Source organism: Enhydra lutris, unplaced genomic scaffold (assembly GCF_002288905.1).
Source record: "Enhydra lutris kenyoni isolate GAN:26980312 unplaced genomic scaffold, ASM228890v2 scaffoldscaffold31, whole genome shotgun sequence".
Classification (NCBI taxonomy): Eukaryota; Metazoa; Chordata; class Mammalia; order Carnivora; family Mustelidae; genus Enhydra; species Enhydra lutris.
Genome location: NW_019154115.1, coordinates 2,727,563 through 2,836,262, shown reverse-complemented (window position 1 = coordinate 2,836,262; position 108,700 = coordinate 2,727,563). Strand labels below are relative to the sequence as shown.

Below are 108,700 nucleotides of genomic sequence, written 5' to 3'. Positions count from 1 at the left end.
GTGTGTGTGTGTGTGTGTGTGTGTGTGTGTGTGTGTGTGTGTGTGTGTGTTAATGCTTACTGTTAAAAGTTAATGGCTTAGTCTTTAAGCATCTGCCTTTGGCTCAGGTCATGATCCCAGGGTCCTGGGATGGAGCCCGGCATCCGGTTCCCTGCTAAGTGAGCCTACTTCTCCCTCTGCCTGCTGTTCTCCCTGCTGTGCTCTCTCTGTCAAATAAATAAAATCATTTAAGGGGGGGGGCAAAAAGAAGGGCTGGGGAGGGGGCAAAGTCATGAACAGGTGTTTTTTAGAAGAGGAAATAAAAATGCCTGGACTTCATTGTGATCAAGGAAATCCACAGAAAACCATTCCATGCCATCAGATTGGCACAAACTTTAGTTTTACAATACCGGGTCTTGGCAAGGATGGGGAGTAATGGAAACTCTCACAGACTGCCAGGGAGTGTAAATTAGTCTAACCACGTTGGAAAACACTTTAGCATTACCTAGTAAAGTGACACATGCCCAGCAATTCTGCTCCTAGTTTCATACCCCAAAGGAACTCCAAGGGTGCCCCAGGAGACCTGAAAGCAAATTTCTGAAGAGTGTGTGCTGTTTAAATTCTTTGAATGAGGGGCACCTGGGTGGCTCAGTCGATTACACATCTGCCTTCGGCTTGGGTCATGATCCCAGGGTCCTGGCATTGAGCCCCACATCAGGCTCCTTGCTCAGGGGGGAGTCTGCTTCTTCACCCTTTCCCCTGGCTTGTGCTGTCTCTGTCTGTTCTGTCTTAAATAAATAAAATCTATAAAAAATAAAAAAGCTGTTTGCATGAATTAACTACTTGGATCCTCTACACATTTATGAGATGGGACTATTGTTCCCATTTTACAGAGCAGAAGACTGAGGTACAGAGAAGTTGAGTAACTAGCATGAGGTCCTTTAGCTAGTAAGAAGAGCTTGTAGAGGGGTTATAATTAAGTGGTGACAGCGCCCAGAGCCTGCCCTCCCAGGAACGGCTAAGCATTCTATACGCATTGTCTCATTTCCACTCCACCCACACCCTTATTGGGGCAGTGAGTTTGTTCATTTTACAGATGAAGAAACTGAAGAGCAGAAATGTGGCCAAAGTCACACATCTGGTGAATAGCTGGGCGGGGAATGGACTCTGATCAGCTGCCCAAACTCCTCCTTCAGGTTCCTCTCTTCAGTGAGGGACAGGGGCAAGCCAGCCCGGGGACAGAAGGAAGCAGAGGTTGGGGCGGGGGGGGGGAGCTCTAGGTGTCCCAAGTCTCCGTTCTGCCCACATGCCCCTTGCTCTGCACAGCCGGGAGTCGCCTGTCGGCCACTAGCAGCCCCAAAGTTCCCCAAGAGCAGCGGCCCGGGTTCCGCGCCGCAAACTACCCCCATCTCATTCGCTAGAATTGGTCACGTGTCCTCCACATAGCCAGTGGGGGCGAGGGGGCGGGACAGAGAGGGAAGCCCGGACGCCGGCTGCACCTTCGCCTGCGGGTCCCTGCCCAGAAGGAAAGGGGAGTCGGTGGCTTGCGTCTTCTGGAGGAAGGTTCGGAATCACCACCGCAGGGAACGGAAGAAGGAACAGACCAGAGAAGCAGGACCGGGACGAGTGGGGGCCCTGCTACGCTTGGAAACAGTGAGGTACAAAGCCGGCCGCTGCTGGGACACAGGGACCGACAGGAAGGCCGGGGCGGGGTCGCGCTGTGCGCCCGGAAGCAAACAGGAGTCGGTCTGCGCCGGTGAGCCGGAGCAGGGTGGGTTCCTGGCCGGAGGGAGGGCTGTCCAGGAGCGCCGCGCTCTGGAGCGCGCTGGGTCCTTGGCAGGAGACCCAAACCACTCTGGCCCATGTAAACAGAAAGGAGAGGGATTTATTTTCAGGGTGTGGAGGAGCCCAAGGACAGCGGGACCTGGGCTGCCCATGGAAGGTACTCCTCTCCTGAAGACCAGCCCACCCTGCTGCCCAAGCCCCAGGGCAACATGACATGACCGTGCCAAAGGTCAGGTTTATGTCTGCTCCGTACAGGAGACCTCCTGGGCTGAACCAAAATATCTCCATCCCAATTCCACTTCCTGGAAATTGTCGGCTCCATTTGCTGTCACTGAAATTCAGCTTTTTCCACTGTGAAAAAGAGCAGTTGACACTTCCCAACTTCTGTGTCCAGTCTTCAGCCCTGGTGAGAACTATGATCTTGTCTCAAGTCTAGTGATCAGGAAGGGGCCATTGGCTCAGTTGGGCTCGGGACCGCGTGCTGGACACATCCACTGAGAACTTGGCTGCCCCCACAGCGGTGGTGTGAATGGCAGGGAGGGCAGAGAACATTTTGCAGAAGAGGACACTGGTGAAGCAATCTCAGAGGTATTCTGTCCTTCCACCCTGCCAGAGTCCCCCTCTGCAAAACTCTGCTTCAGTTAAGTCAGTAGATGGAGAGAGTGTAGAGCAACAGAGTTGAGTAGGGTTTGGATTCTGGAAGCACATGGCCCAGCTGACAGAGCTCCGTAGGGCAAGGAAACACACAGCAAGGTGGGGAAGGAAGTTCAGAAAAAGAAAATGAGGGTTGCCTGGGTGGCTCAGTGGGTTAAGCCTCTGCCTTGGGCTCGGGTCATGATCCCGGGGTCCTGGGATCAAGCCCCATATTGGGTTCTCTGCTCCGCAGGGAGCCTGCTTCCCCCTCTCTCCGCCTGCCTCTCTGCCTGTTTGTGATCTCTGTCAAGTAAGTAAATAAAATCTTGAAAGAAAGAAAGAGAGAAAGAGAAAATGACCAGGTGACCTCGAGGGAGGTTAACTCTAGGCCGGCCTTGCTTGTGGCCATTGAAGATGGCCATTCTTTCAAGCTTGAAACCAAGAAACCACCTTTCTGGGACAGATTAGGGGAACCAGGGGTCTTAGCTGCTGTTCTGCTAAGTGACTTTGGGCAATTTACTGCCCTTGTTTGGGCAGTTTCCCTATTGTAAAATGGGGACTATAGAGTGATCTGAGGCACAAGTGAATCAGAACTCACTTTGAAAAGTCTAAAGCCCAGTGCCCAAGGCCTTCACCAGAAAGCAGAAGGTCTGTGGTCATCATTCTGCTGACACCAGAGCAGTGAATGGACCAACAAAGCCCCACAAGGACACCAGCACCCCACTAGCCACTCCCTGCCCAGCTCCTAGCCACAGGGTCCTCCTGGGAAAGGGCAAGGGGCCTCATGCACTGGCAGTCAGGGGCCTTGTGTCAACATGGGCATTTCAGGCCCTGTGGCAGGCAGGGGACAGGGAGACCTCTGACTGCAGCCACCTGTGACAGGTCCCACTGCTCAGGCCTGACAGAAACCCCAGCATGAGGGGATAAAGGCATAGCCTTACAGGCCTGCCCTCTCCCCAGGGAGTCCTTGCCCACCCCTGGTCCCTGAAGCCTATCAGTCCACTGTCAGCTCACTGGGGGCAAAGGGCTGACCTCAGTGTCTTGTGTGGCAGAGTGAGGCTGTAAGCCTCAGTCTCCACACCACCTTTCTCCCCCAGTCAGGGCAGTGCCCCGGTTGCCAGCTTTTCTCAGACCTCTCTTCAATGGCTCTTGGGCTTTGTCTGACATCTGGGGACAGAAGAAGCAGCAGCTGACCCCACAGAGGGCAGAGAGGCAGGCCGGGTACCAGTGAGGAGTAACTCCAGCTCTTCCCAGGGAGGGGAGGCGAACTGAGGAGTCCTTCCAGAACCAGCAAAGGCCCAACTGGAAGGACCCTTTGGGCCTTCCCCGCCCCCAGCTTGCAGATGGGGAGATGAAGGCGGATAGAGTAACTGGGCCTGGGTCCCCTAGGGAGGCAGGGCTCACTCCGCCTGCCCCTCTGGAGAGTCCCCAGCTCTTACCTTCAGGTGCTGAGAGGTGGCTGGAGGTCCCTGCCCTCCCTGTGCTGGAGTGCTGATGCTCAGAGCTCCAGCTCCCGCCCTCTGGGGATCCGGTTCTCAGCCTCAGGGTCAGAACTCTTGGCGTCTCCCAGGTCCCACCTGCAGGTAGGACCCCATTCTCTAGGGGTCCCCGGAGAGCAGCTGAGGCAAAAGATAGGAATCCCCACCCCACGAGGCTCCTCCATGCAGAGTGAGAAAGACGAGGCCCTCCCTGGTATGCAAGTGTAAGACAGGACTGTCCCGGGCAGTGGAACTTGCTACGTTGTCCATCACCGGCAGCTGCACGTGACAGCACATGGTTTCCTGAGTTTATTAACTGTAAATAATGACTTGTGGACGAAATACTGGATAAAGAGACATTGTGACTAAAGCCCTCTGTGCAGGTGGTCTTGGGCACACATCCATGGTTTTATGACCTTAGTTCTGACTCCCCCTAACTGGACCCCAGGGGAGACTCAGGGGGACCAGGCAACAGGCACTGAGCCAGGGGCACCGTCTCATGTAATCCTCACGCCAACCTCTGAGGTAGGCAAGGCGGTATCCCCATTTTACAGATGCGGAGACTGAGGCCTCGAGAAGGCAGACTTGCTCATTGCCCACTGAGCTGGTCAGTGATGGAGCTGACGCGAGCACAGGACTTCTTGGCTCTGAAGGCCACTCTCCTTTCATTCGTGACCCCAGGCCCAGGAACCCAGATGTCCTAACTCCCTGTGCCTCCAGAGCCCACCTAGCCATGCCTCTCCTGCTTCTTCCCCTGTGCCCCCCTCCCTAGAGAGAAGGCAGACCAGGAGATGATACATCAAGTCCCAGGCCTGGCACTGTTCCGCTCGCCCCCACCGCCCCCCCAGGGATGAGAGGGCTCTCTTAGCATGTCCCCAGATGTCCTCACCTGTCTATCCCAGATCCTTACGGGAAGGGAGGAAGTGTGAGCACCTCTGTGAGGGAAGGGGATTTCTCTCCGCAGAGCCCCTCAGATCTGGGTGCCCTCACTCCATGGTCCTCACTTTTCTACCAGCTGCTGCTCTAACCCCAGCTTCTTGGTGAGGGCTCTCTGCCACCTTGGGGAGGAGGGCAGAGGGCAGTGAGTGGCGGGGAGGGGTTTGAGTGAGTCTGGGAAGGGCAGGTCAGGGGCACGGGGGATTGGGCATAGGGGACTGTGGGCTCCCTGGGCGTGCAGGCCCGGCAGAGGCACAGAGGTGGAGGGGTGCTGAACACCGGGTTCTGGGCACCTTCTGGGGCCGGCCGCTGAGCCCCTCCAGCTCTGGGTCCCAGATTTTCTGGAGCTCAGCACACATCCAGGCCAACTCCAAGCCCATCCTATAGGGAAGTCTGGGGAAGGGTGTGGAGAGAGGGGGTCATTGGCTCCTAACCTGATCTGGTGCTGCAGGACATCACCCCTCCCTGCTCTCGGAGGCCTATTCTCATGGGGGCCTGCCTGGGAACTCCACCTTGACCCAAACAAGGGGCATAATGGCCGTCAGGTGCTGGGAGAGGCTGACAGAACAGCCGTCGCTGGAGGGAGCAGGATGGCCTCATTCCGCTCCCCTGCTCTGTACAGGTGACTACAGAGTCCCCCGAATCCAAAAATACGAACGGTGATACTCCCTCAGTGCTCCCTAGACGCTACACCGCCCAGCCTGAGGGCTCTCTGAGAGGAGGCCAGGTCTCCAAACCCTCCCCCCGTCTCCCTGAGTGAGGTCCCTGGGCACCAGGCCTGGCCTGCAGAGGCTTAGCCCTGATGCACTTTGTACAGAGGAAGAGCTGAGCCACGACAGCCAGGGCTACCAGGCCACTGCCTCATCCGTGTACTTAGGAGTCCTGTCCTCCCCGCCTGAGAGGTCCAGGGAGGACTCCCCAGGGCCCTCCCCCACAGGCTGGGGAGTAGGCTTGGCTGGTGCCTACTCAGCACGTGCCAGTCTTGTCCCCAGACCTCCGCAGGGGGCTGAGGGGATGCGGAGCTCACCTGCCCTGTGCAGACTCTGGGGGCTGGCGGGGTGGGGGGGGCTCTGCCATGGGCTGCACCTGTGGGAAGAGGGTGGGCCATTAGGACTCAGGGACGCTGGCCTCCCTTCCAGGCTGACTGGACTGTCCAGGTTCTCCTTCTTGTTCTGGGCTCAGGGCAGGCCCAGGCCACACTGATCTGAGGGTACCCCAGGCAGCCTCCAGCTCCTCCCCACCTTCCACCTCTGGATCCCGGCAGGCATCTGATTTTTCTTCCCCAGAGCCCGCCTCTTGCTGTGGCTGGTCCATCTGAGGGGACCCCATCCTCTTGTGCCCAGAAACTTGTGCCCTTCCTCTTGTGCCCAGCCTCTTGCTGTGGCTGGTCCATCTGAGGGGACCCCATCCTCTTGTGCCCAGAAACACACACACAGGCTCTTGGGTCTGGGTCGGGCCTGGCCTGCAGACAGGAGTCCAGTGTCCAGCCTGGACCCTAGCCTGCCCAGGGGCTCACTGAGCAGGGCCCACCGCTCCTCACAGCGGCCCGTCCTGCGGCCCCTACGGTCTTTCTACAGCCGTGTCAGGGGACTGGTGTTAAGTGAGGGCAAGAGCAAGACAGAACAGCTGGGTCCCCCAGATCTCCAGTCAGATCCAACCCACCCAACAGGAAGGTAACAGGAAGCAAATTGGGAGGCGTTAGGGGTTGAACTCTATACTCCCGCCAAAAAGCTATGTTTGTGTTCTAACCCCTAGTATCTCAAAATATGACCCTTTAGAGATAAGGTCTTTGCAAGGTAATCAAGGTAACACGAAGCCATTAGAGAGCGCCCTAATCTAATCTGTCTGGTGTTCTTCTAGAAGGAAAGTTTGGACACACACACCCCTGGGTTCGCTCTTTGTCAGGGCAGCCCTAGCACACTACCACAGAGGGGGGTGAGACGGAACCCCGCGCGGCAGCTCCCTGGCCCCAGCAGGACCCTGACTGGAAGGGGACCTCTCCCCTCCGGGCAGCCACGCGTGCGGTGGCGTGAAGCACGGACTGACGGGAGCGACGCTTCCGTGACTGCGAGCCACGCGAGCCTTTTCCACGCTTGCCGGCTGGAACCCTCATACGCCGCTGATGGAGAACTGCAGCTGCTCTCGGTGTCTGTTTCTTGGTTTACAGATGAGCCCAGAGAGGGAGAGTGACTTGCCCATGGTCACGTGGTGAGTGCGCTGTGGAGACATGGTTTGTGCCAGTATTCAGGCTCCAGAGCCCACCATCAACCACTAATTTGGGAACAGCGAAGAGCAGAGAATCTTGGGATTGAGCAGAGGAAGACAGACTGGGGTAGAGCCCAGGAAAGGGTCAGGGTAGAAGGAGCTTGAGGTTGGGATGGATGGAGGTGGAGGGTGCTGGTGGCCCTGGCAGCCCCTCGCACCCTCTTGCCAGCCAGCTGTTGCCCACTCTCCCTCAGGGCCTCCGCCCTGCTGTGACTTTGGCCATTTGGTTGCTCCCCGTGGTACCCCTGCCGATGACCCAGGGCAGAATCCTAGGCCACCCTCCCTGGACAGGCACAGAGCCCAGGACACCCGCTTGCTCACAGAAGATGAGTCCTGGGCAGGCCTCCCTGGGCACTGGAGAAAAATGGCCTACACTGTCCCTGAGAAGCAGAGGACTGGAAGGCCCTAGAGTTGGGGCCCACGTGGACACTGGTTTGGGGGTCCTTTGCATGTTGTTTGCATAGGGCCCCCCCCCACACACATCGCTTCCTTCCAGGCACCTGAATCTGCCCAAGGGCCCAGCCCCCTGGCACTGTGTGCCCTGCTTTCTCACTGACATCGTCCACTGCAGACCCCCATCTTGACCAGCATGCACCCCCAGAAAGTGCAGACTCTCTCTCCAGGCCCTGGGGAGACACTTCCATCCTCAGGGGTCTGGATCAAAAAACAGACAAAAACTTGAGATTTCTTTCCGTACAAATTCACAATCACTGTCTGTATAAATACACAATCACGGTTGCAGACAATCACAGCAAATATGCTGCCTTGCGGAACGAAGAGCCCTCTCAGAGCAAAGCTCCGGACCCCAGCTTGAGATACACTGATTCAGACCAACCCCACATTTTATGAGGCTCAAGGCCAGCTAAGCAGGGCTGCCGAGACCCTCTCTCATGCTCCTTCCAGCTGGACCAACAGATCAGCCCCACTGCGGCAGAGCGCGCCCCCAACCTGGGGCTCTGCATCTCTGCTTCTCCCAGCCACCTCCTTGCTGCCTCTGTTTCTCTGTGTCTGTGCATCTGGGAACAGGTGTGTATCCACCAGTCTGTCTGCTTGTGCACACAAACGTTTGCCCTGGAGACTAAGGGAGGGCACCAGCCGGAAGGAGGCAGTCACTAAACGAGTTCAAGTGTGGTGGACAGGGCCCGGGGCACCCCGCCCTTGCTCTGGCCCCTGATGCACATTTTACCCCCTTACCCGCTCTGCTTCTCAGTTGGGGCAGGGACTGTTCACAGCACTGCCACCTTAATGCCTCTTGTCTTTGGGCCTTTGCATATGCTCCGCCCGTCTTTTCTTTGCTGAGGATGCCTGTTCATCCTTCCGTGACAGTTCAGAGTCTCAGAAATCCCCTCGATATGGAGGACTTACCGATCTGCTGCACATCCCCCCAACTCCCACAGTGCCTGTCCCCTGAGCAGGCATATTAAATTGTAATTGCTCACTTGACGATTGTGCAGACCCAAACCACAAGCTTTTGGGGACAAGGAGTGGTCTGATCTGACTTCAGTTCTCCTGTGCACAGAAGAGGCCAGAAGTGGATGTTCAGTGAACGTATGATGGATGGATGGACAGACGGATGGACGAATGGATGAGTGGGTGGCTGGGTAGAACAGAACAAGGAAGCTGCAGGAGAAGGGGAAGACGTGTAGGGTAAAGCTATCGGGCGTCCTAAGAGCAGGAAGAGACTAGCTCACCGGCAGTAGGGAGGCCTGGGCAATGGGGAAGAGAGCGAGGAGGAGGGGCCTGTGGGAAGGGATGGGAAGGCAGACAGAGGGCCCCCAGCTGGGGAGATTTTAATGGTTTCTTTACAAGTTGCAGAGATGTCCTCACTATGTCTCACTGGCTGGGATGGGGACTGGGGCAGAGACGCCTCCTCCGAGGCCTCTACACACACAGCGTCTGTCCTGGGCACTCCCACTCCCAAGCCTCCTGACTTGAACCCTGCCGTGAACGTCATCTTGCCTCCCTGCCCCCCACCCTCCAGCCTGGCTCTGGGTCAGCAGCAGGGTCTTGGCCACGTGTGGCAGAGACAGGACTTGTTGGAGCTGAAAGATTTCCCACACGCTCTCCCAAAAAGAGCCAGAATGGGACAAGCAGGAGTGTTGATACCTGGGAGAAGGGAGGCTGGCTTTGGCCACATGGTTCGGGATTTGGGGCTCAGTATTGTTGCAGCTGGAGACAGAGGCTGGCCCACCTCCTGCCTACAGGGTCATCTCACCCAGTGGGGAGCAGGACACCCACTCCAGCTTAGACTATCTTGGGGCGGTGGCCTGAGCAGCCACTTGCCGGGTCTCCTGGCCAGGGGCCACCCCCAGTACTGCCAGCCACACTGCCCTCCCCACACGTGGCCTTGGTGCTCTGCCCCCCCGGGGCCTGCCCAGGGCCCTCTGACTCCTGCTGTCCTTGAGGCGGCCAGGACGGCTGCTGTGAACAGACCACTGGTCACTGGCACTTCTGCCTAGCTCTTCTGAGTCTCCTGTTCACCTGTAAAGACCTCCCACTCCACCCAGTCATGGCTTAGCATCCACTGGGGCTGTGGGGCTCTTCCAGAAGGCCTCCTCTGAACCCAGCCCCTAGAGGCTTCTCTGAACTCCAGGCTTTGGTTCTGGACCAGATGATTTAAGGCTGGACAGTACCAAGACACACGGTACCGAAGGGCGCTCTCTTTCCGGGATGTGAGTGGTGTGTGCTAGAGTAGTACTATGTCAAGGCCCTGCTCCAGCCTGTCCCTCCTGGACACTCTCTTTTCCATGCTGTCCCTAGGGTCCCTCCCCTGACTTTGGAATCCCCCAAGGACAGGGCCCAGACTCCCGTGCTTCTCTGCCCCCTGCTACAGGTGGACACAGGCTGGCTCAGTTGGCGCCCTGGATACCCCGTGGGGCTGACCCTGCCGGCTGTCTCGGGCCCCTGGGGCAAGCATCAGCAGTTGCTCTGCGGGAGGATCATGTCCTGAGCCTAGGCAGGGGTTAAGACTCCACCAGGGCCCCCAAGTGCCTGGGCCCTGCCCCACCCCACCCCTGCAGGCCTGACACCAGCATCTCCTGCAGGCCCGCTCAGTCCAGGATCCTGGGGTCTCCTCACAGCCTCCAGACCACACTGTTTTGACCCTGAATGAGTTCTTCCCCATCCTTGGGGCTTTGTTTTCCCATCTGAACCAGGAGGGGAGTTGGCTGGGTAACAGCAGGGTCTTCCCAAATGATGGGGGCGGGGTTGTCCCTCTCTGGGCTGCACAGAAATCTTTGCATGTCCCTCCCTCCCTCCCCAGCTGCTGCTCCAAGAATGAAGACCAGAGAATGAAGTAAAGGTAGGGCCAGTCTTCGGGGCCCTGCCCATGCACCCACTTAGAGGAGGCTCTAGGCCAAGGGGCTGTTGGCTCCTCTGGTCCAAACACAGCTGGCCTTTTCTACTTCTATCTGCAACAGCAGAATCCTGCCCAACCTCTTGCCACTAGGCCCCTCCTGCACGACTGGCGCCCTGGTTTGTCTTCTGTGTCCTGGTCTGGCCTCCACTGCTGTCCCTGCTCCAGGTGGGCCAGGAAGCATTCCTCCTGCTGGGGGGAGGGCTGACGGCAGCGCTGAGCCCCTGGAGAGGGCCATCCCTGCCCCTAGCACAGCAGTGCCTGCAGATTCTGATAAAGCAGGCTGACTCCACCAGGCCCTGCTGGCTCCCACCCACTGCGATAAGCCCACCAGGGGCCCACCTGCCAGCCCAGCACGGACCCATGTCCTGGCTTGTGCACAAGGGACGCAGCTCCCAGGGGGTGCCCAACTATTACCACTACGGGCTCCAGATGTGTGACCCTCCACCTCCAGCTGGACCTAGGACATACCAGTTGCTGATGGCTTTAGAGCCCCAGCAGGAGGACCAGGGACACTGTCGTGGAATGACAGAGAGCTGTCAGGCAGGAGCAGACAGGTTGTCAGGTGAGTCCCCAGAGTCACCCCAGGCACTGTAAGGAGCAGGAGCTCTAGGAGGGGCAGCTGTGGGCTGAGATGCCCAGGTCACTAAAGGCTCAGGTACCTAGACCATCACAGGGTGGCCCTGCCTGCCACATCCTCACATGGGGCAGGGGTGCTGGATACCTCTCCTAGAACCCTCAGCTTGCATGAACCATTGCCTTCCTCTCTCCCTGGGGACTGCAGCTCTCACCAGGGGCAAATGGCCCTTGAAGGAAACTCCTCTGTCCGCTGAGCTAAAACCAGCCCCTCCCTCCCTCTGACTCTTCCTGGGGAGCCACAGGGACCCAGGCCCTTCCTTTGCCTCCAATCAGTGCCTCTAGCCACACCAAGCAATGCACTGTGCACCTGCAGAGGGCGCCATTCACAGATATGACACAAGCACAGCAGCCTTGTTGGGAACCCACTTCCCATCTGTCCTCCTTGGATGCCCCAGACTTTGACAAGCCTTCCCGAGAACATGACCCCAGATGTGAGCACCAGCCCCGAGCCTTCTGGAGCTCTCAGTCTGGGAAGAGGACCTTGCTAGCTTAGGGGACCTCCCTGAGGCTACAGATAATCAAGGAGGATCAGGGAGAGGATGATGGGACCCTAACCCTCACTTTCTGCTCCTGCATGAGGAGGTTGCCCGGGGCCCTGGAGAGCCCCAGCTCACATCCCTACCTCCGCAGCACCTGTGCTCGCTTCACACAGCCTCCAGCGATGCCCGCAGGTGGCCAGCCAGCTTGGCCCAGTGCCCCCAGCTCTCTGCTAGCTGTACCAACACAGGGCCTTCTCTGAGGGCCTCCCAACCTGCTCTAGGGCTCTCTCTGAGCACCTGCCAGGAAAGAGGAGCCAGGTTTCAGCCTGGGCCTCAGGAGCTGCCATGCCCACCTTTCCCACACTCACCTGCACCCTCAGGTGGCGCTCATTGATCAGGCACAGTCCAGTGGCCAAAAGTGACAGGAGCGCGGTAGGGGCAGGAGGGGAGGCAGGTCCATGGGGCTCCTGCACAGTGCAGTTCCTGAGAGCGGGACAGATGGGAGACCCTGGAGCTAGGGCACCAGCTTCCGAGGCCCCTCTTCAGATGGGGAAACTGAGGCCCTGGCGCTGAGCCTGTACAAACCCGACAACACCCTGGCTCAGGATCTTCCCTGGTGATTCAGATTTCAGATGAACGTCCACCCCAACCCCGCCAAACAGTTCTCAGTTCCAATAGCTTCCATGAGCTTCGGTGCTGACTCTGGCCCAGCCACCTGCTGAACAGCCAAGCTCGCCTGGCCCTCCCTGGCTTCAGGAGGGGCCACAGAAGCCTGAAGGGGATGTCAGTTGTCCCAGGTCATGAAGGGGGCCCACTGCAAACTGGGCCCACACTCCCCAACCCCTGCAGCTCCCCTTCCCAGTATGGGAGTCTGGAAATTGCAGGGGACAGGGGAACATTTGGGGGACACTGTAGATTAGCTCCAGTGTAAGAGGTCAGAAACCCTTAAACCAAGTTACTGCTTCAGTTCCCCTTTGGCTTCCATAGCTTTAGCTGGAAGATGGGGGACGTGAGCCCTAGGCCCCACCCACTTAACCTCCAGGGACTGAGCCTCAGAATCCTACCACTGTCTTCCCACCCACGCACGTGGGCACCAGGCACCCTGCCCCAGCTCTGTGTGGGCACAGGGAGAAGATACCTACTGAGCTACTGGGCTGAGCTCCCCCGGACCCCTAACTGACTTCTTCACTCCTCACATTCCCAGACCCGCTCCCAGCTCAGGATGGCACTACCACCCACCAGCCCTCTCCCTGCAGATACCTTGACGCTCTCCTCTCTGGACTCCAGGCCCACATTCTTGCAGCCACTTCCAAGCTTCTCTCTCCACATTTCACCACCATGCAAGGCCTCTCCAAGATGGACTATGATGACGGTCTGCTGCCCCCATCTCCCACGCCCTGGCGCAGCCACCACAACTCTACTCTGGCTGGGAGCTTAGTCTTCCCATTAAAAACAGGTCCTCCCCACAGACGGCCCCAGCGCTTACTGAGAACCCAGACTCTACCTAACTTGGGTGTGGGAGGGCTCCTGGTCCGCTGGTCTGCGGGAGTGGGGAGTGGCACCAGCCAGATGTTGAATTCACAGAGCCTGTGCAGAGGAAGGGGCAGTCCCCAGTGCTGCGGGAGCACAGGGGCAGGGAGTCCGGTTCTCCCTTGGAGCACCCAGGAAGGCTAACCTGCCCCTGGAGCTGAAGCTCAAAGGTGAATTAACTGCCCCAGAGAAGCCAAAGATGGATGTGGCAGACTAGAGAGAGCAAGGACAGCAGGACAAGGAGGGGATCAGAGGACCTGGGGTCTGGAGAAGGCATCGAGCTGAGCCAGGAGCCCAGCAGGGCAAAAGGGAGATCAAGAGGGATGGAAGCTGCAGTGGGTCTCAGGCGGCTGGGAGCAGGGCACAGGGCAGGGGCATTTCCCTGGTGCCCTGGAACTGTGTTGCAGTTCTCAGCCCGCACAGCAAAGGCTTGGTGGGTACAAGGGTAGAGACCTGGGGAAAATGGTGGGTCCCAAGGGGCTGGGGATGTGGAGCAAGAGTCCTCTGAAGGTGGTTCACCACTTGAACTCCCCAGCTAAGAGCTGTCAAAGTTACAGCCTTCCAGCAGTGGCAGTAATGAGATGGGGGGGGGGGGGGTTACCTGTACCTGACCTCAGGTTAGATCTTTCCCCAAGTGCCTGATACTCTGCCTCTTTTTCTTCTAGGTGTGAGTTCTTTCAGGAACAAAAAAGACAAAAGAAGGAAGCTCTAATGGTAGAATCTGAGGCACTGGACAGCTATGGAACTGCTTTTGGAGAGGGGGCTGGGAGATGGCTCCTGCCCCATTTCAGAGGAGGAGAGCGGCTTCCTTAGCCGGAGGCAGGGACTCCTGGGTTCCCGATGTGGGAAGATGCGCCTGACTTGCCCCCTCAGAGCCCGGCGCCCAGTGCATGGCTGGAAGAAAGGAGCCTTCCCGAGCTCCTCCACCCTCAGCTGCCCACGCAGTCCCGGCTTCTAGGAGCCATGACGCTTGGGGTGAAGTGGGGGGAGACACCTTTCATCTTGTCTGTGTGGGTGAAACCCCGAGATGAAACCAGGCTAATGCAGGCCGTGGCCACAGGCCACGCACGGCGCCCGGGGCCAAGAATGGCAACTCATTACCTCTGGCCCCGGAGACAGGATCCTAAGGGAGTGGGACCGAGGGGGACAGCCGGGCTCTCGGTCACCCACAGCACACTGGAAGCGCCTTCTGAATTTGGGACGCGGGTGCATTTGGTTGGGAGGGGACCGGGATCCGTTCTAGAGGCCGCATTAGCATAGAAAGCCTCCGTGTTGCCTTAGCTTCGCCTGGTTACTTCGGGTGGCGTGGTGGGGCTAACAGAGAACTCGGGGTCGGGGGGTACTAAGCACCCCGCTCAGGCCACGCCGTCGGACCTCAGTTTAAGCGAGAGCCAGAGACCGAACACCGAGGGAACCGCCACAAATCCGGAGTGAGCGGATGGGCTCGCAGCGCGCCAGCCCGGGCGGGGAGAGGACGTTTCGCGTCGGGGGCGTGCCCAGCCCTCATTGGGGGAGTGGGCGGCCCGCCCCCACAGAGCGGTCCCTGGAGGGTGCTCCCGCTCCCAGCCGCGTAGCCTGGTGGTACCAGCGAGAGCCGTGGGGCGTGAAACGCTCACAATCCCTGAGGTTCCCGCAAAGTACCCGACCTTGGCTTTCTCCTGTGTAAAGTGGGGTCTCGTTATCTCGCCCGGGCCAGGGGCGGGACGGGCCCCGGCGATCCCACCCGCGCAGCCTCGGCAAAAGGGGCGTCGAGTGGCTGGGAGGAATGGCCCGCGCGGCCTGACCGCGAGAGGCTGGGGTTCATGAACTGTGACACAGTGCCGGTCTGCGTCCGGCGCTGCTCGGGGAAGAGGGGACTCCCTTGCCCCCAGACACGTCCCTCCAGAAACCCGCCGACGTGGCTCTCGGGTATCTTCCCCGAAACCGTTCTGGACGCACACGGGAACGGGGACGAGTCGCAGATCTTTAACAGAGCCCCACACAGAGAGTAAGGTCTCATTTGCGTCTTCGCCGAAACCGGGAATGGCGCCCGCCTTCCCGAGCCTAGCGACACCAGCTTCCGTCATCTGTGGCGCCCTCCGGGGTCCCGGGGCCAAGGGGACGCTCAAGGCCCGCCCGGTTTTCACTGAGGCAAAAGCGAAACAATGCCCGCCCCTCCGCGAGCAGGAAAGGGTTGGCGGGCACGGGCGGGGTCGGGTCTGCAGAGCAGGTAGGGTCCCCCGGCCTGGTAGGGGCTCCACCTCCGGGCGCCCGCGGCTTGGGCCTGCACCCGGGTCGAGTCTTGAGGCCTACGTACGGCGCGATACGGCGGGGGCGGGCCGCGGCCGGGGACGTCCCCTCTGCCCTCCCGGAACCAGTCTCCACTGCTGCCGCCCGGACCGGAGCGGCGAAGGTGGGTCCTCCAGAGCCTTGGAGTCGGGGGCTAGAGCGGCCAGGCCACCGAGCCGGGTCGAGCAGGGACTGGCGACGGCTGCGTCACGCGAGGGGCGGGGCCGCCGCGGGCGGAGGCCGAAGCCGGAAGCGGAAGAGGCGCTCGGAGTGGGGAGTGGGGCCTAGCCGCAGCCGGATCCTGGGAGACGGTGAGTGTGGGCCCAGGCCCACGGCGGCGGCGGCGGCGGCGGCAGCGGCGGGGGGTGAGTCGGGAGGGCGGGCACAGTGGGTGCGGGTCTCCGGGCTCTTGGTTCCGTCTCGGTCTAGTCTCTTTCTTTCTCTACCTCGGCCCGCCTCTGGTCGCGGCCCCGACCTCTCACCCCTGACCCGCCGCTTCTCCCCCGGAGGGGCGGTCACCGCAGACCCCGACCTCTCGATCCCCCGGTGTCGGAGTCTGAGCTGCGGCTGAGGCCCCTGCAGGGATCCACATTCAGCCCTGCACCTCCCGCGGAATGGGGTCGGGGTCCTACCTGGGAGAGCCTGGAGGGGCCTTCAGACCCCTCCCATACCCTCTGCTCGAGGCCTGCAGACTCCTCCTCCACGCGCGGCCTGAAGTTTGATTCTAGCTCAGGCTGGCCATCCGCCTGTTCCCCGGGTAGCCCCTCGCCGCCGCTGGCGGCGGTTATGGGGGAAGGGGCTTGGATCTCTGAGACCCAAGACGCGTCAGGAAGGGACGCGAGCGAGGGCCGCAGGCCTCCAGCCTGTTTTGTTGTGATGATGGAGCCTCTCCAGCCCGGGGGAGGGGCCGAGTCAAGCTGACACTACAAATGCCGGGGCTGCTCCCTGGTCCGGGGGAGTCTGTGTGCTTTTTAGTTCCGGGTGCGGGTGCCCTGGTGTGGAGCTGGGGTGGGAGTTGCCTGAGCCGGGCCCCCGTCGAGGCGGAGTTGGCGGCCTTCCAGCTTCCCTCCTCCATGCCCTTGAAAAGGAGGAGCGTTTCACCCGGTGGTGGCGGCTTGTAAGGTGGCAGGTTTGAGGTTGCAGCGGTGGGGCCGCGTCAGCCAAAAATAACCATGGGGCGCTGGAGTGGCTGGGATCCGGTAGTGCAGACGCTGACCTGGCTGGCTGCTCTTCTTGTCAACCCAGTTCTCTGGCCAGGAGCTGCAGATGAGAAGCGGACTAGGCCCCTGCACAGAAAAGCTGGCATCCTTGGCTTGGTTTCCTCTACATTATCTCTTTCTTTGCTGTGTAAGAGCAGAGACTTCTTGAACATAATTGTGACCCTTAGCTTCCTTAAATAACCTATTTGCTGGGGTCTCAGCTTCAGAACTGATTGGTGAGAAATGGGATCTAGAGCCCTGGCTGGGAAGATAATGAGGAACATCTGGTATTCCCCAATATTTCCCCTGTCTAGAAAGTGTTGAAGCAGAGGTTATCTCCTCTCTGATTACCTTGCGTGGTACTCTGTAGCTCTCATCCTTGTCATCTCCATTGCCAAGTTGACTGGAAGGTGTTTTTTGCAATTTTCAGGTATGGCGACCTAGAGTCATGAGGCCAGTAAGTGGAGCACTGGGATTTAGTTTGGGATTTTCTACCCAGGGCTCTCACCCCTCCTTGGAAGGGACTTATAAAATATCCTTTGTGTCCTAACTTAGACCCAGAGGTGTTACCTGGAGTCTTTTTAACCTTGTTAATGAAATGACCCAAAGCCGTGTGCTGGGCATTGTTAAAGGAGTGGCGTGATTTAATCCTCACAGAGCCTTATAAGAGATTATTATTCCCTTGTTGCAAGAGGAAGTTGAAGGTCAGAGTAGTTTAATAACTTGCTTGAAGGCACACAGCTAGAAGTGGCAGTGTTGGGACTCAACATCTGTCTACTCTGAACCTCTGCTCCTCCCACTCGAGTACAGGGATGGGCATGAGAACCCTCCGGGTCCCTGGAGGAGTTGGCCTGGTGTGGACCAGACCACATCGTCCAGCTCTGGAGCTTTGCCTGCCTGGCCACCAGAGCATCTTCGCTGTCACTTAGGGAGATGTGACATACTGCCTTCATTCCATAACTCGGGCACCTGACCCAGGTAATTGCAGGAAAACCGTGAAACATTCATTAGTCAGCTGATCGTCAAAATAGAACAGCAGTTTAAGCTCTTTAGGAGCAGTTGGTGTTTACCTCCGAGGGTTGCTGGGGCCTGGGCTTCGAGGTAGATATGGGGAGAAACCTGCTTGTGGGGAGATCGGGAACAGAGGATTTCTCAGGTTTTCCGGGGGTTTAGTCAGATAGGCCCGGCTGCCCTGCCCGTCCACAGGAGTTGGTTCACTCTGCTCTCCTGATGGACCCTTCTCGTGAGCTGGGGCAGCCTCAGTGGGTTTGTCCAAATGTGCTGAGTAAGGCGAGCCCAGCACTGACCACTGAAGGCTGGCGAAAGCCAAGTAAAGGGTTGGGAGGAAGGCTGGCCACGATCTCTGGCCCAGCCTTCCAGCGGAGGCAGTGTCCAGGTTCTGGGTGGGTGGAACCAGGAGCTGGCCTCACATAGCCTTCTTCCTCAGCTCGTGTCTGATCCAGCCTGGCGGTTTCCTGTGGTGGATTTTAAGTCCCTGCCAAACAGGCACGGTGAGGTAGGGCCCTTTGGGCAGGCCTCTCCAAGCACACAGGCTGCCAGACACTCAGTCCTCCGGCTTCTCCCGAGATGAGCATAGGAGAGGGTACTGGAACTTCGAGGTAGGATCTAGCAGATCTAGCAGAGGATCTAGCAGATCTAACAGGGGATCTAGCAGAGGGGGCAGCGGTGGTACAGTTGGAGGCGAGGCGCTGCCTGGCGTGGCACTGCAGGTGGTCGGAGGGTGCTCCAGGGGTCTTGGTGAGAGACTCGCTGCTCTGAGGAGGCTGGCGTCAGTTTACTGGTGCTGAGACAGAGTATGGAGCAGCAGGGGCTGGACAGACCCCCAGGTCTGTTTGGTCGGCCCGTCGGATCGGCTGGGGAATGTTTGTAAGACCCTGTGGACCATCCTTCTCTAAAGGCTGGCCTTCTCGTTTCTGCCCATGGCCCCTGATACGGAGGTGTGACCTTTGCTCCCTTGAGGTCCAGTTCAGGGCCTCAGTCAGGCAACCTGGCCTCAAACTTGAGGGCTTTCACCCTTTGCTCCTGTGTTTGTGTTCCCTGCCAGCAGCCCTTGGGCCTCTGGCCAGTCACTTCATAGAAGCCCACAGACAGGAGAGAATGGCGGCCAGGAGGCTCTCCTCTCTCCTTGGCCTTGGTTTTCTGGGATGGTGCTCACCAGCGCCACCCCCCCCACCCATTCTGTCGCTGCACCTGTGCGGGCTGGCCGGGTGACCTGAGTGCTCGGGATGCTGGGCTGGGGAGGCAGCTGTGTGTTTGTTTATTGGCACAGAAGGGTGTTGCCCGTTGTGTGCTGTTGGACCAGTGTGACCTCAGAGCTCTTTTTTGCTTCATAAACCCCTGGGAGGGGCTGCCCCCAAACACAACAATGGGCCTCTTCTTCAGGAGCGCCTGGGCGCCCCGAGTGGCCGGAGGTGACTGGCTGCCCACTGAGCGGGGCTCCCTTTCCCGTGGCTTAGATGCATCACTGTAAGCGATACCGCTCCCCTGAGCCAGACCCGTACCTGAGCTACCGATGGAAGAGGAGGAGGTCTTACAGTCGGGAGCATGAAGGGAGACTGCGGTACCCGTCTCGAAGGGAGCCTCCGCCCCGGAGATCTCGGTCCAGAAGGTGACAGGGGGCTAGGTGGGAGGAACGGGCTCCATCCCTGGGCAGGGCTGGGGAGACAGTGTGGAGGCTTGGGGCGGCCCTGGGCTCCTTCCGGGCCTGCCGCCTCTGCCCCCCTCATCTCAGCTGTGTTCGCGGCTATCCTGCTGCCCCTTTCTCTGTCCTTGAGTCTTCCTTCTCCAGACTGGTTCCCTGTTTCTAGGCCAGCATCTCCCCTGCTGACTTCTGAGCCTCCTTCAGTGGGATTCATAACAGCCTCTGTCCTTTCCGGAGGTTGGCTCCTCATCCTGTGTTAGCAGCCACAGGGAGTCTTGGGGTGATAGGACCCTCCAAGGCCCTTCACCCTGCTCACCTTCCCCCGTGCTCTGCCTCCTGTCCTGGAGGGGTGCTGCCAGCAGCCTGGGTTCTGGAGGTGGGACTTCGTGCACATGCCTCCCACCCCCATCTGGATGCCTCTGCTCCAGCGGGCCGCCCCATGAGCTTTTTGTGGGGGCCTCGCCACACGCCTTTTGCCCAGAAGCAAAACTGGGCTGGTAGGAGGAAGCTTCCCATCTTACTAGTGTCCTCGCCCCCTCCCGGCAGCCATGACCGCCTGCCCTACCAGAGGAGGTACCGGGAGCGCCGGGACAGCGACACGTACCGGTGTGAAGAGCGGAGCCCGTCCTTCGGGGAGGACTGCTACGGGTCTTCGCGTTCCCACCACCGGCGGCGGTCGCGGGACAGGGAGCCATACCGGCCCCGCAAGCATGCCCACCACTGCCACAAACGCCGCACCAGGTCTTGTAGCAGCGCCTCCTCGGTGAGTGGTGGCCGGGGTGTGCTGGCTGGGGCCTCAGGGCCCTGTGGCTTTCTAGCCTTCTCTCAGGCTGGCGGGTCCCGGTGAGTACCGCCAGCCCTGCGCCCGCGCACTGGGTGTGTGTGCCTGTGTGTGTGTCTGTGTCGTCTGGTCCAGGTGCAGGGCTGAGCCAGAGGCCCGGCCCCTCCATCTTCGGGCCACTGTGCTGGTGGCGAGAGGGGCTCTGGCTCCAGCGATAGCGCCCCCCCGCCCACCTGTCTGTGTCTCTGCACTGCTCCGGGCCACATGATGTGCGTGGCTGGGGACATTTAGGGAACCTGATAGGGCTGATGGTGTGTGGTCTGGCGATGTGTGGCCCAGTCTCTCGGGTCCGCAGCCCTCCCCAGAGGCCCGGAGGCCGGAGTGCCCACGGGTAGGGGAGGTCTGCCCGTCAGCTCAGACTGGGAGCGGCCCCTCTGACCTTGATCTCCAGCCGGGCCCTCTGCAGCCTTGCCTCTTCCTGGGAGGGGCGGTCAAGATGAGGGGACAGGCTGCCCATGTGATGGGGCGCATGGACGAATGGCAGAAAGGCCTGCGGCCCTGGCCTCTTCTGCTTGCTGGCCAGGCACCAGGTGCGGGCTCTCGCCGTGGTGTTGGCACGGATGGAGGCGGTCTCGATCTCGGCCGAGGCCGGGAGCCCACGCGGCACTCGGGCCCCTCGTGCGCTTGTCAGGGGACCTGCTGTCTTCTCTTCTCCTCCCCGTCCCTCTTCCCTCCCGCCGGCCAGGAGGCCCCTGAGGATCAGTGGCGGACCCAGTGCAGGGGGCCAGGCATCTCTTCTACTCAGCTTTCCTGCGACTTCCTTGAGTGGCCACAGGTTGAGGGTTGACCGCGACCACTGAGCACGGCCTGGTGGCCTCTGTGCCCGCAGCCACACACTGCTGCAGGATGGCAGTGCAGGGCTGGGGCTCTGCTTCTTCTCTTTCTGGTGACCTCTGTCGTCATGAGGCCATGAGAACCTGGGCGCCGAGGCCAGGGCAGGAGCTGGCGTGGGGCCCGCGGGGGCCGTCGTGGGAGGAGGCCGCCTGGCCCAGCGGTTCCCGGGCTCCTTCCCCGCTCCAGGCCGGCGGCACAAGGGCCGCCGGCAGCAGGCCGTTTGTGGTAGTGACGTGACGTCTGGCCGCGGGTGCCGTCTGGGGGCAGGTGGCAGACGTGGCTCTGAGTGGCAGCTGTCGGGCCCGTGCAGGGCTGCGTGTGCGCAGAGAGGCAGGCAGGGGCGGGCCGGGCGTCCTGCCGCTCAGGCCGGAGTGGCCTCTGGCCCTTCCGCACGACCGGCCGTGCGCGGAGCTGGCCGCCTTCTTGCGCCGTCCTCAGCACGGCTTCAGCCCGGCAGGGGCCGTCTCGGGAGGGCCCGGGAGGGGGACGCACGGTGGCGAAGGGAGTCGGGGCTGTGGCTCTCGCGCGGCCCGGCCCCTTGGCAGCAGAGGCTCGGTGGTCTTTCTGAGCGCCGGCGGCGCCCTTCTCTTAGATAATGTCCGAGTTTTCCTTACATACCTGTAGCTGTTTTTACTTTTCTGTTTTTGAAGTCAGTTTGTGTCTTGACGTGTCCCTTGCAATATCCCTATCGTTATATATGCTGTGTGCCTTATGAAATGCTGGGATCTGGAAAATCCAACCAACCAACCCGCCGGCTCCTCACCGTCTCCACCTCTGCCTTTGACTGACACCTCAATCTGTCAATCGGAACCGCCTACCATGCGATGGGTCGGATGGCGTTTCGGGGGGCGGTGCATGCAGAGAAGCCAACAGAGCAGTAAGCGCAGCAGCCGGAGTGTGGAAGATGACAAGGAGGGCCACCTGGTGTGTCGGACCGGCGATTGGCTCCAGGAGCGATGTACAGCCACCTTTCGTAAAACTTTACCTCTCTACTTCCTCCCCCCTGTTAGACGAGACCTCTCCTGCCCGGAGGGGCTTCTAGTGCGCGTGGCGCCTTAGCGGGGCCACCAGTAATTGCCTGAATGACGCAGACGCTAGCAACTTCTGTTTTTAAGAGTGTAGCCGTGAGAGAGAAACCTTTTTTGTTCTTGAGAATTTGAATGCTGTGAACTTGCAGGAGCTGCCGGCCCTCTGCCCTGCAGGCCCTCATGCACTGCTTCTTTTCTCTCCTAGATGAGATCGTGGGGAACTTGGGCGAAGGCACGTTTGGCAAGGTGGTGGAGTGCTTGGACCACGCCCGGTGAGCGGCTCTGCGGGGTGGGCGGTGGGCGTCCGAGCGGGCTCATGGCAGGGGGCCGGCCTGCGAGTGCGGGGCTTCTGCTGATCCCCTGAGATAGGGAGCCGTTCCCAGGGCTCCGCAGCCAGGTGGCCTCCCTGCCCACGAACTGCTGGCTGGCGAGGGGCGCAGCTCTGGTGGCCCTTTGGCCGCAGGACTCTGTGGTGGCTGTCGGCACATGGCCAAGGCCCTGGCCCTTCTGTGGTCTGGGCCCGCTTCCTGCCATCTTGTGTCAGGTTGGGGCTGGGAGGCGGGTTGGGAATACTGCAGAGCCCCGCCTGAGCAACCCCTCCCTGGCTTGGGAGGTCCGTCTGAGAGGTTGGCCACCCGGCTGTCCACTCCGCTGGCCAGCTCCCTTTGGACCCCCTAAACCCGGTGCATGGCTGGGTTGAGAGGAACCAGATTCGGGCTCTCTGACCCTGCCGGGTGCTGTCTTCTCCCACATGGCCAGGCCGGACTGCATGTCCCTCTGGGTGCATGCAGATGGAACGGGGCTCCTCCGGTGTGTGTTTGGGGGCTTCTGGGGAGCCGTGCTGCCTTCCAGGCTGCACGGTGAAACACTTCTGTTCCCTCGCCATTCTGGCAGACCAGAACTTGTGCCCCTCTGCCTTAGGCTGGGAGGCCACCTCCCAGGAGCCCACTGCCTCCCCTCTGAGGTCACTCTCATTGGTCTGATGCCTTAGCTACCAGGTGCCCTGTCTCTCCTGTCCCACTGAGCCATGTGCTGCCCATCATGATCTTCCCATTGTGCTCGGGGTGAAGAAATAGGACCCATGCTCCCCTGGCACCAGGCCACCATGGTACTGGGCGCTCAGAAAGGACAGTTAGACCCAGCCGTCCCGCTAGCCTGGTGGCCTTCCGTATAAGGTAGCGACGGTGACTGACAGGAAATCTCCCTGGGCACCCCTCAGACCCAGTGTGGCCCCCGAGGTTAGGGCTGGGGTCGTTGGGCATAGGGAAGGACATGTAAACCATACTGGGACCTGAGAAGTGGGGGGCAGATCTGTGAGCTGTGACACGTGGGGGCAGCTAAGCTGTCTGGGCCGTGTCCCCCCACCCCGAGTAGGTGGTGGGGAAGTGAGTCTCTGAAATCATTAAGGGGCAGCCACAACGCTTGGGGGACTTTTAGGGGATCCAAAGGTAGTTGGCCAGCAGGGTGGTAATGAGGGGGGTAAATTGACCTCGGCCGAAGGAAGGGCCTGATCCCCGGCACCATCCAGCCCGGGCGGTGGCTGCCTGCGGGAGCTATGAGGTCTCTGCTGAAGGTGAGAATGCCATTGAGGGATCCTGCCCTAGGAGCCTGGAGTGAGTGGTCTTTCCTGAGGTCTTTCCCTGCCCTGAAAATCTGGGAAAGTGGGATAGGGAGAGAAGAACAGGTTATTTTCCAGAAGATGCCTTTGCCCTGGGGCTTGTGAACTTTTTCCTTAGGCACCAAGCAAGCCTCCCAGGGGCCTCAAGAGGCCATATTCTTGTGGGCCAGCGCCGTCTCACTCTCGTTCCCCCCGGGCTTCTGAAGTCTGGCTGGCCCTTCCCACTGGCCGCTGAGCCTGGCATTTGAACCTCAGCATGGTCCCTGCTCTGCGGGCGTCCTACAGGCAGCCTGTGGGGTGGGGCTGGCGGATGGGAAGCGCAGAGCAGGGATTCTTCAAATCCTTACTAGATGCTGAAGAGGCCTCCTGGCACACGAGAAACGCTGTGGCTGGTTGGTTGGCAGGCAGCTAGAGGGAGTGTAGTAAAGGGAGCAACCCGGGGACCCTACTGCTGGCACCCTTACCCTCTTGCCAAAGCTTTGTCTCATCCTGGAACCCCCACCCCAGGTGGAGCCATTTGCCCAGACCTGGAGATGTGCTTTAGGAAGGTCAGGAGGTGCTGTAGGAAGGTTCTAGCTGGGATGGCCTGGCCAGGGTCAGGGCTGGCTGGCCTACAGGTCAGGTTACTGAGGGAGTTGGTGTTGGTGCTGGCCGGCAGGCTGGGCCTCTACTCCTTTGCCTGCTGTCTGGGGAGCTGGCAGTGGCTGGTATCAGAGAAGTCCAGGCTGGCCCTGACTCACTAACTCACAGATGCCAGGGGAGCTGGCGGGGTGGGGCGGCGGCGGCGTTGCCTGGAGACAGGCTGGGGGCCAGGCGTCTGGGCCCTCTGGAGCAGGTCCTGTTCCTGGAGTCCTGAGCACGGTTTGCCAGGAGCTGCGAGATTGGGGTGGAGGGTGGGGGGCGGGGAAGGACTAGGGCACTTCTGAGAACCTCTGCTTCTTTCCCGGCTCCCAGAGGGAAGTCTCAGGTGGCCCTAAAGATCATTCGCAACGTGGGCAAGTACCGGGAGGCTGCCCGGCTAGAAATCAACGTTCTCAAAAAAATCAAGGAGAAGGACAAAGAGAATAAGTTGTGAGTGTCTCAGGGAACGAGAGGGAAGCTTTCGGTGGGGACAGAGTCCGCTCCAGTTGCAGTTGCCCGGACCCCCGGCGGAGCCGAGGCCCGTCACCCAGTTGGCGTACAGAGCAGCGCACCCAGGCCCCGTGAGTCCCACTGGAGGAGCCCTGGGGTCGCAGTGCAGGCTCCACCCCAAGGGTTCTGTGCTCCGAGGCGGCCTCCCGGGCCCGCTTCCGTTAAGTGTGGGCCTTGTGGGTCACGGCGGGGGTCAGACCAGACGCAGCCCCGCAGCTGCTGCAGCGCTTACACAGCCGGAGGGCTCCGAAGTCGAGCCGCCCCGGTGTACCCACACGGAGCAGTTCCTCTCCCATCAGCCCGGTGCTGAGCCCCACGGACTCGAGAAGCTCAGTTAAGGGAGCTGGAGAAAGGCAGGCACGATTCCATCTCTTTCCGAGGTGCAGGGATTATGGCCACGTCTTAAGTAGACGGGGCAGGACGCCTTGGGCCAGAACTTCCCCTGTGGCAGCAGGAAGTCTAGTCCTTGCCCTGAGCTGATCAGGGTGGTCTCTGATGGGAGACATGCTCTTTGTAATTGAGGGTTTTTCTTTATGGGCATGGTTGACCCAGTGGCCTGGGGGTGGGGACCAGCCTCATCTGAGGGAGGGGCAGAGACTGAGCCCCCCCACACCCAATCTTCTCCTCTAGCCTGTGTGTCTTGATGTCCGACTGGTTCAACTTCCATGGGCACATGTGCATCGCCTTTGAGCTCCTGGGCAAGAACACCTTTGAGTTCCTGAAGGAGAATAACTTCCAGCCTTACCCCCTGCCGCACGTGCGGCACATGGCCTACCAGCTCTGCCACGCCCTCCGATGTAAGTGTCCGTGCCCACGCCTGGTGGCCTCCTGCTCCCCCGCTCACACCAGTGCGCTACCAACCATCATGCCCGGCCCCAGAGGCACTGGGTCCCCTTTGGCTGAAAGGCCTTCAGGGAGGACTGTCTGGGAGGAAGGAGAGGCTTGGTTCCCCTCCAGGGGGCCCCTGAGCCCACCTATGCCCCAGGCACTCAGGAAGAAAGGAGAGGCGGTTCCATCCGTCCCCTCGTCCCCTCTCACCATCCTGCGGAGGATGGGATGGGAAGGCTGAAGCCTGACTGTGGATCCCAGCCCCGGGCACTGTCCGCACAGACGCCCTTCGTCTGACCACCCCCTCCCATCTGTCCGCCGGCCTCTCAGAGCTGCTTTTGGAGGTTGTGGGGCTTTCAGAGGTGCCCTGCACCGTAGGGCATGGTGGTCCACACAGGACAAAGGCTCCTTAGGGGAGGAGCCTAGAGCAAGGCTGTTTGGGTCTGCACAGATGGTGGAGGGGTGGGAGGGCCCGGGGGCCCCAGACCCCACCATGTGCTGAAACTCCCTCTGAGGAAGCAGGGCTCAGGCTGGAGAGAGGTGGGTCATGCTACGGGCCGGGTCTTGACCACCAGCTGGGAGCATGGAGTCAGAAGGTGCTAACTGTCTGGGCGCCAGCATTGGTGGGACAGGAGCTGGAAGGAGAAGGTAGAGGTCTCCCCAGGCTGAGGGATAGGAAGAGGCAGGGCCGGCCTCAGGTTGTGTTTCAGGGGCGGCCCTGTGGTTATTCATTGTTCGCTCGCTGCCACCTTAACATTCTTTGTGACTCCTGAGTGAGGGGACCTGCATGTTCATCTTGTCCCCGGGCTGCATCCTGCAAATCACGCAGCCAGTGCTGGGGAGGAGGAGCCCCCAGGCTGATGCTGCAGCCTCGGCCGGAGACAAGCTGAGGAGGAGGAAGAGGGAGGTCTTCTATACTAGATGGGAAGTGTCCCCGCCCCTGTTGTTAAGTATCAGAACTGGCCACGGCCCCAAGCACCGAGCACTCACAAGGAAAGCCAGCGTGGAGGCAGAGTCCGCTGTGCCCCCTGCAGAGGCTGGGGGGGATGAGGGTGGCCGGCAGACCAGCTGTGGGGTTGCAGTCTCGTCTCGCACCGGCAGTGGGGCCCGAGAAGCAGCCGGGGTTCTCAAGGTTGTTTCCTGCTTCCCCAGTTCTACATGAAAACCAACTGACCCATACAGACTTGAAGCCAGAGAACATCTTGTTTGTGAATTCAGAGTTTGAAACTCTCTACAATGAGCACAAGGTAGGGGTCGGGAGAGGGCAAGGCCGTGCTCTGTGGTAGGTCACCCACTGGGACAGGCTCCTGACCTGCGCGCCCTCCTTGCCTCAGAGCTGTGAGGAGAAGGCAGTGAAGAATACCAGCATCCGAGTGGCTGACTTCGGCAGTGCCACCTTTGACCATGAGCACCACACGACCATTGTGGCCACCCGTCACTACCGCCCACCTGAGGTGATCCTTGGTGAGTGACTGGCTAGCCCCCAGCCCGATAAAGCGGACCGTCATCGGGAAGGGAGGACTAGGGGCGGGGATGTGCCTGCCCCCAGGGGCCAGTGTCACTGTGGCGGCTCACTTGGCCTTACCTGAGAAAGGGCCTTGTGTTGGGGTTTGGGCTAGGGTCCCGCCCGCCAGAGTGGCAGCTGTCCTTTGACATCTGGGCTGGGAGCAGGGAGCTGAGTGTCACGGTCTCCTCCCATGTTGGCTTTCAGAGCTGGGCTGGGCACAGCCCTGCGACGTCTGGAGCATTGGCTGCATTCTCTTTGAGTACTATCGGGGCTTCACACTCTTCCAGGTAAGGCCTCCTGCATCATGGGGCTCACTTGAGCTCTGCTCCCTGGGCAGGCTGCAGGGGCTGGCGTGGGAGAGCCCTGTGACCATCCTGCGTCAGCACGCTGGGACACTCGGGCTCCTGAGGTTGAGGAGTGGAGCGCCCAGGGATACTCGTGCTCGGCCTCAGCGTGGAGGACCATAGCAAGAGGAGCAAGCATTTGAGGCAGGAGCACAGCCTGAGGGAGGAGGGGGCAGAGAGGGGCTGAGGTCAGGCACATTTTGGAAAGAGTGAGGGAAGTCATTGGAGAGAGGTGTGCGGTGATGGTTAAGTCCACCCGAAAGGCTAAGGAGAGTGAACTTGACCTTGAGAGAACTGTCTGGCAGGCTGCCACCATATCAGAGGCCGGGATTACTGTTCACTGGTGGGTTCACATCTCTTGGGGCAAGGAAGGCACCTGCCCATCTTTTTGGGTCCCTTATTTTTTTGAGGGGGCAGAGGCTGGTACTGACTCCTGCTTGCTCTATCCCTGACTTTCCAATAGACCCACGAAAACCGAGAACATTTGGTGATGATGGAGAAGATCCTAGGGCCCATCCCCTCACACATGATCCACCGTACCAGGTAAGCAGCTGTGGAGATGCCTTCTTGGGTGGCCATGGGGGCCTTTCCCATCTTGGCCTTGGGTCACAAGCCAGTCTTCCGGGACACCCTGGCTCCCCCAGGCTCCTAGCGGCCTTCCCTCCTGTACTGCACTCCAAGCTGGGAGACATTTGCCCAGATCTTCCTCCCCTGCTGCACTGGCCAGTTAGCATCCCCGGTGGCTCTGCGGTCACTCCCCAGACTGCCAGGTCTCCCCCAACCCCTGAGGCTTGACCCCTTCTTTCCTTCGCTTCCAGGAAACAGAAATATTTCTACAAAGGGGGCCTGGTTTGGGATGAGAACAGCTCTGATGGCCGGTATGTGAAGGAGAACTGCAAACCTCTGAAGGTCAGTTTCTGGCTTCCCCCAGCTCGGCTCATGCCAAGGAGGCCCCAGGCACTGGGCAGACACACAGCAGAGACCGGCCGGGCAGCTACAGGCTGCCTCCTCGCTCCGGCTCTGTGGGAGGCCACACCCGAGGCTGCTGGGTGCGGGCCGTGGGGCTGCTTGCCAACCGCCCCCCGAGGGGCCCTTAGCCCCGCCCCTCCCCCACAGGGTGGCCATGGATGTAATGGGGGAGCACCAGAAGAGCCCGATGTCAGAGACCTTGCTGCCTCCGGTGCTCCTCTTCTCTCAGTTTTGGGAAGAACTAGGCAGGACTGAGGTGAGGGGGAGGGAAGATGTAGACATGGCCTGAAATCCTCTGTCGACGGCATCTGGTGCCCGGACCAGTGAATTCTACAGAGGGGACACTGCCCACCTGTCGGGACGTTGCATGCAGGGGCAGAGGCACCAAGCCAGCGAGACGCTCAGAGCCAAAAGCTCTACGCGGGCATGCAAGGAGCAGAGCCGCTCGCGGTCCAGGAGGGCAGAAGTGGTCCTCCGGGGGGCAAGCACTGGCTCCTCGAGCCCTGCAGCAAGGCCTCCCAGAGGCCCGGGGACCCGCGGTGGCCCCCCGGCCCCGCCATCACACTGCGGCACCTTGTGTCCCTGAGCAGAGCTACATGCTCGAGGATGCCTTGGAGCACGTGCAGCTGTTTGACCTGATGAGGAAGATGTTAGAATTCGACCCTGCCCAGCGCATCACACTGGCGGAGGCCCTGCTGCACCCCTTCTTTGCCGGCCTGACCCCTGAGGAGCGGTCCTTCCACACCAGCCGCAACCCAAGCAGATGACAGGCGGGGCCCCCCCTTTGGGAGCTGGACAGCGGGACGGGGCTGCCCAGCTTTCTCTCCATGCTCCACCACCGGGCCCCAGGGCCAGAGCCACCCAGCGAACAGTGCAATGTGAAGGAAGGCCGGAGCCTGCGGGGGACAAGACTGGATGCCCAGCTGCCAGAAAGCACAGATTTGACCCAAGCTATTTATATGTTGTAAAGTTATAATAAAGTGTTTCTTACTGTTTGTAACCCCTGGTACCGGTGTGTCCGTCTCCAGGCTCCTTGCCTTCCCTTCCCACCTTATTAATAAAGACTTTCTTAGCAGTTCAGCTTGTGGAGAGCTAAGTGTGAACTGGGCTGGCACGGAAGGGCTAGCCAGTGACCAGACAGAAGCCGCGTGTCCCTCTGGGCCACGGAGAAGAGCCCGCAGGTGGCAGGCCTGCTGGAAGGCAAGTTTCCCTTGGCGCCCATGGAATCCCTGGCCGGTCAGCAGCTGATTTGACCTCTGCCTCTGGCCCCATCACCACCTGCCACTTCAGGCCGCACCTGCCCAACCACCTGACTGCAGGTGGGCAACTGTGAGCAGACCCTGCTGGGCTCCTGGGGCGGGGTGGGGGGCACCTCACTGCAGCCTACAGAGCGATTTACCACAGAGCCCAGGACTCTGTCATTCAGCTTTATTTTAAGTGCTGGTTTTTGGTTCCCCAAGAGCTGCATGAGTGACAGTCCTGACCCCCCGACTGGGGCCCCCTGAGGACAGGATGCCTCTGGAAGGAGCTGAAGGCAGAGGAATCATGCTGATGTGAATACCACCAGGGAAGGCCCATGCTGAGGGCAGGAAGCTGCTCCAGAGCCCCCTTCGGGGAGAAGCCAGGCTCAGGCACGAGCTCCCAGTGCCCCTCCACAAGGCCCTCACCCCCAGGGCAGCTGCAGCTCACCCAAGCCAGCAGTGTGTGGCGCCAGGGCTCCTAAAGCTGCTCCCCTACTGTACCCAACTGGGGGGGCCTTACTGCGTGGCCAGGCAGGTACCCAGAAACTATGCAGTGGTTGCTTATTAAAATGCCTATGACCCAGCACTGCTCCTCAGACTACGGCCCTGAGTGAGCAGAGGCTCAGGGAGGATACACACAAGGCCCTGGGCCTCTGGCCTCCTCCCACTGCTGGAGACGATCAGACCTTCAGGGAGGATGGGAGGGGAGGAGGGACCAGCCCTCTGCCTCCCTCATCTGCTCCTGGCTATGTTCCTATAAGAAAAGCGTTAAGCAGCCTGAAACCCATGGCAGCAGGGCCTATCCTGTGTCCATGATCCCTGGCAAGCCGTCACACTCACCCCCTTAACCAGAGTGGGTGCGTAGAGAGCAGAAGCTAAGCCTGAAGGCCTGAAAAAGGCTTTAAAGCATGAACTTTTCTGCAAGAGTCCCCGTGAAGGACCCCAGGGCATGGCTCCTGCTCCGAAAGCAGCCTCCAAGGCCAAGCCTGTGAGGCCCGAGGGCTTTCCCCCCGTAGGGTCTGAGCAGCCTCGTGCTCCCGTGGCTGAGCCCTGCCAGCAGCTCATCTAGAACTAGCTGCATTTTGGCATCTTCTGAGATCGGGCGCTGGCCCCGAGCCTACTCATCTCGAGTGGACAACCATAAAGGGTTCAAAGCCCAGACACTGTAAGAACTGGGGTGGAGCCCAGACAGGGGAGGGACATGCGCCCTGCTCTGGGACGACAGCTGCAGAGGACCATTGGAGCGGGAAGACGGGGCGGGGACAGAAGAAAGGAGGGTACGTGGGCAGGCAAGGAGGCAGGAACGGGATGGTAGTGGCCTAAGACAGAAGCACCAGGGAGCCTCTTCTGGCTCAGCACCAGGCTCCCTCAGGGACCTTCCCAATACTGAACATTAAAGCTGCACCCTGAGGGCTCCGGCCCCAGCTAGAGAGGGTATGGGGCGGGGGGCACTGCTGGCAAGATGGGCACTGTGGTTCTACAGTAACATGACCTTGTACTACCTATGCTGAAAACAGAAAAACAGTATAAAATCCCCATACAGTAAAACCATCCTGATGCCGCCCCCTTCCTTGCCTCTCAGAATGATGGAGTGGAAAGGAAGAAGGACCCTTGAGAAAAATCCCAGCATACAGTTTGCATCAGCTCAGGAGAAAGGGTCAAAAGCCCCCAAACCAACTTGTGGCGGGGCTCTGGGAAGGGCTCCTCAGAGCTCTGGCAAGGAACAGAGTGCGAGTCTGCCCTCTGGCGGGCGGCTGCAGCACAGCCAGTTCGACATGATCAGAAGGGCTGGTGGGGGTGGGGAGCAGAGGACACGGAGCCAAAGCAAGTACAGGCCCCCAAACAGGACCCGCCCCGCCCCGCAAGGTGCTTGCCCAGGCCCCAGTGACTGTAAACCTGAAACACAGTCCGTGAGCTGCCTAAGTCTGTAAACAAAGCCCCACCCAGCCACACAGGGGGCCAAGTGGAGAGATGCCTAGAGCCACTTGGCCTGCCGCCCACCCAGGACACCCAGTGGGAAAGCCTTCCCTGGCTACCGGCAGGTGACAGGTCATTTTTAAATGTGATCTGTTCTCTCACAGAAGTAACAAATCCAAAAGTGAAAAAACTGAAGGTCCATGAAGCTTCACATCCTTAAGGCGTTCGTTGTCAAGTTCAGTGTGTCCAGAGCAGCAGGGGCTGCAGAGTCCGACTCGCCCAGCGCCCCTCTAGGCAGAGTGTAGCGGAATGACAAACTTGCAGCCAAAGGGTGAGTGGTAGCTGATTCCCACCTCCTGGAACACCTGCTGGGGGAGGCCGATGTCGCACAAGTAGACGCGGCCCGCGCGCTCCCCCAGGGGCAGAGGCAGGCCCAGAGCCAGCGACCACTTGGCGTCGATACCCTGTTCGCCTTCATGCACGGGAGGGTCAATGCTGAGCACCGGTGCCCGGTTCCGGTTGGCCCAGGCCACGGCTGCCTTGTACCAGGGCTGGTCCCGCAGGAAGGCATTCTCGGGGCAGTCCAGGCAGTTGATCACCAGGTCCACAGGACTAGAGGGCAGATCTGCAGGTGGGAAGAGCGCCACATGGGAATCACGATAAGGAGAGAGCAGCCCATGTGGGGACTAGGACCCAGATGGCCCCAAGGGGGGTCTTGTTCTGACACCACTCTGTGGCCTCACCACAGGCTGGCTTTCTCAAGGCGGGACCAGCCCCAGGACTTCCAAGGCCAGGCTGGGCTGGGCACCAGAGACAAAGGGCATGTCAGCCCAATGGACCAATGTCCTCATGGAGCCCCCCAGGGCGAAGCCCTGTGCTGCGGGCCGTACAGGCTGTCTCCGGGGACAGCAGACACACATCCAACTAACACACGGGGTACACTAGGAAATCTGAGAAGGGGGAGCTGACTGCCACTGAGTTAGCCCTCACAGGGAGCTCTGCCCACACCCCAGCAGAAACGGGCTGACTGCCACGTGCGACTAGCCCAACAGCAGCAAGCTGGCCAGAACCTTGGGCTAGCCTCCTCACCCGACCTGAGCCGGCCTGGCCTTGCTGCATCCTGCCCCGTGTCCATCTCATGAAAACAGGCTCTCCTTACAGCCCAATCTGAAGGATGGAGAGGGAACTGATCACTTCTTCAGACACTTTAAAAAGTTTTTCTGCTCAAACCAAGCCTCTGGGACAGCAGAAGAACAGATGTCTCAACTACGTAAGCCTTGACCAGCCTAAGAAAGTATCTTGAGAATAGGAGAAATCAGACCAAATTCAAGGTCAGCATCCTCAGACTTGGCTCCTGGATTTGAAATTGGAAGGCTTTTAGGTAGCCAGAGGAAGAATTGCCTAAAACAGAGCATCATGTTACAGATCTCAAGCAGGGGAACCCAGAACAGGCCTGCCTCCCCGCTCCAGTAATGCTAGTTCTCAATTAGGGACTTGGGGCTTCCATACTTAGATCTGACCACCATGACGAGGGGCTTGGGGGGTGTTGCTGGGGGCCAGTAGGCTCTCAAGAGTAAGAATGGGGTCTTACCTTCTACACGTACACAGGAGCCTGAGGTTCTGGCCCAGGATCTGGCCCCAACTTGCCATCTGACCCCTGGCAAGACCCTTCCTTCATATTTCTTCTCTCTTCTCCCCTGCTCTCACTAAAACCCACTCTAATCACTTCGCACCCCCCCCATACATCCCCACTGAAACTGCTCTGGTTGAGATCATCACAGGGCACCCACACAGATCCAGTGGTCGATTCTCAGCCTTCATCTGAGCCTAACTCAGAGCGGCTTGCTGGCAGAGCTGACCACACCACACCTCCCTCTTCACTTGCCTTCCAGGTGCCAGGCTCCCCTGCTTCTCCTTCTCCCACCCTGTCTCCTGAGCTGCTCTCTCAACTCCCTGACTTCTAAACAAAGAACTTAGACTTAACAACTTCCCTACCTCTTCCTAGAAGATAGCTTATCCAGGTTTATTAGGGCTCATTCCCACCTACACCCTCAGCACCCAGACCAGACCCCTTCCCCTACCTGCAGACTCATCTGCATCAGTCAACATTTCTACCTGCATATTCAACAGGCACGTTCCTCCCCAAACATCCTCCCGCAAGTCTTCCCAGCTCAGGATGGCACCTTCATCCTTCTGGTCACTCAGGCCAAACACCTTGGAGTTGTTCTTAACCTTTCCCTGTCACATCCCTTATATCCACTCTGCAGCCTCTAGCTCCAAAACTAACTTAGAAACTAACTCCCTGGGGCACCTGGGTGGCTCAGTGGGTTAAGCCTCTGCCGTCAGCTCAGGTCATGATCTCAGAGTCCTGGGATCGAGCCCTGCATGGGGCTCTCTGCTCTGCGGGGAGCCTGCTTCCCCACGTCGATCTCTCTGCCCGCCTCTCTGCCTGTTTGTGACCTCTGTCAAATAAGTAAATAAAATCTTAAAAAATAAAAAACCTAACCCCCCCTTTACCTCCTCTACCACTATCACTGTCTCAGCCACCAACATCTCCTTCCGATTTCACGCAACAGCCTTTTTTTTTTTTTTAAAGATTTTATTTATTTGAAGAGAGAGAGATCACAAGTAGGCAGAGAGGCAGGCAGAGAGAGAGGAGGAAGCAGGCTCCCCACCAAGTAGAGAGCTCGACGCGGGACTCAATCCCAGGACCCTGAGATCATGACCTGAGCCGAAGGCAGAGGGTTAACCCACTGAGCCACCCAGGCGCCCCAGCACAACAGCCTCTTAACACTTCTCTTTGTAAATCTCTAGTTTACTCCCAAGCAGCAGCCAGGGGATCATTAGGAATCTGAGCTGGCCTCTGCCTTCCTTTGCTTGTTCCTCCAGTGACTCTCCATCACAGCGAGTGTGAAAGTCAAACCCTTACAGCGACCCGCAGGCACTGTACCACCTGCACCTCCCTAACACAACCCCTTCTGACCCTCTCTAGCTCCCTTCCCTCCTTTGTCTCATAACATCACCATCTGGCCTAACAGAAAGGTTACTTTTCTGTCTCTTCTCTGTCCTAAATAGAGTGTAAGCTCCATGGAAGTACGGATCAAAAAAACAATCTACTGCCACATACTCAGTGTCAGCAGTGGTGCCTGTTCTGTAAACGTTTGTAAAGTGAACAAGTGGGCCCCCAGCTCTCCATCTGAGTAATCAGAGAGGGAGAACAGTGAAGGGGTGGGAAGTAAGCAAGTCAACGCCCAAAGTATTTCCTCTGCGTACAAAGACTCCAGCAGGCAGAGCACGCCTTACATCTGTGATGTTCCACCTGTCGCCACTGGGCGGCAGCACCGGACCATAGAACTACAGGAGGAGGGCGCAGGCCTGCCCTAGGCAAGTGCTCACCTTTGAGGTTAGATACTTGTTGGCCTTGGGTCTTGCTGAAGAGAGATAGCTCGTTGGTGATGGACTCCAGCATCTTGACAAAGTTGGGCAGGAAGAGAATGACCTGGACATCATGGTTAGCCAGGTGCCTTCCACAGCTGATCCCCTGAGCCCCTTTCACATGGGGGCCACACAGCAGGGCCACTGTGGGCCTCTGGTGAACATTTTTGGGATTCAACCTGGAACAGAAGGCAAATAAGCATCATCAGCTGCAGACCTGCCAATCCCTCGCACCCTAAACCAGATGAGTGCTGAGTTCTTGACAGTCCCGGGTCCCAGAGGGGGTGAAAAGCCATGCAGCCCAGGGCTACAGGGTGGCATTCCCATGGTCCCACACCCCGGTGTCACTTCATCTACTGGGTCCTCTCACAAGGCAGCTCACCCACATCTTGAGCCATACAACACTGCTGCCGGAACACTGCTCTCCGACCAGAAACATGGAAGTGTTTCTGAAAGGCTCTTCCTTGCTTCTCCTCAGATGAGGTCCCCTGCTCAGAAAGCCCTTCGCTTGGCAAACTCTGACCCACCCTTTCTCTGGAATCCAGCTCAAGCCTCACCTCTTCCAGGGTTACTCTGGCTCAGCTCCTAAGAAACTCAGCAGCAGCAGCAAACAGGACCGTTCTAAATCATCCTCATCAGGTGCCAGGCCAAATGCTCCTCACTGAGCCGCCAATAAGTGGGATAAGGGCAACACCAGATATGAACAAGACCTTTTCCACAGGATGCTGTGTGTCCACGCACGCACAGCACTCAGAACAGGACTACATCGCAGGTCACGGAGGAGGCAGCAGGCAGGCCTTCCTGGGCTCCTACGCCGGCAGCTCCCTTGGCTACCCACGTCCTGAAGAAGTCACTTCCAGCACCTGTCATTCAAAGCTGAGCCACAGGAGGTCCGGATTGACTCTGGAGCTGTTCCCAACTCACAGGCGCTACGGCCTGCCTCAGGAGCAGAAGGCAGGGGGAGATGGACAGCAAGAAACGGGCTTGGGTCCGTCCTTAGCAGTGATGTCACTTACTAGTCTCCCAAAAGGAGGCAGATGACAGATGCTGTTCCAGTCAGAGAGGAAGCCCCTATGCTCCAAGTAAATTTGGGGGCATTTAGCGCTGTACTCTGCATATATACCAAACCACTCATTTCCCCCACTACGTGTGCATCTGAAGGAAATATGATGAGCGCCTCTCCCCTCACACAGACGCTGCTGCGTCGTGGCGGCTGCCTCACCCACGGCTGCTCCTGAAGATTCCTGCTCTCACAGAGGCACCGCCGTCGGAGGACACAGACCCTGGCATCACACAGCCGATAGCAAGGGGCAGGGACCAGACACTGGAAACACGCCTGTCTGGACGGGAGACCTGGCTCCACCACATAGCGGCGGCACCAAGTTGGGCAAGCCTTTCCGCTCTCGGAGCCTCAGCGGGCTCATCCTCAAACACCAGGCTACTATTCACCTTCAAGGTGAAGCCATGAGGCTCAAACTGAACACGGCTGTGAGCACAGTGAGAACTGCACAGGACTGGACACACATGAGGAAGATTACTAGCTGTGGCAACCCTTCTCAAAGGGGCTGCAGGAGATGGCCCTTTGGAGAGATCAGAGGCGGCGAGAAAAGCCAGGCCCATGGACAGCTGGCCCCAAGAAGCCAGCTAGAGGGCACTGTGATGGGGTGAGGACATTCGCATTCTGCCCCCACAAGGCTGTTTCTGAAATCCCATTGTCAGCTCAGCTCCCTACTGCGCAGCTGCTGCAAAGCCCGACTTCCCAGCCCCACAGAAGGACCTCACAGATCCCAGCCACAACCACGCTCTCGGTTCTGTCCGCCCTCAGCGCAGGCTACTCCCCAGACCTGGACTCCCCGCCCTGCCTGCTGGCCTGTTAATGCCCCCTCAGCCCCCGCAGGACTCCATGTGGATGCTACTGCAGCCTCCCAGGCGATCCTGCTTCCTCTCCCGCCACGGTGTACCTTCTGGACACTTCACTAGCCTTCCAGAGGGCAGGCGCAGTATTCTACTCTTCTTTGTGTGCCTAGTTCTAGCACATGGACTGGCACATGATACCAGTAAGTGACCACAAATAAAATTAAGCACTGCTCTTGACACAGGGACCCAGAAGGAAGGTAGGAACACACCGACCTCCAGCTCTCCCAACCCAGTTGTCAGGGTGGTTCTAACAGTGCTCGGGTATGGAACTTCAGCTGATCTGTATCCCAGCCCCTCTGAGTGAAGGACAAGTGCCAAAGGCTGAGTCTCTGAAGGCTCTTAGAAGGCAGGCCTCTGGGAGCCAGCAGGAGTGTCAAAGCCAGCTTTTATCAGGAAAGAAAGGGTGAAAGGGCAGCTTGCCTAGAGAAGAATGAGGACTTCTGGGAGACGGTAAGAGGGGCAAACAATACCCTCAGAGCACCCCGGGAAGGGACTTCACACTGACAGACTCCTCTGGTGGGGGCGCGGTGGCTCCTTGGCAGGGCAGCACCTCCCCACCCGCAGCCCCCGCCAGTCCAGAGGCGTTTACCTGTTGGGTCCTCCGAGCAGGGTCAGGGCCATCTGGCTGGCACACACTCCTGTCATCTCCAGTCTCCGCTCCAGAGTCAACCCGTGCTTCTCAGCCACAGATAAGAGCTTTTTGTGCAGTTCATAGGAAACACTTGGGACAACCAGGCCAGAGTCTGCAGTTCAAAAGGAGGTGAAGAGAGAAAGGGAAAGAGATGACAGGGAACCAGACCAACAAATGGACATACTCGATCCGGAATTCTTTGACAGCCAAGAATCTAAGACTGGCCCTCCCCTGGCCTAGCTGCCTACGGTGGGATGGAGGTGTACCATGGAGCCCTCCACAGTAGCAGCTGAGGAAGTAACACCTTGTGCCCATTACCAAAGAGCGCTCTCTGAGCACTTTATTCTTCCAGGTTTTCTTTATATGAGCACAGGCACCCACGAGCAGGAGTGAGGTAGGGGGCAGAGGGAAAGGGATGAACAGAATCCCCGCTGATCGGAGAGCCAAACACACAGCTCAATCCCAGGACCCTGGGATCATGCCCCGAGCTGAATGAAGTCACTTAACTGACTGAGCCACCCAGGCGCTACTCTCCTAACAGTTCAGCTCTAGACCACAAAAGCCAAATCTACCAAGATCTATTTGGTTATTACAGAGAGAGGGCTGGCACAGCATGGAACAGCAACTTGTGGGCCATGTCAGAAGAGACCATGCTTTTCCCAAAGTGGGGGAAATTACATCCCTGGCAGTGGCACCGTCCTCAGGAGCAGACTCCTCCGCCTTCCCCGCAAGTGGAACAGACTCTGACTAAGCCTCCTGACCCTCAGGTCCTGGCTGGATGACGTGTTGATCCCGTCTGCTCCCCGCTTCCTCTTTTTCCTCTTCTCTTCTACTCAGCCCTTCCTCTGTGCTTAAAAAATTTAATTAGCAACTTGTTTTCTCAAATAATTTATCATCTTCTCCCCACATCTGGGGTGAATGTAACCTAATACTCAAACCTCAGGGCAAGAGCACATGGAAAGCAGCCCACTCAGAAGAATCTTGAATATTTTATTTGCCATAGAGAAAGGAACTCTGTAAAGGTTAGGGAGAGCCAGTCGCTGAAAGTACAGCATGGGAAAATACTTGGTTTCGTAAGGCCAAAGTCTGCAGCAGCTGGGACACAGGCAAGACTCTCATACGCATCAGCACCAACACACCGGGGCCGTTTCAGGGCCAGAAAACCAGGACAGGAAAGAAACGCCAAAGTAAAAAATTGTGATCTGTAACGAGCAGCTCGTCTTGACAACCAATGCCATCTTACAAATACCAGAAGCCACTGGACTGGCCCCAAGAGAGACCTTTATGCATGAGCCCCACCGGGCCTCGCTGGCTGACAGACCGGCGCACACAGACTCCAATCAGCAAGCCGGCGCGGGACCGCACCTAACGGGTTTTGTCAGGTTGGATCCGACACCTTCTCAGATCCTGCGTCTTCGTCTATACTGGACTGTACACTCCTCTGAGCAGGGAAGTAAACCTTTTACTCCTTTGGCCCCCATCTCCTCAACTTGCTTCAACTACATTTATCAACAGAGGTGAGCTCTCACCAAGTCCTCAGACACATAATGATGCAAACTTGGTGCTATTTCTGGTCTGGCCTGACTCTGTGGCAGAAGCTTTCAGAAGTTTCTCGTTTATCCTAGTGTTTGTAAAGCCCTGTTTAGAAAAACCTGTCTTCCTCTTTTATCATTTCAGGAATAATTTCTTGAAGTTCTATCAGATATCCAGTCCCGCCTACACGGACTCTTAAAACCACACAGAACGAGGCTACGGTAGTACATCTGAACAACAGAAATCCAAGCACGAAGACTGAACCGAAAACACCAAGGTACACATCCTCTCAAAGGAAGGCGAAGTAAGGACTTACTGTAATAATGACAATAAAAGACGTCTACACATCAAAATTAACACTATCCTGTTGCTTAACTGAAGCCTTCTACCTACCAGAGTCCTAGTCCCACCCTGGCACAAACAGTGCCATCAGCAACAAGGTCTCCTCTCTCTTTCTGAAATGCCAGTCCTAGGCGCCGACGCTGGAGGCCGCAGCCTGACCTTGCATGTCAAGAGCTGATTCACACAGCCATTTTTATGGCCTGCTCCAGACACGCACATCTCATCAGAACTAATTAGGAATCGTTGATAGCAGTGTGAAAAGGCCAAAGGAATTCTCAGGAGTCCTAAGCCACTAACAACCCTAAACCTGTCAGACAAGTCGTGCCTACTTCCAAACCCTCTTTCCCTGCAGAGTCACGCAAGAGAGTGCGTTCCCTTGACCCTGTGCATTTCTTCACCCATTTATCTGCTTTCTGTTGAATCTGAAACAGATCCAGGCAGGGAGTCCTGAGCACACCACCCTACAAAGCAAGCATTCTTTGTGGGTCTACATCTTGTGCTGTAGGTACAAGCAGCCCGCTCTCCCATTCGGACAGCTCTCTGGAGGCAGGCTGAGCGTTTTCTGCTACCTTTCTCCTCACAGTCCTGCAGGGTACAAAACTCACAGTACAGGGAGAGGAGAGCAGACCCCACACCCTGGCCGGCTGGCTGCTACATCTGGGAGCTGGGTATCCGTCACCAGCCCCTCACTGGTGGCAAGGGCATGCTGATGAACCCCCACACTCTACAGCCTAAGGCCAGACAAGGCTGCACCCTTTCTTCCCAGCCTGCCAGCTACAGGACTCCGCTGCACCTACTCAGTTTCTCTGGAAGGAGTGTGCAAGCACCACAAAATGTTCCTTTTCAACATTTACACACAAAGTTCCACCAGTCAGATTGCTTATCAGAAACAGGCAGAGGGGATAAAATAAACTCCAAAGGAAAGGAACCAAGAACATAGCGTGTAAATGGCAAACAATAACATTGCCAAAGCCTGAATATGAGCCAAGCTTAATTATGTTTGAGCTGGAAGGTAGATCTTTATTGTTCTGGATCCAAGGCAGTAAAATCAGTCGGTAGGGTTTCTCTCAATATGTATTTTACAGCTGTCGGTGGAACAAGAAAGGAAGATAGAATTCCAGTCAGTTCGTGACAAGCAGAGCACATCTTGGGATCTGATTAACCTCAGGGTATCCAGGAAAACAGCTTAAGCACACTCTGTATGGGCTGGGAGGTAAGGCCTCCTCCCCACACAGCGCACTCCACAGCAGGAGGCCGCGGCCAGGCAAGCTCACAGGCCAGCCACCACAGTGCCTGCTGCGGCTTCGGCTTCTCTAATCTTTCTCACTGCCACACGGCTCCTTCCAGCACATACGACTTAAGGACTCCACCTCTCGTATGGACATTTATACACGTCCTCACACCCTCAAGCAGCACTATGTCCAAACCTTCTCTGGCAGTCTCTGAGTGTATATCCCTCCCTGTGCCTTAAACCTCCCAGCCTTTTGGTTGTGTGACAAGACTCCCACAATGAAATTTGGGGTGCCTGGGTGGGCTCAGTTGTTAAGCATCTGCCTTCAGCTCATGTCATGATCCCATGGTCCTAGTATCCAGCCCCACCCTCCCACCACCGCATCAGGCTCCCTGCTCAGCAGGAAGCCTGCTTCTCCCTCTCCCATTCCCCCTGCTTGTGTTCCCTCTCTCACTGTCTCTGCCTCTGTGTCAAATTAAAAAAAATAAAATAAAATATAAAAGACTCCCACAACAAAGCGTCAGCTCAGATCTAAACTCAATCCTCACACAGACACAGCCCTTTAGTTAGAAAGGCTGTGCGCACCCCATGTCTTACCAACAAGGAGCATAGCTCACTGAAGGCTCAATGCCTCAATGAGGGCATGTTGAGTTCTCTAGGGCTATGAATTCCAATTCTATTCTGTGGAGAGTCACACCATTGCAGGGAGATATCACACTAATTTTTTTAAAGTTTTTATTTTTAATCACCTGGTGCTCATCAGGACCAGTGCCCTCCTTAACCTCCATCACCTACTTCACCCCCTCCCAACTCCCCTTTGGTAACCACCAGTTTGCTCTCTATAGTTAAACACACTGATACCCTGAGGTTAATCAGATCCCAGTTCATATCCTCAGATCCACACTGTAGATTTACATGAAAGCTACACAAAATGAAATTTGGTGTCAAGTCTATCTCTGAAGAAGGATTTGTTACAAGAAGCCTAAATACTCAATACTCTATTAGGGCCTACAAGGCCCCCATGATCTGGCCCCTGTTTACTTCTCCCCCTTTACCTTGAACCCCAAAACCCACCATGCTCTAAGGGACCTTGGCTGCCTCCTGGTTCCTAAACACTCCAAGTCCCTGCTGGCCTCAGGAAGCATGTCCCCTCTCCTGGGACTCTCTTCTCTCTTCCAGTGCTCTACCCACACTCATGGCTGGTCCCTCATTCTTCTGTCCCTCTTCTTAAATACTCCTCAGTCTTAGCACGCTGCTGATTTTCTTCACTGTACTGAACACAACTTGTAAATAACTGTTTTTCTTTTTGGACTATCTACTTTGCCAGACTGCAAACTCCACAAAGGCAGTGACTGTGTCTATCTTGTTCACGGCTCTACCCGTTCTTCACCACGGAGCCTTCAGTGTCAGCAAAGGGCCTGGGTGGTCTACATAAATACAGGTGCAATTAGTGAATGAATGGGAAGGAAATGGATAAAACTCCCTCAGCGATAAAACTGCCTCAGCGCGCTCCATTCGGCCGCTGGGTAAAAGGCCTGCTGTACCCAAAGGTAAGGGTGAGGGAGAGGTTTCAGAATGCTTCCCCACCTTTTCCTTCCCCTATTTGTAACAACTAGACAAACCCCCTGTCCACCCTGAACTTTATTCCTTCAGGTTAAAGCTCCACTGGAACAAGCTGTGGACTCAAGGGGTGAAGGACCTGCTGACAAGAAGACTTACTAATTATGAAGGGGAGAAGTATCTTTACAAAGGAGAAACCCAGTGGACAAAGCCTTACCAAGTGATTAACTCAGCCCCAATGGTGAGACAAAACGACACTGTATATTTTTATGATGTGATACCCTGAGACAGAGAGACCCCCACCAAAATCTTGGGAAACATGTTTAACACGAATCACCTGGAACATAAATCACATGAATCAAAAGGAACAATCAGTAAATAAAACTAAGGCGCATTCTGCAAATCAACTGGCCTGGACTCTTCATAATGAAATCTGTCACAAGAGATGACAGAAGTTGTGGGAACGCTCCTGGTTAAAGGAACAAAAGAGAGACAGCTGTCTCGACTACATCTCATTTAATGTGATACACAACTGTCGACTAAAAATACAGCTATAAAGGACATGGCTGGGACAACCGGAGAGCCATGGATACGGAGTGTGTGTTAGATAACACTTTGTGCTAGCTGTACATTTCCTGAGGGCAGTCTCACTGCGTGGCTGTAAGAGCAACACCCTGCGGACTGTACAGGAACCTGACGAGAGCAATGAACCCTCAGGTGGCTCAGGTGTGCTGTGTGTCTGTATTTAAAAGTAAATGTGGCAAAATATTAATAGATGAATCTAAGTGGAGAGTGCATGGTATTCATTATACTATTCTAGCAACTTAAAGTGTAAAATTGTCTTCGATATAAAAAAAGGGGGGGGCACCTGGGTGGCTCAGTCATTAAGCATCTGCCTTTGTCTCAGGTCATATCCCGGGATCCTGGGATCGAGCCCCTCACTGGGCTCCCGCTTGTAGGGAAGCCTGCTTCTCCCTCTCCCACTCGCCCTGCTTGTGTTCCCTCTCTATGTCTCTCTCCATCAAATAAATAAAATCTTAAAAAAAAAATACAAAAACCGACTCTGTTTCCCACAGTCTTACAATCTAGCTGAAAACAGAAAATATTTATGTGCAAATACCAGAAAATACACACAGTAAACTGTTATCCCCAGGAGCTCGAAGCAGTGTTCAAATTCTCAAACTGAACCGTGCCTGGAAAGACAGGCAGGACTGTAGTCAGAAGGACAGGAGGGAGAGAGAGCCCTCCAGGTGGGGGTGGGAGGAACAATGAACAAAGTTTCACGGGCTAGAATCTGGGTGACTGTGCAGATACAAATTCCCTGCTGGAGCCTGGAGGCTGACGTGAAGGCTATGCTGACTGGGCTAGAAAATGAAGACAGAAAGACTAGGTAGAACGGATGTCAAGGGACATAGGGAACCCATAGGGTAGCAGGAGAAACTAAAAAATCATGAGCATTTCAATGGTGACCAAGTAAGGAGTTAGAGAGCCCCAAGCCAGAATGAACAGAGGATAAAGGAAACCCCTTGCCAGGGCTGCTACAGAAGGAATCACTATGTCTGCTATGAAATCAGAAAAAAAGGAGGTCAGGGCAATCTGGCTGTGGCATCTGTCACCCCAATGATCACCAGAGTTCATTCAGCTGGTCTGACTAGCTAAGTGGGTGTCGCCTTCCTCTCTCACCATTCCGTGGGTGTCCCTCCTAAAGCTGCCTGCTGGTCAAAGAGGAAACCGTCCCCAATAGAGGAGGACTGTTCTTCCGTCAAGGGTACACGAGTAGCGGCACTCCCCTGCTAGGAACTCTACACAAGCCTCAAAAGGTCCAGTTTAGGAGGACATAGGGTAGGCCAAGCTTCCAAAGCTCCGGTCACATCCAAAGTGAGGCTCTGCACGTGGCATGAATTTATATGAGAAGGAAAAGGTAAAGGTGGCTGCAAAGCTTTATGCCAGACACTTTAACAATGGTGACTGCACTGAAAGAAACAAGAATGCAAAGAGGCAAGAACACTGCTGGAATTGGCGGGGCGGGGCGGGGGGGGGGTCCTGACTGACTTAGCTGGAGTGTGTCGAATTTAAGGAGGATGGTGAGTACATTGAAATCAAACTCTTTCCTCATCCTCACCCTGGCTAGACACCTGTGGTTCTGAAATGGCAAGACGATACATAAGGGCAAAGTGGTCCCATTTAGAGTTTTATCAAAAACTCAGGTGGGGGAGGCAGCACCTGGGTGGCTCAGACAATTAAATGTCTGACTCTTGGGGCGCCTGGGTGGCTCAGTGGGTTAAGCCGCTGCCTTCGGCTCAGGTCATGATCTCAGGGTCCTGGGATCGAGCCCCGCATCGGGCTCTCTGCTCGGCAAGGAGCCTGCTTCCTCCTCTCTCTCTGCCTGCCTCTCTGCCTGCTTGTGATCTCTGTCTGTCAAATAAATAAATTTAAAAAAAAATTATTAAAAAAAATAAAATAAAATAAATGTCTGACTCTTGATTTCGGCTCAGGTCATGACCTCAGGGTTATGAGATCGAGCCCTGCATCGGGTTCAGCAGCACTGAGCCCGAGCAAGGAGCCTGCTGAAATTCTCCTTCTCCCTCTCCCTCTGCCCTTCACTCTGCCCTTCGAGTGTCCTCTCTTTAAAAAGAAAACACACACTCTCTCTCTCTCTCAGGTGTCGGGCCATAATGTACCAAGGCTCCACACCCTCCCGCCCTTAATTTGAATTTAAATTTTTTTTAACATTTTTTTAAATCTTAAAAAAAATTTTTTTTTAAGATTTTATTTATTTATTTGACAGACAGAGATCACAAGTAGGCAGAGAGGCAGGCAGAGAGAGGGGGAAGCAGGCTCCCCACCAAGCTGAGAGCCCGATGCGGGGCTCGGTCCCAGGACCCTGAGATCATGACCTGAGCCGAAGGCAGAGGCTTTAACCCACTGAGCCACCCAGGCGCCCCTGAATTTAAATTCTTAAATTAAATCTCTAACAACACGTTGCCATGAGACCTTGTCCCATGCAAAGACTGGAGGAAGCACAAATATTCATTGCTGGGGCAAGAGCCTACCCAAGACACCTGTCTTCTTTTTTTTTTTTTTTTAAGATTTTATTTATTTATTTGACAGGCAGAGATCACAAGTAGGCAGGGAGGCAGGCAGAGAGAGGGCGGGAAGCAGGTTCCCCACCGAGCAGAGAGCCTGATGCGGGGCTTGATCCCAGGACCCTGGGATCATGACCTGAGCTGAAGGCAGAGGCTTAACCCACTGAGCCACCCAGGCGCCCCCCAAGACACCTGTCTTACCAATGCAGCTCTAAAACTTCGTAAGACTGCCAATGAGTTCAACCGAGACCTTCAGGTCTACAAGTATCCATCTGATTATCCAGGCCCAGAAACTCCAAAGGACACCACATTAAAGGGACTGTCTACTCCCTCAACTCCTGGCACTGCGAGATCTGCTTAGAACCTGAGGTTCCTAAAATCAACCAAGTCATTGTCAAGGAATTTTGCCTGCAGACACCATTTCAGAAACTCGGTTCTTTACCTCTGTTCCGTTAAAAGTTACATCGGAACCTGCTCCAGCACAAGTGTGACAGGGCAGATGTTCTGATCCAGACCATCTCCTAGAATTTACCTCCTGATGCATCCCTGTGGCTCTCAGGAGCACGATTGCTGAAGGAGGTCTCACCACCTGAGGGTAAAATTCTTCAATGGCCACTTCTAAACTCAAAGATTTATTTCTTCCTGAATTCCTGTTGAACATACATACAAACCCAAAGCAGATTTCCTGATTATCTGTTCTTCAAGAGATACAAACATTGCTGGTCTTAAAAGCATCTGAATACTTCTTAAGGGACTCTTGAAAAGAAGCAAAAGAAGGCAGCCAGAGTTCAGAGGCAGAAATGGAACACTAGCTGTGGAAGACAACCGCCAGCCTCAAATGTGAATGAACGTCAAGCTTGTCCTGAGGGCAAGACACATCCCCACTGAAGTTCAAAAATTTAGCTAGCCAAGGTGGGAAGAGTAAAGAGGGAAGCCGTAAAGCAGCAGGAATAAACCAACCGTGGCTTCACCAGCAACTCCCTCCAGAGAAGGAACCATGACTGCTCTTACCAAGAGAAATGGGCATGTTTAAGTGATGCCAGACTCAAAGGGAGCTCAGACAAGAGTGCCTCACTCAAACCTGGACTTGACCCTTTGGCAAGACAGTAAACAGTAACTCTACCTCAGCTCATCCTCCTCATATACTTGCTGCTCCCCAAATCTCAGCAGGCAGACAGTATGGGGGCAAAAGAACAGCCTTCGGGCAAAGCAAATGGGACAACCGCAGACACTCACTGTCTACATCGACAGCACCCCGCGGCCTCCCATCTGGGCTTTTGAACACTTGGAGGCAGAGGGAGGCTACACAGTGGAACACAAATGGCAGAAGTTAAATAAGAATTCAACCCAATAGGAAGGGTTCTTGAATAAATATACCTAAGAAGAATTTATTAGCATTCAGGAAATGAACAATTTGAGACACTTTTTAAAGTCACTCCTGGTTTGAAAGGCTTACTGGATCACTTAATGCTAACAAAACTGGGATAATAACAAAATGGGGAGAACAGTGCAATCTCATAGATGTACCATGAAAACTGTGACAAACGTGAAGTGCTTAGAATGGTGCCCGTGACACAGTAAATATCTAATGAACTTTCAATGCTATGACACTGATCGTGATAATGTTGCTTCTCCCAAACCAGGCTCCCACCATCCCCTTGCTGCCACCTCCAAACCCTGTACACACTGCTATAATTTGGTTACAGAGTACTCTGTAAAATTACTCTGTAACATTTGGCTCCTCTGTAAGGCCCCTGGGATGACAATGACTTATCCAGAGGATCTCGAATGCTACCTCACACACAGTAGACATTTTACAAATGTAGATGCTTTGAAATAACCTTACTGAGGCCACCTCTGCAATTCATATTTGAACTCAAAAACTGACTAACAATCATGAACTGGGCATTGCACTAGCTGCTTTTCCACATGATCTCATTTAATTTACAATTTTATCCCACTTTACAGATAAGGAAACAGGCTCAGTAGCCCTCATTTGGCTATATATATAACTCCATTCTCTGATTCTACAGAAGCTTCCTCATTGAACCTTTTAATAGCTCCCTGACCTCTCTCTCAGTGTGGTAACTCTACGATTTGCTTTCTCCGAGCTCAACCGCAGAGCACCACAGGAGGGAAATCACAAAACCATGCAGACTTGGCCTGCTACAGACTCAGGCAATCTGGTCTCATGATAGATTTCAGGGTGGAATGAGAGGAGAGAGACCGGAGTAGGAAGACTAGGTTCATGACGTAACTAATGTACCAGAGGTTTGGACTGCTGAATGGAAAGGAAGAAAAATTGTTGAAAGAAATGACAAAGGGAATTGATAGTTGAGAGCAGTTGGAAAAGGGTTGAGTGAGCGGAGGACTCAAAGGCATTGAACCTGCAGGGCAGGAAGAATGGCAGTGAGAGTCTGGTTGTCATTAGTCTTCCTCAAGACTCTAAATCTGGGGAGGGGAGGGACAGGGTGGCGGGATTATGGACATTGCAGAGGGTCTGTGATATGGTGAGTGCTATGAATTGTGTAGGACTGATGATTCACAGACCTGTACCCCTGAAGCAAATAATACATTATATGTTAATTAAAAAAAAGAGAGAGAGTGAGAGAGAGACTCTAAATCTTCCTGGGGCACTTGGGTGGCTCAGTCGGTTAAGTGTCTGCCTTCGGCTCAGGTCGTGATCCCAGGATCCCGGGATCAAGCCCTGCATCAGGCTGCTTCTCCCTCCCTCTGCCTGCTACTCCCCTTGCTTGTGTTTTTTTCTTTCTGTCAAATGGATAGAGGAATCTTTATTTAAAAAAAAAAAGTCTCTAAAGTCTTCCTAAATGAGATTGGGATCATGTCATTTTCAGAATTCTTCAGTTGTTCCTTATGGCACAGGACAAGGATAACATACACACACAAGGCTCTGTGTTCTTGTGGTCCAAAGCTTATTTAATTCCTGCTACTCCCCCAAACAAACACTCTGGCCTGGCCAAACCGGCTGATGGCCAATTTCCCACAAGGCCCTTTACTCTCACTATTCACCAGCACCTACCAGCCTATCCACATATTCCCTCTTCCTCTCTGTCTGGTGAAATCCTGCCCATGCTTCAAGGCTTCTGTCCTGCTCCCTTTGTGAAGCCGTTCCTGATCAGTCCAGCCTTCAGGACCTCTTCTGCCTCTCAACATTCAGTGCAATTAATGATCACACTCACTGGACTCCAGGCATATATGGTACATATATGCCGCTTCCTAATACATCTTCTTAAGACTTAAAAAAAAAATTATTGGGGCGCCTGGGTGGCTCAGTGGGTTGAGGCCTCTGCCTTTGGCTCGGGTCATGATCCCGGGGTCCTGGGATCAAGCCTCGCATCAGGCTCTCTGCTCGGCGGGGAGCCTGCTTCCCCCTCTCTCTCTGCCTGCCTCTCTGACCACTTGTGATCTCTGCCTGTCAAATGAATAAATAAAATCTTTAAAAAAAAAAAATTATTTGAGAGAGAATGCACCTGTGCACATGCGCATGGCGGGGGGGGGGTCCTCAAGCAGATGCCCCACTGAGCACAGAGCGCCATGTAGGGCTCAATCCTAAGATCAGAGCCAAAATCAAGACTCAGATGCTTACCTGAGTCACCCAGGCACCCCTTCCTAATACACCTGAATAACAAATACAAGATCTTAGAGTGACTTACACAAAATAAGCAACAGTATTTAGACTAACCTATTTGTTTTAGAAGAATATGAATTTTGAACAAAGATTCTTCTTTGAAGCCTTACCTCTCTCCTAACCAGTGTTCTTTGAGAAGCTCTTACCCACTGAATGGAGTGCTCACACACATCTCACATTTTACAGCCAAACTTAATAAACAAGTATGTGACCACTGGATATTATTCAGCAGGCTAAATCCAAGCTGGAGGAATGTCTGACAATCCACAATTGTTGGAGACAGCAGCACTGTCAAAGGACTCAAAAAGGCTTTCCAGAGAGAAAAGATTTGGGTTAAACAAAGAGCTGAATTTAGTTGCTTCCTGAATGTGTTTTCCCAATCAACAGACCTTTTATAAGACTGCCCCCATAACACACACACACACACACACACACACACACACACACACATTTGGCAGAGCACTGCCACGGGGAGTGTGAGCAATTACAGCATATCGGCTTAGAAACTGCTGACACCACTCAGCATGCAGTCGGCGTGCCGGAGAGCAGCAGCAAGCTGTCAGCATCCTGAGACCCAAGCCGTCACGCCACATGGGTAGAAAACATGTTGTTCTTTGCTACCCTGGGGATTAGGAGAAAATAAGGTTTTGGGGTTCTAGGACATGAATGCCAAAAAGCAAGCTGGGAAGCTATCCAAGCTAGCCTCCACAAGTGCTGATCTAAGCTGGTCCGTTTCTGAGGACACTAAAGAGAAATGACTGTGGTCTGTTGTGCCATTACACTATCCTTCTCCTCTGATCCTACGTCCTTCCTCCTCTTCAACTTAGCCACCTTCCGAAGGTGGAAGGAAATGCGATAAAAAAGGTTTGTGAGAGTCATTATCTCTCTGGGCTTCAATGTCCTCATCTGCAGAAAGAGAAAAATCATACTAAGTGATCAAGTAACCTAACACTAACATTTGATGGTCTTAGGTTGTTTCCCCACGTATTCTAGATAGTTCGCCTTACTCTGACTATAACATCTGCATAGAAGATCCAAGTGGAAAAGTGTCCCCAGCCAGACACTCTCTGGGTAGGAGTAGAAACCGACTTTGAGGCTTGTGTCTTGTTGCTGGAGCAGAGATAAAAACTTGATGTAGGAGAAGTTACTCAGCAAGGCAACGGATTACTTGCTCTATTTCCAACACAGACCCTGCTTGGAAAAAGGGCTTCATCTGCACTCCTACCACTTCTGCGGACAAAGAGGAAAACCAGATGGCATGAAGCTGCAGGGCCTCCCATCCCCTGTCATGCCTCAGTGAAGTGCAACTGGTCACCAGCACACAAGCCGCCATACCTGAATGCTTGGCTGAGGACCAGCTCATGCGGTCTGCTGTACGCTTGTTAATGGCAATTCTGGAAAAATGGTTTCATGCGAGAGAAGGGGACTTTTTACTTATGTCGTTAAATTAAACAAGGTGTGAAAAGTTGGGGAGGTGGAGTGTGTAGTAGGAAAAAATTCCCACCCTCCCCTTTGTCTACTTTAGCAATGTTTTCTCCGGGCTCTTTTAGATCTGAGACTCTTCCTTGAGTCTACTCTTCTCTTCTCTTTCCTTCCCTGTAGCCACGTCCAAGGCAGGCTATATCTCCCCAAGTTGAGGAATTTCAGGGAAACGACCTGCTGCATACTGGACCACCTCAGCTCAAGAGCTCCCGCAGAAGCAGCTTATTTTGCAAATGAGTATAGTAAAAGAGGGGAGCAGTGGGGCAAATGAATGACAGGAACTGAGTGTGCTACCAGACCTGCTGGACAATGGATGCCTCTGAAAAGCTAAACACCTGGCAACTGAAATGAAGCCTGACTCTGAGTCGGGCTGTTTGCCTACACACAGGTGGTAAAAATCAGAGGAAGTCACACTGTCAGTGCCACTTAGGGAAACTACCTTGGTAAAGAGGTATCCCCACGAGTCCCCCAGTGAATGATGGAAAAATAATTTGGTACTCTTAGCCTGACAGTCTTATTTTTTTTCCACATGGAAAGCACGTGCAAACTTCTATATTCAGCAAACTAAATACAGAACAGCCTTACTGCTGTCTACAAAAAAGCCACACCATATCTGATTTTCTTCCAAATGTAATTAAGCCATCTCCATAACACTTTCTATAACTGCTACTACTGTTCTAAATTTATATTCCCTATATTCAAACCCTCAAACCAAAATGAATATTGTACTTAGTTCCTTCCTACTTAATTAAAATGATTACGATTCCTCCTTCAGCTCTTTAAGATCGTTCAATAAGAATAGTTTTCAAACTGTATTTGAAGCAGCTCAGGTAATAATGTGGTTTAGTGGGAAAGGACAGGGACAGGGATGAGGTAGACCACCTCTCCCATAGCTGTTTTTTTTTTTTTTTTGGTTTTTTTTTTTTTAAGATTTTACTTATTTATTTGACAGAGATCACAAGTAGGCAGAGAGGGAGGCAGAGGGGTGGGGGGGAAGCAGGCTCCCTGCTGAGCAGAGGGCCCGATGCGGGGCTTGATCCCAGGACCCTGGGATCATGACCTGAGCCGAAGGCAGAGGCTTTAACCCACTGAGCCACCCAGGCGCCCCCCCATAGCTGGTTTTATCTGCCTCTAATGCCATGTCTTTTTTTGTACATGGGTTTTTTGCTTCTTAAGATTTTATTTATTTGAGAGACAGAGAGTGAGAGAGAGTGTGAGAGAAAGAGTGCGCATGAGAGGGGGGAGGGTCAGAGAGAGAAGGAGACTCCCCACTGAGCAGGGAGCCCAAGGCGGGGCTCCATCCCAGGACACTGGGATCATGACCTGAGCCCAAGGTAGATGCTTCATTGACCTAGCCACCCAGGTGCCCCTCTAATGCCAGGCTTGAAGAAAAGATCCTAATGTTAAAAAAAGAAGCTTAAAAACCACTGAGGTAATAGACTAGACTATCCTATACAATGGCCGACGGAAATACCAAGGCACTACTTTGTTATGTGAGAAATGGGACTAGCCAAACCCTCTCTGACCAGGGACAGGAGAAGATGAGGACACTGTAGTAAACAATTTATGGAAACCCCAATTTTAGCCAGTGGTTTCAACCGTCCATCTCTGTTTTTTACCCCAACAAACAACTAGAAACTTCTGGTGAAATGTACAGGTCATAACAGGCAAGCCACAGTGAAAAGCCAAAGATCTGATTATGTGACTCTAGACAGATGGCACCTCTGCCTTTCATTGCTAATCATGACACACTAAATAAAGAGCAGACCAGAACCTGTCAGATATGGGATATAAACAGACATGAAATCAGCCCCCTACGCCACACCCCCACAACCCTGTGGTAGCCAGGATGCCATTGTAACCACAATTCCCAAGAGACAATAATAATAGCCAACCACAAAGCCACTTTAGTGAGTTTAGTGAATTCCTACCACAACACTCCAATTCAGAATTTAGGTCATTCTCTTTCAAGCATAACAGAAAGCAGAGAGAACCAGTGAGATGGGCTGGTACAACTCACCCGTGCAGAACTCCTTGCTCACGTTGTGGGGCACTGTGATCCGCCGATAGACAATGGGCTCTGACTCCAGGATGTTCTCATCATGGCGGTACCGAGTTGGCCTTTCGTTTGGGATGCCCCGGGAACGGGTACCGCTTCTCCTCTCATAGGTATCAATCTCCTCGAACACAGCTGCCTTGTCAAAAAGGGCCAGATTCCCTTCAAAATCAAAATCTGTGTCTGGGATCTCTTCGATATCATCCCCAAAGCACTCGTCATCTTTATTCTTCATTTGGCCATTCTTTAAGCCACTTTTCTTTGGAGTTGCCTGATTTGGGTGTCTGCTACTAGATGACCCTAGAGAAAAGACAGGGACTAAGGTAAATGTGCCCACAGGAAGCACTCAGTAGAAATGGAAAATACATTAGTCCTTTATGGAAAGTGTTAAAGGAATCAAAGTGAAGATGGGAAAGGTAGGCTATTCCTAGATCATATTAAGTAGCACAAACTACCACAAATCTCATGGAATAATAGATTTCATATATTAATCAAGTAACAGTGAAGATAAAATAAGTACAACTCCTGGAAATCTTACCAGTTCTATCCTTCATAAGGAAATTAGTAATGACAGAGGCTTTTTTGGCAAATGAATAACAAAAAAGTGGAAGGGCAAGAGTATAACAGCTTCCCACAGGTCTGGATGGTTTGATCTTGACTGTCCAGCAGGAGTGAACAGAGAAATACCCACCCCCTCACTGTAAAATAAGGCCAACTCCTCATAACTCCTCAATTCTCAAAGGAAGAGAATACTCAACTGACTCCTAATTCTCTGCTTACCAAGCAAGCAACCTTCTGATTTTTAATTTGATCTCAGCCTAGACACCAGCCGGAGACAATCTCCGGTTTAAAGAGATTCCAGATCTTGAGCCAAGCATACATCTATCACTGTAAGTTGGTATTTTGATTTATAAACCTGTTTTTAGATCTCTTAGTTCATGTGATCTCTCTTCTCAGAACGTAACACTTGTCGGTAAGCAATTTCTGAACCATCAAATATGACAAGGACCACACTGACCTGATTCTGTCGTGACCACACCAAGATGCACACCAGCACCAAAAGCAGCTACCCTCCACATGGCCACCACACATCAGTTAGCGAGTCTTCTGGCAGCCAAGACAAACCACCCCACAGAACTCTACAAACCATCCATTCCCAGAGAACCCTGAACTGACTTTATGCTCTGACCCAATACAACTACCCTGAAAGGGTAGACCAGGTTACTGGTAGGCCAAATGGAACCTCCAATATGGTTTAAATAAATGTAATGTGCTTCCTTTTGAAAGACTGAGCTCCTCAATTATTAAGGTTAGAGGTTAGAATGATCACGAGCAAACCCCCTCACCCCCACACTCCTATCATTCCAACTACACTACAGTAGCTTCTCACAGCAACTCCCTTCTGCCCTAGAGACCAGCCAGGAGACCTAGGATCTAGCTGCAGTTCTCATTACCACATTATCTTACACCTGTCATTCAACCTTTCAATCTCCTTATATGTAAAATACTCACTGTTGTATCCCCAGCACAGTTCCTAGCACATAGTGAGCAGTCAATAAATATTTAACAAATTCATCAACACTGACAAAATTAATTACAATAACTATTCTGAAAGATGTGTACTGGACACCTGGGTGGCTTAGCTAGTTAAGCATCTGCCTTTGGCTCAGGTCAGGATCCCAGGGTCCTGGGATCAAGTCCCACATTGGGCTCTCTGCTCAGGCAGGGAGTCTGCTTCTCCCTCTGCCTGCTGTTCCCACTGCTTACGCTCTGTCAAATAAATAAAATCTTTAAAAAAAGAAGAAGAAGAAGAAAAGAAAGGAAGAAAGAAAGAAAGTAAAAAAGAAAGATGTGTACCATGTAAATAGAACTCGCATCCAAGTCTTCCTAATGTCAAATATTGGTATAGAAAAGGGCTGAGCTAGAGGATGAGATTTAGACCTCTGAAAAAAACTAAGGCTGGCCAAAATTATAAAGTAGAGGAAAATCTAGCTGAGCCACCAGAAACAGCCTGAATTATAAAACAATGACAAGCTTTTCAAAATCTGGGTTAAGTTCTAGTTCTAAAAATCTGACAAAAACATTTAGTGAGGGGCGCCTGGGTGGCTCAGTGGGTTAAGCCGCTGCCTTCGGCTCAGGTCATGATCTCAGGGTCCTGGGATCGAGCCCCGCATCGGGCTCTCTGCTCAGCAGGGAGCCTGCTTCCTCCTCTCTCTACCTGCCTCTCTGCCTGCTTGTGATCTCTCTCTGTCAAATAAATAAATAAAATCTTTAAAAAAAAAACCCAAAACATTTAGTGAAAGCATGCTGTGTGCCACAGCTAGGTGCTAGGAATATGCTGGATAAACCAAAACATGCTACTCAAAAAGGAAGGAGGAGAGCTATATCAGCTAATAACTGAAATACAACATGGTAAGAATTATAACTTTATATCAAGTATCATAGAAATGTGGATGAGAAAGCAGAACTGAATTAGGAATGGGAGAACAGGCAGGAAAACATAGGTCAGGATAAAACCATCAGCAATATAAGGAGGGAGAGGAACAACCAGAAAAAAAGTCCAGTGCGTAGGCTGAATGTTCTGCCTCAATACGAAATCAAGGCATCTTATTAGAAAACAGTCTCTAGCCCAGTGGTCTCTCTCCAGTGGGTGTGTGCAAACCCGGGAACGTAAAAGATGATCCACCAGGATGCAGGGAAAAGACGCTGACTTCTCTTTAGTTTTTAACTAAAAAGAGTAGGAAAATTAAGATTTATGAATTTAATGTATGGACAGAAACTGGCACCCTTATGAGGTTTCATGCCAGCTGATCACTGCCAGTATTCAAGGTATCAGAGGAAAGAGTGACGTCCATGCAAGTGGACGTAACATCAATTCCTTTTCATCGTGGTAAAATATACATAACAGGAAGCCCAGCAGCAGTAAGTACATGCACACTGTTGTGCAACTGTATTAATTTGTAGCTACTAGAGCTTAATAAAATAAGCGGCTTAAAAAGATTCCTATAAAGAAACAATGTTATTAAAATAATACTAATAATGCAATCACAACTGAACAAGCACATGGCAGAGCTAACACTTCCCCTATTCCTCTTACAGGCATTCTTTAGCTAGGATGAAGTTCTTACAAAATTCATCAGATCTAAAGAAGATGGTCTCCCAAATTAAAAAGTATTAAGGTTATTCCAAACATGAATGCATATGGCCTATCACTGACCAACCTCACAGTAAGTGAATATTGTACATCAGGAGTCTACGAACTATTCGGACTCTGCCAAATCCAGTCCACTGCCTGCTTCTGTAAGTAAGTTTTACTGGAACAGCCACACTCATTTGTTTACATATTGTCTAAGGCTACCTCTGTGCTACAAAAGCAACAAAAAGTACTTAAGACAGAGACCTTATGACCTGCGAAGCCTAAAGTGTTTAACATCTGACCTTTTACAGAAGTTCGCTCGCCCTGCTCTCCATCATGCCTCTCAGAGGTATTCTTTTTGGTTACTATAAGTTTCTTTTTTTCAGCTAATGACTCTTCAGGCATCAAAATTTTAAATTTTTTAATTAACTGAGCCCAGGATCAGTTCTTTGAACCTCTGTTTCAATAATAATAATAAGAATAATAATAGTAAGGGTGTCACTAAACTACTGTCTTTTGTTAAGATTTTATTTGAGAGACAGTGCATGAGCACAGGCTGGGGGAGGAACGGGGAGAGGGACAATCAGACTCTCAGCTGAATGCAGAGCCCAATGTGGGGAGCTCAATGTGGGGTGCTCAATCCTGAGAGCATGACCTGAGCCCCAATCAAGAATTGGAAACTTAAGAGACTGAGCCACCCAAGTGTCCCTAAACTATTGTCTTTCAACTCTACACTCAATCTTCACAGTGCCAGACTGGAACTCTAAAACTACAATTTTCTTTCCTTAGCTGGTTGCCGGTTAGCTTCCACTACCAGCAGTAGTTACCTGAAGAGAATGGAAGGAGAAAGGAAGGAGGAATGAGAAGGGACTTCCTCCTCGTTTGCTTGCTATCTGCACCAGCACTGCCCTGCCAGCTGGTTCCAGTCTCCAGTTTTTCTTTTCGGCTGGTGTAGACAGAACAAGCTTCACTGCAACTCCCTGGAAGAACCGTCAGTGGCTCTGGGAAGCCCGTTCTCTGAATGTCCATGTTCTGACAACAGCAACCTCTTCCCGGCTTCCTCTCCCTCAATGTCTCCTTTTGCTTCTTTGGTCTTCTGACACCTACTTAACCAATTCTATTAAATTTCGTCTGAAATAACTAGCATGGTTACTCTTTTCTTTAGTGGTGTATCAAGATCTAAAAAATGACTCAGAGCTAATTACTCTTCTAACCAAATGTTAATGTTTAACGAGCAAAAAAGTTCTGAACCATTAATAAAATATTACTTCAAAAATTGTTATTTAATCCTTTTTAATTTGTAAAGGTAAAGAACTTTCTGAATTAGACAGACATACATACAGAGAAATAGCACTTACAATTCCAATTCTAAAGTCTCAGACAAGGGCCAAGAGTTAACACAGACCAGTCTAGAGGTTAAAGAGCCCATCTTCTCCCAGTGTGGATGGAAGTCTTAATTGACTGGAACTCAAAGTAGACAAATAGACAAATAGAAAAGATTAAAAAAGACTAACCTAATTCTCTGTTAACAGTCTCTAATTCAACAAAGTAGGTATCTAGAAACATTAATCCCCTAACAGAGGTCAAGTGATCAAACCATAAAGGCAAACCCCTGATCACCGCTGCTACCAATGAGGGGGAACAGCTTAGTTATAAACAAACCAAAAACGAAGAAAAACACAAAATTAGTCAAAGGGGAAGATACTAAAGAAACACAAAGTCAGAGTCTACTGTGGCTCTGGATTCATCCCTGGGAACCAAGAAAAGATGCAGCCAGGCTTGAGCTGCTCAGAAGTGAAGCACTGATTTTCATTTTTACAGTTTCACCGAAGTATAATCAGTATACAAAAACCTGCACATACTTCATGTACACAATTTTATAAGTTTGGACATAATTCAAACACTTATTATACCATGCCCGCAATCACAGTAATAAACCTATCCATCACCTCCCATCACCCCCCAAAAAGTCAATGACTCACAGTAATTCACTGTTCTAACTAAATATTAATTTTTTAATAAGCAAAACATTTTGAACCATTGAGCCAAATTTAAACCAGTATCACTGTAAAGGTTTACTCCGTGTTTATCTAGTCTTTTTAAATTTGTCCTTTTGTGTCTTGTATCTGATATATACATATAGTATGTATGTATGACAGAAAACAATAAATTGATGAACCACTTAAGAGTTGTCAATGTCACAGGAATGTTTAGTTTTAAAAGAGGAAGTACAGGGACGCCTGGGTGGCTCAGTTGGTTAAGCAGCTGCCTTCGGCTCAGGTCATGATCCCAGCGTCCTGGGATCGAGTCCCGCATCGGGCTCCTTGCTCATCGGGGAGCCTGCTTCTCCCTCTGCCTCTGCCTGCCATTCTGTCTGCCTGTGCTTGCTCTCTCTCCCTCTCTCTCTCTGACAAATAAATAAATAAAAATCCTTAAAAAAAAAAAAAGAGGAAGTACAAGAAACCTAATGAAATAATATTATGAGTCAAATATTTCATGCTTTTTTTTTTAAGATTTTATTTATTTATTTGGCAGAGAGAGAAAGAGCACAAGTAGGCAGAACAGCAGGCAGAGGGAGAAAGAGAAGCAGGCTCTCTGCTGAGCAGGGACCCCGATGTGGGGCTCAATCCCAGGACCCTGGAATCATGACCTGAGCCGAAAGCAGCTACTTAACCAACTGAGCCACCCAGATGCCCCCACTTCATGTTTATTTTAACGCACTATATAGGCCAAAGCGTAATTTGTTTGAAGCTGAATATAGTTTATCTGAAAGACACAAATGGGGGGGGGTCTCCATGAGTATCTTCATTTCAGCGAACTGCACCTATAATCATACCACTGCTTACTGAATCCAAAACACATTTCGCGGGGCACCTGGGTGGCTAGGTCATTAAGCATCTGCCTTCAGCTCAGGTCACGATCCCAGGGTCCTAGGATTGAGCCCCACATTGGGCTCCCTGCTCAGCGGGAAGCCTGTTTCTCCCTCTCCCACTCCCCCTGCCTGTGTCCCTCTCTCGCAGTCTGTCAAATTAATTAATTAATTAATTAATTGGGGGGGGCCCAAATTTCACTCAGGAGAAAATTCTGATCAGCATTTTTCTATATTTGTTCAAAAATGTTCATTAAGCATCTGCTGTCCACCAGGATCTGTGCTAAGTGCCAGAGAGTCTATGGTGAACAATATGATGTGACCCCAGTCCTCTCCTGTTACACTCAACCCCCCCTCACGATCACCCCCAATCACTTCTGAGACCCAACAGTCAAACTGCTTACATTTTCCACCATGTACTTTCAGTAGGCCCTTGCCAAAGATAAGCAATTTTAGAGTTTTGCCCTGTAAGCAGACCCTGCTGTTGTCTACCCAACATCCATACTCCTCTACCCTCAAAACAAACCCCATTTTTGTTCAGATAGATACAATGCCCTCCTCTAAGGTGAAGGAATGGATCAGTTTCTGAATCAATCATGTGGTGCTCATGCCAACAACTGATTTAAGCATGGGCACGAGAAGAATATTGGTCAAGTAGATAGGATTGGGGGAAGGGCAAAGGGTAGCTCTTGCAGTAGGTTTTTTGTTTTGTCTTTTTTTTTTTTTTTTTTTTTTTAAGATTTTACTTATTATGTCAGAGAGAAAGCGAGCGCACAAGCAATGGGAAGGGAGAAGCAGATTCCCCACTGAGCAGGGAGCCCGATGGGGTGCTGGGTCCCAGGGCCCTGCGATCATGACCTGAGCCAAACGCAGACACTTCACTGACTGAGCCACCCAGGCATCCCAGCAGTTTCCAATAAAGGTTTTCTCACTCCTAAAGAACTTCTGATTCTCAATCAGGGGCAATATTACCCCCATGGGATATCTGACAATGTCTAGAGACATTTTTGGTTATGACAACTCGTGGTGGTTGGGGAGTGCTCCCGGCATCTAGAAGGTAGAATCCACGGATGCTGCTAAACATGTGACAACTGCACAGGACAGTCTCCCACAACAACAACAACAATTATCTGGCCCAAAATATCAAGAGTAGTGAGGTTAAGAAGCCCTGCTAAAGAGGATACCCTGGAAGAGACAGTGTCTTCTCTCCTTCTAAAGAATCTGGATGAGACACACAGAACTGCTGCACCCAGCTAGTTTCAGTCTGAGGACAAAGCCAACACACAGAGGAGAGCTTCAGAGAAACAAGACTGAAGGCCTGATTATACTATCCCCGGAAACATCCCAACTCTGGACTTCACCTATGACATAATTTCTCTGTTATCTGAGCCATGAAGTAGGGTTTCTATTACTAAATCAGAGCACCCTGATATAATCCACTGTACATGAACATTTACCACGAGCTTTTTCCCAAAGATGACTTCATTGTTACACTTTAAAGTATCGTTAAGGTATTAGAAAGGCGAGAAAATAGTTAAGATGGTTATTACGGTCTCTATTTACTAGCCAAGAGCAGAGGAAGACACTAAGGACTCACTCGTCATCTTGCAGAGCCTATGTACCTGGCACCATCTTAAGCTTTGACAGACACATTTTCTCAATCTGTCTTCCAAACAACCCAATTAAAATCAGCATTCTACAAATGAAGAAACTAAGGATGCTCCAAACTGACAGGGCTAATAAATGTCTGAGTTGGGTTTTGAACTCTGAGCTGTCAGATTCCAAATTCCACGCTATTTGCGGAAACAAGTAGGGAAACCATAAAACTCTGATAGACCCAGGCAAAGTTAAAAGAACGAACAGACGATCATGTCTAGAAAATGAGCACATAAGGTAAAGGCAAAAACCTTCTTCGGTATAGAACAAGGCTAAAAAGGAATTCAAAAGGAACAGGAAACAGGCATTCCTTTTTTAAAAATAACTTTTTGGGGGCGCCTGGGTGGCTCAATGGGTTAAGCCTCTGCCTTTGGCTCAGGTCATGGTCTCAGGGTCCCGGGATCCAGATGAGACCCGCGTCACATCAGGCTCTCTGCTCAGCGGGAAGCCTGCTTCCCCCTCTCTCTCTGCCTGCCTCTCTGCCTACTTGTGATCTGTCAAATAAATAAATAAAATCCTTTAAAAAAAATTTTTAAAAAAATAACTTTTTGTTAACGAATGTTCACAGTAATGCATAAAATATATAGAAAATTCCAGATACTCACTTAACATTTTGACATGTTTCCTTTTAGTCAAAAATACGCATCCATCTTTTTTTTTTTTTTAAGATTTTATTTATTTATTTGACAGACAGAGATCACAAGTAGACAGAGAGGCAGGCAGAGAGAGAGGGAAGCAGGCTCCCTGCTGAGCAGAGAGCCCGACTCAGGGCTCGATCCCAGGACCCTGAGATCATGACCTGAGCTGAAGGCAGAGGCTTTAACCCACTGAGCCACCCAGGCGCCCCAATATGCATCCATCTTACAAAATTTTATACTTTGCTTTCTTGCTTAAGAGCTTAGTTCTGTTTCATGAAAGATTTCTCAAAATATCTTTTTATATGATTTTTTTATAGGTTAGACCCTATTGATCTACACCATCCCTACTGCTGAGTTTTTACGCTATTTCTCACTCGTATTGTTACAGACTCAGCCCAAACACACCACCCTGATCGCTGCAGCTGAAAGATCATCCCCACTGGACCGCCTGCAGCGGTGCCGGTGCCGTTCAGCTGGCACTTGCCTTATACCACCTACTTTGTTCTGCAGTTATCTGTGTTCTTACTCTAACTCCCCAAGGACACCGTAAGCCAGCAGAGGGCAGAACCATGTCATTCAGACCGTCACCCAATTCTATGCCCAGCCCACCATAAATACACAAATCTCTGAATAAATATCAAAACACACACACACACAAACCAAAAAAACACCCCCCAAAAAACAACAAAAGTTAGGAGTCTAAAGAGGTCACAAAAGAAAAGCCATCTTGAGATTAACTATGGGAAAGAAAGGGATCTATCAAAACTGTGCGTGACTGAAAAGGGCAGGAAGATGAAGTTGTCAACAGTAATACAAGAGGGAGCATAAGGCAGGGGTTTCAGAGGAAAGGAGTTCAGCTGTGCCCACTAGGAAGTGACATGAACTATCCCGGATCTATCACAACAACAGATGAAAATAAGCAATTAATCAATTTAAGAGAAGGCAGGGTAAAAGCAGCAAAATGGGAAGCCATTTTTGGCTCAGCCTAAAGGCTCTACAAACACCATTTCCAACCAAACCAGAGTTGTGCCTTTAGAAAGTACCAGGTGTTTTTCCTCATGCTCTGTCTAAAGACAGACCTTACATTCACTCGTTTGACAAATATATACTAAGGACCAGCTATGTTCCAAATACTGTCCGGAAAGCAGACAGTGGAAAAAAACCTCCAAGAGGAAATACTGACATCGTAGGTCAGCAAGAAAAAGAGAAGACAAAATAAAGTAAACGAAAGGCAGGCCAATGTGCTTAGTTGTCTTCCTATTCTTCCTCTTGCTCACAGTGAATACAAATATTAGGAAGTCCTGGGTGAAAAGTGGTCTCGATACTTGGGTTACTCAGCCCAAAGGTCTTGGCTCTGTATTTAAAATGGCCTCTGGCCACTAAGAGAGAAAAGCACTTCCCTTGGAAAAGATAAACAGCGCTTTGCAGATTTCTTTACCTTTCAATTACAAGGGCCAAATATGTGTTAAGACTAGAGGCTGGCCGCCTTCCTGTGCCATTTTGCTGCCAGCCTCTGGCACAAAAGCCCTTTGGCCAGGATAACTTAACAACAAACCCATTGTTGTGTAACCCTCACTGCCACTTATTTATTGGTTTTTGTCACACACATATTGTGAAGGGGAACTTTGTCCTGCAGTTAGCACGCTAAAGGGCACCTGAAGGTCAAACTGCAAATGTTTTAATGTCAGACTCAACAGGCTTCACGAGGAAGTGACTGAGAGCATCTGGGACCTTATTTTCAACTCCCCAAATTCCAGGCCTTAGTAATCAGTCAACTTCTTGGGCTCCAGCAGCAGCACCAGGGTTTTCAAGCCTGTTGGATGAAGCACACCCAAGGAGTTAAGTCAGAGTAGGACCTCAGTAGGACCATAAAAACTTTCTAACCTTGGATGGTGCGGTCCCTGTTACACTGAACACACTATACACAGACCTGTATCCTTAGCTGGTCTCAAATGGTTTTCCCTCTACTCCACAGCACTCATGTTCCATTCAGCTACATGACAAATACACTCAGTGCTCAGTTCAATAGCCAAGGTCACAGGAACTATCCTCCATAACCACCCCACATATACACACAACCTAAAGAAGAGATTAAAATCTGCTTGTGCTAAATCTCTCATCAATGTTGGATTAGGTAACCAGAACCAACAAATCCTCTACAACCCATCATTAACCTTGAAAGAACACTAAAAACCAGAGAGATTATTATATTCCTACACTTTATCAATCTACTAGTCTCAGTATCAATGCACATACACCAGAGAAAATTCTACTTACATATCTCTAATGAGAAAAATACTTAACCTCCATTTCTTCATTCATTGATGAGAAAAACACTGATAATCTACATTACAACTACGGTGGGAAGAAACCATTCTATTTTCTTGGAATCCTTAAAATGCCACATAAAATGCAAAGTCTCTGGCAGACCAGTCTACTAAGTGAACTCAGGGTTCACTGAACAAATAAAGGCAACTCTACCTTCCAAAATAAACCAATTCTGAGCCACATCTCATCATCAGATTCCCAGGCCACAGACATTTTCCACACTAACCTGGATTCAAAAGAAGTTCTCTGAATTAGAATAACATTTTAGTGCCATGACCTCTTTACCTTATTTATGTGCACTTGAACACCAACCAGCAAAAGCAGAAGAAACATCTACCAAGGAATGCTTTTGAGAGTGATCCCACTTTTTTACCAATGACTTAGTAAAGATCAAATAAATTATTTGTTTTGAACTTAACTGCACTCTTTCAAGAGAGCTGGTATAATTGTTGGTAAGGGGGGGAAAATTAGAAAGACACTCTTACCGTAACATCCAGCAACCACACTCCTAGGTATTTACCCAACTGATCTGAAAACTTAAGTCCACACAAAACCCACACACAAATGTTTATATCAGTTTTATTCATAATCACCAAAAGCTGGAAGCAACTAAGATGCCCTTTGATAGATAAATGGATAGGCAAACTTGGACACATCCATACAGTGGAATATTGTTCAGCAATAAAAGGAAATGAGCTATTCAGCCACAAAAAGACATGAATGAATCTTAAAAACATATTAAGTGAAAGAAGCCTGTCTCAAAAAGCTACATACTGCATGATTTTAATTATGTGATATTCTGGAAAAGGCAAAACTGGAGAAATGGTGAAAGGATCAGCAGTTGCTGAGGTAGGGGGAGAGGTCGTGGAGGATAATAGGGAAGGACTGAAATGGTGAAACAGGGATCCTGTACAATACTGTAATGATGGATACAAGGCACTGTATTTGTTAAAACCCGAAGAACTTAAGAGCACAAAGAATAAGCCCATGGGGCACCTGGGTCTCAGCTGGTTAAACGCAATCCCTGCCCCAGGCTCCCTACTCAGTGCAGAGTCTGCTTCTCCCTCTCCTCCTCCCCCAGTTGATGCTCTCCTTCTCTCTCACTCTCCCTCTCAAATAAATAAAATCTTTAAAAAAGAATTAGCCTTAGTGTATGCAAATTTTTAAAATACCATTGAGGAGGTGGGAGGATCCCAAGACAGATGGCAGAAGGGGACAAAACAATCTGCTACAAATGTACAAAAAAAGTCAATGAAGGGAGTGTGGGTGCAGGTTGTTAACTCTGATAGTGCTATATCCATGCAGAATGGAATCATTTAAGCCAATGGATGGCAGATAGTAGGAGACAGGTCTCTCATTGTTAGAGCGAGAAGTTACACATAAAAAAAGGAGGCAGCTAGAATGATGCGACACGGTAATGGGTTAGAGTTGGACACAACCGTATGAACTCACATTAACTTAATATAGTACAGAAAGTCATATAGAAAATAGTAATAGATACACGTCTATACATGTATACAGATACCTATTTCTTTGCTCTGTCAGCCAAAAGGCAACACTCAGCAATGAGCACATCTAGCACCCAGATAGTGGCTTGTAATACCATTCTCCAATAAAAGAAACAGGGCTCCCTGGAGACATGGTTAATTCTAGGGTAGGGTAGGAAATAAAGAAGATAAACCTGGAGCATCTTGTACTGCCAGAAAGTAGAGAAGTAGTAGGGAACACCCCCCCCCCCAAGAATGGGGGAATGTCAAAGGAACACAGGAGCTAACTAAAACAGCTACCAGTTGCGAAAACAGAAACAATTTGAGCACTAAAATAAAGCAGTGATGAATTATAACCCAAGGTAGAAGATAACTACGAGTCCTTACTGATAAAAAAATACATAACTGAGTAAACAGGGCAGAAGAGACAAATCTCTGATGTAGAAGAATTCCGAATAATTTATGCAGATACGCTGCATATCTTTCTACTCCTTAGGTATGGACTGCACACACAGATGTCCTTTCAATATGGAAGGGGGTGGGAAAACCTCTACAGAGGAGAAATTTGACACACACATTCCCTCAGCCCAGATATCAAGGTCAACATCAAGTCATAAACCATACTGATATCACATGCCCTTAATACGATGTGATGAAAATAACTTATCACCTTGGTCTTCCTCCCCCAAACACATAACCCAATCTAATCATGAGAAAAACATCAAATACCAATGAAGGGATATTCTACAAAATACCTGACCAGTACTCATCAAAATAGTCTAGGTCACCAAAACCAATCAGAGTCCGAGAAACCGTCAGAAGCAAGAGGAGATTGACTACTAAATGTAAGGTGGTGTGCGGGACAGAAGTCTACAATGAGAACAGGTAATGGGAATGAAATACTGATTTTAATTAATAATAATATATCAACATTGGTTCATTAATTATAACAAATCTACCTTAGTAATGTAAGATGTTAATAACAGGAGGAAAAAATATTTAGGAAAAAATTGCTAATGAAGGTTGTCTCCAAGCACATGAGACTATAAACTGCTTGAATATTTGAACTTTAAACAAACAAGTCCATGTTTTTGGTAAAGAAAAAGGGTTGTTTTTTTTTTAAGATTTTATTTATTTATCAGATAGAGATCACAACAGGTAGGGGGGGGAAGCAGGCTCGCCGCTGAGCAGAGAGCCCGATGCGGGGCTCGATCCCAGGACCCTGAGATCATGACCTGAACCGAAGGCAGAGGCTTTAACCCACTGAGCCACCCGGGCAACCCAAGAAAAAGAGCTTTTTAAAACGAGAGTAGGGGCACCTAGGTGGCTCAGTCAGTTGAGCACCCGCCTCTTGGTTTCTGTTCAGGACAGGTCATGATCTCAGAGTCCGAATTCTGGGCATGAAGCCTGCTTAAGATTCTCTCCCTCTCTCGGGGCGCCTCAGTGGCTCAGTGGGTTAAGCCGCTGCCTTCGGCTCAGGTCATGATCTCAGGGTCCTGGGATTGAGCCCCACATCGAGCTCTCTGCTTGACAGGGAGCCTGCTTCCCTCTCTCTCTCTGTCTCTGCCTGCCTCTCTGTCTACTTGTGATCTCTCTCTGTCAAATAAAAAAAAAAAAATCTTAAAAAAAAAAAAAAAAAAAGATTCTCTCCCTCTCAGACAAACCATAAGAGACTGTGGACTCTGAGAAACAAACTGAGGGTTTTGTAGGGGAAGGGGTGGGGGTTTGGGTGAGCCTGGTGGTGGGTATTATGGAGCACAAGTGTTGCATGGAGCACTGGGTGTGGTGCATAAACAATGAATCTTGGAACATTGAAAAAAATAAAATTAAAAAAAAAAAAAAAAGATTCTCTCCCTCTCCCTCTGGCTCCTCCTTCCTCTCATCCTGTACACACAGGCACGTGCAAGCTCACTCTCTAAAATAAATAAATAGATAAACGTTTTTTAAAAATTAGAAAGGGAGAGTAAAGCAAAGTAGTGAGGGTTAAAGTTGAAATGGAAAGAACAAATTTTCTATCCAAGCATTCTACAGTTTTTTCTAAGGATACCAAAGTAACAGTTCAATTTCACTCTCAGGTTTTCAATTATTGTCAATTTAGACAGTTGTTTTGTTTTTTTTTTTTAAGATTATATTCATTTGAGAGAGAGCGAGAGAGCACATGCAAAAGCAGCAGGGAGGGGGAAAGGGAGAGGCAGATTCCCCACTGGGTGGGGAGCCCATGCGGAGCTTGATCCTAGGACCCCAGGATCATGACCTGGGCCAACTGCAGACACGTAACTGACTGAGCCACCTAGGTGCCCCGATTCAGACAGTTACCTAAGCAATGAAGGAAAATGTCCAGAAATATATTTTTTTTAATTTCCAAAAATTTTTTTTAAGATTTTTATTTATTTGACACAAAGATCACAAGTAGGCAGAGAGGAAGGCAGAGAAAGAGGAAGGAAAGCAGGCTCCCTGCTGAGCAGAGAGCCTGACGTGGGGCTCGATCCCCAGTACCCTGGGATCATGACCTGAACCGAAGGCAGAGGCTTTAACCCACTGAGCCACCCAGGCGCCCCTTAATTTCCAAAATTTCAATAGCTTGTTCACAAAATCAAGGCATCTTCAAAACTTGAAACTGTTGGCCCCTAAGACAGATGCCATACAGATTTTGGTGAATGTTATACTTCACTTTTTTTTTTTTTTAAGATTTTATTTATTTATTTGACAGAGAGAGACATAGCAAGAAAGGGAACACAAGCAGGGGGAGTGGGAGAGGGAGAAGTAGGCTTCCCGCCAAGCAGATAGCCCGATGCGGGGCTTGATCCCAGGGCCCCGGGATCATGACCCGAGCCGAAGGCAGACACTTAAGCACTGACCCACCCAGGTCCCCCTATACTTCACTTTTTATAACATTACATATAACATAACTGAATATGCTAAAGAGCAAACCACATTCTAGTGAATTACCTATGGTTCCATAGTGATTAAATGGCATTCAACAATTTGTTAGTGCCAAACAAAACTGGGCAATCAATACACCTGTGCATTTCCTCCTTGATGTGTAAGGACAGGGAATACAGCAAATTTAAAACTGTAGTCTGTTAGAAACTGTCTGATCACAGAGAGGCATAGGACAATCCCTTCCTGTCTTTTTTTTTTAAAGGATTATTTATTTATTATTTATTTATTTTATTTATTTATTTTCTTTCCCTTAATATCCTGAGGGACTAGCCCTGCATGAAGTCGATCATGCTGTATTTTTGTGAAGCTCTGCCAGCATCCTTTTTTATGAGGGTAATAAAGAATTTCTTTAAAGAACAGCAGTGGATAAGAGCTTATAGGCCTGAAACACAAGGTTAAGAAGAAACATCAACTTGATCCAACTTACAAGAGTTGTGCCGACGGCGGAAACTTTTGGACTGACTCAGGGACTCCGTGTGCCGGTCCACATAGCTCTTTGAGCACTGTTGCTGCTGTGGGGAAATGGCAACATCCTGACTCTTCACATCTGTCCTCTTAGGGATATTCTGAGGGGCACTGCTGGAAGAGGCTGGCTTCTTCACCAGCTTGCCCGTGCCATTCTGATTGATACCCACTTGGTACCCAATACCAGACTGGCCTAATTCTGTCTGATGAAGGTCTCCAAAATGTTGGTTTTCTCCAGGACCTGGTATCTCCAGAATTTTTAATTCCGTAATGTCACCTGCCCTGAAATACACAAAAGAATCCAAGTCTCAAAACTGTAATGGTGTCACAACCAATGTTCATAAGAACATACTTCACAATAACCAAGAGGTACAAACCCAAGTCCCCCCATAAGATGAATGGCTAAACAAAATACGGTACAAACACACAGTGAAATATTTACTCAGCCTTTAAAAGAAGGGAAATTTTAATACATGCTACAATATGGATGAACTTTGAAGACACTATTTCTAAGTAAAATAAGCCATCACAAAAGGACAGTGATTAAATGATCCCACTTATATGAGATATCTAGAACCGTCAAATTCATAGCGAAAGAAAGTAAAAAGGTGGTTATTAGGGCCAGAGGAAGGGGGACTGTAGTTAGTTTACAGGGTATGAAGTTTCAGTGTGGGAGGATGGAAAAGTTCTCAAGATGGAGAGTGGTGACAGTTGCCCATTATGTGAATTTACTTAATGCCCCTGAATTGTACACTGAAAAGTGGTTAAAATGGTAAATTTTATGTTGTGGCTACCTTACCACATTAAAAAATAATACAGGAAGTGTAAAACACACACACACACACACACAAAGTCTAACAGTAATAAAAATTATGAAACTGGGATCAACAGCAACCAGCTACACTTTTGCAGACCAGTGGTTTTTTGTTTTTTTCCTAACTGAAGTATAGTTAATATACAATAGTGCATTAGTTCCAGGTGTACAACACAGTGATCTGATATTTATATATACCATGAAATAATCACCACAGTAAGCCTAATGACCATCTGTCACCATATAAAGTTATTTTATATGCTGTACTTTACATTCCTATGACTTACTTGTAACTGGAAATCTGTACCTCTTAATCCAGGGCTCCATTTCATTGAAGTATCAGAGGCAAAAGTGAGGAAAAGTAGTAGAATACTTAAAGACAAGGCTCAGCAACAACAGTCAAGTGAGAGCACTGGCCTTTAAAGAGACCTATTATTAATCACAAAACTATCACCAGCATCTTAGATTTTCAGAATGCCTAATAGCGTTTTCTTCATTCATTCATTCACTTTGTCATTCAATAAGTGTATATACAGCACTTACTATATGGTCTGCCCTGTGCTAGGAATGAACTAGATAGAGACAAAAACCAACACATGCCCAAAATGAAGAGTCTGGTCAGTGGAAAAAACAAGTAGATAATCAAAAGTGTTAAATACTGTGACAGAGGCGTGTATAGGGGCCAAAGAACCCAAAAGCAAAATATGTAAGCTACTCTGGCAGAAACTGATGAAACATTTAAACAAAGCCTGAGCAGGGAGGGAATATAAGAGCTGGCCCAGCAGTGTAGCGGGGGTTGCTATCAGAGACTGAGAAAATGTGGCCCACCTGAGAAAGTGCCAACATCATGTTGTTACTAACGGGAAAGATGCTTGTGGAAAGCCACCAAGAGGTAAAGCTGTGGAGGTAATCAGGGACTAGATCATAACCACATTAGACTTTTCTGGTGACTACAGAAAAGGTGGAAAAACTAGAGGGAAAAGCACCCAATAGGAGACCAGGCAAGAAATAAGAGAGGATAAACAGGACAAGTGACAGTGCAAAGGGAGAGGAGAGGATGAACCCAAGAGACATTTGGAATCCATAGGGTTTGGTGACTAATTGAATACGATGAACAAAGAGAAAGAAGGATTTACAGTGATTCTAAGTTTCTAATTTGGAAAGCTGTCATTAGCCACCAATTAAGGGCAGACCTTTGGAAGAAGAAACCTACAGGTGACATAATGAGCTCAGCTTTGAAATTCTTAAATGTAAGATATTCTCTGGGATATCCACCTGGAAATAGCCAATAGACTAAGTGTCTGGAGTTCAGATAATGGGTCTTAATTAAAGACCTGGAGTCTCCAGATGCCTGGGTGGCTCAGGGGGTTAAGCCTCCACCTTCGGCTCAGGTCATGATTTCAGGGTCCTGGGATTGAGTCCCGAGTCGGGCTCTCTGCCCAGCAGGGAGCCTGCTTCCCCCTCTCTGCCTACTTGTGATCTCTCTCTCTCTCTCAAAAAAAAAAAAAAAAAAAAAAGAGATCTGGAGTTTCATTAATGTGTAAGAAGTACACATGAAATGGTCTAGGGAGATTACAGACTAAGAAAAGAATAAAAAATAAAACCTGAATAAACCAATCTTAAAAAGTGAGAAGAAAAGGAATCTGGTGCCAGAGGGATGTAAAGGAATAGAGGAATACATGGAAAGAAAACCCAAAGGGGTGACAGAGAAATTAAAGAGGGCACTTCAACACTTAGGGAGCATCTGACTAAGGTTAGCATTAAAACACTGCCACTGAATTTGGCTATTTGGTCATTTGTAACCTTGGCAAGAGCTCATTCAGCAAGATGATAAAGTTAGAAGAAAGATAAATGTGGGGTTAAGGAAGGACTAGAGAATGAGGCCACAAAGGAAATGAAAGCAGACTGTTTTGCTCTGAAAAGAACTGTGGGTATAAAGAGAAGGGAAATGACAGGGCAGCACCTAATGGCAAACACCAAGATGTGGCAGGTGTGTGGGTGTGCGTGTGTGTAAGTGGATGTGGGTGTGCAGGAGGGTGTGACCTGTGGGGGAAGGCTGGGAACGTTAGAATGCAAAGAGGAAAATGAGGTATGAAGGTTGAAAATGAAGACACAAAAGAGACAGAGAACAGTGTCAAAGGAGACAGAAAAGCATAAAGCATATGGGATAAGGGTAGCCCTAAACACAGAGGGCATGCCTTCTACTGAGTCTTCAGAAGGGCTAAGACATTAAGAATGGATACTCCTAGAGAAAAGATTAAGTGAAGGTATTGTTCAGAAAGTCAGGAAGTTCTTGCCTGACTGTTTTGTTGTTGTTTTTGTTGCCATTTTAACCTAAGAATGGAGATTTTGTGACAAATTGGTGAAAAGAGGGATGTGAAGACAAGTGAACTTGAAATCTGCAGACAAACACTAAAAAACACATGTTCCTGTAACTAAGGACATCAGCTATTGGTGACAGTGTGCTTCTAGAGATAAATTAAGACACAAATCTACAAAGAGAGGTATATTAATGTGGGGGTGGGGAGATCAGTAAAGGCCTTAGAAAACACAAATAACAAAAGCGAAAGAAAATAGAAAGCTTATTCCAAATCTGACCCATTTAAATAAGAATATTGAGGGCTTGACAGAGCTAAGAAAAAGGTTTCACAAACCCTGATTCGTAGCTGAAAGCTAATTACCACACAAAGTCTATACTGAAACAACAGCTAGACTATGAGGGTTAAGACTGCAAAATCTCACCCCTGACAAGACACTATTCAAAAGCAGCCCTATCCAAGAGAATGTCGGCAACTAGACCTAGATTCAAGCTCCACAGACCACCAGGCTAGATTTGAAGAAATCAGTCAGGACACTCACCTGAAGGTGACTTCTGGCACGAGGCACTTCACTCCATTGTGGAAAGGCCGGGTGAGAGAAATGGTCTGGCTGATCTGATCCACGGCTGACACTCTTCCCTGATAGACACCCAAGCTATCTCCACAGTTGATGGACACAATACTGCCCAGCCAATCTGTAGCCATGTTTCTGATGTAAGACCACTGTAGAGAGAAGGAGTCATGCAAATCTTGAGAAACAGAGAAACCTCTCATTAAACTCAGCAAATATTATGTCAGGATCTGAAACTTAATAATACATATTCTGGGGGCACCTGGGCTCAGTCCATTAGACATCCAACTCTTGATTTTGGCTCAGGTTGTGGGATAGAACCCAGGGTCATGAGATAGGATCCTGCATTCAGTGGGGAGTCCGCTTGGGATTCTTCCCTTCCCCCTCTATCCCTCCCCGCCTGGCCCCCCTTTCTGTGTGCATGCACGCTAATACATAAATCTTCTTATTTATTTTAAAGATTTGGGGGGGCATGCACACGCACGCATGACTGCGGGGTGGAGCAGAAGGAGAGGGAGAAGCAGACTCCCCACTGAGCAGGGAGCCTGAGACAGGGCTTGATCCCAGTTCTGGGATCATCATGACCTGAGCCAAAGGCACCCAGGTGCCCTAACACATAAATCTTTAAAAAAAAAAAAAAAAAAAATACTGCATATTCTGTCACATCCTTAACTGAAGTAGTAAAGTATAAAAAATAAGACTTTTGGGGCATCTGGGTGGCTAAGTCATTAAGCATCTGCCTTCGGCTCAGGTCATGATCCTGGGGTCCTGGGATCAAGCCCTGCATGGGCCCCCCCGTTAGACAAGCCTGCTTCTCCCTCTCCCTCTGCCTACTGCTTCTCCTGCTGTGCACTTTCTCTCTGTTAAATAAATAAAATCTTTAAATAAATAAACAAATAGATAAATAAATAAAGTAAAGTAAAACTTTCGATGAAAATGCAAACTGGTGTAGCCACTGTGGAAAAGCACGGAGGTTCGTCAAAAAATTAAAAACAGAACTAACCTATCTATGATCCAGTAATTGCACTACTGGGTATTTACTCAAAGAGTAGGTATGGTGTTTACACACACACACACACACAGAATATTACTTGGCCACACATACCAAAAAAACTGAAATCGTGCCATTTGCAACAACATGGATGGAGCTAGAATGTATAATGCTAAACAAAATAAACCAGTCATGGGGCACCTGGGTGGCTCAGCTGGTTAACTATCTGCCTTCAGCTCAGATCACGATCCCAAAATTCTGGGATTGAGGCCCCTGTCTTGCTCCTTGCTCAGCAGGGAGTCTGCTTGTGCCTCCCCCTCTGCCCTCCCCACCCCATTGCTCTCTCTTGCTAATAAATAAATAAAATCTTAAAAAAAAAAAAGATAAGCCCGTCAGAGAAAGACAATTACCATATGATTTCAATCATATATGCAATTTATTTTTTTTTAAGATTTTTATTTATTTATTTGACAGACAGAGATCACAAGCAAGCAGAGAAGCAGGCAGAGAGAGAGGAGGAGGCAGGCTCCCCACTGAGCAGAGAGCCCAATGCAGGGCTCAATCCCAGGACCCTGGGATCATGACCTGAGCTGAAGGCAGAGGCTTTAACCCACTGAGCCACCCAGGCGCCCCCATATATGCAATTTAAAAAACAAAACAAACAAGGAAAGCAGGGTGGGGAGGGAAGAGATCAGATAAAAAATAGACTCTTAACTATAGAGAACAGATGGTTGCCAAATAGGAAGTGGGTGGGAGATGGGTGACATAGGTGAAGGGATCAAGAGTACACTCATCTTGATAAGCTCTATGTATAGAATTGATGAATCACTATGTTGTACACCTCAAACTAGTATAACCCTGCACGTTAACTATACTAGAATTGAAAAAAATTTTACTTTTTTTAGTAGGAGCATGCATATTAGTGAATAAAAATAACACTGAATTTTATAAATGCTTTAAAGAACAAATAGTAAAGATAAAATTTACCTAGACATCAAATCATACAAACTATGCAACTATTTTATAGCTAAATCAATTCTGACAAGAAAACGGGAGGAATCAGTCTATTCAATTTCAAGACTTATTATATAGGTATAGTAATCAAGACTACATGGTACAGGTAGGAGGACAGATATATAAATCAATGGAATAAAACAGAAAACCCAGCAATAGACCCACACAAAATAAACCCTGAACTGACTCTGACAAAGTGCAAAAGTAATTCAACAAAGATGACACAGCTTTTACAAATGGTGGTGGAGCAAATGGATATTCATCAGTAAAAATAAACTTTGACTTAAGTGTCATAATTTACACATTTACTAAAAATGATTATAGACTTAAATGTAGTATGTCAACCAATAAAACTTTTAGGGAAAACATAAGAGAAACCTTCAGGATCTAGGGTGAGGCAAAAGATTCTTAGATACCAAAAGCATAATCAATAAAAACACAAACTGGTACACTGGAGTTCTTGTAAACTAAAAACTTTTGTTCTGTAAAGGCCCTGGTAGGAAGATAAAAACAAAAACTACAGGCTGGGAAAAAATATTTGCAAACCACATATCTGAAAAAGACAAAGAACTAATATCTAGTATAAAGAACTCTCAAAACCCAGTAGTTAAAAAAACCAAACAATCCAATTTTTAAAAAGGTCAAAAAACACAAGAAGACATTTCAACCTAGAAAATAAACAGACACCAAGCAAGCACATGAAAAAATGTTCAACATCATTAACCATTAGGGAAAGGCAAATTAAAACTCCTCCCGTGAAGATCACTACACACCCACCAGAACAGCTAAAATAAATAAACAGTGACATCACCAAGTTCTAGAAAGAAAGTGGAAAAACTGGATTCCTCATACATTGCTGATGAGACTATTAAATGATGTGGCCATTTTGGTAAACAATTCGGCCATCTATTTAAAACAAAACAAAAAAACAAAAAACATGAACATGCAACCATTACATGACTGAGCAACTGCACTACTAGTCATTTATCCCAGAGAAAGGAAGTCAAGTTCACAAAAATAGCTCCAAACTAGAAACCCAGATGATCTTCAATGGGTGAATGGTTAAACAAACTGGTACCTCCATACCATGGAGAAAAAGTTAAGAAGTTACATTCTGCAGGAATCAATCTATGTTAACATTCTTGAAACTACAAACTACAGACATGGAGATGAGTGGTTCCCAGGGTTTAGGAAGGGTGTGAGGCAAGAGGGAAATGAGGATGGCTATAAAAGGGACAACACCAGGGATCCTTATACTAATGGGAATATTCTGTATCTGGACCACATCAATGTCAGTATCTTGGTAGTGACACTGTATTACAGTTTTTGAAGATGTTATCAATGAGAAAAACTAGGAGGGGTATATGGAATCTTTCTGTATTATTCCTTACAAGTGCATACGAATCTACGAGTATCTCAAATAAAAAGTTTAACTAAAAAAATCCATGCCAGGTGCCTGGGGGCTTGGTCGCTAAGCGTCCGCCTTTGGCTCAGGTTACAACCCCAGGGTGCTGGGACTGAACACTGCACTGGACTCCCTGCTTAGCGGGAAGCCTACTTCTTCTCCCTCTCTCACTCCCCCTGCTTGTGTTCCCTCTCTCACTGTGTCTCTGTCAAATAAATAAATAAATAAAATTAATGTCTTCTACCACGTTAACAAAATAAATGAGGAAATCATGTATAAAATCAGTAAATGCGGAAAACATATGGGTGCCTAGCTGGCTCAGTCAGTAGAGCATGCAACTCTCAATCTCAGGGTTGCGAGTTCAAGCCCCACATTAGGTGCAGAGATTACTTAAAAATAAAATCGTAAATAAATAAATAAATAGGGGTGCCTGAGTGGCTCAATCGGTTAAGCATCTGCCTTGTTCAGGTCATGATCCCAGGGTCCTGGGATAGAGGCCCGCATCAGGCTCCCTGCTCAGTGAGGAGTATGCTTCTCCCTCTCCCTCTGCCACTCCCTCTGCAGCTCCCTCTGCTTATGCTCTCTCACTCTCCATCTCGCTCAAATAAAATCTAAAAACAAAAAACAAAAAACAGAGGCTCCTGGGTGGCTCAGTGGGTTGGAGCCTCTGCCTTCAGCTCAGGTCACAGTCTCAGGGTCCTGGGATCGAGCCCCGCATCAGGCTCTCTGCTCGGCGGGGAGCCTGCTTCCCTTCCTCTCTCACTCTGCCTGCCTCTCTGCCTGCTTGTGATCTCTGGCAAGTGAATAAATAAAATCTTTAAAAAAAAAAAAAGATGTTTCTTTAAAAAAAACACACACAATGCAGAAAGATAATCTGACAAAATTCAACATCCACTCATGGTATCAAAAAGGGGAGGGTAGTGGCATCTACAAAACAATTCCAGCTAACATCATATTAATGGTGAAATAATGACTTATTTACTCCAAAAGACTAAGACAAGGCAAGGATGTTCACTTTCACCACTTCCACTTCTATTCAACACTATACTGTATGTCCTACCCAGTGCAATGTTGCCTTTGGCCCAGGTCATGATCCCGAGCAGGAAGTCCTATGCAACATTCAAACCCAGGACCCGGGGACCATGACAGAAGACGAAGGCAGAAAGCCAACCAACTGAGCCATGGAGATGCCCTGAAAATGAAATTTTAAAATATCATTTATAATAGTATTTAAAAACATCAAGTACTTAGGAATAAGCCTAATGAAAAATGTGCAGAACACTATAATGAAAACTATAAAAGACCCCTGAGAAAAATTAAAAGACGTAAATAAATGAAGAGATAATGTTGTCAATTCTCCCCAAACTGATCTAGGGATCAAACACAGATATCTATAAAAATCCCAGCTGGAGGGGCACCTGGGTGGCTCAGTGGGTTAAGCCGCTGCCTTCGGCTCAGGTCATGATCCCAGGGTTCTGGGATCAAGCCCCACATCAGGCTCCTGCTTGGTGGGAAGCCTGCTTCTCCCTCTCCCACAACCCCTGCTTGTGTTCCCTCTCTTGCTGTGTCTCTGTCAAATGAATAAATAAAATCTTTTAAAAAATAAAATAAAATAAACTGTATACGGAAATGCAAAATACTTAGACTAGCCAAAATAATTATGAAAATATAAAACAAGGCTAGATGTTTTATACCACCTTATTTCAAGATATACTATAAAGCTGGAAAACCAGTGAGGTGTTGGGGCACCTGGGTGACTAAGCTGGACAGCTAACTCTTGGTTTTAGCTGAGGTGTCAGGATCTCTGTGTCAAGAGGTTGAGCCCCAAGTTGGGCTCCGTGCTCAATACAGTCTGCTTGTCCCTCTCCCTGACCACCCCCCAACAAATAAATAAAATCTTAAAAAAGAAAGAAATCATGGGGCGCCTGGGTGGCTCAGTGGGTTGAGCCGCTGCCTTCGGCTCAGGTCATGATCTCAGGGTCCTGGGATCGAGCCCCGCATTGGGCTCTCTGCTCAGCAGGGAGCCTGCTTCCTCCTCTCTCTCTACCTGCCTCTCTGCCTGCTTGTGATCTCTCTCTGTCAAATAAATAAAAAAAAAAAAAAAAGAAAGAAATCAGTATGGTGTTGGTGCAAGGATAGGTGAATAGATCCATGGAACAGAAGAGTATCCAGATTCAGACCCACACGGACTAATGATCAAAGCACCAAGATAAATCAATGAAGAAATCCAAGTATTTTTCAACAAATGGTGCGAGAGGGGCGCCTGGGTGGCTCAGTGGTGAAGCAGCTGCCTTTGGCTCAGGTCATGATCCCAGGGTCCTGGGATCGAGCCCGGCACTGGGATCCTTGCTCAGCACGGAAGCCTGCTTCTCCATCTCTCATTCCCTCTACTTGCATTCCCTCTCTCGCTGTTCCCTGGGTCTCCGTGTCAAAAAAAATAAAAATCTTAAAAATAAAATGGTGCTAGAACTGGACATATGAGGAAAAATAACCTCCTATTCCTATTCCACACCAGATACAAAAAATCAATTTGAAACAAACTAAACATAAAAGGTAAAACTAAAGCTACTACAAAAACAAAAATTGGAGTATCTTAGTGGCCTTAGAGGAGAGAGCTTTCTTAGAGAAAACACAAATAAGTACTAATCATAAAAGAAAAAAAAATCCGATGAATTAGATTTCATCAAAATCTAGAAGTTCTACTCATCAAGGGGACACCTGGGTGACTCAGTCAGTTAAGCGTCCCTTGATTTCAGCTCAGGTCATGATCTCAGTGTTGTGAGACTGAGCCCCGCACTGGGAGACCCTCTCCCCCGACAAAAAAGTAAGTAAATAAATAATAAATAAATAACAAAATAACAGTAATGTAATAAAATATTTAGGAAGCTTTTCCACATTACCTAGCCACATCCCAAAATCACCTCAATGGAGGCTACCTCCCAGGCAGCCAAGTGAAGTACTTCAAGAAGCAAAAAGAAACTTCTGCCCTCTTCTCTTACCACCCCAAAGCAAGAGAGGGGAAAAAAAAGGGTCGAGCAAGTCAAGAAGAAAACATTCACAATCGATACATCTGATAAAGGACTTATATCCAGGGGCACCTGGGTGGCTCAGTGGGTTAAGCCTCTGCCTTTGGCTCAGGTCAAGATCTCAGGGTCCTCGGATTGAGCCCCGCATTGGGCTCTCTGCTCAGCAGGGAGCCTACTTTCCCCTCCCCCGCTGCGTGCATCTCTGCCTACTCATGATCTCTCTCTGTGTCAAATAAATAAAATCTTTTTAAAAATTAAAAAAAAAATAAAATGAGCAAAAGAAGTTATCTGAATGACCAATAAACACAGGGAGGGCTGCTCAACATCATTAATTATCAGGGCAATGCAAATTAAAACATAAAGCAACAACTCCAATATCCACGATGGTTGAATGGAAAAACAAAATGTGGTAAACACATACAGAGGAATATCATTCAGTCTTAAAAAGGAGTTCTGACCATATGTTACAGCACAGATGAATCCTGACATTATGAGAAGATACACGAAAATACAAATTGTGTATGATTCCACTTGCATGAGGTCCCTAGAGTAGTCAAGAGACTACTTATCACAAGAGACTATTCAATCAGAGACGGAGAGTAGAAGGTGGCTGCCACAGCTGCGGGAACAGGGAATGGTAAATTATTGTTTAATGGGTACAGAATTTCAGTTTGGGAGAGCCTGAAAAAGTTCTAGACATGGGTGGTGGTGACGGTCGCACAACAACTTGAGTGTACTCAATGCCATGAACTATACACTTAAAAATGGTTAACTTTTTTTTAAAGATGTATTTATTTATTTGTTTGACAGAGATCACAAGTAGGCAGAGAGGCAAGCAGAGACAGAGGGAAAAGCAGGCTCCCTGCTGAGCAGAGAGCCCGATGCGGGGCTCGATACCAGGACCCCGAGATCATGACCTGAGCTAATTTAGGCAGAGGCTTAACTCACTGAGCCACCCAGGTGCCCCCAAAATGTTAACTTTTATATGTATTTTACAACAATAAAAAAACCATGAAGTTGGGGAAAACACTGTAAAATACCATTTACACCCACTAAAATGGCGTGAAATTAAAAGGGCTGGTAGGTTACACCAAATGTGTGATGACGTGGAGCAACTGGACCCCCCCGCTTACACTGCTGACCATGTAAAATGATACAACTCTGGAAAAGAGTTTAGCGATTTCTTTTAATATTAAACACATACTTATGACCCAAAATTTCATCCCCAGGATTTACCTAAGAAAAATGAAAACATATTCACAAAAGAACTTGTACACAAATGTACGCAGCAGCTTTATTCATAAGAGCAGGAAAACTAGGAACAAGGAGAAGAGATAAACAAGTTATGGTATTATACAACAGAATGCTACTTAACAATAAAAAGGAATAAAAGACACTACAACAAAACTCTATGAAAAGCTAATTCTATCTTGTCTTTCTGGTATCTAAAATATCACCACCCCCCAAAGAGGCCTTCCCTGGCTACCCTAATCTAATGTCACTACTCCCCATCACTCTTCAACACCTCACCTTCTGTTATGATCTCAAAATTCGTCACTATATGAATTATCTTTTTGGTTTATGTTCTATCACCCCACTAAAATGTAAGCTTCATGAGGGCAAGAAACTTTGTCTTGTTCAGCCAACAGAGTGCTTACAATGAGAAAAAAACTCAAAATATTTATCCAATCAATGACTGAATTACACGTAATAAATCTGACAGAAGTTTGGGCGCCTGGGTGGCTCAGTGGGTTAAGCCTCTGCCTTTGGCTCAGGATCTCAGGGTCCTGGGATCAAGTCCCACATCGGGCTCTCTGCTTGGCAGGGAGCCTGCTTCCTCCTCTCTCTCTCTGCCTGCCTCTCTGCCTACTTGTGATCTCTCTCTCTGTCAAATAAATAAATAAATAAATATTATATTTAAAAAAATCTGACAGAAGTTAATCGCTGAAAATCTAGAGTATCTATTTATATCTAAATGTTGTGGCCCTTCTTGGAAATGGTTCTAAAATCATAATACCCTTTATGCAAAATCCTATATAAGATATGGAATCAAACACTGCCCTACACACAGAAGGAAGTCAGGAGAGATAGCACATGAATATAAATATACAGTATTAAGTACAAAATGAAATATTGCTTAGTGTTCTCCATGAAAAATAAAAAATAGCATTTCGAGCTGGTTTCAAATATCAATTTCAGAAATATATCTACATAAGGAGCGCCTGAGTGACTCAGTCAGTTAAGCTCCTGATTCTGGGTTTGGGCTCAGGACATGATCTTGTGGTAGTGAGACTGAGCCCCACATGGGGCTCTGCGCTCAGCGCAGTGTCTCCACACGTCCACCCCTGGTCCTGCTCACTTGCTCTCTCTCAAAAAAATAAATACCAAAAAAAAGAAGAAACATACCTACATAAAATACGGAGTCTAATGAAGGGAAAATAAAAAAACACTCTTGTCGGGGGGAGAGTATGACCCATCAGAAACACAAAAACCTGAAGAGAAAACTCAGGTTGTTTTCCAGTGATCCAACTAAGCAATATCAGAAAACTACGCCTACAGAACAGAAAATAATGCATTAGCAGACTCAATCTTGACTTTTTTTACACTTTATGAAAAATTTCAAACATATACAAATGTAGACAGAACAGCATAATGAGCCCCACATACCCATAACTCAGCTGCTACAATTAACAATATAAGAATTTAAGAAATCAGGTAAATTTCCAATACAACACAATTTCCACAATACTGATGATGGTAAAAGGCAAAAATACACTTTAGGCTTATTTCCAATGTCCTAACAAGACTTTGTCTACTTAATATCACAAAAGTATGAATTTCAATTCCTATCACTTATACTCCATCATAATCCTACTCTGATGCCTGTATTAGATAGATGAAGAAAGCCATAATAACAAGAATTTTTTTGAATACCAGAAATTAATCAGATGTGAAAAAGACTTTTACTTCTTCTCATTCAACATGTATCTTCAAGACTAATGATAAAGAGTGCCTAGGTAGCTCAATTGGTTAAGCGTGACTTTGGCTCAGTCACGATCTTGGAGTCCTGGGATCGAGCCCTGTGACATGTTCCACGCTCAGCAGGGATTTTGCTTGTCCCTCTCCCTCTGCCCCTCTCTGCATACGTGTGTGCTTTCTCTCTCTCTCTTTAAAAAAAAAAAAAAAAAAAAAAAAGGCACTTATGTTGAACCAAAATAAAAAGCTTTTGCACAGGAAAGGAAACCAACAAAAGAAAAAGGCAACTTACTACTGGGAAAATATATTTGTAAATGATATACCCAATAAAGGTTTAATATCCAAAATTTATAAAGAACTTACACAACAAATACAAATAATCTGATTAAAGATGGCCAAAGGGCCTGAACAGACATTTTTCCAAAGAAGACACAGATGGCCAACATATGAAACATCACTAATCAAAATACAAGGGAAATACAAATCAAAACTACAATCAGGAGGTGCCTGGGTGACTGAGTTGGTTAAGCAACTGCCTGCGTCCTGGCATGGAGTCTCCCTGCTCAGCGGGGAGTCTGCTTATCCCTCTGCCCCTCTCCAATGCTCATGTGGACACACATTTGTTCTCTTTCACATGCACACATGTGCACATGCAAAAATAAAATATTAAAAGATAAAAAAATAAATACTATACAATCCAATAACTCCACTACAGGATACTTACCCAAAGAAATGAAAACATCAACTTGAAAAGATATACGCAGGGCACCTGAGTGTCTCAGTCAGTTAAGCATCTGCCTCTGGCGCAAGTCATAGTCCCAAGGTCCTAGAATCAAGCCCCACATCAGGATCCCTACTCAGTAGGAAGCATACTTCTCCCTCTGACCCTCCCCTGCTCATGCTCTCTCTCTCTCAAAATACATAAATAAAATCTTTAAAAAAAAAAAAAAAAAAAAGAGGGGTACCTGGGTGGCTCAGTCGTTAAGCATCTGCCTTCTGCTCAGGTCATGATCCCAGGGTTCTGGGATCCAGCCCCACTACAGGCTCCCTGTTCATTAGGAAGCATGCTTCTCCCTCTCCCCCTGCTTGTCTTCCCTTTCTCACTGTCTGCCAAATAAATAAATAAAATATTTTTTAAAAAGGAAAGTGGGACGCCTGGGTGGCTCAGCAGGTTAAAGCCTCTGCCTTCGGCTTAGGTCATGATCCTAGGGTCCTGGGATGGAGCCCCACATTGGGCTCTCTGCTCAGCAGGGAGCCTGCTTCCCCCCCCCCCTTTCCCGTCTCTCTGCCTACTTGTGATCTCTGTCAAAAAAAAAAAAAAATTTAAAAAAAAAAAAAAAAGGAAAGACACATGCACCCCTATATTCATTGCAGCATTATTTACAATAGCCAAGAAATGGAAATGAACCTAAGTGCACACTGAGAGATGAAGATATAAGATGCAATGTACACCACAAACCCTGGAATATTATTCAGCCATCAAAATGCATGTGAACTTGCCATTTGTGACAAGAGGCTATTCTGCTAAATGAAATAAGTCTGAAAAAGACAAGTATCCTATGACTTCACTTGCATGTAGAATCTAAAAAACAAAACAAATAACAAATAGAAAAAGAATCAGAGAACTGGTGGCTGCCAGAGGGGTAGGAGTTGGGAGGATAGGCAAAATAAGTGAAGGTAATTAAGAGCTACAAAATTCCACTTACAAAAAAAATAACTAACGGATGAAAAGTACAGCACAGGAAATATAGTTCATAATATTGTAACAACGGGAGCGCCTGGGTGGCTCAGTAGTTAAGTGTCTGCCTTCGGCTCAGGTTATGGTCCCAGGGTCCTGGGATTGAGCCCCACATCGGGCTCCCTGCTCAACAGGGGCCTGCTTCTCCCTCTCTTACTCCCCCTGCTTGTGTTCCCTCTCTCACTGTCTCTGTCAAAATAAATAAAATCTTAAAGCAAGGATAATCATAGTAATATTGTAACAGTGTACAGTGACAGATGGTACATATACTTATCATGGTAGGCATAGTGTGATGTACAGAATTGTCAAATCATTGTGTTGTACACCTGAAACAAATATAACATGGTATGTCAACTATAATTTAAAGACACTGGGACGCCTGGGTGGCTCAGTTGGTTGAGCAGCTGCCTTCGGCTCAGGTCATGATCCCAGCGTCCTGGGATCGAGTCCCACATCGGGCTCCTTGTTCTGTGGGGAGCCTGCTTCTCCCTCTGCCTCTGCCTGCCACTCTGTCTGCCTGTGCTCGCTCTCTCTCTCTCTCTGACAAATAAATAAATAAAATCTTTAAGAAAAAAAAAAAATAAATAAAGACACTGATGTTGGGTGCCTGGGTGGCTCAGTGGGTTGTGCCTCTGCCTTTGGCTCAGGTCATGGTCTCGGGGTCCTGGAATCAAGTCCCACATCGGGCTTTCCGCTTGACGGAGAGCCTGCTCCCCCCACCCCTGCCTGCCTCTCTGCCTACTTGTGATCTCTGTCAAATAAATAAATTTAATCTTAAAAAAAAAAAAGGTTGTACATCCAGGTTTGTACTGTTAATTATTGAGCAGAATTTTTAATAGCTTCAACATGTGGACTGCCAGTTCTACAATAGAAACTTTTTAAAAAGTATCTACTCGGGGCACCTGGGTGGCTCAGTGGGTTAAAGCCTCTGCCTTCGGCTCAGGTCATGATCCCAGGGTCCTAGGATCCAGCCCTGCATTGGGCTCTCTGCTCAGCGGGGAGCCTGCTTAACCTTCCTCTCTCTGCCTACTTGTGATCTCTGTCAAATAAATAAATAAAATCTTAAAAAAAAAAAAAAAGTAACTACTCAACATGTAACAAACTGCCCTTTCTTGTTACTATCAGAAACTTCCCTCTATGTAAAATACAACATTAATGCATTATTCAAAACTCATCAAAAAGGTTTATTCTATAAAGAAAATTCCTCTGTTGGGCACCTGGGTGGCTCAGTGGGTTAAAGCCTCTGCCTTCAGCTCAGGTCATGATCCCAGGGTCCTGGGATTAAGCCCCACATTGGGCTCTCTGCTCAGCAGGGAGCCTGCTTCCTCCCCTCTTTCTCCCTGCCTGTCTGCCTACTTGTGATCTCTGTCTGTCAAATAAATAAATAAAATCTAAAAAAAAGAAAGAAGGAAAGAAAATTCCTCTATTAACTGAAAACCGTGAATCTAAAACAAGTGTCACCATCTGGGTTCCCAATCAGATGAACACACTAAGGAAAGCGCCTTCATCAATTATAGGGCTAACACCTTTATGTTAAAAGAAGAACAACAGCTGAAGCAGGAGATTTAGGAGCCACAAGGAGACCAGCCTTTGATGCCTTTCATATTCTACCTTTCCATCAAGGTATACTATATATAAAGTCTACATTTTATAAGTGTACAGCTGAATGAATTATTGCATACTAATTCACCTATATAACTACCACCTACATCAAGACAGACTTTTTTTTTTTTAAGATTTTATTTATTTGGGAGTGCCTGGATGGCTCAGTCGTTAAGCTTCTGCCTTGGGTTCAGGTCATGATCCCACGGTCCTGGGATCAAGTCCCACATTTGGCTCCCTGCTGAGCGGGAAACCTGCTCCTCTCTCTCCCCCTGCTTTTGTTCCCTCTCTCACTGTGTCTCTCTCCGCCAAATAAATTAAATCCTTAAAAAAAAAAAAAAAGATTTTATTTATTTGACAGAGAGAAACAGCGAGAGGAGGAACACTACTAGCAGGGGGAGTAGAGAGGGAGAAGCAGACTCCCCACTGAGCAGGGAACCTGATGCGGGGCTCGATCCCAGTTTTTGAACCTCATGTAAATGGGATCATAAAGGTTCTCTTTTAAAATGTTTGGCTTCAGGGCGCCTGGGTGGCTCAGTGGGTTAAGCTGCTGCCTTTGGCTCGGGTCATGATCTCAGGGTCCTGGGATCGAGCCCCACATCGGGCTCTCTGCTCAGTGGGGAGCCTGCTTCCTCCTCTCTCCCTGCCTGCCTCTCTACTTGTGATCTCTGTCAAATAAATAAATAAAATCTTTAAAAAAAATAAAATGTTTGGCTTCTTTTGCTCAATATTTACCTGTGAAATTCATCCTTGTTGTTGCATGTAGCAATAGTTCATTCGTTCTCATGGCTACATAGTATTCTGTAACTATACTTCAATGTATAAACCCACCCTACTGTTGTTGTTGTTGTTGTTGTTTTTGTTTAAGATTTTATTTGTTTGAGAGAGAGATCACAAGTAGGCAGAGAGGCAGGCGGCGGGGGGGGGGGGAGCCCAATGTAGGGCTCGATCCCAGGACCCTGAGATTACAACCCAAGCCAAAGGCAGAGGCTTAACCCACTGAGCCACCCAGGAGCCCCTCATCCTACTACTGATAGACAGCTGGGTTATTTCCAGTTTGGGGGGCTATCAAGAATAAAGAGTTAAACATTTTTGTATTTGTCTTTGTGGGGAACAAACGTACCCATTATTCTGGCCATATTACACAGGAAGTCCTAGAGTATTATGGACTATTTGCTCAAATGCTAAACTACCACTTTTTCCACATTAAGGATGTGTTCTGAGACACAGAGATGATATGTATTATAGCATATATATAATAGAATATATTCTATTATTAGTAAATTTTATTTCAAATGTCTCCTTTTAGTGGAAATATTGACTGGATAAGGGACTTGAGTTAAGGCCCTAGAAAATCATAGTATGAGGGCCACCTCCATTCTCACCCAAACAAAACTACAAAAATGCAACTACAAAAACAAATTCTCTACATCTTGGAAATGAAGTTCCAATCTTCAACTGAAACACACACATCTTTAGGGGTACACGAAGATATGCAAGGGAATCCATTTCCATACTCTTATAAACCTAAACAGCTCACACAATTGGATTATCAATAAAAGATTTTTAACCATAAATTTATTACTCCTAAAGTAATATGTTTTCAGACATGAGTCTGAAAACTACAGCCCATGGGCCAAATAGGCCCCACTACCAATTAAGGTGAATCAGAACACAGCCACACTTGGAGTGCCTCAATGGCTCAGTCAGTTGAGCCTTGGACTCCTGGACTCCCTTTCGGCTGGGGTTGTGAGCTCAGCGTGGAGTCCACTTGAGATTCTCTCTCCCTCTCCCACTCCTGCACTCTCACACTCTCTAAAATAAATGAATCGTAAAAAAAAAAAAAAAAAGAAAAGAAAAAAAAAGGAAAACTATGAAACAGACAAATCCCCAGAATAATACAAATTACCAAAAATGACTCAAGAATAGAAAATCTGGATGGACCTGTATCAAGTAGAGAAACTTAATTAGTGGGGTGCCTGGCTGGGTCAGTGGGTAGAGCATATGACTCTCGATCTTGAGGTCCTGAGCTCGAGCCCCATGTTGGGTGTAGAGGTTATAACAAACGAACTTAAAAAAGAAGCAGGGGGTACCTGGGTGGCTCAGTCAGTTAAGAGTCTGTCTGCAGCTCAGGTCATGATCCCGGGGGCCTGGGATCGAGCCCCGCATTGAGATCCCTGCTCAGCGGGGAGCCTCTGCCTGCTGCTCCCCCTGCTTGTTCTCTCTCTGTCAAATAAATAAAATCTTAAAAAAAAAAAAAAAAAGTGGGTCGCCTGGGTAGCTCAGTCATTTAAGCCTCTGGCTCTTGATTTCAGCTCAAGTCATGATCTCAGAGTGAAGGGATGGGGCCCTTCCAGCTCTCTGCTCAGTGAAGATTCGGCTTGATATTCTCTCTCCCTCTCCCTTGGCCCCTTCCCCTATGCATCTACTTTCTCTCTCTCAAATAAATTAAATAGTTTTTTTTTAAAATGGGGCTCCTGAATGGCTCAGTCAGTTGAGCATCCACCTTCGGCTCAGATCGTGATCCCAGGGTCCTGGGACTGAGCCCCACATCAGGCTCCCTGCTCCACAAGGAGCCTGCTTCTCTCTCTCCCTCTGCCTGCTGCTCCCCCTGCTTGTGTTCCCTGTCTGTCAAATAAATAAAATCTTTTTTTTAAAAAGGGGCGCATGGGTGGCTCAGCTGGTTAAGCGGCTGCCTTCACCTCAGGTCATGATTCCAGGGTTCTGGGATGAAGCACTGCATCGGGCACCCTGCTCAGCAGAGAGCCTGCTTTTCTCTCTCACTCTGCTTGCCACTCTGCTTACTTGTGCTCTGTCAAATAAATAAATAAAATCTTTAAAAAAAAAAAAAAAGCCCAGGCCCCGAAGAGTCCACTGGTAAATTCTATCAAACATATAGAAAAATAAAAAAATGCTACACAAACTCTTTCAGGACACAAAAGAGAAAGAAACGTTTCACCACTCGTTACGAAGGTACTATCACTCTGATACTAAAGCCAAAGACATAGTAAGAAAACTTCAACATCCCTCATGAGCACAAACACGAAAATCCTTAACAAAATTTTAGCAAACTAAATTCTGCAACATATAAAAAATATATACACCATGACTAAGTGGGGTTCATTCCAGGAACACAAGACTGGTTTAATATCCAAAACTCAAGTAAATACACCATTTATACATATCTTAGAAGAGTTTTTTTAATATAGAAAAGGTTATTTGGGGGTGCCTGGGTGGCTCAGTGGGTTAAAGCCTCTGCCTTTGGCTCAGATCATGATCCCAGGGTCCTGGGATCGAACCCCGCATCAGGCTCTCTGCTCAACAGGAAGCTTGCTTCCTCCTCTCTTCCTCTCTGCCTGCCTCTCTGCCTACTTGTGATCTCTGTCAAATAAATAAATAAAATCTTTAAAAAAAAAAAAAAGCTATTTGTACATTTTTAAAACATCAAGGGGCTCCTGGCTGACTCAGTCAGTACAGCATGTGGCTCTTGATTTGGGGGTTGTGAGTTCAAGCCCCACACTGGGTATGGAGCTACTTTAAAAAATAAAACAAAATAAAAATATCAAATTGTGTATTTAGATAACTTTGTATTTTTTATTTTTTTATCTAGAGACTTTATTTATTTGACAGAGATAAAGAGGGCACAAGCACAAGCAGGGGGAGGAGAAGAGGGAGAGGGAGACGCAAGCTTCCCACTAAGCAGGGAGCCCAACACGGGGCTCCATCCCAGGACCCTGGGATCATGACCTGAGTGGAAGAAGGCAAAAAAAGGCAGACGCTTAACCAACTGAGCCACCAAGGCGCCCTTTGTATTTATTTTTTAAAAGCCAATATTTACACATCAAAAATTACATCCTGAATTATTAAAACTACTTAAATTCATGATGAAAAATTTCAAATGCCAACTTAAAGTGTAAGAGATACATAGATTTTCTAATGTTCTGAACACTAAAAAATGTTTTAAGACCCGAGTAACAAGGGAAAAAGAATCATTCATGCGAAATCAACTCCATCGTATCTTCACACACACACACAAAAATTATTTTTGAAAATTTGACGAATTCCAAATCCTTTTAACTTCACCCCCAAGTTAATTTATTTTTGTAGAGTACCCAGACATACACCTAATACTCCAGGACGGAGTCAACCAGTGCTGAGGTCAGCCTTCCTTTCTTCTTCTAGATTCTACATTCTCCTAACGTTATCTACTACTGTAGGGCACATCAGCTCTAACCATGTGACTGATTCAGATGACTGAGACTCTACTCGAGCCCCTAAGTCATATCTCTACCTTCATTAACTGGTATAACTGCATTTTTTGGACCCAACTGGAATTTTTCACACGTATATGACCCTTCCATTTCATTAAACTGCACTGGACAAATCTTGAGATTAACCAGATGATATTTTCTCTCTTCACTTCATAAAGACAACAAATCTAATTAGCACACTTTCCAGATAAAGCTTTAAATACATACTGTATATAAAGAAAGTGATGCAGCCTCAACTCACCAGAATCCCAACTGTAAGTTGTATCCATAAATCAAACCCCTCCAGACACTGATGCTCAAAACCAGGATTCCATCTAATTGTACCCCACTCTAGCAACTTCCCCTATCTCACCCACCAGGTCCTCATAAAAGACTTACCAAATGCCTTGCTAAAATTCTGACACACTATCACTACATTCCTTTGAGATACCAATTTGAATGTCCTGTCCTGTTGTTCTGACATTCCTTTGAGATACCAATTTGAATGTCCTGTCCTGTTTATAACTCTAGTACCCTTGCTCCTCTGCCTATAAAGGACAGGAAAAAGACACATTTCCCACTTTGCGTTAATTACAGCATCTCAGGAATTACAAATATCTTAAACATTTTCTAGTCCATTGTTTTTCAAACTATGGGTCTTTAGCGGTCAGACATATAGTCAATTTAGTGAGTTGCAATCAACTTTTTTTCTTTTAATTAAACAGAAAGTGTCAAAGGGGATCATATGCAGAAAGGGTAAACTTTTGGGTTCTGTGTGTGTGTACTCTGCGTATGCTGGGAGCACATTAAGCCATAATGTACATGTATCTAACCGTGGGTCCCAGATCAAAAAAGTTTGAAACACACTTTGCTAGTCCCACAGCCCTACCCCCACAAGGAAGCTCCACCAAAGAAATTCTTAGTAATCAAAAAGTTATGTTTGTAACCATCTTCATTTCATACAGAGAAACCAACAGGAATTTTGAACTCGGTACACCTAATCTGCCATTCTTTAAAAAAAAAAAAAAAGCCTAGAATCCATCTGAGGTTTCCAGCTGAAATACTAACCTGCTTAGAGACAGTCATTTATGTTCTGATGGGGTAGAAAGACCTCTATTTGACAGCAGACTGAAATTAGTTTAGACTGGCTAGGGAAGAGAACAAAAACCATTCTGATTTCTCATCAGTAACCATAGGAGAGTTGTTAAGGACTCCTCCTAACTCTGGAATTGGGAGAGTCACTGAAAACTGGCCAAGCAGGCGAGGACTACGCCTTGCACACCAAAACACTTGAACCACTCAACAAGCCAACTACTGATAAACTCAATCAACAGCACACAAAGAACACTTGAAGAAGCTCAGACTTAAACCTACAGCTGAAAAGAATCAGGAAGCTGCGCCCTGGCAGGTATCATTAATTTCTCAACCACCTTCCCTATCAGACCCCAGTTCACCTCCATCCTCAGGCTATCGGTCACGGCTGGGGCACCCGAGCTGTTCCATGCCACCCTACTCCATTGTGCAAAAGGACACTGAGGCAGGGAGCAAACAGTGGGCGAGCTGCAGCGGCCATCAACGAGGCGAAACCAAGAGCCTAGGCCCCTCATGCCTCACAATTCACACGATTCCCGGTTCATTTAGAACCCTGCTGCCCTCAGTCTCCCACCTCAAACCATACCCCCTGACGCAACCCCTAGGACCTGGTCCCCAGCTCGCGCCTGCCTTGATAAAAGTCTACAAGGCCTGGAACCCAGAAGCCTAAAAGCAAACCCACCCAGCAACCCCGGAAGCCCCCTCCCGCAAGTACCCACAGCCCAGCCGCCGCCTCGCTCCCACCTCCACGCCGTCAGGCCGCCGCCTCCCCCGCACACCTCGCCAAGTCCAACCCGCAACAGGAGAAAACCAGGAGGCTGAGGGGCTTCTCCACAACCCACCCCCACAGCGGCGGCCGGAAGCGCCCCGCGTCTCCACGCCACCGTCGTGAGGTCACTTCCGGCGCGACGCCTTGGCAACTACAGGGCGGGCGGTTGGGGGGCGGAGCGCCCGGGAAATTTGAGGGGTTGGGAGACGGTGGCTAGGGCAGGCGCTGCGGCCTTCCTAAACTGCGCATGGGCGTCCATTCTGTGAGCCCCGCCTACTATTGTTGGGTAGAGGTCTGGTTGGAGCTGGGGTCCTGTCCCACTCTCCGGCCCAGAGACCTGGGGGACTCCACTCTCTGGCGCAGTACTGATGAAAAGTTCCCGCTTTCCCTCTACACCCCTTGGGCTTATCCCCAAAGAAGAGCGGAGGGCTTTAGAGAAGAGAGTGGATGGTGACGTGGACCCCATCCTTGATCAATTGCAGATGTGTGACGTAATAAGTAGCCCTCCCCACCCCATTCCAGCAGCCCATCGGGCTCTTTGCTCACCCGGGAGCCTGCATTTCTTCTCCCTCTGCCTGCCACTCTGCCTACTTGAGCTCGGTCTCTCTCAAATAAATAAATAAAATCTTTAAAAAAATAAAATTGCAACAGAGATAACACAAGCTTATCTGACCTTCAATTCTTGGTAGAATGAAAGTTTCACATTTAATGCTGATAACTCTAAAAGCAGGGCTACCTTAATTAAACCAAAAACTTAAATTAGTTTAAATACCGAACTCTGTTCCACCTGGATTCGCTTTTAAAAGTCGTGAGTTTGCTCCCCATTGTTAATTTTTACCTGAGACACTGGTGGAGAAATTGAAGTGGGCGGTGTTAAATCCAGAGTATGCTCTCTGCTCTTGGACAGGGAGGGGAGGAGAAGGAGCCAAAGGTGGCAAAGGCACTGAGGACGGTCTAGAAGCCACTTATGCAGGCTGCACCCAAGGCGATGCAGAAACACAAAGGGAAAGGGGAGACTGAAGAGGCAAAGTATGGCCAGAGGCAGAGAAAGGGTTTCCAGTTCTAGAGGCGATCAGCTCAACAGAGGAGCAGATGCCATATTTTCCCGCCAATAAGAAGGAATAGGCAGTCCACATCTGGCTGGGGAACACAGAATTATTCCAAAACAAAGGGAGTTTTGACAGCTGCTTGAGAATATTCCTTTTAAAAAAAAAAAGATTTTATTTATTAATTAGAGAGAGGGAGAGCACAAACAGGGGGAGGAGCAGGCTCCCTGATAGGCAGAGAGCCTGACATGGGGCTCAGTCCCAGGACCCTGGGATCATGACCTGAGCCAAAGGCAGACGCTTAACTGACTGAGCCACCTAGGTGCCCCGGGAATATTCCTTAAAGCCCCCATCCTGGGGTAAACTAACAGACAGTTGGTTCCAATTATAGTCATTAACCCGGGAAATGAATGAGGGAGAAGCCCTACATCTATCAGGAGAACAATGAGAGGCAGCATCCCCTTTGTCAGGGATGGCCTGTGTTTCCTCCGATCTGGGTTTATTCAGAAGAGGCCTGTTTAGATCATTATCATCCAGTATATCAGGAAGGAGTTTACTAGTCTGGTTATGACCAAACACATTCTGCAAGAGGTATTTAGATTTAGATGATTTAGAACCCCAAAGGTCTGGAAGGACCTAGGCTACCTCCATCTATTTGCCCTGTTTCCTACAGAAGAGATCTAACTGCTAGATCCTACTGAGGCCATGTAGTACCCTTCTTAAATTTTGGAATCTGAATTGTTTCCAGTGGGTTAAATAGGCATCCCAGTGGAGTGTCCTTGGGGACTGATGAGAGAAGGTCCATTACCAAGAAAATCACCCCCCAACGTGCACCACTCCGACCCAACTCCCATCCCCCAACCCTTGACTTCCAACTCCCAACTCCTGGGTGGAGTCCCACCTCTGTCAGAGATTCCTAGGCCAAAGTGACCCAAGGGATCCCTCAAATGAAACTGTCAGAGATTCCTAGTGCCAAAGTGACCCAAGGGATCCCTCAAATGAAACTGCTGGGATCACCACCTGCCATAAACGTCTGTAGGATGAAGGCCTGCCCCCCCCTCCCCCCCCCCCCCCCCCCCCCCCCCGCTCCCCAGCTTCGCCATTGCATTCTAAGATTTTATTTTTATTTATTTGACATGGAGAGACACAGTGAGAGAGGGAATACAGCAGGGGAGTGGGAGAGGGAGAAGCAGGCTTCCCGCCGAGCAGGGAGCCCGATGTGGGGCTTGGTCCCAGGACCTTGGGATCATGACCTGAGCTGAAGGCAGACACTTAACAACTGAGTCACCCAGGCACCCCTAACCATTGCATTCTAGACTATGATGGGTGCTGATGTATGGACCAAGTTTGCTTTACTGTAAAGGCTGCACCGCAGCTTGGCTAGTCTTGCTGAAGGCCCCACCGTGAAGGCCACAAGAAACCCACTGTTTTTAACCCATGGAAAACACTAGAAAAGGTTTTCAGCTAAAAAAAAAAAAAAAAAAGTTTTTCAAGAGGAAAGTACCCAGTTTTGTAGCTTAAGTAGTTAGAGGACATCGACAGAAAATAGTAAAGATAGAATTTCATCATGGCCTAAGTGACATTCCAACACACGCAGCCTTCACAGCCAACTTCCTTGGAAAGGGTGCCTAGTTGGGTTTCAATTCAATCAGGTACTGGTTTCAGCCGGCTCACAATGGCGTTCTCGAGGCCGGAAGAGGTGACACCAGGGATGTGGAGAGGATCACATTAGACCAATGAGGAGGAAACTCACGCAGGAATCTTAAGATTAGCAGCTGTCCTGGTGATTTAGGTGGCTCTCCGGTGCTCAAGACAACTTTATAAAAGAACAGGAATAAAGAAAGGACACCAATTTCTGGGTCATGTTGATGTGGGAAACAGAAGCAGAAGAAAAATTATTTAAATTTCCTTACCTACTGACAAGCCCTTAAAACAGGCAGAGTGACTCTCCTCTAGGGACTCAACTACCCCCACCTTAAGCCTTTGCTAAGGGCAAAGAGCAATCCTAGCCTGACTGAACCCCTATCCCCAACCAGGATCCTGTAAGTCTACTTTAACAATTCCTTTTGGAAACTTTATCTCTAAACCTCCAAGATAGTGTCAACAATCATTCCCAAGCATATGGCCCACTGATACACATCTAACCTTTTCCCCAGACAATAGCTAGCCCCTCAAGGTCCTAGAAACCTTGCTTCCAAAATTCCTTAGAGACTTACATCATCCCTAATCCCCTCCCTAACTTACAAGTATAAGTATATAATAGACCACTCCTCACATCCCCAGGGCAGCGCCTCTTTCTGCTCATGGTCCCGTCCCCGTTCTTTAATAAACCACCATTTTGTACCAAAGATGTCTCAAGAATTCTTTCTTGGTCATCGGCTCCGGACCTCACCCCACCGAACCTCACCTGTGTTCTAGAACTTCATCAATATTACCACCATGGCCAGGGTACTAACTTCCAATCCTCCCAATAGAGTAGCCACAGGCTAGACGATTACAGCCTGAACAACTGACGTGACTGTGCCAACTCCTTAGGGGCACCTGGGTGCCTCAGTGGGGTAAGCCTCTGCCTTGGGCTCAGGTCATGATCCTGGGGTCCTGGGACCGAGCCCCCCATCGGGCTTCCTGCTCTGCAGGGAGTCTGCTTCTTTCTCTGCCCCTACCCCCCCCCCCCCCCCCCAGCTTGGACTCAAACTTGACTCTCTCTTACAAATTAATTAATTATTAATTAATTTTTTAAAAAATTAAAGAAGACTCCTTTAAAAATTAAAAATTTAAAAAATTAAAGAAGACTCCTTTAAAAGTCCCTGAGAGTAAAGGGAGAGGAAAGTACTCAAGCTTGCTGGTGGGAACATAAAATGGTACAGGGGCTGTGAAAAACACTTTGGCAGTTCTACAAAAAGTTAGAATATCCACATGACCCAGCAATTCCACTTCTGGGTATACACCCCAGAGAACTGAAAACCTGTGTTGGAACAAAATTTTGTACACAAATGGTCATAGTAGCATTATTTCCAATAGCCACAGATGGAAACAACCTAAATGTCCATCAACAGAAGAACAGATAAATGTAGAGACAAATTAAATTAGAGCTTGCCTGGGGCTTGGGGGAGGGAGGGGCAAATGGGGAAAGGGCTGCCATGCATAAAGGGGTGGGGGGGTTTCCACAGAGTCACCTCTTACAGACACGTTAATGGAATCACACAGCATGTGGTTTTTTGTGACTGGCTGCTTCCAAGATTAGAACAAAGGCTAAAGATATTTAGGTAAAATTAAATTTCCTTAAAACTTGCAGCCCAGGGGCGCCTGGGTGGCTCAGTGGGTTAAAGCCTCTGCCTTCGGCTCAGGTCAGGATCCCAGGGTTCTGGGATCAAGCATCGCCTCGGGCTCTCTGCTCAGCAGGGAGCCTGCTTCCTCCTCTCTCTCTGTCTGCCTCTCTGCCTACTTGTGATCTCTCTCTGTCAAATAAATAAATAAAATCTTAAAAAAAAAAAAAAACAAAACTTGCAGCCCATTGATAAATACCTTAAGGCGGTTGTGTATTCCTTGAGGAAGGTCAGACTCTGCCTGACTCAGGGATTTGTCAATGGGCTGTAAGTAGTTTAGTGATGTGGGAAACAAAGGCAGAAGAAAAACTATTAAATTTCCTTACTTTCCGTGGCCCACTGACAGGTCCTTGAAACAGGCCAAGTGACATCCCTCTAGGAACTCAGCTGCCTTAATATCAATACTTTGCTAACAGCAAGAGGGAATCAGGCCGGATGAGGGAGCAGAAGGCTAACTGAGGACAAGGCACAGGCTGACACCCAGCAACCTCCTTCCCCCACTCCTGGGTGGGATTTGTGTGACATTCCTCCAGGAAGCTCCCAACTGTCTTAAAGTTAATGTCTTACTAGAGGGAAAAACAACCTTAGCTTGACTAATAGCAAGGCCTCCAGTATCTGGTAGGTCCTCTTTAGCATATGAAAGTTCTTTTGAAACCTCCCTTTTCCTTACCCACCCCCAATTCCCAAGTATAAAACCAGCCACCCCTCACCACCCTGGGGCAGCAGCTCTTTCTGCCCACGCATTCCGTCCCTGTGCGTTCATAAAACCACAATTTTGCACCAACGACGGATCAAGAATTCTTTCTTGGTCATCTGCTCCAGACCTCACCCCACCGAACCTCACCTGTATTCCAAAACTACATCACCACTACACCTCTTCGCCACACCCTGTGATCCTTACCTTCTCCTTGGCCTTCTCTGTCAAGCTCCTTTCCTGATGTCTATTTTTTTCTTTTTTTCTATTTTAAAGATTTTACTTATTTATTTGACAGAGATCACAAGTAGGCAGAGAGAGGAAGGGAAGCAGGGTCCCTGCTGAGCAGAGAGCCCCAATGCTGCGGGGGTGCTCCATGCGGGGCTCCATGCGGGGCTCCATCCCGGGACCCTGAGATCATGACCTGAGCTGAAGGCAAAGGCTTTAACCCACTGAGCCACCCAGGCGCCCCCTTTCCCGATGTCTAAATGAGAGAATGCTTTCATTTTTTCAATAAGGCAGGGATAGATTATGAGCATAAAGAACCAGGGGAAGGTAGAACTGTGCTGGGTAATAGGGCAGGGTGTGTAGAACTGTGCTGGGTAATAAGGGAGGGTGTGTTTTCTGTTGGAAAGGATGTCCAGGAAGAGAATAGACAAAGGTCCCAGCTGAGGCCGCAGACTCCCCTCACCCAGGATGTGGCTCCCAGCTCCAGCCGCTCAGCTTCCCATCCTCCCTCCCCTTGTCCTCCTGCATCCTCGGAGGTCCACCGGCCCAGCAACAGTTTGCCTTTCATTTTTTTTTTTTTAAGACTTTATTTATGTATTTGACATAAAAACACACAGCAAGAGAGGAAACACAAGCAGGGGGAGTGGGAGAGGGAGAAGCAGGCTTCCCGCTGAGCAGGGATCCCAATGCAGGGGCTCAATCCCAGGATCCCAGGACCATGACCTGAGCACAAGGCAGATGCCCAACTACTGAGCCACCCAGGCTCCCCTACAGTTGGCCTTTTCTTTTCTTAAGATTTTTTCTTATTTATTTGACAGAGATCACAAGTAGGCAGAGAAGCAGGCAGAGAGAGGGGGAAGCAGGCTCCCTGCTGAGCAGAGAGCCCAATGTGGGACTTGATCCCAGGACCCTGAGATCATGACCTGAGCTGAAGGCAGAGGGTTAACCCACTGAGTCCCCCAGGCGCCCCTAAAGTTGGCCTTTTCAAATGGTGTTGCTGACTTAACCATTTCCTGCTTGGGCCTTGGGGTTTTAAACAGTTTCAGGAGTGCCTGCTTTCCTTCACAGGTTCCCAGGCAAGCCTTAGGGGTTGTGCAGGGGTGCACAGGTTTGCAATTCTCCTTACCAGAACCTGCAAGCCTGCTATTAAAGTACTCAGGAGAGAAGATCTCACTACACAGGTACAGAGCAGGACCCAGTAGAAGTTCAGAGGTCAGCAGGGAGGGGGTTGCATGGAAAAAAACCTCCTAGGTCATTCTGGCAGATGGCCCAGACGGTGAGCTCCCTTTCGGCTTTATTATGCTCCTGAGGACCTAGAAGCCAGCTGTCCTCCCCCAGCATACCTCAAGGGTTAAACTCGTGGTGCAGAATAATTGAGTTCAGGACACCTCTGGGTGCTCCCCACAGCCCAAATGGATGATGACTACAGGTTGTATATCTCCGTGATGCCTTATTGTCTACTACCACTCACCTGTGTACCACATCCTCAGATCACTGACATTTCCCCTTTAAGAGAAGTGCCAAGTGGGAAATCAACGAATAGTTTCACATGCAGGGTAAGAGCCTTTAAACAAATTTTGTGATAAACCCAAGAATTCCATGGCCTGTTTCATGAGTCTGCATTTTTCTTAAATAGATTGAGTCTGCTCAGTGATTTGGGAAACAAAGGCAGAAGAAAAATTATTAATTTTCCCTACTACTTGCAGCCCGGTGACAAGTCCCTGAAACAGGCAGAGTGACATTCCCCTAGAAACTCAGCTGTTTTGATGTTAATACTTTGCTAAGGGCAAAAGGCAATCTTAGGCCCAATCCCCAGGATCCTGTAAGTCTGCCTTAACACATAAAAATTCCTTTGGAAATTTCCTTTATCTCCATCCCCCAAGATGCATTTTGGCAATCCTCCTCCAAGCATATGACCCACTGATATACATCTGAAGGGTCTCATGACTGAGTTTTACTAAATAGTGATAAATGACCTTTTTCTAACAATAGCTAGCGACACAGGATCCTGAAAACTTGTTTCCAAAATACCTGGGAGGCTTGAGCTATCCTTAACCCCCTCCCAACTTGAAAGTATATAATGGGCTATTCCTCATTACCCCAGTGCACCTCTTTCTGCCCATGGGTCCTGTCCCATGCTTTAATAAAACCACCTTTTTTCACCAAAGACGTCTCAAGAATTCTTTCTTGGCCATCGGCTTAAACTCTAACATCTCTCCTGCATCACTCAGGAACTCGCACACCTGGGTGGCTCAGTTGACTGAACATCAGACTCCTGATTTCCTCTCAGGTCATGATCTCAGGATCATGAGATGGGGCCCCCTGAGAGGCCCTGCGCACTGGCCATGGAGCTTGCTGAAGATTCTCTCCCCCTCTCTGCTCCCTCTCCATTCTCTTAAAAAAAAAAAAAAGAAAGAAAGAAAGAAAGAAATGCTCAGGGAAAAAGCCCCAGCAGGGCAATATACATCTTTACTTAGTCATGACCCAAGCCTGTGGAAAAGCAGACAGAGGTGTAAACAAGAGAGAAGTAAACCTAGACAAGCAAAATAAGGGGCTCCAACTCACCCAATCAACAGAGAAAGTTATTAGGGAAGAAATCAACAAGGATGTATGGAATGGCAACCTTGTGCTCATCCCTGGTGTTAAAAGCTGGGATGGAGGCAACAAATAAGGCCTGCCATGAAGAAGCTTATTGTTCAGCCAAGGAAACCAAATTAATACACTGTATCAGTTATTTATTGCTATATAACAAACTGCCCCCTCCCCAATTTAGTGGTTTAAAATTAACAACCATTTGGGGCATCTGGGTGGCTCAGTGGGTTAAGCGCCTGCCTCCGGCTCAGGTCATGATCCTGGGGTCTTGGGATCGAGCCCCAGATAGGGTTCCCTGCTCATCGAGGAGTCTGCTTCTTCCTCTGCCCCCTCCACCGCTCATGTTTTCTCTCTCTCTCTCTCTCTCTCTCTCTCTCTCTGTCTCAAACAAATAAATATTAAAAATTAAAAAAAAAAAAAAACAATGAGGGGCGCCTGGGTGGCTCAGTGGGTTAAAGCCTCTGCCTTCAGCTCAGGTCAGGATCCCAGGGTCCTGGGATCAAGCCCCACGTCTGGCTCTCTGCTCAGCAGGGAGCTGCTTCCTCCTCTCTCTCTGCCTGCCTCTCTGCCTACCTGTGATCTCTGTCTGTCAAATAAATAAATAAAATCTTTAAAAAACAACAACAAAAAACCCCACAATGATTTATTAGCTCATTATGGATTAGTTGGATAGTTCTGCTGATTGGGCTAGGAGTGGCTGATCTTTGCTGGACTTGCTCAAGGAAGGCTGGCCAGGGTCTCTCTGGTTGAAGGTGGCCTTGACTGCTCTTTGTTCCACATAGTCTTGTATTCTCTAGCAGGCTAGCCTGGGTTTGCTCTTGGTGGTATCAGGAGCCCAAGAAAGGACAATAGGATGCTCAGAACTAGCACACCATCACTTGCAATTCCTTCTATTTTTTTTTTAAGATTTTATTTATTTATTTGACAGAAAGAGATCACAAGTAGGCAGAGAGCGGGGGTAGGGGGTGGGGGGGGGGGGGGGCGGGGAAGCAGACTCCCTGCTAAGCAAAGAGCTCGACGCAGGGCCGGATCCTAGGACCCCGAGATCATGACCTGAGCCAAAGGCAGAGGCTTAACCCACTGAGCCACCCAGGCGCCCAGCAATTCCTTCTATTGACCAAAGCAAGTAACAAGGCCCTTCTCTTGTGGCCCTTCGTGGTGTGCGGTGACCCCCTCTCTGGCACCTGTGAATACAAATGTCCTCCATCCAAGCCTCATTCCTGTTTCCTCCTGTGGCCTCACCAACTTCATCCTACCATATGCAACATGTACACAACATAGAACAGGTAGGAAGTATTACCCCATTTCATAGTTGAGAAAACATGGACCCAGGGAACTGAAGTCACTTGCTGAGGATCACATAGCTGAGGCTGGCCCTATTCATAAGATACCAAGACCAGCTGAAAGATAGGAATGAATTAAACTTGCCAGGCAAGGGAGCCCTGTGTTCATTCAGAGTCTCAGCAATGCTTGAGCAGGTCTGATAGATTTTACACTGAGTGAATGCAGGAGATTTTGATCGGCTCTAACAGAAACGGAGATTCTAAATGGCTCTAACAGACACGAGAAAAGATTCTGACTGTTTCTTAGACCCAAACTAAGCTACTTCAAGATTCCACAAGGGTCCCACTCCCTATGAGGTTTTTTTTTTCCTTTCCATTAAAGAAAATTTTTTTAAGTTTTTATTTGTATTTATTTGAGAGCGAGAGAAAGCAAGAGACAGAGCATGAGCAGAGGGGGATGGGCAGAGGACGAGGGAAAGGCCGACCCCCTGCTGAGCCAGGAGCCCTACACAGGACTTGATCCCAGCCCCTGGGATCATGACCTGAGCCAAAGGCAGACACTTAACTGACTGAGCCACCCAGGCACCCCTGAACATTTTTTTTTATTTAAGTAAAATACATATGACATAAAATTTATCACTAGTGACATTTAGTATATTTACAATGTTGTGCAACCACCTCCACTAATTCCAGAACATTTCATCATCTCAAAGGAAACCCCGCCCATAAAGCAGTCGCTCCCCATTCCTCTCTCCCTACAACCCCTGTCAATTACTAATCTGTCTTTTGTCTCTAAGGATTTGCTGACTCTGGATATTTCATTTAAATGGGATTAGTACAATACAGGGACTTTGTATCTTCTTTCATTAGAATATTGTTTTTGAGATTCATCCATGTTGTAATATGTACCAGCACTTCATCCCTTTTTATGGCTGAATAATATTCCACGGCATGAACAAACCACATTTTGTTTATCTATTTATCACATGATAGATATTTGGGCTGTTTCTTCCTTTTGGCTACTATAAATATTGCTGCTATGAATATTTATGTACAAGTTTTTGTTCGAACACCTGTTATCAGTTCTTTTGGGTATCTCTCTAGGAGGGCAAATGCTGGGTTATATGATAATTCTATGTTTAACTTATTGAGGAACTAACTGTTTTCCACAGTGGTTGCTTTTTTGTATTCCCATTATCAATATACAAGGGTTCGAATTTTTTCACACCCTCACAACACTTTTTATCTTCCTTTTTAAGATGATAATTATTATAGTTATTCTATTGACTGTGAAGCAATCTCATTGTGATTTTTTTGGTTAAAGACTTTATTGGACAGACAGCAAGAGAAGGAACACAAGCAGGGGGAGTGGGAGAGGGAAAAGCAGGCTTCCCTCTGAGCAAGGAACCCAATGTAGGGTTCAATTCTAGGACCCTGGGATCATGACCTGAGCTGAGGGCAGACCCTTAACAACTGAGCCACCCAGGCACCCAAAAGATTTACCTTTTAAAGAAAGGTTTAAGTTGTTAACAATGTATCTTTTAGCAGAATTAAAAGGTAAATCATTAGCCTTATTTTCGGGTATTGATCTTGATTGAAAAGTCTTGGGATGGAGCTGTCTACTTTCATGAAGACTCTGTTTCTGGACTAAAAAGGTCTGAAAGGTCCTGACCTGGTCATTTAGTATAGTCTGGTGAGTGTCCGTAATGGTTCATTGTTGAAGCTTTTTGATGCTCCTTCTAGAAAACTCAATTTCTGATCTATAACTTGTGGTAGTGTAAGGAAGAAGGCATGTGGTTGGCTTGGATCATGATCCTGCATTGGGCTCCCTTTCTCTGTGCCTACTGCTCCCCCTGCTCTCCCTAGTGGTGGTCTCTTTCTCTCTCTCTGACTGATTTAAAAAAAAAAAAAAAGATTGGCTCAGTCCATTGTCTGCCTTGGGCTCAGGTCATGATCCTAGGGTCCTGGGATCCAGCCCCAGAAGCAGGGAGTCTGCTTCTCCCTCTCTCTCTCCCTCTCCCTCTGCCCACTGCTTTCCCTGCTTGAGATCTCTCTCTCTGTCTCTGTCAAATGAATAAATAAAATCTTTTTAAAGATTTTATTTATTCATTTGACAGAGATCACAAGTAGGCAGAGTGGCAGGCAGAGAAAAGGGAGAAAGCAGGTTCCCTGCTGAGCAGAGAGCCCGATCCAGGGCTCAATCTCAGGACCTTGAGATCATGACCTGGGCCAAAGGCAGAGGCTTAACGCTCTGAGCCACCCAGGCACCCCGAATAAATAAAATCTTTAAAAAAAAACACAAAAAAACAACAAATCTACTTAAGCATGATAAGACTGAATGGCTCTGATCGATTTTAATATCAACAATACTAGAACAAGGAAAGTGGGAAGCTTTCTTGAGAATAATACACATTCAGTCTGCCACTTATACCACAAAGTTTTCTTTCTTTCTTTTTTTTTTTTTGTATTAGGGGCACCTGGGTGGCTCAGTGGGTTAAGCCTCTGCCTTTGGTTGGGGTCATGATCTCAGGTTCCTGGGATCATCATCTCAGGTTCCTGGGATCAAGCCCCGCATCAGGCTCACTGCTGAGCAGGGAGCCTGCTTCCTCTCCCTCTCTCTCTGCCTGCCTCTCCGCCTACTTGTGATTTCTGTCTGTCAAATGAATAAACAAAATCTTTAAAAAAAAAAAAAAAAGATTATTTATTTTAGAAAGAGAGAGGGAAAGAGGGAGAGAAAGCGCAGGGGGAGGGCCAGAGAATCCTAAGCGACTCTGCACTGAGCGTGGAGCTGACATGGGGCTTAATTCGGGACCCAAGATCATGACCTGAGCCGAAATGAAGAGTCAGGCGGTTAACCAACTGTCCCACCCAGCCACGCACCACACTTTTTCTTCTGATTGTTCCCAAGTGAAATGGATATTTAAGCCCAGAAAGAAAAATTACTCATCAGTCTTTGGGCAGTTACTGTTCCAGTTGTTGTCGGTGAACACGAGCATGCCTATTCTCAAGTTAAAATGCATATAAGACAGTCCCTAAAACATATTTATATTAATATCAAAACTGAACTCTTTTGATGTGTCAGATTTAATTGACTTTCATCCAGGGTTTGGAAAACAAAAGAATTATCCAATATTTTCAGTTAAATAAAATCTAGAAAGTAACAAATAAACCTATTATTCCTCCTTCGACAAGACGCAGCAGCAAATCCTCTGGTTCCTCACTGACCATCTGGGAAATCTCAAAGTCAATTTAGGTACAGAAGACTCTTGTTCTTTTAAAAATTGTAGTAAAATGCATATAACATGAAATTTACTGTTGTAACCATGTTTAAGGGTTCAATGAAATGGCATTAAGTACATTAGCAAGGTTGTATAACCATCTACCACTAACCCAAAGACTTACAAATTTAAAATTCATTACTTTGAATTTTGGAAAGGCAGTGTCAAAAAAATTGTTGGAACAGACCGGCCTCAAGAGCAAGGAATGTGTTATCTTGGCTACCTCATTAATCAGGATAATAATAGCAATATTTAAAACAATAACATAATAAAAGTTAGCATAATGATCATTAAGAATTTAAATCCTGGGGCACCTGGGTGGCTCAGTGGGTTAAGGCCTCTGCCTTCCGCTCGGGTCATGATCCCAGGGTCCTGGGATCAAGCCCTGCATCGGGCTCTCTGCTCAGCAGGGAGCCTGCTTCCCTTCCTCTCTCTGCCTGCCTCTCTGCCTACCTGTGATCTCTGTCAAATAAACAAATAAAATCTTAAAAAAAAAAAAAAAAAAGAAGTAAAGAATCCTGAAGTAAAGTATCCTTGTTGCTTTATGAGAACAATGTAGGAAAAAATAAAAAATAAAATAAATAAAAGAGCCAGGGAGTATAGGAACAAGCAGCAGGGAAACAGAAATGAGACTTTTGAGAATTGAGAGCATGTACATAGGTGAGGCAAAATATAATTGTATGGTCTGAGTAGAGTGTACAGAGGACAAAGAATATTATTTGTTTCTTCATATCCAGAGCAAATTTATATTCTACCCTATAATATTCCTTTACCTATAAGTCCCTTTTTCCCTACCGTATTTAAATTTTTTTTTAATATTTTATTTATTTGACAGAGAGAGATCACAAGTAGGCAGAGAGGCAGGCAGAGAGAGAGAGAGGGGTAAGCAGGCTCCCTGCTGAGCAGAGAGCCCGATGTGGGGCTCAATCCCAGGACCCTGAGATCATGACCTGAGCTGAAGGCAGAGGTTTAACCCACTGAGCCACCCACGTGCCCCTCATATTTAAATTTTTTGATAAATGACATTATTATTTTAATATATGTAAAGATTAGTCATACCACAATGTTGGATGATAATAGTACTTAAAGTTTTAATTCTTAATCTTAAAATGTAATTAATTTGATGAACATATTAAATAACATATATTTCATCAGCTATTTTAAGTTAAACCCTGTACAAGATAAAGACTTTTCCTAACAAGTGGGGTGCCTGGGTGGCTCAGTGAGTTAAGCTTCTGCCTTAGGCTCAGGTCATGATCTCAGGGTCCTGGGATCGAGGCCCACATTGAGCTCTCTGCTCAGCAGGGAGCCTACTTCCCTCTCTCTCTGCCTGCCTCTCTGCCTACTCCTGATCTCTCTTTCTGTCAAATAAATAAGTAAAATCATTTAAAAAAAAAGGGGGGGTTTCCTAACAATCTAATCTAATACTGTTCTTTTTTTTTTTAAGATTTTATTCATTTATTTGACAGACAGAGATCACAAGTAGGCAGAGAGGCAGGCAGAGAATCGGGTGTGGGGTGGGAGCAGGCTCGCTACTGAGCAGAGCACCCAATTCGGGGCTCGATGCGGGGCTCGATGCGGGGCTCGATGTGGGGCTCGATGTGGGGCTGGATCCCAGGACCCTGAGATCATGACCTGAGCTGAAGGCAGAGGCTTAACCCACTGAGCCACCCAGGCACCCCTCTAATACTGTTCTGTGGTGATGTGTTAACCACTTAACTCTAATATAAAAGTTAAAGGATAGACACTTATTGTGATGAGCCCTGAGTAATGTATAAAATTTTTGAATCACTATATTGTACACCTGAAACCTATATAACACTCATTACATTTAATTATACCGGAATTTTACAAAGAAATAGGTTAAAGGCCAAAATGATTACAATAGCTATAGCTACAATCATTTATTAATGGATACACAATATAAAGAGATGTAAATTGTGACATCAAAAACAAAAGGAGGGCATAAAAGAATGGAGTTTATGTATCCATTGGAAGTTAAATTGCTATCCATGTAAAAGAGATGATTATATCTTGAAGAAGTTTTATGTAAGCCTCGTGGTAACCACACAGCAAAAACCTACAGTAGATTCACAGAAGATGAAGAGAAGGGAGTCAAAGCATACCACAATGGAAAACCATCAATTCACAAAGGAAGGCAGAGAGAGGAAGAAAGACGCAAGGGAACTACAGAATAGCCAGTAAACCAATTAAGAAGATGGCATTAGTAAGTTCTCGCCTATCAAAAATTATTTAAAAAAAAATTTTTTTTTTTTTTTTTAATTTTAAGTAGCCTCCATGCCAAAGGTGGGGCTTGAACTCACCACCCTGAGATTAAGAGTCACATGCTCTAGTAACTGAGCCGGTCAGGCACCCCTCAATTATTATTTTATTTTATTATTTTTCTTTTCAAGATTTTATTTACTCATTTGACAGAGAGAGAGAGCAAAAGCAGTGGGGGCTGCAGAGGGAGAGGGAGAAGCAGGCTCCCCACTGAGCAGGGAGCCCCATGTGGGGGTCCATCCCAGGACTCTGGGACCAGGACCAGAGCACATTCAACCAACTGAGCCATCCAGGCACTCCCAAAATTATTTTAAATGTAAATGAAATGAATTCTCCAATCCAAAGACATAAAGTGGTTGAAGGGATAAAAAACCAAGATCCAACTAACACTGCCTGTAGGGGAGGAGGAAATGGCTAAATGTTCAAACTGCGGGCTGTCTGGGTGGCTCAGTGGGTTAAGCCTCTGCCTTCCGCTCAGGGCATGATCTCAGGGTCCTGGGAGGGACCCCTGCACCCGGCTCTCTCCCCAGCGGGGACCCCGCCCCCCCCCCCCCCCCCCCCCCCCCCCCGCCTCCCACCTGCCTCTCTGCCTACTTTGATCTCTCTCAAATAAATAAATAAAATATTTTTAAGAAATAAAATAATAAAATAAATGTTCAAACTGTATTTCAGTCTCCTGCTAGCTCTTCTTCTGCCTCTCCCCCCACCCCCTTCTAGAATCTCCCCCTTCCCATTCAACTCCACAATCTCTGACACAAGGGCATTCCAAAGCCCATACCTCAACAGGCCAGTCCCCTGCTGTCCATTTTCACTCCCAAAGGCCCAGCTCTAGGCCGGTGGTGTCCATGAGCTGGCCCGGCCTCTCTTCCAGGCCCATCTGCAGCTACCCCACTCCCGGGCCCTCCAGGCCTCGGCCACACCTGGCTTTCCACAGCTCCCTAAACACAGCCAGGGTTTGAGGCGCCGCAGCTTTTGTGCATGCTGTTCCCGCTCCCTGGAATGCCCTTTCCTACTTTCATATGGAGCAAGCGCCTACACATTCCTCAAGGCGAAGCACTGTCTCTTCTGGAAGGTCCGCAGCCGGGCCTCAGCTCCCCACGTACCACCCTCCTGCGCGGTTTCCCTCCCAGGTCCCAGGCGGCCCAGCAGGCCTGGCTGAAGGCAGCAGATAGCCGCCTGATGTGAGCCCCCGCACTGAGCCTCCGTACGGACCATCTCCCTTTCACCCCGGCAAAGTCAGCCCCACTCACCTCCCCGGGGCCCACGGGTCCCTTCCTCTCTGTTGCCTCCAGGCTGCAGGCCCATGTGGCCTCAAGCATGAGCTGGGAAACGAAGGTCGCTTCTCCACGGAGCGCGCACCCACGCTTCATCCCTGACCCCACGCTTCCCGCCCTCTCTCGGCCTCTCCCCGTGAAGGAGGCCAGAGGGGAAATGCAGCCCCGGCCGCGTCCTTCAGGGCTACCCAGCCGGCAGGGGGCGTGACAAAGAGCGTGAGGTGAGAACAGGTGTTTCCGCCGGAGAGAGGGAGGCGTGAGGAAGCTGGGCTCCGAGTTCTCCAACCTCAGCCCTGACCTGACCTTCTCCCAGGTGCCGCTACCGACGTGCCCCGACTGGAAGTAAAGGAGGATTTGAAATGATGTATGGACGGCCCCGCCCCCACGGACCACGCGGGACGTGGTATTTACCATCTTTGCGTCTCCGTTTTCTCAAGTGGAGCACGGGGGTGACGGTCCCTGCGCGCGCAGCCGTGATGAGGCTTAACTGAGATGCTGGGTGCCTCGTGCTTACGAAGTCGGGCACTTAGTGAGCTCTTCTGTGGAGGCCTCCTGTTGCTCCTCCGCGGACGCGGACGGATCTTTACTTTTTACGGTTTACAACACTTGGTGAAGGTCACGTGAACAGGAAGGCGTGCCATTGGGACCCAGCTGGGCTTCGAGCGCCGCAGGCCACGTCTCCTACCTGCCCTCAGAAGCCCATTTGGCTCCAGGTGCTGCTCCCTAGCAGCTGCTTTCCTGGGGTCACAAAGTCCTCGCCTGGCTCTTCCTCTCCAAAACCAAACAAAAACCAAAAAGGAACAAAACAACAACAAACAAACAAAAAAACGCTTCAGTCTTCAGGACACACTGAGGCTCAAAGGGAAAGGATGGAAAAAGATACTCAATGCAAGTGGAAACCAAAAGATAGCATAGGTAGCTGTATTTTGACAAAACAAGGCTTCAAGCCAAAAATACTAACAAAAGACAAAGAATGTCACTGTATAATGCTAAAGGAGTCAGTTCATCAACAAGAAATAATAATCATATATATATCACCCAACACCAGAACATCTAATATATATTAAGCAAATACTAACAGATCCGAAGGGAAAAGTAGGCAGCAATATCATAATAGTGAAGGATTTCAAAATCTCACTTTCAACAATAGATATATCATCCAGAGAGAAAAATCAACAAGGAAACATTGGACTTGAATCATACTTTATGCCAAATAGACCTATCACAGATACACAGGAGATTCCAACCAATAGCAGCTGAGAACATATTTTATTCAAGTGCACAAGGAACAGTCTCCAAGATAGGTCATATGATAGGTCATAAAACAAGTCATGGCAAATTTAAGAGTACTGAAATAATACTAAGTATCTTTTCCAGCTGCATGGGTATAAAACTAGAAATAATTGAATGAGGAAAACATGGGGAATGTCTGGGTGGCTTAGTGGGTTAAGCGTCTGCCTTCGGCTTAGGTCATGATCTCAGGATACTGGGATTGAGTCCCATGTGGGGCTCCAGCCCTGCATTGGGCTCCCTGCACCGTAAGGAAGCCTGTTCTCCCTCTCCCACTCCCCCTGCCTGTGTTTCCCCTCTCTCTATCTCTCTCTGTCAAATAAATAAAGAAAATCTTAAAAAAAAACCAAAAACATGGTTAAGATGGTAAATTTCTTTTTTTTTTAAGATTTTATTTATTTATTTGACAGATCACAAGTACGCGGAGAGGCAGGCAGAGAGAGAGAGAGGAGGAAGCAGGCTCCCCGCTGAACGGAGAGCCCGATGTAGGGCTCCGTCCCAGGACCCAGGGATCATGACCTGAGCGGAAGGCAGAGGCTTTAACCCACTGAGCCACCAGGTGCCCCCAGTAAATTTCTTTTTTTTTTTTAAAGATTTTCTTTATTTATTTGACAGAGAGAGAACAAGAGAGCACAAGTAGTGGGAGTAGCAGAGGGAAAGGGAGAGGCAAGCTCCTCTCTGGGCAGGGAGCCCAAAGCCTGAGCTCAATCCCAGTACCTCAGGATCCTGACCTGAGCTGAAGGCAGACTCTTAACCGGCCGAGCCACCCAGGTGCCCCAAGATGGCAAATTTCATGTTATATGTATTCTACCAAAATTTTTTAAAATATAGGAAAAAAAAACATAAGGCCACTTCTTTGTTTTGTCTAAGCATTGAGAAAAGCCAGGTCACAGTGCTTGCTACCCACAAGACACCCAAGCATAGAATTGT

At 49.2% G+C, this 108,700-nt stretch overlaps 2 protein-coding genes across 3 annotated transcripts; one reads left to right on the top strand and one right to left on the bottom strand.

Annotated features, from left to right (window-relative positions):
• The first annotated feature begins 15,616 nt into the window (after positions 1-15,616).
• LOC111153192 (CDC like kinase 3) lies at positions 15,617-29,308 on the top strand. The gene is made up of 13 exons (XM_022512055.1): positions 15,617-15,658; positions 19,024-19,175; positions 19,755-19,971; positions 21,745-21,841; positions 22,117-22,183; positions 24,484-24,600; positions 25,291-25,457; positions 26,641-26,735; positions 26,823-26,952; positions 27,200-27,282; positions 27,803-27,882; positions 28,158-28,248; positions 28,899-29,308. The coding sequence occupies exons 2-13, from the start codon at positions 19,024-19,026 to the stop codon at positions 29,073-29,075; spliced, it is 1,473 nt and encodes a 490-aa protein (XP_022367763.1). The 5' UTR covers positions 15,617-15,658; the 3' UTR covers positions 29,076-29,308.
• A 413-nt stretch (positions 29,309-29,721) lies between these two features.
• LOC111153194 (enhancer of mRNA decapping 3) lies at positions 29,722-90,554 on the bottom strand. 2 transcript variants are annotated; one of them, XM_022512056.1, is made up of 7 exons: positions 90,452-90,554; positions 71,584-71,765; positions 67,873-68,192; positions 52,353-52,688; positions 37,408-37,561; positions 34,863-35,080; positions 29,722-32,091 (listed from the first exon to the last, which is right to left on the bottom strand). In XM_022512056.1, the coding sequence occupies exons 2-7, from the start codon at positions 71,745-71,747 to the stop codon at positions 31,757-31,759; spliced, it is 1,527 nt and encodes a 508-aa protein (XP_022367764.1). In that variant the 5' UTR covers positions 71,748-71,765; positions 90,452-90,554; the 3' UTR covers positions 29,722-31,756. The 2 variants fall into 2 exon arrangements, with proteins under 2 accessions (XP_022367764.1, XP_022367765.1); XM_022512057.1 differs by lacking the exon at positions 90,452-90,554 and adding an exon at positions 76,084-76,092.
• Between the last annotated feature and the right edge of the window lie 18,146 nt (positions 90,555-108,700).

Excerpts from the sequence above, each read along its gene's own strand:
- LOC111153192 (XM_022512055.1), top strand. The coding sequence starts at position 19,024 with ATGCATCACTGTAAGCGATACCGCTCCCCTGAGCCAGACCCGTACCTG. Across the intron at positions 21,842-22,116 it reads CGATTGGCTCCAGGAGCGAT|ATGAGATCGTGGGGAACTTG; the intron begins GTACAGCCACCT and ends TTTCTCTCCTAG. Across the intron at positions 26,953-27,199 it reads CCCACCTGAGGTGATCCTTG|AGCTGGGCTGGGCACAGCCC; the intron begins GTGAGTGACTGG and ends GTTGGCTTTCAG.
- LOC111153194 (XM_022512056.1), bottom strand. The coding sequence starts at position 71,747 with ATGGCTACAGATTGGCTGGGCAGTATTGTGTCCATCAACTGTGGAGAT. Across the intron at positions 35,081-37,407 it reads CTGCTCGGAGGACCCAACAG|GTTGAATCCCAAAAATGTTC; the intron begins GTAAACGCCTCT and ends CTTCTGTTCCAG. Across the intron at positions 32,092-34,862 it reads ACAAGTATCTAACCTCAAAG|ATCTGCCCTCTAGTCCTGTG; the intron begins GTGAGCACTTGC and ends TCCCACCTGCAG.